This window comes from Cyanistes caeruleus, unplaced genomic scaffold, assembly GCF_971803275.1.
Source record: "Cyanistes caeruleus unplaced genomic scaffold, bCyaCae1.hap1.1 HAP1_SCAFFOLD_69, whole genome shotgun sequence".
NCBI classification, from domain to species: domain Eukaryota; kingdom Metazoa; phylum Chordata; class Aves; order Passeriformes; family Paridae; genus Cyanistes; species Cyanistes caeruleus.
The window spans coordinates 655,144-797,144 of record NW_028255886.1 but is presented as its reverse complement, the minus strand read 5'-3'; the positions used below and the strand labels follow the sequence as shown (position 1 = coordinate 797,144).

General features: G+C 50.3%; 5 long non-coding RNA genes across 5 annotated transcripts; all 5 read left to right on the top strand.

Annotated features, from left to right (window-relative positions):
• Nucleotides 1-31,092: 31,092 nt before the first annotated feature.
• Nucleotides 31,093-36,144, top strand: LOC147646977 (uncharacterized). Its single transcript, XR_015281673.1, has 5 exons — nucleotides 31,093-32,131; nucleotides 32,226-32,459; nucleotides 32,751-35,267; nucleotides 35,362-35,595; nucleotides 35,887-36,144. It is a non-coding gene; the product is annotated as an uncharacterized LOC147646977 (long non-coding RNA).
• A 2,086-nt stretch (nucleotides 36,145-38,230) lies between these two features.
• LOC147646976 (uncharacterized) lies at nucleotides 38,231-43,897 on the top strand. Its single transcript, XR_015281675.1, has 4 exons — nucleotides 38,231-38,403; nucleotides 38,498-41,539; nucleotides 41,634-41,867; nucleotides 42,159-43,897. It is a non-coding gene; the product is annotated as an uncharacterized LOC147646976 (long non-coding RNA).
• A 3,738-nt stretch (nucleotides 43,898-47,635) lies between these two features.
• LOC147646975 (uncharacterized) lies at nucleotides 47,636-53,305 on the top strand. The gene is made up of 5 exons (XR_015281671.1): nucleotides 47,636-47,811; nucleotides 47,906-48,139; nucleotides 48,431-50,947; nucleotides 51,042-51,275; nucleotides 51,567-53,305. It is a non-coding gene; the product is annotated as an uncharacterized LOC147646975 (long non-coding RNA).
• Nucleotides 53,306-57,046: 3,741 nt separating this feature from the next.
• On the top strand, nucleotides 57,047-61,232 carry LOC147646974 (uncharacterized). The gene is made up of 2 exons (XR_015281678.1): nucleotides 57,047-57,219; nucleotides 57,314-61,232. It is a non-coding gene; the product is annotated as an uncharacterized LOC147646974 (long non-coding RNA).
• Nucleotides 61,233-88,369: 27,137 nt separating this feature from the next.
• LOC147646973 (uncharacterized) lies at nucleotides 88,370-92,001 on the top strand. Its single transcript, XR_015281676.1, has 3 exons — nucleotides 88,370-88,544; nucleotides 88,639-88,872; nucleotides 89,164-92,001. It is a non-coding gene; the product is annotated as an uncharacterized LOC147646973 (long non-coding RNA).
• Nucleotides 92,002-142,001: the final 50,000 nt, after the last annotated feature.

Below are 142,001 nucleotides of genomic sequence, written 5' to 3'. Positions count from 1 at the left end.
AACAAAACTTGGGTTAGCACGACAGAAAAGAAGAAAAGAAAATCTTCGCCAGTTAGAACAGAGCCAGAGTCCCACCATTTCCCCCTCCACTTTGCTTTCTTTTCTACATTTAGAGGTAAAGCTTCCATCTCCAAAAGCTTCCATCTCTCACTTCCTGATGTAGCCATTTGCTACCCTTTAGCCTTGACTGCCACGCATCGGACTGCTGTCCGTGTGGGGCTGGGGATGCTCAGCCTGGAAAGAGAAGGGGGCTGGCGAGGCCTCCCTGCAGCTCTAGGAAAGATGGGCACAGAGAGGAGAAGCCTTTCAACTGCAGGAGTGAGCTTGAAGTTGGATCTAATGAAGCTGCTCTTTTCCACTCCGGCTGCTGGGCCACTGGCCCGGGCTGTGCACAGAGGCTGGGGATGCTCCATCCTTGGCAACATCCAAGGCCAGCTGGGAGCGGGGCTCTGAGCAACCTATTCTGGGCGAAGATTGCTCCGCTTGGAACAAGATGGTCTTTAGGGTCCCTTCCAAGCCCAAACACCCAGGGATTCCATCATTCATTCTACGGTCTCCGTTGTCCACTTCAGCCTGGGCCTGAACTCCTGGCGGTGATGTCACAGTGCACGCTCCAGCTAGAACTTCCAGCATCCAGCAACGGCCACAACACAACCCTTGGCTCCTTGTGCCAGCACGCTCTTCATTCACCCTGCTCCAAGCCTACCCCTGTCACCTTGTTGCCACCTGCTCCCTGATTCCCCCAGCAGTCCCCAAAGCTCCCCATCGCTTGGATTTTGCTCTCCATCCCTGCAGGATGTCTGCATTTGTTCCAAAAGAGGTATGCTACTATTCCACGGAGGCGGACACCCCGCAGCTGCCTGGCTGGGCTGGAGCTCTGTGGGACAGGCTGGGAAATTTTGCTACCTCTGCAGGCTGGCACAGACGGAGAGGAGGAGACGGACGTCGATACACAGACTGATAGAGAAGAAGCCATGGAAGTGGACGGAGAGGATACTGGAGAGCAAGAGATGGATGTGGATATGTACGAGACAGAGGAAGAGATGGAGGTGGAAACGAAAGATTCTATTGAAGAGATGGATATTGATCTAAAAGACAAGGAGGAAGACATGGTCTTGGGATGAAGACCGATGCCAGCAGCAGAACAGGCAGGTGCTCCCCACAGGCAGAGTGGGTCCCCTGCTGCCAGCCTGGGGCCGGGCTGGGCACTTCCTGCTCAGGGACACGCTAGCCCATGCACTGGATTCTGCTGGCCATCCCTGGCCTGGCCTGGGCTTGCTGTGGGCCACACAAGCCCTGTTCCAGTGCCTGGGCCACAGCCCACAGCCAGGCTCCCTTCTGGCAGCAGAGTCCCACTGGGCCAGTGTCCCAGCCCGGCAGCACATGGAACACCCTTCCGTGCCTGACTGCACTGACCGTGCTACTTGTTTTTCTTCCAGGACTTAGGGACATCACAGACACAGATGCCACCCTGCTGTACATACGTTTTACAGTTGTTGTGTTCAGGATAGAAGTTTTAGAGTTTGTTTAAGTTGTCTGTAAATACGTTTCACAGAGTTTTGTTAGATCTGTTCTCAGGTAAATAGGTTCTATAGTTTGTTGTTGTTGTTGTTACCAATATTCTTACAGTGTAAATATGTGGTGTAGTTCATTCTTGTTCCTTTTCTTCTACAGATAAACAGTCTTTGATTTTCACACCCCAGTTCTCTTTGCATTTTCTTCGGGCACGTTTGCAAAGCTGTGGGTTGTTTTGGGAACAATGTTTGCAGGACTCTAAAAAGAGTATCAAAACTGCTCTGCCACACTCTCCGCTGCTGCTGCTGCCCCAAAAAGCACTGGCTGGCTTTGCTCACACAATCACAGTTGTGGTGGCATTTCTACCACACCACAGGACAGCGATGTTTTCCCTCTTCTCCTGGAAATACCTACAGCACTTGTGGGTAGCAAGGCAAACATGAGCCTCTTTTAGTGGCCCTTGAAATTGGACATGTGAAATGAGGTACACAAAGCCACAGGCCAGCTGAACCTGGCATCTCTGAATGGGTCTTTACATTCTTCCCAGGAAGATGAATGGCAATCACTATTTTGGCAGGGAGGAAAGTGCATCAGCTAGCAATTTGCTGTAGAAAATGTGCTTTCTGCTCCTCTCACAGCCAAAACTCCTACCCATTTCTTGGAAGTCCTTCTTAGATAAGGACCGTGTTCAACTGAGTGACAGTGAAGCCAAATGGCAATGCCGCAATCAATTGTCCTGTACACAATCTCCTTCATCCACGTGGAAGGTTACTCACGGGCACACAAGAGGACGGAAGAAACCCAAATGCATCGTTGGACATAATAAAGTCAGACGTGTTGAGGGCTGAAGAAATCTTGCAGAGACATGGAAAGCTGCCCTGAAAACCCAGTTCGGGGAGAGCCTGAGCTCTTTTGTGCTTCTAGGCCTGAAGATGCTCAGCACCTTTCCCAGATGCTCAGCAGGCAGTAGGATTGTGCCTGAATCTGGCTCTGGAAATGCCAGTGCCTCAACTGAGAGCTGTGGCAATGATTTCCATTGCATGGAGAGGGGCCACAGTCCTGCAAGAGTCTTTCAGCAGAGCAAACAGCAGCCTGGAGGGTGGGCAATCTGGACCACTGCATGCTCATCCTTCACCACAATGCAGAGCTGCCATGGATCACTTTTTCCATTTCTCCTGTTGGATATGTTTTGGAGAAGTTGTTCTAGGTGGCTTTGGATGGTGATCCAAGTAGGAAGCAGCCATTCGCCTGCTGTGATATCCTTACAACTAGTCCTAACTTCTCATTGCCTTTGGTTTGATTGGGGGTGTTTTATCTGTTTGTTTGATTGGTTTCTTTGGGTTGGTTTCTTTGTGTTTTTCTCTCTTTTGCTTGGAGTTTCTTTTCCTTTTTTAGAAATGACTGGTGAAGTTGGCACAACCAAACTCCAGAAAACGTAAAGCAGGCTTGACTTTCCAGAAATTGCTTTTGGCTGGCTTTAGCTGCATTCCCCAGGATCACGATCAGCAGTAGATATTTGCAGGTTTTGCTCTGCATCCTCAGCCTGCCCAGGTGTTGTTCAGTGTTTCAGCAGTGGAGAAGACGATGGATATTTTGCTAAACCTCCTTTCAAACAACAAAACTTGGGTTAGCACGACAGAAAAGAAGAAAAGAAAATCTTCGCCAGTTAGAACAGAGCCAGAGTCCCACCATTTCCCCCTCCACTTTGCTTTCTTTTCTACATTTAGAGGTAAAGCTTCCATCTCCAAAAGCTTCCATCTCTCACTTCCTGATGTAGCCATTTGCTACCCTTTAGCCTTGACTGCCACGCATCGGACTGCTGTCCGTGTGGGGCTGGGGATGCTCAGCCTGGAAAGAGAAGGGGGCTGGCGAGGCCTCCCTGCAGCTCTAGGAAAGATGGGCACAGAGAGGAGAAGCCTTTCAACTGCAGGAGTGAGCTTGAAGTTGGATCTAATGAAGCTGCTCTTTTCCACTCCGGCTGCTGGGCCACTGGCCCGGGCTGTGCACAGAGGCTGGGGATGCTCCATCCTTGGCAACATCCAAGGCCAGCTGGGAGCGGGGCTCTGAGCAACCTATTCTGGGCGAAGATTGCTCCGCTTGGAACAAGATGGTCTTTAGGGTCCCTTCCAAGCCCAAACACCCAGGGATTCCATCATTCATTCTACGGTCTCCGTTGTCCACTTCAGCCTGGGCCTGAACTCCTGGCGGTGATGTCACAGTGCACGCTCCAGCTAGAACTTCCAGCATCCAGCAACGGCCACAACACAACCCTTGGCTCCTTGTGCCAGCACGCTCTTCATTCACCCTGCTCCAAGCCTACCCCTGTCACCTTGTTGCCACCTGCTCCCTGATTCCCCCAGCAGTCCCCAAAGCTCCCCATCGCTTGGATTTTGCTCTCCATCCCTGCAGGATGTCTGCATTTGTTCCAAAAGAGGTATGCTACTATTCCACGGAGGCGGACACCCCGCAGCTGCCTGGCTGGGCTGGAGCTCTGTGGGACAGGCTGGGAAATTTTGCTACCTCTGCAGGCTGGCACAGACGGAGAGGAGGAGACGGACGTCGATACACAGACTGATAGAGAAGAAGCCATGGAAGTGGACGGAGAGGATACTGGAGAGGAAGAGATGGATGTGGATATGTACGAGACAGAGGAAGAGATGGAGGTGGAAACGAAAGATTCTATTGAAGAGATGGATATTGATCTAAAAGACAAGGAGGAAGACATGGTCTTGGGATGAAGACCGATGCCAGCAGCAGAACAGGCAGGTGCTCCCCACAGGCAGAGTGGGTCCCCTGCTGCCAGCCTGGGGCCGGGCTGGGCACTTCCTGCTCAGGGACACGCTAGCCCATGCACTGGATTCTGCTGGCCATCCCTGGCCTGGCCTGGGCTTGCTGTGGGCCACACAAGCCCTGTTCCAGTGCCTGGGCCACAGCCCACAGCCAGGCTCCCTTCTGGCAGCAGAGTCCCACTGGGCCAGTGTCCCAGCCCGGCAGCACATGGAACACCCTTCCGTGCCTGACTGCACTGACCGTGCTACTTGTTTTTCTTCCAGGACTTAGGGACATCACAGACACAGATGCCACCCTGCTGTACATACGTTTTACAGTTGTTGTGTTCAGGATAGAAGTTTTAGAGTTTGTTTAAGTTGTCTGTAAATACGTTTCACAGAGTTTTGTTAGATCTGTTCTCAGGTAAATAGGTTCTATAGTTTGTTGTTGTTGTTGTTACCAATATTCTTACAGTGTAAATATGTGGTGTAGTTCATTCTTGTTCCTTTTCTTCTACAGATAAACAGTCTTTGATTTTCACACCCCAGTTCTCTTTGCATTTTCTTCGGGCACGTTTGCAAAGCTGTGGGTTGTTTCGGGAACAATGTTTGCAGGACTCTAAAAAGAGTATCAAAACCGCTCTGCCACACTCTCCGCTGCTGCTGCTGCCCCAAAAAGCACTGGCTGGCTTTGCTCACACAATCACAGTTGTGGTGGCATTTCTACCACACCACAGGACAGCGATGTTTTCCCTCTTCTCCTGGAAATACCTACAGCACTTGTGGGTAGCAAGGCAAACATGAGCCTCTTTTAGTGGCCCTTGAAATTGGACATGTGAAATGAGGTACACAAAGCCACAGGCCAGCTGAACCTGGCATCTCTGAATGGGTCTTTACATTCTTCCCAGGAAGATGAATGGCAATCACTATTTTGGCAGGGAGGAAAGTGCATCAGCTAGCAATTTGCTGTAGAAAATGTGCTTTCTGCTCCTCTCACAGCCAAAACTCCTACCCATTTCTTGGAAGTCCTTCTTAGATAAGGACCGTGTTCAACTGAGTGACAGTGAAGCCAAATGGCAATGCCGCAATCAATTGTCCTGTACACAATCTCCTTCATCCACGTGGAAGGTTACTCACGGGCACACAAGAGGACGGAAGAAACCCAAATGCATCGTTGGACATAATAAAGTCAGACGTGTTGAGGGCTGAAGAAATCTTGCAGAGACATGGAAAGCTGCCCTGAAAACCCAGTTCGGGGAGAGCCTGAGCTCTTTTGTGCTTCTAGGCCTGAAGATGCTCAGCACCTTTCCCAGATGCTCAGCAGGCAGTAGGATTGTGCCTGAATCTGGCTCTGGAAATGCCAGTGCCTCAACTGAGAGCTGTGGCAATGATTTCCATTGCATGGAGAGGGGCCACAGTCCTGCAAGAGTCTTTCAGCAGAGCAAACAGCAGCCTGGAGGGTGGGCAATCTGGACCACTGCATGCTCATCCTTCACCACAATGCAGAGCTGCCATGGATCACTTTTTCCATTTCTCCTGTTGGATATGTTTTGGAGAAGTTGTTCTAGGTGGCTTTGGATGGTGATCCAAGTAGGAAGCAGCCATTCGCCTGCTGTGATATCCTTACAACTAGTCCTAACTTCTCATTGCCTTTGGTTTGATTGGGGGTGTTTTATCTGTTTGTTTGATTGGTTTCTTTGGGTTGGTTTCTTTGTGTTTTTCTCTCTTTTGCTTGGAGTTTCTTTTCCTTTTTTAGAAATGACTGGTGAAGTTGGCACAACCAAACTCCAGAAAACGTAAAGCAGGCTTGACTTTCCAGAAATTGCTTTTGGCTGGCTTTAGCTGCATTCCCCAGGATCACGATCAGCAGTAGATATTTGCAGGTTTTGCTCTGCATCCTCAGCCTGCCCAGATGTTGTTCAGTGTTTCAGCAGTGGAGAAGACGATGGATATTTTGCTAAACCTCCTTTCAAACAACAAAACTTGGGTTAGCACGACAGAAAAGAAGAAAAGAAAATCTTCGCCAGTTAGAACAGAGCCAGAGTCCCACCATTTCCCCCTCCACTTTGCTTTCTTTTCTACATTTAGAGGTAAAGCTTCCATCTCCAAAAGCTTCCATCTCTCACTTCCTGATGTAGCCATTTGCTAGCCTTTAGCCTTGACTGCCACGCATCGGACTGCTGTCCGTGTGGGGCTGGGGATGCTCAGCCTGGAAAGAGAAGGGGGCTGGCGAGGCCTCCCTGCAGCTCTAGGAAAGATGGGCACAGAGAGGAGAAGCCTTTCAACTGCAGGAGTGAGCTTGAAGTTGGATCTAATGAAGCTGCTCTTTTCCACTCCGGCTGCTGGGCCACTGGCCCGGGCTGTGCACAGAGGCTGGGGATGCTCCATCCTTGGCAACATCCAAGGCCAGCTGGGAGCGGGGCTCTGAGCAACCTATTCTGGGCGAAGATTGCTCCGCTTGGAACAAGATGGTCTTTAGGGTCCCTTCCAAGCCCAAACACCCAGGGATTCCATCATTCATTCTACGGTCTCCGTTGTCCACTTCCGCCTGGGCCTGAACTCCTGGCGGTGATGTCACAGTGCACGCTCCAGCTAGAACTTCCAGCATCCAGCAACGGCCACAACACAACCCTTGGCTCCTTGTGCCAGCACGCTCTTCATTCACCCTGCTCCAAGCCTACCCCTGTCACCTTGTTGCCACCTGCTCCCTGATTCCCCCAGCAGTCCCCAAAGCTCCCCATCGCTTGGATTTTGCTCTCCATCCCTGCAGGATGTCTGCATTTGTTCCAAAAGAGCTATGCTACTATTCCACGGAGGCGGACACCCCGCAGCTGCCTGGCTGGGCTGGAGCTCTGTGGGACAGGCTGGGAAATTTTGCTACCTCTGCAGGCTGGCACAGACGGAGAGGAGGAGACGGACGTCGATACACAGACTGATAGAGAAGAAGCCATGGAAGTGGACGGAGAGGATACTGGAGAGCAAGAGATGGATGTGGATATGTACGAGACAGAGGAAGAGATGGAGGTGGAAACGAAAGATTCTATTGAAGAGATGGATATTGATCTAAAAGACAAGGAGGAAGACATGGTCTTGGGATGAAGACCGATGCCAGCAGCAGAACAGGCAGGTGCTCCCCACAGGCAGAGTGGGTCCCCTGCTGCCAGCCTGGGGCCGGGCTGGGCACTTCCTGCTCAGGGACACGCTAGCCCATGCACTGCATTCTGCTGGCCATCCCTGGCCTGGCCTGGGCTTGCTGTGGGCCACACAAGCCCTGTTCCAGTGCCTGGGCCACAGCCCACAGCCAGGCTCCCTTCTGGCAGCAGAGTCCCACTGGGCCAGTGTCCCAGCCCGGCAGCACATGGAACACCCTTCCGTGCCTGACTGCACTGACCGTGCTACTTGTTTTTCTTCCAGGACTTAGGGACATCACAGACACAGATGCCACCCTGCTGTACATACGTTTTACAGTTGTTGTGTTCAGGATAGAAGTTTTAGAGTTTGTTTAAGTTGTCTGTAAATACGTTTCACAGAGTTTTGTTAGATCTGTTCTCAGGTAAATAGGTTCTATAGTTTGTTGTTGTTGTTGTTACCAATATTCTTACAGTGTAAATATGTGGTGTAGTTCATTCTTGTTCCTTTTCTTCTACAGATAAACAGTCTTTGATTTTCACACCCCAGTTCTCTTTGCATTTTCTTCGGGCACGTTTGCAAAGCTGTGGGTTGTTTTGGGAACAATGTTTGCAGGACTCTAAAAAGAGTATCAAAACCGCTCTGCCACACTCTCCGCTGCTGCTGCTGCCCCAAAAAGCACTGGCTGGCTTTGCTCACACAATCACAGTTGTGGTGGCATTTCTACCACACCACAGGACAGCGATGTTTTCCCTCTTCTCCTGGAAATACCTACAGCACTTGTGGGTAGCAAGGCAAACATGAGCCTCTTTTAGTGGCCCTTGAAATTGGACATGTGAAATGAGGTACACAAAGCCACAGGCCAGCTGAACCTGGCATCTCTGAATGGGTCTTTACATTCTTCCCAGGAAGATGAATGGCAATCACTATTTTGGCAGGGAGGAAAGTGCATCAGCTAGCAATTTGCTGTAGAAAATGTGCTTTCTGCTCCTCTCACAGCCAAAACTCCTACCCATTTCTTGGAAGTCCTTCTTAGATAAGGACCGTGTTCAACTGAGTGACAGTGAAGCCAAATGGCAATGCCGCAATCAATTGTCCTGTACACAATCTCCTTCATCCACGTGGAAGGTTACTCACGGGCACACAAGAGGACGGAAGAAACCCAAATGCATCGTTGGACATAATAAAGTCAGACGTGTTGAGGGCTGAAGAAATCTTGCAGAGATATGGAAAGCTGCCCTGAAAACCCAGTTCGGGGAGAGCCTGAGCTCTTTTGTGCTTCTAGGCCTGAAGATGCTCAGCACCTTTCCCAGATGCTCAGCAGGCAGTAGGATTGTGCCTGAATCTGGCTCTGGAAATGCCAGTGCCTCAACTGAGAGCTGTGGCAATGATTTCCATTGCATGGAGAGGGGCCACAGTCCTGCAAGAGTCTTTCAGCAGAGCAAACAGCAGCCTGGAGGGTGGGCAATCTGGACCACTGCATGCTCATCCTTCACCACAATGCAGAGCTGCCATGGATCACTTTTTCCATTTCTCCTGTTGGATATGTTTTGGAGAAGTTGTTCTAGGTGGCTTTGGATGGTGATCCAAGTAGGAAGCAGCCATTCGCCTGCTGTGATATCCTTACAACTAGTCCTAACTTCTCATTGCCTTTGGTTTGATTGGGGGTGTTTTATCTGTTTGTTTGATTGGTTTCTTTGGGTTGGTTTCTTTGTGTTTTTCTCTCTTTTGCTTGGAGTTTCTTTTCCTTTTTTAGAAATGACTGGTGAAGTTGGCACAACCAAACTCCAGAAAACGTAAAGCAGGCTTGACTTTCCAGAAATTGCTTTTGGCTGGCTTTAGCTGCATTCCCCAGGATCACGATCAGCAGTAGATATTTGCAGGTTTTGCTCTGCATCCTCAGCCTGCCCAGATGTTGTTCAGTGTTTCAGCAGTGGAGAAGACGATGGATATTTTGCTAAACCTCCTTTCAAACAACAAAACTTGGGTTAGCACGACAGAAAAGAAGAAAAGAAAATCTTCGCCAGTTAGAACAGAGCCAGAGTCCCACCATTTCCCCCTCCACTTTGCTTTCTTTTCTACATTTAGAGGTAAAGCTTCCATCTCCAAAAGCTTCCATCTCTCACTTCCTGATGTAGCCATTTGCTAGCCTTTAGCCTTGACTGCCACGCATCGGACTGCTGTCCGTGTGGGGCTGGGGATGCTCAGCCTGGAAAGAGAAGGGGGCTGGCGAGGCCTCCCTGCAGCTCTAGGAAAGATGGGCACAGAGAGGAGAAGCCTTTCAACTGCAGGAGTGAGCTTGAAGTTGGATCTAATGAAGCTGCTCTTTTCCACTCCGGCTGCTGGGGCACTGGCCCGGGCTGTGCACAGAGGCTGGGGATGCTCCATCCTTGGCAACATCCAAGGCCAGCTGGGAGCGGGGCTCTGAGCAACCTATTCTGGGCGAAGATTGCTCCGCTTGGAACAAGATGGTCTTTAGGGTCCCTTCCAAGCCCAAGCACCCAGGGATTCCATCATTCATTCTACGGTCTCCGTTGTCCACTTCCGCCTGGGCCTCAACTCCTGGCGGTGATGTCACAGTGCACGCTCCAGCTAGAACTTCCAGCATCCAGCAACGGCCACAACACAACCCTTGGCTCCTTGTGCCAGCACGCTCTTCATTCACCCTGCTCCAAGCCTACCCCTGTCACCTTGTTGCCACCTGCTCCCTGATTCCCCCAGCAGTCCCCAAAGCTCCCCATCGCTTGGATTTTGCTCTCCATCCCTGCAGGATGTCTGCATTTGTTCCAAAAGAGGTATGCTACTATTCCACGGAGGCGGACACCCCGCAGCTGCCTGGCTGGGCTGGAGCTCTGTGGGACAGGCTGGGAAATTTTGCTACCTCTGCAGGCTGGCACAGACGGAGAGGAGGAGACGGACGTCGATACACAGACTGATAGAGAAGAAGCCATGGAAGTGGACGGAGAGGATACTGGAGAGCAAGAGATGGATGTGGATATGTACGAGACAGAGGAAGAGATGGAGGTGGAAACGAAAGATTCTATTGAAGAGATGGATATTGATCTAAAAGACAAGGAGGAAGACATGGTCTTGGGATGAAGACCGATGCCAGCAGCAGAACAGGCAGGTGCTCCCCACAGGCAGAGTGGGTCCCCTGCTGCCAGCCTGGGGCCGGGCTGGGCACTTCCTGCTCAGGGACACGCTAGCCCATGCACTGCATTCTGCTGGCCATCCCTGGCCTGGCCTGGGCTTGCTGTGGGCCACACAAGCCCTGTTCCAGTGCCTGGGCCACAGCCCACAGCCAGGCTCCCTTCTGGCAGCAGAGTCCCACTGGGCCAGTGTCCCAGCCCGGCAGCACATGGAACACCCTTCCGTGCCTGACTGCACTGACCGTGCTACTTGTTTTTCTTCCAGGACTTAGGGACATCACAGACACAGATGCCACCCTGCTGTACATACGTTTTACAGTTGTTGTGTTCAGGATAGAAGTTTTAGAGTTTGTTTAAGTTGTCTGTAAATACGTTTCACAGAGTTTTGTTAGATCTGTTCTCAGGTAAATAGGTTCTATAGTTTGTTGTTGTTGTTGTTACCAATATTCTTACAGTGTAAATATGTGGTGTAGTTCATTCTTGTTCCTTTTCTTCTACAGATAAACAGTCTTTGATTTTCACACCCCAGTTCTCTTTGCATTTTCTTCGGGCACGTTTGCAAAGCTGTGGGTTGTTTCGGGAACAATGTTTGCAGGACTCTAAAAAGAGTATCAAAACCGCTCTGCCACACTCTCCGCTGCTGCTGCTGCCCCAAAAAGCACTGGCTGGCTTTGCTCACACAATCACAGTTGTGGTGGCATTTCTACCACACCACAGGACAGCGATGTTTTCCCTCTTCTCCTGGAAATACCTACAGCACTTGTGGGTAGCAAGGCAAACATGAGCCTCTTTTAGTGGCCCTTGAAATTGGACATGTGAAATGAGGCACACAAAGCCACAGGCCAGCTGAACCTGGCATCTCTGAATGGGTCTTTACATTCTTCCCAGGAAGATGAATGGCAATCACTATTTTGGCAGGGAGGAAAGTGCATCAGCTAGCAATTTGCTGTAGAAAATGTGCTTTCTGCTCCTCTCACAGCCAAAACTCCTACCCATTTCTTGGAAGTCCTTCTTAGATAAGGACCGTGTTCAACTGAGTGACAGTGAAGCCAAATGGCAATGCCGCAATCAATTGTCCTGTACACAATCTCCTTCATCCACGTGGAAGGTTACTCACGGGCACACAAGAGGACGGAAGAAACCCAAATGCATCGTTGGACATAATAAAGTCAGACGTGTTGAGGGATGAAGAAATCTTGCAGAGATATGGAAAGCTGCCCTGAAAACCCAGTTCGGGGAGAGCCTGAGCTCTTTTGTGCTTCTAGGCCTGAAGATGCTCAGCACCTTTCCCAGATGCTCAGCAGGCAGTAGGATTGTGCCTGAATCTGGCTCTGGAAATGCCAGTGCCTCAACTGAGAGCTGTGGCAATGATTTCCATTGCATGGAGAGGGGCCACAGTCCTGCAAGAGTCTTTCAGCAGAGCAAACAGCAGCCTGGAGGGTGGGCAATGCTGCATCTGGACCACTGCATGCTCATCCTTCACCACAATGCAGAGCTGCCATGGATCACTTTTTCCATTTCTCCTGTTGGATATGTTTTGGAGAAGTTGTTCTAGGTGGCTTTGGATGGTGATCCAAGTAGGAAGCAGCCATTTGCCTGCTGTGATATCCTTACAACTAGTCCTAACTTCTCATTGCCTTTGGTTTGATTGGGGGTGTTTTATCTGTTTGTTTGATTGGTTTCTTTGGGTTGGTTTCTTTGTGTTTTTCTCTCTTTTGCTTGGAGTTTCTTTTCCTTTTTTAGAAATGACTGGTGAAGTTGGCACAACCAAACTCCAGAAAACGTAAAGCAGGCTTGACTTTCCAGAAATTGCTTTTGGCTGGCTTTAGCTGCATTCCCCAGGATCACGATCAGCAGTAGATATTTGCAGGTTTTGCTCTGCATCCTCAGCCTGCCCAGGTGTTGTTCAGTGTTTCAGCAGTGGAGAAGACGATGGATATTTTGCTAAACCTCCTTTCAAACAACAAAACTTGGGTTAGCACGACAGAAAAGAAGAAAAGAAAATCTTCGCCAGTTAGAACAGAGCCAGAGTCCCACCATTTCCCCCTCCACTTTGCTTTCTTTTCTACATTTAGAGGTAAAGCTTCCATCTCCAAAAGCTTCCATCTCTCACTTCCTGATGTAGCCATTTGCTACCCTTTAGCCTTGACTGCCACGCATCGGACTGCTGTCCGTGTGGGGCTGGGGATGCTCAGCCTGGAAAGAGAAGGGGGCTGGCGAGGCCTCCCTGCAGCTCTAGGAAAGATGGGCACAGAGAGGAGAAGCCTTTCAACTGCAGGAGTGAGCTTGAAGTTGGATCTAATGAAGCTGCTCTTTTCCACTCCGGCTGCTGGGCCACTGGCCCGGGCTGTGCACAGAGGCTGGGGATGCTCCATCCTTGGCAACATCCAAGGCCAGCTGGGAGCGGGGCTCTGAGCAACCTATTCTGGGCGAAGATTGCTCCGCTTGGAACAAGATGGTCTTTAGGGTCCCTTCCAAGCCCAAACACCCAGGGATTCCATCATTCATTCTACGGTCTCCGTTGTCCACTTCCGCCTGGGCCTGAACTCCTGGCGGTGATGTCACAGTGCACGCTCCAGCTAGAACTTCCAGCATCCAGCAACGGCCACAACACAACCCTTGGCTCCTTGTGCCAGCACGCTCTTCATTCACCCTGCTCCAAGCCTACCCCTGTCACCTTGTTGCCACCTGCTCCCTGATTCCCCCAGCAGTCCCCAAAGCTCCCCATCGCTTGGATTTTGCTCTCCATCCCTGCAGGATGTCTGCATTTGTTCCAAAAGAGGTATGCTACTATTCCACGGAGGCGGACACCCCGCAGCTGCCTGGCTGGGCTGGAGCTCTGTGGGACAGGCTGGGAAATTTTGCTACCTCTGCAGGCTGGCACAGACGGAGAGGAGGAGACGGACGTCGATACACAGACTGATAGAGAAGAAGCCATGGAAGTGGACGGAGAGGATACTGGAGAGCAAGAGATGGATGTGGATATGTACGAGACAGAGGAAGAGATGGAGGTGGAAACGAAAGATTCTATTGAAGAGATGGATATTGATCTAAAAGACAAGGAGGAAGACATGGTCTTGGGATGAAGACCGATGCCAGCAGCAGAACAGGCAGGTGCTCCCCACAGGCAGAGTGGGTCCCCTGCTGCCAGCCTGGGGCCGGGCTGGGCACTTCCTGCTCAGGGACACGCTAGCCCATGCACTGCATTCTGCTGGCCATCCCTGGCCTGGCCTGGGCTTGCTGTGGGCCACACAAGCCCTGTTCCAGTGCCTGGGCCACAGCCCACAGCCAGGCTCCCTTCTGGCAGCAGAGTCCCACTGGGCCAGTGTCCCAGCCCGGCAGCACATGGAACACCCTTCCGTGCCTGACTGCACTGACCGTGCTACTTGTTTTTCTTCCAGGACTTAGGGACATCACAGACACAGATGCCACCCTGCTGTACATACGTTTTACAGTTGTTGTGTTCAGGATAGAAGTTTTAGAGTTTGTTTAAGTTGTCTGTAAATACGTTTCACAGAGTTTTGTTAGATCTGTTCTCAGGTAAATAGGTTCTATAGTTTGTTGTTGTTGTTGTTACCAATATTCTTACAGTGTAAATATGTGGTGTAGTTCATTCTTGTTCCTTTTCTTCTACAGATAAACAGTCTTTGATTTTCACACCCCAGTTCTCTTTGCATTTTCTTCGGGCACGTTTGCAAAGCTGTGGGTTGTTTCGGGAACAATGTTTGCAGGACTCTAAAAAGAGTATCAAAACCGCTCTGCCACACTCTCCGCTGCTGCTGCTGCCCCAAAAAGCACTGGCTGGCTTTGCTCACACAATCACAGTTGTGGTGGCATTTCTACCACACCACAGGACAGCGATGTTTTCCCTCTTCTCCTGGAAATACCTACAGCACTTGTGCGTAGCAAGGCAAACATGAGCCTCTTTTAGTGGCCCTTGAAATTGGACATGTGAAATGAGGCACACAAAGCCACAGGCCAGCTGAACCTGGCATCTCTGAATGGGTCTTTACATTCTTCCCAGGAAGATGAATGGCAATCACTATTTTGGCAGGGAGGAAAGTGCATCAGCTAGCAATTTGCTGTAGAAAATGTGCTTTCTGCTCCTCTCACAGCCAAAACTCCTACCCATTTCTTGGAAGTCCTTCTTAGATAAGGACCGTGTTCAACTGAGTGACAGTGAAGCCAAATGGCAATGCCGCAATCAATTGTCCTGTACACAATCTCCTTCATCCACGTGGAAGGTTACTCACGGGCACACAAGAGGACGGAAGAAACCCAAATGCATCGTTGGACATAATAAAGTCAGACGTGTTGAGGGCTGAAGAAATCTTGCAGAGATATGGAAAGCTGCCCTGAAAACCCAGTTCGGGGAGAGCCTGAGCTCTTTTGTGCTTCTAGGCCTGAAGATGCTCAGCACCTTTCCCAGATGCTCAGCAGGCAGTAGGATTGTGCCTGAATCTGGCTCTGGAAATGCCAGTGCCTCAACTGAGAGCTGTGGCAATGATTTCCATTGCATGGAGAGGGGCCACAGTCCTGCAAGAGTCTTTCAGCAGAGCAAACAGCAGCCTGGAGGGTGGGCAATCTGGACCACTGCATGCTCATCCTTCACCACAATGCAGAGCTGCCATGGATCACTTTTTCCATTTCTCCTGTTGGATATGTTTTGGAGAAGTTGTTCTAGGTGGCTTTGGATGGTGATCCAAGTAGGAAGCAGCCATTCGCCTGCTGTGATATCCTTACAACTAGTCCTAACTTCTCATTGCCTTTGGTTTGATTGGGGGTGTTTTATCTGTTTGTTTGATTGGTTTCTTTGGGTTGGTTTCTTTGTGTTTTTCTCTCTTTTGCTTGGAGTTTCTTTTCCTTTTTTAGAAATGACTGGTGAAGTTGGCACAACCAAACTCCAGAAAACGTAAAGCAGGCTTGACTTTCCAGAAATTGCTTTTGGCTGGCTTTAGCTGCATTCCCCAGGATCACGATCAGCAGTAGATATTTGCAGGTTTTGCTCTGCATCCTCAGCCTGCCCAGATGTTGTTCAGTGTTTCAGCAGTGGAGAAGACGATGGATATTTTGCTAAACCTCCTTTCAAACAACAAAACTTGGGTTAGCACGACAGAAAAGAAGAAAAGAAAATCTTCGCCAGTTAGAACAGAGCCAGAGTCCCACCATTTCCCCCTCCACTTTGCTTTCTTTTCTACATTTAGAGGTAAAGCTTCCATCTCCAAAAGCTTCCATCTCTCACTTCCTGATGTAGCCATTTGCTAGCCTTTAGCCTTGACTGCCACGCATCGGACTGCTGTCCGTGTGGGGCTGGGGATGCTCAGCCTGGAAAGAGAAGGGGGCTGGCGAGGCCTCCCTGCAGCTCTAGGAAAGATGGGCACAGAGAGGAGAAGCCTTTCAACTGCAGGAGTGAGCTTGAAGTTGGATCTAATGAAGCTGCTCTTTTCCACTCCGGCTGCTGGGCCACTGGCCCGGGCTGTGCACAGAGGCTGGGGATGCTCCATCCTTGGCAACATCCAAGGCCAGCTGGGAGCGGGGCTCTGAGCAACCTATTCTGGGCGAAGATTGCTCCGCTTGGAACAAGATGGTCTTTAGGGTCCCTTCCAAGCCCAAACACCCAGGGATTCCATCATTCATTCTACGGTCTCCGTTGTCCACTTCCGCCTGGGCCTGAACTCCTGGCGGTGATGTCACAGTGCACGCTCCAGCTAGAACTTCCAGCATCCAGCAACGGCCACAACACAACCCTTGGCTCCTTGTGCCAGCACGCTCTTCATTCACCCTGCTCCAAGCCTACCCCTGTCACCTTGTTGCCACCTGCTCCCTGATTCCCCCAGCAGTCCCCAAAGCTCCCCATCGCTTGGATTTTGCTCTCCATCCCTGCAGGATGTCTGCATTTGTTCCAAAAGAGGTATGCTACTATTCCACGGAGGTGGACACCCCGCAGCTGCCTGGCTGGGCTGGAGCTCTGTGGGACAGGCTGGGAAATTTTGCTACCTCTGCAGGCTGGCACAGACGGAGAGGAGGAGACGGACGTCGATACACAGACTGATAGAGAAGAAGCCATGGAAGTGGACGGAGAGGATACTGGAGAGCAAGAGATGGATGTGGATATGTACGAGACAGAGGAAGAGATGGAGGTGGAAACGAAAGATTCTATTGAAGAGATGGATATTGATCTAAAAGACAAGGAGGAAGACATGGTCTTGGGATGAAGACCGATGCCAGCAGCAGAACAGGCAGGTGCTCCCCACAGGCAGAGTGGGTCCCCTGCTGCCAGCCTGGGGCCGGGCTGGGCACTTCCTGCTCAGGGACACGCTAGCCCATGCACTGCATTCTGCTGGCCATCCCTGGCCTGGCCTGGGCTTGCTGTGGGCCACACAAGCCCTGTTCCAGTGCCTGGGCCACAGCCCACAGCCAGGCTCCCTTCTGGCAGCAGAGTCCCACTGGGCCAGTGTCCCAGCCCGGCAGCACATGGAACACCCTTCCGTGCCTGACTGCACTGACCGTGCTACTTGTTTTTCTTCCAGGACTTAGGGACATCACAGACACAGATGCCACCCTGCTGTACATACGTTTTACAGTTGTTGTGTTCAGGATAGAAGTTTTAGAGTTTGTTTAAGTTGTCTGTAAATACGTTTCACAGAGTTTTGTTAGATCTGTTCTCAGGTAAATAGGTTCTATAGTTTGTTGTTGTTGTTGTTACCAATATTCTTACAGTGTAAATATGTGGTGTAGTTCATTCTTGTTCCTTTTCTTCTACAGATAAACAGTCTTTGATTTTCACACCCCAGTTCTCTTTGCATTTTCTTCGGGCACGTTTGCAAAGCTGTGGGTTGTTTCGGGAACAATGTTTGCAGGACTCTAAAAAGAGTATCAAAACCGCTCTGCCACACTCTCCGCTGCTGCTGCTGCCCCAAAAAGCACTGGCTGGCTTTGCTCACACAATCACAGTTGTGGTGGCATTTCTACCACACCACAGGACAGCGATGTTTTCCCTCTTCTCCTGGAAATACCTACAGCACTTGTGGGTAGCAAGGCAAACATGAGCCTCTTTTAGTGGCCCTTGAAATTGGACATGTGAAATGAGGCACACAAAGCCACAGGCCAGCTGAACCTGGCATCTCTGAATGGGTCTTTACATTCTTCCCAGGAAGATGAATGGCAATCACTATTTTGGCAGGGAGGAAAGTGCATCAGCTAGCAATTTGCTGTAGAAAATGTGCTTTCTGCTCCTCTCACAGCCAAAACTCCTACCCATTTCTTGGAAGTCCTTCTTAGATAAGGACCGTGTTCAACTGAGTGACAGTGAAGCCAAATGGCAATGCCGCAATCAATTGTCCTGTACACAATCTCCTTCATCCACGTGGAAGGTTACTCACGGGCACACAAGAGGACGGAAGAAACCCAAATGCATCGTTGGACATAATAAAGTCAGACGTGTTGAGGGCTGAAGAAATCTTGCAGAGATATGGAAAGCTGCCCTGAAAACCCAGTTCGGGGAGAGCCTGAGCTCTTTTGTGCTTCTAGGCCTGAAGATGCTCAGCACCTTTCCCAGATGCTCAGCAGGCAGTAGGATTGTGCCTGAATCTGGCTCTGGAAATGCCAGTGCCTCAACTGAGAGCTGTGGCAATGATTTCCATTGCATGGAGAGGGGCCACAGTCCTGCAAGAGTCTTTCAGCAGAGCAAACAGCAGCCTGGAGGGTGGGCAATCTGGACCACTGCATGCTCATCCTTCACCACAATGCAGAGCTGCCATGGATCACTTTTTCCATTTCTCCTGTTGGATATGTTTTGGAGAAGTTGTTCTAGGTGGCTTTGGATGGTGATCCAAGTAGGAAGCAGCCATTCGCCTGCTGTGATATCCTTACAACTAGTCCTAACTTCTCATTGCCTTTGGTTTGATTGGGGGTGTTTTATCTGTTTGTTTGATTGGTTTCTTTGGGTTGGTTTCTTTGTGTTTTTCTCTCTTTTGCTTGGAGTTTCTTTTCCTTTTTTAGAAATGACTGGTGAAGTTGGCACAACCAAACTCCAGAAAACGTAAAGCAGGCTTGACTTTCCAGAAATTGCTTTTGGCTGGCTTTAGCTGCATTCCCCAGGATCACGATCAGCAGTAGATATTTGCAGGTTTTGCTCTGCATCCTCAGCCTGCCCAGATGTTGTTCAGTGTTTCAGCAGTGGAGAAGACGATGGATATTTTGCTAAACCTCCTTTCAAACAACAAAACTTGGGTTAGCACGACAGAAAAGAAGAAAAGAAAATCTTCGCCAGTTAGAACAGAGCCAGAGTCCCACCATTTCCCCCTCCACTTTGCTTTCTTTTCTACATTTAGAGGTAAAGCTTCCATCTCCAAAAGCTTCCATCTCTCACTTCCTGATGTAGCCATTTGCTAGCCTTTAGCCTTGACTGCCACGCATCGGACTGCTGTCCGTGTGGGGCTGGGGATGCTCAGCCTGGAAAGAGAAGGGGGCTGGCGAGGCCTCCCTGCAGCTCTAGGAAAGATGGGCACAGAGAGGAGAAGCCTTTCAACTGCAGGAGTGAGCTTGAAGTTGGATCTAATGAAGCTGCTCTTTTCCACTCCGGCTGCTGGGGCACTGGCCCGGGCTGTGCACAGAGGCTGGGGATGCTCCATCCTTGGCAACATCCAAGGCCAGCTGGGAGCGGGGCTCTGAGCAACCTATTCTGGGCGAAGATTGCTCCGCTTGGAACAAGATGGTCTTTAGGGTCCCTTCCAAGCCCAAGCACCCAGGGATTCCATCATTCATTCTACGGTCTCCGTTGTCCACTTCCGCCTGGGCCTGAACTCCTGGCGGTGATGTCACAGTGCACGCTCCAGCTAGAACTTCCAGCATCCAGCAACGGCCACAACACAACCCTTGGCTCCTTGTGCCAGCACGCTCTTCATTCACCCTGCTCCAAGCCTACCCCTGTCACCTTGTTGCCACCTGCTCCCTGATTCCCCCAGCAGTCCCCAAAGCTCCCCATCGCTTGGATTTTGCTCTCCATCCCTGCAGGATGTCTGCATTTGTTCCAAAAGAGGTATGCTACTATTCCACGGAGGCGGACACCCCGCAGCTGCCTGGCTGGGCTGGAGCTCTGTGGGACAGGCTGGGAAATTTTGCTACCTCTGCAGGCTGGCACAGACGGAGAGGAGGAGACGGACGTCGATACACAGACTGATAGAGAAGAAGCCATGGAAGTGGACGGAGAGGATACTGGAGAGCAAGAGATGGATGTGGATATGTACGAGACAGAGGAAGAGATGGAGGTGGAAACGAAAGATTCTATTGAAGAGATGGATATTGATCTAAAAGACAAGGAGGAAGACATGGTCTTGGGATGAAGACCGATGCCAGCAGCAGAACAGGCAGGTGCTCCCCACAGGCAGAGTGGGTCCCCTGCTGCCAGCCTGGGGCCGGGCTGGGCACTTCCTGCTCAGGGACACGCTAGCCCATGCACTGCATTCTGCTGGCCATCCCTGGCCTGGCCTGGGCTTGCTGTGGGCCACACAAGCCCTGTTCCAGTGCCTGGGCCACAGCCCACAGCCAGGCTCCCTTCTGGCAGCAGAGTCCCACTGGGCCAGTGTCCCAGCCCGGCAGCACATGGAACACCCTTCCGTGCCTGACTGCACTGACCGTGCTACTTGTTTTTCTTCCAGGACTTAGGGACATCACAGACACAGATGCCACCCTGCTGTACATACGTTTTACAGTTGTTGTGTTCAGGATAGAAGTTTTAGAGTTTGTTTAAGTTGTCTGTAAATACGTTTCACAGAGTTTTGTTAGATCTGTTCTCAGGTAAATAGGTTCTATAGTTTGTTGTTGTTGTTGTTACCAATATTCTTACAGTGTAAATATGTGGTGTAGTTCATTCTTGTTCCTTTTCTTCTACAGATAAACAGTCTTTGATTTTCACACCCCAGTTCTCTTTGCATTTTCTTCGGGCACGTTTGCAAAGCTGTGGGTTGTTTCGGGAACAATGTTTGCAGGACTCTAAAAAGAGTATCAAAACCGCTCTGCCACACTCTCCGCTGCTGCTGCTGCCCCAAAAAGCACTGGCTGGCTTTGCTCACACAATCACAGTTGTGGTGGCATTTCTACCACACCACAGGACAGCGATGTTTTCCCTCTTCTCCTGGAAATACCTACAGCACTTGTGGGTAGCAAGGCAAACATGAGCCTCTTTTAGTGGCCCTTGAAATTGGACATGTGAAATGAGGCACACAAAGCCACAGGCCAGCTGAACCTGGCATCTCTGAATGGGTCTTTACATTCTTCCCAGGAAGATGAATGGCAATCACTATTTTGGCAGGGAGGAAAGTGCATCAGCTAGCAATTTGCTGTAGAAAATGTGCTTTCTGCTCCTCTCACAGCCAAAACTCCTACCCATTTCTTGGAAGTCCTTCTTAGATAAGGACCGTGTTCAACTGAGTGACAGTGAAGCCAAATGGCAATGCCGCAATCAATTGTCCTGTACACAATCTCCTTCATCCACGTGGAAGGTTACTCACGGGCACACAAGAGGACGGAAGAAACCCAAATGCATCGTTGGACATCATAAAGTCAGACGTGTTGAGGGATGAAGAAATCTTGCAGAGATATGGAAAGCTGCCCTGAAAACCCAGTTCGGGGAGAGCCTGAGCTCTTTTGTGCTTCTAGGCCTGAAGATGCTCAGCACCTTTCCCAGATGCTCAGCAGGCAGTAGGATTGTGCCTGAATCTGGCTCTGGAAATGCCAGTGCCTCAACTGAGAGCTGTGGCAATGATTTCCATTGCATGGAGAGGGGCCACAGTCCTGCAAGAGTCTTTCAGCAGAGCAAACAGCAGCCTGGAGGGTGGGCAATCTGGACCACTGCATGCTCATCCTTCACCACAATGCAGAGCTGCCATGGATCACTTTTTCCATTTCTCCTGTTGGATATGTTTTGGAGAAGTTGTTCTAGGTGGCTTTGGATGGTGATCCAAGTAGGAAGCAGCCATTCGCCTGCTGTGATATCCTTACAACTAGTCCTAACTTCTCATTGCCTTTGGTTTGATTGGGGGTGTTTTATCTGTTTGTTTGATTGGTTTCTTTGGGTTGGTTTCTTTGTGTTTTTCTCTCTTTTGCTTGGAGTTTCTTTTCCTTTTTTAGAAATGACTGGTGAAGTTGGCACAACCAAACTCCAGAAAACGTAAAGCAGGCTTGACTTTCCAGAAATTGCTTTTGGCTGGCTTTAGCTGCATTCCCCAGGATCACGATCAGCAGTAGATATTTGCAGGTTTTGCTCTGCATCCTCAGCCTGCCCAGGTGTTGTTCAGTGTTTCAGCAGTGGAGAAGACGATGGATATTTTGCTAAACCTCCTTTCAAACAACAAAACTTGGGTTAGCACGACAGAAAAGAAGAAAAGAAAATCTTCGCCAGTTAGAACAGAGCCAGAGTCCCACCATTTCCCCCTCCACTTTTCTTTCTTTTCTACATTTAGAGGTAAAGCTTCCATCTCCAAAAGCTTCCATCTCTCACTTCCTGATGTAGCCATTTGCTAGCCTTTAGCCTTGACTGCCACGCATCGGACTGCTGTCCGTGTGGGGCTGGGGATGCTCAGCCTGGAAAGAGAAGGGGGCTGGCGAGGCCTCCCTGCAGCTCTAGGAAAGATGGGCACAGAGAGGAGAAGCCTTTCAACTGCAGGAGTGAGCTTGAAGTTGGATCTAATGAAGCTGCTCTTTTCCACTCCGGCTGCTGGGCCACTGGCCCGGGCTGTGCACAGAGGCTGGGGATGCTCCATCCTTGGCAACATCCAAGGCCAGCTGGGAGCGGGGCTCTGAGCAACCTATTCTGGGCGAAGATTGCTCCGCTTGGAACAAGATGGTCTTTAGGGTCCCTTCCAAGCCCAAGCACCCAGGGATTCCATCATTCATTCTACGGTCTCCGTTGTCCACTTCAGCCTGGGCCTCAACTCCTGGCGGTGATGTCACAGTGCACGCTCCAGCTAGAACTTCCAGCATCCAGCAACGGCCACAACACAACCCTTGGCTCCTTGTGCCAGCACGCTCTTCATTCACCCTGCTCCAAGCCTACCCCTGTCACCTTGTTGCCACCTGCTCCCTGATTCCCCCAGCAGTCCCCAAAGCTCCCCATCGCTTGGATTTTGCTCTCCATCCCTGCAGGATGTCTGCATTTGTTCCAAAAGAGGTATGCTACTATTCCACGGAGGCGGACACCCCGCAGCTGCCTGGCTGGGCTGGAGCTCTGTGGGACAGGCTGGGAAATTTTGCTACCTCTGCAGGCTGGCACAGACCGAGAGGAGGAGACGGACGTCGATACACAGACTGATAGAGAAGAAGCCATGGAAGTGGACGGAGAGGATACTGGAGAGCAAGAGATGGATGTGGATATGTACGAGACAGAGGAAGAGATGGAGGTGGAAACGAAAGATTCTATTGAAGAGATGGATATTGATCTAAAAGACAAGGAGGAAGACATGGTCTTGGGATGAAGACCGATGCCAGCAGCAGAACAGGCAGGTGCTCCCCACAGGCAGAGTGGGTCCCCTGCTGCCAGCCTGGGGCCGGGCTGGGCACTTCCTGCTCAGGGACACGCTAGCCCATGCACTGCATTCTGCTGGCCATCCCTGGCCTGGCCTGGGCTTGCTGTGGGCCACACAAGCCCTGTTCCAGTGCCTGGGCCACAGCCCACAGCCAGGCTCCCTTCTGGCAGCAGAGTCCCACTGGGCCAGTGTCCCAGCCCGGCAGCACATGGAACACCCTTCCGTGCCTGACTGCACTGACCGTGCTACTTGTTTTTCTTCCAGGACTTAGGGACATCACAGACACAGATGCCACCCTGCTGTACATACGTTTTACAGTTGTTGTGTTCAGGATAGAAGTTTTAGAGTTTGTTTAAGTTGTCTGTAAATATGTTTCACAGAGTTTTGTTAGATCTGTTCTCAGGTAAATAGGTTCTATAGTTTGTTGTTGTTGTTGTTACCAATATTCTTACAGTGTAAATATGTGGTGTAGTTCATTCTTGTTCCTTTTCTTCTACAGATAAACAGTCTTTGATTTTCACACCCCAGTTCTCTTTGCATTTTCTTCGGGCACGTTTGCAAAGCTGTGGGTTGTTTCGGGAACAATGTTTGCAGGACTCTAAAAAGAGTATCAAAACCGCTCTGCCACACTCTCCGCTGCTGCTGCTGCCCCAAAAAGCACTGGCTGGCTTTGCTCACACAATCACAGTTGTGGTGGCATTTCTACCACACCACAGGACAGCGATGTTTTCCCTCTTCTCCTGGAAATACCTACAGCACTTGTGGGTAGCAAGGCAAACATGAGCCTCTTTTAGTGGCCCTTGAAATTGGACATGTGAAATGAGGCACACAAAGCCACAGGCCAGCTGAACCTGGCATCTCTGAATGGGTCTTTACATTCTTCCCAGGAAGATGAATGGCAATCACTATTTTGGCAGGGAGGAAAGTGCATCAGCTAGCAATTTGCTGTAGAAAATGTGCTTTCTGCTCCTCTCACAGCCAAAACTCCTACCCATTTCTTGGAAGTCCTTCTTAGATAAGGACCGTGTTCAACTGAGTGACAGTGAAGCCAAATGGCAATGCCGCAATCAATTGTCCTGTACACAATCTCCTTCATCCACGTGGAAGGTTACTCACGGGCACACAAGAGGACGGAAGAAACCCAAATGCATCGTTGGACATAATAAAGTCAGACGTGTTGAGGGCTGAAGAAATCTTGCAGAGATATGGAAAGCTGCCCTGAAAACCCAGTTCGGGGAGAGCCTGAGCTCTTTTGTGCTTCTAGGCCTGAAGATGCTCAGCACCTTTCCCAGATGCTCAGCAGGCAGTAGGATTGTGCCTGAATCTGGCTCTGGAAATGCCAGTGCCTCAACTGAGAGCTGTGGCAATGATTTCCATTGCATGGAGAGGGGCCACAGTCCTGCAAGAGTCTTTCAGCAGAGCAAACAGCAGCCTGGAGGGTGGGCAATCTGGACCACTGCATGCTCATCCTTCACCACAATGCAGAGCTGCCATGGATCACTTTTTCCATTTCTCCTGTTGGATATGTTTTGGAGAAGTTGTTCTAGGTGGCTTTGGATGGTGATCCAAGTAGGAAGCAGCCATTCGCCTGCTGTGATATCCTTACAACTAGTCCTAACTTCTCATTGCCTTTGGTTTGATTGGGGGTGTTTTATCTGTTTGTTTGATTGGTTTCTTTGGGTTGGTTTCTTTGTGTTTTTCTCTCTTTTGCTTGGAGTTTCTTTTCCTTTTTTAGAAATGACTGGTGAAGTTGGCACAACCAAACTCCAGAAAACGTAAAGCAGGCTTGACTTTCCAGAAATTGCTTTTGGCTGGCTTTAGCTGCATTCCCCAGGATCACGATCAGCAGTAGATATTTGCAGGTTTTGCTCTGCATCCTCAGCCTGCCCAGATGTTGTTCAGTGTTTCAGCAGTGGAGAAGACGATGGATATTTTGCTAAACCTCCTTTCAAACAACAAAACTTGGGTTAGCACGACAGAAAAGAAGAAAAGAAAATCTTCGCCAGTTAGAACAGAGCCAGAGTCCCACCATTTCCCCCTCCACTTTGCTTTCTTTTCTACATTTAGAGGTAAAGCTTCCATCTCCAAAAGCTTCCATCTCTCACTTCCTGATGTAGCCATTTGCTAGCCTTTAGCCTTGACTGCCACGCATCGGACTGCTGTCCGTGTGGGGCTGGGGATGCTCAGCCTGGAAAGAGAAGGGGGCTGGCGAGGCCTCCCTGCAGCTCTAGGAAAGATGGGCACAGAGAGGAGAAGCCTTTCAACTGCAGGAGTGAGCTTGAAGTTGGATCTAATGAAGCTGCTCTTTTCCACTCCGGCTGCTGGGCCACTGGCCCGGGCTGTGCACAGAGGCTGGGGATGCTCCATCCTTGGCAACATCCAAGGCCAGCTGGGAGCGGGGCTCTGAGCAACCTATTCTGGGCGAAGATTGCTCCGCTTGGAACAAGATGGTCTTTAGGGTCCCTTCCAAGCCCAAGCACCCAGGGATTCCATCATTCATTCTACGGTCTCCGTTGTCCACTTCCGCCTGGGCCTGAACTCCTGGCGGTGATGTCACAGTGCACGCTCCAGCTAGAACTTCCAGCATCCAGCAACGGCCACAACACAACCCTTGGCTCCTTGTGCCAGCACGCTCTTCATTCACCCTGCTCCAAGCCTACCCCTGTCACCTTGTTGCCACCTGCTCCCTGATTCCCCCAGCAGTCCCCAAAGCTCCCCATCGCTTGGATTTTGCTCTCCATCCCTGCAGGATGTCTGCATTTGTTCCAAAAGAGGTATGCTACTATTCCACGGAGGCGGACACCCCGCAGCTGCCTGGCTGGGCTGGAGCTCTGTGGGACAGGCTGGGAAATTTTGCTACCTCTGCAGGCTGGCACAGACGGAGAGGAGGAGACGGACGTCGATACACAGACTGATAGAGAAGAAGCCATGGAAGTGGACGGAGAGGATACTGGAGAGCAAGAGATGGATGTGGATATGTACGAGACAGAGGAAGAGATGGAGGTGGAAACGAAAGATTCTATTGAAGAGATGGATATTGATCTAAAAGACAAGGAGGAAGACATGGTCTTGGGATGAAGACCGATGCCAGCAGCAGAACAGGCAGGTGCTCCCCACAGGCAGAGTGGGTCCCCTGCTGCCAGCCTGGGGCCGGGCTGGGCACTTCCTGCTCAGGGACACGCTAGCCCATGCACTGCATTCTGCTGGCCATCCCTGGCCTGGCCTGGGCTTGCTGTGGGCCACACAAGCCCTGTTCCAGTGCCTGGGCCACAGCCCACAGCCAGGCTCCCTTCTGGCAGCAGAGTCCCACTGGGCCAGTGTCCCAGCCCGGCAGCACATGGAACACCCTTCCGTGCCTGACTGCACTGACCGTGCTACTTGTTTTTCTTCCAGGACTTAGGGACATCACAGACACAGATGCCACCCTGCTGTACATACGTTTTACAGTTGTTGTGTTCAGGATAGAAGTTTTAGAGTTTGTTTAAGTTGTCTGTAAATACGTTTCACAGAGTTTTGTTAGATCTGTTCTCAGGTAAATAGGTTCTATAGTTTGTTGTTGTTGTTGTTACCAATATTCTTACAGTGTAAATATGTGGTGTAGTTCATTCTTGTTCCTTTTCTTCTACAGATAAACAGTCTTTGATTTTCACACCCCAGTTCTCTTTGCATTTTCTTCGGGCACGTTTGCAAAGCTGTGGGTTGTTTCGGGAACAATGTTTGCAGGACTCTAAAAAGAGTATCAAAACCGCTCTGCCACACTCTCCGCTGCTGCTGCTGCCCCAAAAAGCACTGGCTGGCTTTGCTCACACAATCACAGTTGTGGTGGCATTTCTACCACACCACAGGACAGCGATGTTTTCCCTCTTCTCCTGGAAATACCTACAGCACTTGTGGGTAGCAAGGCAAACATGAGCCTCTTTTAGTGGCCCTTGAAATTGGACATGTGAAATGAGGCACACAAAGCCACAGGCCAGCTGAACCTGGCATCTCTGAATGGGTCTTTACATTCTTCCCAGGAAGATGAATGGCAATCACTATTTTGGCAGGGAGGAAAGTGCATCAGCTAGCAATTTGCTGTAGAAAATGTGCTTTCTGCTCCTCTCACAGCCAAAACTCCTACCCATTTCTTGGAAGTCCTTCTTAGATAAGGACCGTGTTCAACTGAGTGACAGTGAAGCCAAATGGCAATGCCGCAATCAATTGTCCTGTACACAATCTCCTTCATCCACGTGGAAGGTTACTCACGGGCACACAAGAGGACGGAAGAAACCCAAATGCATCGTTGGACATCATAAAGTCAGACGTGTTGAGGGCTGAAGAAATCTTGCAGAGATATGGAAAGCTGCCCTGAAAACCCAGTTCGGGGAGAGCCTGAGCTCTTTTGTGCTTCTAGGCCTGAAGATGCTCAGCACCTTTCCCAGATGCTCAGCAGGCAGTAGGATTGTGCCTGAATCTGGCTCTGGAAATGCCAGTGCCTCAACTGAGAGCTGTGGCAATGATTTCCATTGCATGGAGAGGGGCCACAGTCCTGCAAGAGTCTTTCAGCAGAGCAAACAGCAGCCTGGAGGGTGGGCAATGCTGCATCTGGACCACTGCATGCTCATCCTTCACCACAATGCAGAGCTGCCATGGATCACTTTTTCCATTTCTCCTGTTGGATATGTTTTGGAGAAGTTGTTCTAGGTGGCTTTGGATGGTGATCCAAGTAGGAAGCAGCCATTCGCCTGCTGTGATATCCTTACAACTAGTCCTAACTTCTCATTGCCTTTGGTTTGATTGGGGGTGTTTTATCTGTTTGTTTGATTGGTTTCTTTGGGTTGGTTTCTTTGTGTTTTTCTCTCTTTTGCTTGGAGTTTCTTTTCCTTTTTTAGAAATGACTGGTGAAGTTGGCACAACCAAACTCCAGAAAACGTAAAGCAGGCTTGACTTTCCAGAAATTGCTTTTGGCTGGCTTTAGCTGCATTCCCCAGGATCACGATCAGCAGTAGATATTTGCAGGTTTTGCTCTGCATCCTCAGCCTGCCCAGATGTTGTTCAGTGTTTCAGCAGTGGAGAAGACGATGGATATTTTGCTAAACCTCCTTTCAAACAACAAAACTTGGGTTAGCACGACAGAAAAGAAGAAAAGAAAATCTTCGCCAGTTAGAACAGAGCCAGAGTCCCACCATTTCCCCCTCCACTTTGCTTTCTTTTCTACATTTAGAGGTAAAGCTTCCATCTCCAAAAGCTTCCATCTCTCACTTCCTGATGTAGCCATTTGCTACCCTTTAGCCTTGACTGCCACGCATCGGACTGCTGTCCGTGTGGGGCTGGGGATGCTCAGCCTGGAAAGAGAAGGGGGCTGGCGAGGCCTCCCTGCAGCTCTAGGAAAGATGGGCACAGAGAGGAGAAGCCTTTCAACTGCAGGAGTGAGCTTGAAGTTGGATCTAATGAAGCTGCTCTTTTCCACTCCGGCTGCTGGGGCACTGGCCCGGGCTGTGCACAGAGGCTGGGGATGCTCCATCCTTGGCAACATCCAAGGCCAGCTGGGAGCGGGGCTCTGAGCAACCTATTCTGGGCGAAGATTGCTCCGCTTGGAACAAGATGGTCTTTAGGGTCCCTTCCAAGCCCAAGCACCCAGGGATTCCATCATTCATTCTACGGTCTCCGTTGTCCACTTCAGCCTGGGCCTCAACTCCTGGCGATGATGTCACAGTGCACGCTCCAGCTAGAACTTCCAGCATCCAGCAACGGCCACAACACAACCCTTGGCTCCTTGTGCCAGCACGCTCTTCATTCACCCTGCTCCAAGCCTACCCCTGTCACCTTGTTGCCACCTGCTCCCTGATTCCCCCAGCAGTCCCCAAAGCTCCCCATCGCTTGGATTTTGCTCTCCATCCCTGCAGGATGTCTGCATTTGTTCCAAAAGAGGTATGCTACTATTCCACGGAGGCGGACACCCCGCAGCTGCCTGGCTGGGCTGGAGCTCTGTGGGACAGGCTGGGAAATTTTGCTACCTCTGCAGGCTGGCACAGACGGAGAGGAGGAGACGGACGTCGATACACAGACTGATAGAGAAGAAGCCATGGAAGTGGACGGAGAGGATACTGGAGAGCAAGAGATGGATGTGGATATGTACGAGACAGAGGAAGAGATGGAGGTGGAAACGAAAGATTCTATTGAAGAGATGGATATTGATCTAAAAGACAAGGAGGAAGACATGGTCTTGGGATGAAGACCGATGCCAGCAGCAGAACAGGCAGGTGCTCCCCACAGGCAGAGTGGGTCCCCTGCTGCCAGCCTGGGGCCGGGCTGGGCACTTCCTGCTCAGGGACACGCTAGCCCATGCACTGCATTCTGCTGGCCATCCCTGGCCTGGCCTGGGCTTGCTGTGGGCCACACAAGCCCTGTTCCAGTGCCTGGGCCACAGCCCACAGCCAGGCTCCCTTCTGGCAGCAGAGTCCCACTGGGCCAGTGTCCCAGCCCGGCAGCACATGGAACACCCTTCCGTGCCTGACTGCACTGACCGTGCTACTTGTTTTTCTTCCAGGACTTAGGGACATCACAGACACAGATGCCACCCTGCTGTACATACGTTTTACAGTTGTTGTGTTCAGGATAGAAGTTTTAGAGTTTGTTTAAGTTGTCTGTAAATACGTTTCACAGAGTTTTGTTAGATCTGTTCTCAGGTAAATAGGTTCTATAGTTTGTTGTTGTTGTTGTTACCAATATTCTTACAGTGTAAATATGTGGTGTAGTTCATTCTTGTTCCTTTTCTTCTACAGATAAACAGTCTTTGATTTTCACACCCCAGTTCTCTTTGCATTTTCTTCGGGCACGTTTGCAAAGCTGTGGGTTGTTTCGGGAACAATGTTTGCAGGACTCTAAAAAGAGTATCAAAACCGCTCTGCCACACTCTCCGCTGCTGCTGCTGCCCCAAAAAGCACTGGCTGGCTTTGCTCACACAATCACAGTTGTGGTGGCATTTCTACCACACCACAGGACAGCGATGTTTTCCCTCTTCTCCTGGAAATACCTACAGCACTTGTGGGTAGCAAGGCAAACATGAGCCTCTTTTAGTGGCCCTTGAAATTGGACATGTGAAATGAGGCACACAAAGCCACAGGCCAGCTGAACCTGGCATCTCTGAATGGGTCTTTACATTCTTCCCAGGAAGATGAATGGCAATCACTATTTTGGCAGGGAGGAAAGTGCATCAGCTAGCAATTTGCTGTAGAAAATGTGCTTTCTGCTCCTCTCACAGCCAAAACTCCTACCCATTTCTTGGAAGTCCTTCTTAGATAAGGACCGTGTTCAACTGAGTGACAGTGAAGCCAAATGGCAATGCCGCAATCAATTGTCCTGTACACAATCTCCTTCATCCACGTGGAAGGTTACTCACGGGCACACAAGAGGACGGAAGAAACCCAAATGCATCGTTGGACATAATAAAGTCAGACGTGTTGAGGGCTGAAGAAATCTTGCAGAGATATGGAAAGCTGCCCTGAAAACCCAGTTCGGGGAGAGCCTGAGCTCTTTTGTGCTTCTAGGCCTGAAGATGCTCAGCACCTTTCCCAGATGCTCAGCAGGCAGTAGGATTGTGCCTGAATCTGGCTCTGGAAATGCCAGTGCCTCAACTGAGAGCTGTGGCAATGATTTCCATTGCATGGAGAGGGGCCACAGTCCTGCAAGAGTCTTTCAGCAGAGCAAACAGCAGCCTGGAGGGTGGGCAATGCTGCATCTGGACCACTGCATGCTCATCCTTCACCACAATGCAGAGCTGCCATGGATCACTTTTTCCATTTCTCCTGTTGGATATGTTTTGGAGAAGTTGTTCTAGGTGGCTTTGGATGGTGATCCAAGTAGGAAGCAGCCATTCGCCTGCTGTGATATCCTTACAACTAGTCCTAACTTCTCATTGCCTTTGGTTTGATTGGGGGTGTTTTATCTGTTTGTTTGATTGGTTTCTTTGGGTTGGTTTCTTTGTGTTTTTCTCTCTTTTGCTTGGAGTTTCTTTTCCTTTTTTAGAAATGACTGGTGAAGTTGGCACAACCAAACTCCAGAAAACGTAAAGCAGGCTTGACTTTCCAGAAATTGCTTTTGGCTGGCTTTAGCTGCATTCCCCAGGATCACGATCAGCAGTAGATATTTGCAGGTTTTGCTCTGCATCCTCAGCCTGCCCAGGTGTTGTTCAGTGTTTCAGCAGTGGAGAAGACGATGGATATTTTGCTAAACCTCCTTTCAAACAACAAAACTTGGGTTAGCACGACAGAAAAGAAGAAAAGAAAATCTTCGCCAGTTAGAACAGAGCCAGAGTCCCACCATTTCCCCCTCCACTTTGCTTTCTTTTCTACATTTAGAGGTAAAGCTTCCATCTCCAAAAGCTTCCATCTCTCACTTCCTGATGTAGCCATTTGCTACCCTTTAGCCTTGACTGCCACGCATCGGACTGCTGTCAGTGTGGGGCTGGGGATGCTCAGCCTGGAAAGAGAAGGGGGCTGGCGAGGCCTCCCTGCAGCTCTAGGAAAGATGGGCACAGAGAGGAGAAGCCTTTCAAATGCAGGAGTGAGCTTGAAGTTGGATCTAATGAAGCTGCTCTTTTCCACTCCGGCTGCTGGGCCACTGGCCCGGGCTGTGCACAGAGGCTGGGGATGCTCCATCCTTGGCAACATCCAAGGCCAGCTGGGAGCGGGGCTCTGAGCAACCTATTCTGGGCGAAGATTGCTCCGCTTGGAACAAGATGGTCTTTAGGGTCCCTTCCAAGCCCAAGCACCCAGGGATTCCATCATTCATTCTACGGTCTCCGTTGTCCACTTCAGCCTGGGCCTCAACTCCTGGCGGTGATGTCACAGTGCACGCTCCAGCTAGAACTTCCAGCATCCAGCAACGGCCACAACACAACCCTTGGCTCCTTGTGCCAGCACGCTCTTCATTCACCCTGCTCCAAGCCTACCCCTGTCACCTTGTTGCCACCTGCTCCCTGATTCCCCCAGCAGTCCCCAAAGCTCCCCATCGCTTGGATTTTGCTCTCCATCCCTGCAGGATGTCTGCATTTGTTCCAAAAGAGGTATGCTACTATTCCACGGAGGCGGACACCCCGCAGCTGCCTGGCTGGGCTGGAGCTCTGTGGGACAGGCTGGGAAATTTTGCTACCTCTGCAGGCTGGCACAGACGGAGAGGAGGAGACGGACGTCGATACACAGACTGATAGAGAAGAAGCCATGGAAGTGGACGGAGAGGATACTGGAGAGCAAGAGATGGATGTGGATATGTACGAGACAGAGGAAGAGATGGAGGTGGAAACGAAAGATTCTATTGAAGAGATGGATATTGATCTAAAAGACAAGGAGGAAGACATGGTCTTGGGATGAAGACCGATGCCAGCAGCAGAACAGGCAGGTGCTCCCCACAGGCAGAGTGGGTCCCCTGCTGCCAGCCTGGGGCCGGGCTGGGCACTTCCTGCTCAGGGACACGCTAGCCCATGCACTGGATTCTGCTGGCCATCCCTGGCCTGGCCTGGGCTTGCTGTGGGCCACACAAGCCCTGTTCCAGTGCCTGGGCCACAGCCCACAGCCAGGCTCCCTTCTGGCAGCAGAGTCCCACTGGGCCAGTGTCCCAGCCCGGCAGCACATGGAACACCCTTCCGTGCCTGACTGCACTGACCGTGCTACTTGTTTTTCTTCCAGGACTTAGGGACATCACAGACACAGATGCCACCCTGCTGTACATACGTTTTACAGTTGTTGTGTTCAGGATAGAAGTTTTAGAGTTTGTTTAAGTTGTCTGTAAATACGTTTCACAGAGTTTTGTTAGATCTGTTCTCAGGTAAATAGGTTCTATAGTTTGTTGTTGTTGTTGTTACCAATATTCTTACAGTGTAAATATGTGGTGTAGTTCATTCTTGTTCCTTTTCTTCTACAGATAAACAGTCTTTGATTTTCACACCCCAGTTCTCTTTGCATTTTCTTCGGGCACGTTTGCAAAGCTGTGGGTTGTTTCGGGAACAATGTTTGCAGGACTCTAAAAAGAGTATCAAAACCGCTCTGCCACACTCTCCGCTGCTGCTGCTGCCCCAAAAAGCACTGGCTGGCTTTGCTCACACAATCACAGTTGTGGTGGCATTTCTACCACACCACAGGACAGCGATGTTTTCCCTCTTCTCCTGGAAATACCTACAGCACTTGTGGGTAGCAAGGCAAACATGAGCCTCTTTTAGTGGCCCTTGAAATTGGACATGTGAAATGAGGCACACAAAGCCACAGGCCAGCTGAACCTGGCATCTCTGAATGGGTCTTTACATTCTTCCCAGGAAGATGAATGGCAATCACTATTTTGGCAGGGAGGAAAGTGCATCAGCTAGCAATTTGCTGTAGAAAATGTGCTTTCTGCTCCTCTCACAGCCAAAACTCCTACCCATTTCTTGGAAGTCCTTCTTAGATAAGGACCGTGTTCAACTGAGTGACAGTGAAGCCAAATGGCAATGCCGCAATCAATTGTCCTGTACACAATCTCCTTCATCCACGTGGAAGGTTACTCACGGGCACACAAGAGGACGGAAGAAACCCAAATGCATCGTTGGACATAATAAAGTCAGACGTGTTGAGGGCTGAAGAAATCTTGCAGAGATATGGAAAGCTGCCCTGAAAACCCAGTTCGGGGAGAGCCTGAGCTCTTTTGTGCTTCTAGGCCTGAAGATGCTCAGCACCTTTCCCAGATGCTCAGCAGGCAGTAGGATTGTGCCTGAATCTGGCTCTGGAAATGCCAGTGCCTCAACTGAGAGCTGTGGCAATGATTTCCATTGCATGGAGAGGGGCCACAGTCCTGCAAGAGTCTTTCAGCAGAGCAAACAGCAGCCTGGAGGGTGGGCAATGCTGCATCTGGACCACTGCATGCTCATCCTTCACCACAATGCAGAGCTGCCATGGATCACTTTTTCCATTTCTCCTGTTGGATATGTTTTGGAGAAGTTGTTCTAGGTGGCTTTGGATGGTGATCCAAGTAGGAAGCAGCCATTCGCCTGCTGTGATATCCTTACAACTAGTCCTAACTTCTCATTGCCTTTGGTTTGATTGGGGGTGTTTTATCTGTTTGTTTGATTGGTTTCTTTGGGTTGGTTTCTTTGTGTTTTTCTCTCTTTTGCTTGGAGTTTCTTTTCCTTTTTTAGAAATGACTGGTGAAGTTGGCACAACCAAACTCCAGAAAACGTAAAGCAGGCTTGACTTTCCAGAAATTGCTTTTGGCTGGCTTTAGCTGCATTCCCCAGGATCACGATCAGCAGTAGATATTTGCAGGTTTTGCTCTGCATCCTCAGCCTGCCCAGATGTTGTTCAGTGTTTCAGCAGTGGAGAAGACGATGGATATTTTGCTAAACCTCCTTTCAAACAACAAAACTTGGGTTAGCACGACAGAAAAGAAGAAAAGAAAATCTTCGCCAGTTAGAACAGAGCCAGAGTCCCACCATTTCCCCCTCCACTTTTCTTTCTTTTCTACATTTAGAGGTAAAGCTTCCATCTCCAAAAGCTTCCATCTCTCACTTCCTGATGTAGCCATTTGCTAGCCTTTAGCCTTGACTGCCACGCATCGGACTGCTGTCCGTGTGGGGCTGGGGATGCTCAGCCTGGAAAGAGAAGGGGGCTGGCGAGGCCTCCCTGCAGCTCTAGGAAAGATGGGCACAGAGAGGAGAAGCCTTTCAACTGCAGGAGTGAGCTTGAAGTTGGATCTAATGAAGCTGCTCTTTTCCACTCCGGCCGCTGGGCCACTGGCCCGGGCTGTGCACAGAGGCTGGGGATGCTCCATCCTTGGCAACATCCAAGGCCAGCTGGGAGCGGGGCTCTGAGCAACCTATTCTGGGCGAAGATTGCTCCGCTTGGAACAAGATGGTCTTTAGGGTCCCTTCCAAGCCCAAACACCCAGGGATTCCATCATTCATTCTACGGTCTCCGTTGTCCACTTCAGCCTGGGCCTCAACTCCTGGCGGTGATGTCACAGTGCACGCTCCAGCTAGAACTTCCAGCATCCAGCAACGGCCACAACACAACCCTTGGCTCCTTGTGCCAGCACGCTCTTCATTCACCCTGCTCCAAGCCTACCCCTGTCACCTTGTTGCCACCTGCTCCCTGATTCCCCCAGCAGTCCCCAAAGCTCCCCATCGCTTGGATTTTGCTCTCCATCCCTGCAGGATGTCTGCATTTGTTCCAAAAGAGGTATGCTACTATTCCACGGAGGCGGACACCCCGCAGCTGCCTGGCTGGGCTGGAGCTCTGTGGGACAGGCTGGGAAATTTTGCTACCTCTGCAGGCTGGCACAGACGGAGAGGAGGAGACGGACGTCGATACACAGACTGATAGAGAAGAAGCCATGGAAGTGGACGGAGAGGATACTGGAGAGCAAGAGATGGATGTGGATATGTACGAGACAGAGGAAGAGATGGAGGTGGAAACGAAAGATTCTATTGAAGAGATGGATATTGATCTAAAAGACAAGGAGGAAGACATGGTCTTGGGATGAAGACCGATGCCAGCAGCAGAACAGGCAGGTGCTCCCCACAGGCAGAGTGGGTCCCCTGCTGCCAGCCTGGGGCCGGGCTGGGCACTTCCTGCTCAGGGACACGCTAGCCCATGCACTGCATTCTGCTGGCCATCCCTGGCCTGGCCTGGGCTTGCTGTGGGCCACACAAGCCCTGTTCCAGTGCCTGGGCCACAGCCCACAGCCAGGCTCCCTTCTGGCAGCAGAGTCCCACTGGGCCAGTGTCCCAGCCCGGCAGCACATGGAACACCCTTCCGTGCCTGACTGCACTGACCGTGCTACTTGTTTTTCTTCCAGGACTTAGGGACATCACAGACACAGATGCCACCCTGCTGTACATACGTTTTACAGTTGTTGTGTTCAGGATAGAAGTTTTAGAGTTTGTTTAAGTTGTCTGTAAATACGTTTCACAGAGTTTTGTTAGATCTGTTCTCAGGTAAATAGGTTCTATAGTTTGTTGTTGTTGTTGTTACCAATATTCTTACAGTGTAAATATGTGGTGTAGTTCATTCTTGTTCCTTTTCTTCTACAGATAAACAGTCTTTGATTTTCACACCCCAGTTCTCTTTGCATTTTCTTCGGGCACGTTTGCAAAGCTGTGGGTTGTTTCGGGAACAATGTTTGCAGGACTCTAAAAAGAGTATCAAAACCGCTCTGCCACACTCTCCGCTGCTGCTGCTGCCCCAAAAAGCACTGGCTGGCTTTGCTCACACAATCACAGTTGTGGTGGCATTTCTACCACACCACAGGACAGCGATGTTTTCCCTCTTCTCCTGGAAATACCTACAGCACTTGTGGGTAGCAAGGCAAACATGAGCCTCTTTTAGTGGCCCTTGAAATTGGACATGTGAAATGAGGCACACAAAGCCACAGGCCAGCTGAACCTGGCATCTCTGAATGGGTCTTTACATTCTTCCCAGGAAGATGAATGGCAATCACTATTTTGGCAGGGAGGAAAGTGCATCAGCTAGCAATTTGCTGTAGAAAATGTGCTTTCTGCTCCTCTCACAGCCAAAACTCCTACCCATTTCTTGGAAGTCCTTCTTAGATAAGGACCGTGTTCAACTGAGTGACAGTGAAGCCAAATGGCAATGCCGCAATCAATTGTCCTGTACACAATCTCCTTCATCCACGTGGAAGGTTACTCACGGGCACACAAGAGGACGGAAGAAACCCAAATGCATCGTTGGACATAATAAAGTCAGACGTGTTGAGGGATGAAGAAATCTTGCAGAGATATGGAAAGCTGCCCTGAAAACCCAGTTCGGGGAGAGCCTGAGCTCTTTTGTGCTTCTAGGCCTGAAGATGCTCAGCACCTTTCCCAGATGCTCAGCAGGCAGTAGGATTGTGCCTGAATCTGGCTCTGGAAATGCCAGTGCCTCAACTGAGAGCTGTGGCAATGATTTCCATTGCATGGAGAGGGGCCACAGTCCTGCAAGAGTCTTTCAGCAGAGCAAACAGCAGCCTGGAGGGTGGGCAATGCTGCATCTGGACCACTGCATGCTCATCCTTCACCACAATGCAGAGCTGCCATGGATCACTTTTTCCATTTCTCCTGTTGGATATGTTTTGGAGAAGTTGTTCTAGGTGGCTTTGGATGGTGATCCAAGTAGGAAGCAGCCATTCGCCTGCTGTGATATCCTTACAACTAGTCCTAACTTCTCATTGCCTTTGGTTTGATTGGGGGTGTTTTATCTGTTTGTTTGATTGGTTTCTTTGGGTTGGTTTCTTTGTGTTTTTCTCTCTTTTGCTTGGAGTTTCTTTTCCTTTTTTAGAAATGACTGGTGAAGTTGGCACAACCAAACTCCAGAAAACGTAAAGCAGGCTTGACTTTCCAGAAATTGCTTTTGGCTGGCTTTAGCTGCATTCCCCAGGATCACGATCAGCAGTAGATATTTGCAGGTTTTGCTCTGCATCCTCAGCCTGCCCAGATGTTGTTCAGTGTTTCAGCAGTGGAGAAGACGATGGATATTTTGCTAAACCTCCTTTCAAACAACAAAACTTGGGTTAGCATGACAGAAAAGAAGAAAAGAAAATCTTCGCCAGTTAGAACAGAGCCAGAGTCCCACCATTTCCCCCTCCACTTTTCTTTCTTTTCTACATTTAGAGGTAAAGCTTCCATCTCCAAAAGCTTCCATCTCTCACTTCCTGATGTAGCCATTTGCTAGCCTTTAGCCTTGACTGCCACGCATCGGACTGCTGTCCGTGTGGGGCTGGGGATGCTCAGCCTGGAAAGAGAAGGGGGCTGGCGAGGCCTCCCTGCAGCTCTAGGAAAGATGGGCACAGAGAGGAGAAGCCTTTCAACTGCAGGAGTGAGCTTGAAGTTGGATCTAATGAAGCTGCTCTTTTCCACTCCGGCTGCTGGGGCACTGGCCCGGGCTGTGCACAGAGGCTGGGGATGCTCCATCCTTGGCAACATCCAAGGCCAGCTGGGAGCGGGGCTCTGAGCAACCTATTCTGGGCGAAGATTGCTCCGCTTGGAACAAGATGGTCTTTAGGGTCCCTTCCAAGCCCAAACACCCAGGGATTCCATCATTCATTCTACGGTCTCCGTTGTCCACTTCAGCCTGGGCCTCAACTCCTGGCGGTGATGTCACAGTGCACGCTCCAGCTAGAACTTCCAGCATCCAGCAACGGCCACAACACAACCCTTGGCTCCTTGTGCCAGCACGCTCTTCATTCACCCTGCTCCAAGCCTACCCCTGTCACCTTGTTGCCACCTGCTCCCTGATTCCCCCAGCAGTCCCCAAAGCTCCCCATCGCTTGGATTTTGCTCTCCATCCCTGCAGGATGTCTGCATTTGTTCCAAAAGAGGTATGCTACTATTCCACGGAGGCGGACACCCCGCAGCTGCCTGGCTGGGCTGGAGCTCTGTGGGACAGGCTGGGAAATTTTGCTACCTCTGCAGGCTGGCACAGACCGAGAGGAGGAGACGGACGTCGATACACAGACTGATAGAGAAGAAGCCATGGAAGTGGACGGAGAGGATACTGGAGAGCAAGAGATGGATGTGGATATGTACGAGACAGAGGAAGAGATGGAGGTGGAAACGAAAGATTCTATTGAAGAGATGGATATTGATCTAAAAGACAAGGAGGAAGACATGGTCTTGGGATGAAGACCGATGCCAGCAGCAGAACAGGCAGGTGCTCCCCACAGGCAGAGTGGGTCCCCTGCTGCCAGCCTGGGGCCGGGCTGGGCACTTCCTGCTCAGGGACACGCTAGCCCATGCACTGCATTCTGCTGGCCATCCCTGGCCTGGCCTGGGCTTGCTGTGGGCCACACAAGCCCTGTTCCAGTGCCTGGGCCACAGCCCACAGCCAGGCTCCCTTCTGGCAGCAGAGTCCCACTGGGCCAGTGTCCCAGCCCGGCAGCACATGGAACACCCTTCCGTGCCTGACTGCACTGACCGTGCTACTTGTTTTTCTTCCAGGACTTAGGGACATCACAGACACAGATGCCACCCTGCTGTACATACGTTTTACAGTTGTTGTGTTCAGGATAGAAGTTTTAGAGTTTGTTTAAGTTGTCTGTAAATACGTTTCACAGAGTTTTGTTAGATCTGTTCTCAGGTAAATAGGTTCTATAGTTTGTTGTTGTTGTTGTTACCAATATTCTTACAGTGTAAATATGTGGTGTAGTTCATTCTTGTTCCTTTTCTTCTACAGATAAACAGTCTTTGATTTTCACACCCCAGTTCTCTTTGCATTTTCTTCGGGCACGTTTGCAAAGCTGTGGGTTGTTTCGGGAACAATGTTTGCAGGACTCTAAAAAGAGTATCAAAACCGCTCTGCCACACTCTCCGCTGCTGCTGCTGCCCCAAAAAGCACTGGCTGGCTTTGCTCACACAATCACAGTTGTGGTGGCATTTCTACCACACCACAGGACAGCGATGTTTTCCCTCTTCTCCTGGAAATACCTACAGCACTTGTGGGTAGCAAGGCAAACATGAGCCTCTTTTAGTGGCCCTTGAAATTGGACATGTGAAATGAGGCACACAAAGCCACAGGCCAGCTGAACCTGGCATCTCTGAATGGGTCTTTACATTCTTCCCAGGAAGATGAATGGCAATCACTATTTTGGCAGGGAGGAAAGTGCATCAGCTAGCAATTTGCTGTAGAAAATGTGCTTTCTGCTCCTCTCACAGCCAAAACTCCTACCCATTTCTTGGAAGTCCTTCTTAGATAAGGACCGTGTTCAACTGAGTGACAGTGAAGCCAAATGGCAATGCCGCAATCAATTGTCCTGTACACAATCTCCTTCATCCACGTGGAAGGTTACTCACGGGCACACAAGAGGACGGAAGAAACCCAAATGCATCGTTGGACATAATAAAGTCAGACGTGTTGAGGGATGAAGAAATCTTGCAGAGATATGGAAAGCTGCCCTGAAAACCCAGTTCGGGGAGAGCCTGAGCTCTTTTGTGCTTCTAGGCCTGAAGATGCTCAGCACCTTTCCCAGATGCTCAGCAGGCAGTAGGATTGTGCCTGAATCTGGCTCTGGAAATGCCAGTGCCTCAACTGAGAGCTGTGGCAATGATTTCCATTGCATGGAGAGGGGCCACAGTCCTGCAAGAGTCTTTCAGCAGAGCAAACAGCAGCCTGGAGGGTGGGCAATGCTGCATCTGGACCACTGCATGCTCATCCTTCACCACAATGCAGAGCTGCCATGGATCACTTTTTCCATTTCTCCTGTTGGATATGTTTTGGAGAAGTTGTTCTAGGTGGCTTTGGATGGTGATCCAAGTAGGAAGCAGCCATTCGCCTGCTGTGATATCCTTACAACTAGTCCTAACTTCTCATTGCCTTTGGTTTGATTGGGGGTGTTTTATCTGTTTGTTTGATTGGTTTCTTTGGGTTGGTTTCTTTGTGTTTTTCTCTCTTTTGCTTGGAGTTTCTTTTCCTTTTTTAGAAATGACTGGTGAAGTTGGCACAACCAAACTCCAGAAAACGTAAAGCAGGCTTGACTTTCCAGAAATTGCTTTTGGCTGGCTTTAGCTGCATTCCCCAGGATCACGATCAGCAGTAGATATTTGCAGGTTTTGCTCTGCATCCTCAGCCTGCCCAGATGTTGTTCAGTGTTTCAGCAGTGGAGAAGACGATGGATATTTTGCTAAACCTCCTTTCAAACAACAAAACTTGGGTTAGCACGACAGAAAAGAAGAAAAGAAAATCTTCGCCAGTTAGAACAGAGCCAGAGTCCCACCATTTCCCCCTCCACTTTGCTTTCTTTTCTACATTTAGAGGTAAAGCTTCCATCTCCAAAAGCTTCCATCTCTCACTTCCTGATGTAGCCATTTGCTAGCCTTTAGCCTTGACTGCCACGCATCGGACTGCTGTCCGTGTGGGGCTGGGGATGCTCAGCCTGGAAAGAGAAGGGGGCTGGCGAGGCCTCCCTGCAGCTCTAGGAAAGATGGGCACAGAGAGGAGAAGCCTTTCAACTGCAGGAGTGAGCTTGAAGTTGGATCTAATGAAGCTGCTCTTTTCCACTCCGGCTGCTGGGGCACTGGCCCGGGCTGTGCACAGAGGCTGGGGATGCTCCATCCTTGGCAACATCCAAGGCCAGCTGGGAGCGGGGCTCTGAGCAACCTATTCTGGGCGAAGATTGCTCCGCTTGGAACAAGATGGTCTTTAGGGTCCCTTCCAAGCCCAAACACCCAGGGATTCCATCATTCATTCTACGGTCTCCGTTGTCCACTTCAGCCTGGGCCTCAACTCCTGGCGGTGATGTCACAGTGCACGCTCCAGCTAGAACTTCCAGCATCCAGCAACGGCCACAACACAACCCTTGGCTCCTTGTGCCAGCACGCTCTTCATTCACCCTGCTCCAAGCCTACCCCTGTCACCTTGTTGCCACCTGCTCCCTGATTCCCCCAGCAGTCCCCAAAGCTCCCCATCGCTTGGATTTTGCTCTCCATCCCTGCAGGATGTCTGCATTTGTTCCAAAAGAGGTATGCTACTATTCCACGGAGGCGGACACCCCGCAGCTGCCTGGCTGGGCTGGAGCTCTGTGGGACAGGCTGGGAAATTTTGCTACCTCTGCAGGCTGGCACAGACGGAGAGGAGGAGACGGACGTCGATACACAGACTGATAGAGAAGAAGCCATGGAAGTGGACGGAGAGGATACTGGAGAGCAAGAGATGGATGTGGATATGTACGAGACAGAGGAAGAGATGGAGGTGGAAACGAAAGATTCTATTGAAGAGATGGATATTGATCTAAAAGACAAGGAGGAAGACATGGTCTTGGGATGAAGACCGATGCCAGCAGCAGAACAGGCAGGTGCTCCCCACAGGCAGAGTGGGTCCCCTGCTGCCAGCCTGGGGCCGGGCTGGGCACTTCCTGCTCAGGGACACGCTAGCCCATGCACTGCATTCTGCTGGCCATCCCTGGCCTGGCCTGGGCTTGCTGTGGGCCACACAAGCCCTGTTCCAGTGCCTGGGCCACAGCCCACAGCCAGGCTCCCTTCTGGCAGCAGAGTCCCACTGGGCCAGTGTCCCAGCCCGGCAGCACATGGAACACCCTTCCGTGCCTGACTGCACTGACCGTGCTACTTGTTTTTCTTCCAGGACTTAGGGACATCACAGACACAGATGCCACCCTGCTGTACATACGTTTTACAGTTGTTGTGTTCAGGATAGAAGTTTTAGAGTTTGTTTAAGTTGTCTGTAAATACGTTTCACAGAGTTTTGTTAGATCTGTTCTCAGGTAAATAGGTTCTATAGTTTGTTGTTGTTGTTGTTACCAATATTCTTACAGTGTAAATATGTGGTGTAGTTCATTCTTGTTCCTTTTCTTCTACAGATAAACAGTCTTTGATTTTCACACCCCAGTTCTCTTTGCATTTTCTTCGGGCACGTTTGCAAAGCTGTGGGTTGTTTCGGGAACAATGTTTGCAGGACTCTAAAAAGAGTATCAAAACCGCTCTGCCACACTCTCCGCTGCTGCTGCTGCCCCAAAAAGCACTGGCTGGCTTTGCTCACACAATCACAGTTGTGGTGGCATTTCTACCACACCACAGGACAGCGATGTTTTCCCTCTTCTCCTGGAAATACCTACAGCACTTGTGGGTAGCAAGGCAAACATGAGCCTCTTTTAGTGGCCCTTGAAATTGGACATGTGAAATGAGGCACACAAAGCCACAGGCCAGCTGAACCTGGCATCTCTGAATGGGTCTTTACATTCTTCCCAGGAAGATGAATGGCAATCACTATTTTGGCAGGGAGGAAAGTGCATCAGCTAGCAATTTGCTGTAGAAAATGTGCTTTCTGCTCCTCTCACAGCCAAAACTCCTACCCATTTCTTGGAAGTCCTTCTTAGATAAGGACCGTGTTCAACTGAGTGACAGTGAAGCCAAATGGCAATGCCGCAATCAATTGTCCTGTACACAATCTCCTTCATCCACGTGGAAGGTTACTCACGGGCACACAAGAGGACGGAAGAAACCCAAATGCATCGTTGGACATAATAAAGTCAGACGTGTTGAGGGATGAAGAAATCTTGCAGAGATATGGAAAGCTGCCCTGAAAACCCAGTTCGGGGAGAGCCTGAGCTCTTTTGTGCTTCTAGGCCTGAAGATGCTCAGCACCTTTCCCAGATGCTCAGCAGGCAGTAGGATTGTGCCTGAATCTGGCTCTGGAAATGCCAGTGCCTCAACTGAGAGCTGTGGCAATGATTTCCATTGCATGGAGAGGGGCCACAGTCCTGCAAGAGTCTTTCAGCAGAGCAAACAGCAGCCTGGAGGGTGGGCAATGCTGCATCTGGACCACTGCATGCTCATCCTTCACCACAATGCAGAGCTGCCATGGATCACTTTTTCCATTTCTCCTGTTGGATATGTTTTGGAGAAGTTGTTCTAGGTGGCTTTGGATGGTGATCCAAGTAGGAAGCAGCCATTCGCCTGCTGTGATATCCTTACAACTAGTCCTAACTTCTCATTGCCTTTGGTTTGATTGGGGGTGTTTTATCTGTTTGTTTGATTGGTTTCTTTGGGTTGGTTTCTTTGTGTTTTTCTCTCTTTTGCTTGGAGTTTCTTTTCCTTTTTTAGAAATGACTGGTGAAGTTGGCACAACCAAACTCCAGAAAACGTAAAGCAGGCTTGACTTTCCAGAAATTGCTTTTGGCTGGCTTTAGCTGCATTCCCCAGGATCACGATCAGCAGTAGATATTTGCAGGTTTTGCTCTGCATCCTCAGCCTGCCCAGATGTTGTTCAGTGTTTCAGCAGTGGAGAAGACGATGGATATTTTGCTAAACCTCCTTTCAAACAACAAAACTTGGGTTAGCACGACAGAAAAGAAGAAAAGAAAATCTTCGCCAGTTAGAACAGAGCCAGAGTCCCACCATTTCCCCCTCCACTTTGCTTTCTTTTCTACATTTAGAGGTAAAGCTTCCATCTCCAAAAGCTTCCATCTCTCACTTCCTGATGTAGCCATTTGCTAGCCTTTAGCCTTGACTGCCACGCATCGGACTGCTGTCCGTGTGGGGCTGGGGATGCTCAGCCTGGAAAGAGAAGGGGGCTGGCGAGGCCTCCCTGCAGCTCTAGGAAAGATGGGCACAGAGAGGAGAAGCCTTTCAACTGCAGGAGTGAGCTTGAAGTTGGATCTAATGAAGCTGCTCTTTTCCACTCCGGCTGCTGGGGCACTGGCCCGGGCTGTGCACAGAGGCTGGGGATGCTCCATCCTTGGCAACATCCAAGGCCAGCTGGGAGCGGGGCTCTGAGCAACCTATTCTGGGCGAAGATTGCTCCGCTTGGAACAAGATGGTCTTTAGGGTCCCTTCCAAGCCCAAGCACCCAGGGATTCCATCATTCATTCTACGGTCTCCGTTGTCCACTTCAGCCTGGGCCTCAACTCCTGGCGATGATGTCACAGTGCACGCTCCAGCTAGAACTTCCAGCATCCAGCAACGGCCACAACACAACCCTTGGCTCCTTGTGCCAGCACGCTCTTCATTCACCCTGCTCCAAGCCTACCCCTGTCACCTTGTTGCCACCTGCTCCCTGATTCCCCCAGCAGTCCCCAAAGCTCCCCATCGCTTGGATTTTGCTCTCCATCCCTGCAGGATGTCTGCATTTGTTCCAAAAGAGGTATGCTACTATTCCACGGAGGCGGACACCCCGCAGCTGCCTGGCTGGGCTGGAGCTCTGTGGGACAGGCTGGGAAATTTTGCTACCTCTGCAGGCTGGCACAGACGGAGAGGAGGAGACGGACGTCGATACACAGACTGATAGAGAAGAAGCCATGGAAGTGGACGGAGAGGATACTGGAGAGCAAGAGATGGATGTGGATATGTACGAGACAGAGGAAGAGATGGAGGTGGAAACGAAAGATTCTATTGAAGAGATGGATATTGATCTAAAAGACAAGGAGGAAGACATGGTCTTGGGATGAAGACCGATGCCAGCAGCAGAACAGGCAGGTGCTCCCCACAGGCAGAGTGGGTCCCCTGCTGCCAGCCTGGGGCCGGGCTGGGCACTTCCTGCTCAGGGACACGCTAGCCCATGCACTGCATTCTGCTGGCCATCCCTGGCCTGGCCTGGGCTTGCTGTGGGCCACACAAGCCCTGTTCCAGTGCCTGGGCCACAGCCCACAGCCAGGCTCCCTTCTGGCAGCAGAGTCCCACTGGGCCAGTGTCCCAGCCCGGCAGCACATGGAACACCCTTCCGTGCCTGACTGCACTGACCGTGCTACTTGTTTTTCTTCCAGGACTTAGGGACATCACAGACACAGATGCCACCCTGCTGTACATACGTTTTACAGTTGTTGTGTTCAGGATAGAAGTTTTAGAGTTTGTTTAAGTTGTCTGTAAATACGTTTCACAGAGTTTTGTTAGATCTGTTCTCAGGTAAATAGGTTCTATAGTTTGTTGTTGTTGTTGTTACCAATATTCTTACAGTGTAAATATGTGGTGTAGTTCATTCTTGTTCCTTTTCTTCTACAGATAAACAGTCTTTGATTTTCACACCCCAGTTCTCTTTGCATTTTCTTCGGGCACGTTTGCAAAGCTGTGGGTTGTTTCGGGAACAATGTTTGCAGGACTCTAAAAAGAGTATCAAAACCGCTCTGCCACACTCTCCGCTGCTGCTGCTGCCCCAAAAAGCACTGGCTGGCTTTGCTCACACAATCACAGTTGTGGTGGCATTTCTACCACACCACAGGACAGCGATGTTTTCCCTCTTCTCCTGGAAATACCTACAGCACTTGTGGGTAGCAAGGCAAACATGAGCCTCTTTTAGTGGCCCTTGAAATTGGACATGTGAAATGAGGCACACAAAGCCACAGGCCAGCTGAACCTGGCATCTCTGAATGGGTCTTTACATTCTTCCCAGGAAGATGAATGGCAATCACTATTTTGGCAGGGAGGAAAGTGCATCAGCTAGCAATTTGCTGTAGAAAATGTGCTTTCTGCTCCTCTCACAGCCAAAACTCCTACCCATTTCTTGGAAGTCCTTCTTAGATAAGGACCGTGTTCAACTGAGTGACAGTGAAGCCAAATGGCAATGCCGCAATCAATTGTCCTGTACACAATCTCCTTCATCCACGTGGAAGGTTACTCACGGGCACACAAGAGGACGGAAGAAACCCAAATGCATCGTTGGACATAATAAAGTCAGACGTGTTGAGGGCTGAAGAAATCTTGCAGAGATATGGAAAGCTGCCCTGAAAACCCAGTTCGGGGAGAGCCTGAGCTCTTTTGTGCTTCTAGGCCTGAAGATGCTCAGCACCTTTCCCAGATGCTCAGCAGGCAGTAGGATTGTGCCTGAATCTGGCTCTGGAAATGCCAGTGCCTCAACTGAGAGCTGTGGCAATGATTTCCATTGCATGGAGAGGGGCCACAGTCCTGCAAGAGTCTTTCAGCAGAGCAAACAGCAGCCTGGAGGGTGGGCAATGCTGCATCTGGACCACTGCATGCTCATCCTTCACCACAATGCAGAGCTGCCATGGATCACTTTTTCCATTTCTCCTGTTGGATATGTTTTGGAGAAGTTGTTCTAGGTGGCTTTGGATGGTGATCCAAGTAGGAAGCAGCCATTCGCCTGCTGTGATATCCTTACAACTAGTCCTAACTTCTCATTGCCTTTGGTTTGATTGGGGGTGTTTTATCTGTTTGTTTGATTGGTTTCTTTGGGTTGGTTTCTTTGTGTTTTTCTCTCTTTTGCTTGGAGTTTCTTTTCCTTTTTTAGAAATGACTGGTGAAGTTGGCACAACCAAACTCCAGAAAACGTAAAGCAGGCTTGACTTTCCAGAAATTGCTTTTGGCTGGCTTTAGCTGCATTCCCCAGGATCACGATCAGCAGTAGATATTTGCAGGTTTTGCTCTGCATCCTCAGCCTGCCCAGGTGTTGTTCAGTGTTTCAGCAGTGGAGAAGACGATGGATATTTTGCTAAACCTCCTTTCAAACAACAAAACTTGGGTTAGCACGACAGAAAAGAAGAAAAGAAAATCTTCGCCAGTTAGAACAGAGCCAGAGTCCCACCATTTCCCCCTCCACTTTGCTTTCTTTTCTACATTTAGAGGTAAAGCTTCCATCTCCAAAAGCTTCCATCTCTCACTTCCTGATGTAGCCATTTGCTACCCTTTAGCCTTGACTGCCACGCATCGGACTGCTGTCAGTGTGGGGCTGGGGATGCTCAGCCTGGAAAGAGAAGGGGGCTGGCGAGGCCTCCCTGCAGCTCTAGGAAAGATGGGCACAGAGAGGAGAAGCCTTTCAAATGCAGGAGTGAGCTTGAAGTTGGATCTAATGAAGCTGCTCTTTTCCACTCCGGCTGCTGGGCCACTGGCCCGGGCTGTGCACAGAGGCTGGGGATGCTCCATCCTTGGCAACATCCAAGGCCAGCTGGGAGCGGGGCTCTGAGCAACCTATTCTGGGCGAAGATTGCTCCGCTTGGAACAAGATGGTCTTTAGGGTCCCTTCCAAGCCCAAGCACCCAGGGATTCCATCATTCATTCTACGGTCTCCGTTGTCCACTTCAGCCTGGGCCTCAACTCCTGGCGGTGATGTCACAGTGCACGCTCCAGCTAGAACTTCCAGCATCCAGCAACGGCCACAACACAACCCTTGGCTCCTTGTGCCAGCACGCTCTTCATTCACCCTGCTCCAAGCCTACCCCTGTCACCTTGTTGCCACCTGCTCCCTGATTCCCCCAGCAGTCCCCAAAGCTCCCCATCGCTTGGATTTTGCTCTCCATCCCTGCAGGATGTCTGCATTTGTTCCAAAAGAGGTATGCTACTATTCCACGGAGGCGGACACCCCGCAGCTGCCTGGCTGGGCTGGAGCTCTGTGGGACAGGCTGGGAAATTTTGCTACCTCTGCAGGCTGGCACAGACGGAGAGGAGGAGACGGACGTCGATACACAGACTGATAGAGAAGAAGCCATGGAAGTGGACGGAGAGGATACTGGAGAGCAAGAGATGGATGTGGATATGTACGAGACAGAGGAAGAGATGGAGGTGGAAACGAAAGATTCTATTGAAGAGATGGATATTGATCTAAAAGACAAGGAGGAAGACATGGTCTTGGGATGAAGACCGATGCCAGCAGCAGAACAGGCAGGTGCTCCCCACAGGCAGAGTGGGTCCCCTGCTGCCAGCCTGGGGCCGGGCTGGGCACTTCCTGCTCAGGGACACGCTAGCCCATGCACTGCATTCTGCTGGCCATCCCTGGCCTGGCCTGGGCTTGCTGTGGGCCACACAAGCCCTGTTCCAGTGCCTGGGCCACAGCCCACAGCCAGGCTCCCTTCTGGCAGCAGAGTCCCACTGGGCCAGTGTCCCAGCCCGGCAGCACATGGAACACCCTTCCGTGCCTGACTGCACTGACCGTGCTACTTGTTTTTCTTCCAGGACTTAGGGACATCACAGACACAGATGCCACCCTGCTGTACATACGTTTTACAGTTGTTGTGTTCAGGATAGAAGTTTTAGAGTTTGTTTAAGTTGTCTGTAAATACGTTTCACAGAGTTTTGTTAGATCTGTTCTCAGGTAAATAGGTTCTATAGTTTGTTGTTGTTGTTGTTACCAATATTCTTACAGTGTAAATATGTGGTGTAGTTCATTCTTGTTCCTTTTCTTCTACAGATAAACAGTCTTTGATTTTCACACCCCAGTTCTCTTTGCATTTTCTTCGGGCACGTTTGCAAAGCTGTGGGTTGTTTCGGGAACAATGTTTGCAGGACTCTAAAAAGAGTATCAAAACCGCTCTGCCACACTCTCCGCTGCTGCTGCTGCCCCAAAAAGCACTGGCTGGCTTTGCTCACACAATCACAGTTGTGGTGGCATTTCTACCACACCACAGGACAGCGATGTTTTCCCTCTTCTCCTGGAAATACCTACAGCACTTGTGGGTAGCAAGGCAAACATGAGCCTCTTTTAGTGGCCCTTGAAATTGGACATGTGAAATGAGGCACACAAAGCCACAGGCCAGCTGAACCTGGCATCTCTGAATGGGTCTTTACATTCTTCCCAGGAAGATGAATGGCAATCACTATTTTGGCAGGGAGGAAAGTGCATCAGCTAGCAATTTGCTGTAGAAAATGTGCTTTCTGCTCCTCTCACAGCCAAAACTCCTACCCATTTCTTGGAAGTCCTTCTTAGATAAGGACCGTGTTCAACTGAGTGACAGTGAAGCCAAATGGCAATGCCGCAATCAATTGTCCTGTACACAATCTCCTTCATCCACGTGGAAGGTTACTCACGGGCACACAAGAGGACGGAAGAAACCCAAATGCATCGTTGGACATAATAAAGTCAGACGTGTTGAGGGCTGAAGAAATCTTGCAGAGATATGGAAAGCTGCCCTGAAAACCCAGTTCGGGGAGAGCCTGAGCTCTTTTGTGCTTCTAGGCCTGAAGATGCTCAGCACCTTTCCCAGATGCTCAGCAGGCAGTAGGATTGTGCCTGAATCTGGCTCTGGAAATGCCAGTGCCTCAACTGAGAGCTGTGGCAATGATTTCCATTGCATGGAGAGGGGCCACAGTCCTGCAAGAGTCTTTCAGCAGAGCAAACAGCAGCCTGGAGGGTGGGCAATGCTGCATCTGGACCACTGCATGCTCATCCTTCACCACAATGCAGAGCTGCCATGGATCACTTTTTCCATTTCTCCTGTTGGATATGTTTTGGAGAAGTTGTTCTAGGTGGCTTTGGATGGTGATCCAAGTAGGAAGCAGCCATTCGCCTGCTGTGATATCCTTACAACTAGTCCTAACTTCTCATTGCCTTTGGTTTGATTGGGGGTGTTTTATCTGTTTGTTTGATTGGTTTCTTTGGGTTGGTTTCTTTGTGTTTTTCTCTCTTTTGCTTGGAGTTTCTTTTCCTTTTTTAGAAATGACTGGTGAAGTTGGCACAACCAAACTCCAGAAAACGTAAAGCAGGCTTGACTTTCCAGAAATTGCTTTTGGCTGGCTTTAGCTGCATTCCCCAGGATCACGATCAGCAGTAGATATTTGCAGGTTTTGCTCTGCATCCTCAGCCTGCCCAGATGTTGTTCAGTGTTTCAGCAGTGGAGAAGACGATGGATATTTTGCTAAACCTCCTTTCAAACAACAAAACTTGGGTTAGCACGACAGAAAAGAAGAAAAGAAAATCTTCGCCAGTTAGAACAGAGCCAGAGTCCCACCATTTCCCCCTCCACTTTTCTTTCTTTTCTACATTTAGAGGTAAAGCTTCCATCTCCAAAAGCTTCCATCTCTCACTTCCTGATGTAGCCATTTGCTAGCCTTTAGCCTTGACTGCCACGCATCGGACTGCTGTCCGTGTGGGGCTGGGGATGCTCAGCCTGGAAAGAGAAGGGGGCTGGCGAGGCCTCCCTGCAGCTCTAGGAAAGATGGGCACAGAGAGGAGAAGCCTTTCAACTGCAGGAGTGAGCTTGAAGTTGGATCTAATGAAGCTGCTCTTTTCCACTCCGGCCGCTGGGCCACTGGCCCGGGCTGTGCACAGAGGCTGGGGATGCTCCATCCTTGGCAACATCCAAGGCCAGCTGGGAGCGGGGCTCTGAGCAACCTATTCTGGGCGAAGATTGCTCCGCTTGGAACAAGATGGTCTTTAGGGTCCCTTCCAAGCCCAAACACCCAGGGATTCCATCATTCATTCTACGGTCTCCGTTGTCCACTTCAGCCTGGGCCTCAACTCCTGGCGGTGATGTCACAGTGCACGCTCCAGCTAGAACTTCCAGCATCCAGCAACGGCCACAACACAACCCTTGGCTCCTTGTGCCAGCACGCTCTTCATTCACCCTGCTCCAAGCCTACCCCTGTCACCTTGTTGCCACCTGCTCCCTGATTCCCCCAGCAGTCCCCAAAGCTCCCCATCGCTTGGATTTTGCTCTCCATCCCTGCAGGATGTCTGCATTTGTTCCAAAAGAGGTATGCTACTATTCCACGGAGGCGGACACCCCGCAGCTGCCTGGCTGGGCTGGAGCTCTGTGGGACAGGCTGGGAAATTTTGCTACCTCTGCAGGCTGGCACAGACGGAGAGGAGGAGACGGACGTCGATACACAGACTGATAGAGAAGAAGCCATGGAAGTGGACGGAGAGGATACTGGAGAGCAAGAGATGGATGTGGATATGTACGAGACAGAGGAAGAGATGGAGGTGGAAACGAAAGATTCTATTGAAGAGATGGATATTGATCTAAAAGACAAGGAGGAAGACATGGTCTTGGGATGAAGACCGATGCCAGCAGCAGAACAGGCAGGTGCTCCCCACAGGCAGAGTGGGTCCCCTGCTGCCAGCCTGGGGCCGGGCTGGGCACTTCCTGCTCAGGGACACGCTAGCCCATGCACTGCATTCTGCTGGCCATCCCTGGCCTGGCCTGGGCTTGCTGTGGGCCACACAAGCCCTGTTCCAGTGCCTGGGCCACAGCCCACAGCCAGGCTCCCTTCTGGCAGCAGAGTCCCACTGGGCCAGTGTCCCAGCCCGGCAGCACATGGAACACCCTTCCGTGCCTGACTGCACTGACCGTGCTACTTGTTTTTCTTCCAGGACTTAGGGACATCACAGACACAGATGCCACCCTGCTGTACATACGTTTTACAGTTGTTGTGTTCAGGATAGAAGTTTTAGAGTTTGTTTAAGTTGTCTGTAAATACGTTTCACAGAGTTTTGTTAGATCTGTTCTCAGGTAAATAGGTTCTATAGTTTGTTGTTGTTGTTGTTACCAATATTCTTACAGTGTAAATATGTGGTGTAGTTCATTCTTGTTCCTTTTCTTCTACAGATAAACAGTCTTTGATTTTCACACCCCAGTTCTCTTTGCATTTTCTTCGGGCACGTTTGCAAAGCTGTGGGTTGTTTCGGGAACAATGTTTGCAGGACTCTAAAAAGAGTATCAAAACCGCTCTGCCACACTCTCCGCTGCTGCTGCTGCCCCAAAAAGCACTGGCTGGCTTTGCTCACACAATCACAGTTGTGGTGGCATTTCTACCACACCACAGGACAGCGATGTTTTCCCTCTTCTCCTGGAAATACCTACAGCACTTGTGGGTAGCAAGGCAAACATGAGCCTCTTTTAGTGGCCCTTGAAATTGGACATGTGAAATGAGGCACACAAAGCCACAGGCCAGCTGAACCTGGCATCTCTGAATGGGTCTTTACATTCTTCCCAGGAAGATGAATGGCAATCACTATTTTGGCAGGGAGGAAAGTGCATCAGCTAGCAATTTGCTGTAGAAAATGTGCTTTCTGCTCCTCTCACAGCCAAAACTCCTACCCATTTCTTGGAAGTCCTTCTTAGATAAGGACCGTGTTCAACTGAGTGACAGTGAAGCCAAATGGCAATGCCGCAATCAATTGTCCTGTACACAATCTCCTTCATCCACGTGGAAGGTTACTCACGGGCACACAAGAGGACGGAAGAAACCCAAATGCATCGTTGGACATAATAAAGTCAGACGTGTTGAGGGATGAAGAAATCTTGCAGAGATATGGAAAGCTGCCCTGAAAACCCAGTTCGGGGAGAGCCTGAGCTCTTTTGTGCTTCTAGGCCTGAAGATGCTCAGCACCTTTCCCAGATGCTCAGCAGGCAGTAGGATTGTGCCTGAATCTGGCTCTGGAAATGCCAGTGCCTCAACTGAGAGCTGTGGCAATGATTTCCATTGCATGGAGAGGGGCCACAGTCCTGCAAGAGTCTTTCAGCAGAGCAAACAGCAGCCTGGAGGGTGGGCAATGCTGCATCTGGACCACTGCATGCTCATCCTTCACCACAATGCAGAGCTGCCATGGATCACTTTTTCCATTTCTCCTGTTGGATATGTTTTGGAGAAGTTGTTCTAGGTGGCTTTGGATGGTGATCCAAGTAGGAAGCAGCCATTCGCCTGCTGTGATATCCTTACAACTAGTCCTAACTTCTCATTGCCTTTGGTTTGATTGGGGGTGTTTTATCTGTTTGTTTGATTGGTTTCTTTGGGTTGGTTTCTTTGTGTTTTTCTCTCTTTTGCTTGGAGTTTCTTTTCCTTTTTTAGAAATGACTGGTGAAGTTGGCACAACCAAACTCCAGAAAACGTAAAGCAGGCTTGACTTTCCAGAAATTGCTTTTGGCTGGCTTTAGCTGCATTCCCCAGGATCACGATCAGCAGTAGATATTTGCAGGTTTTGCTCTGCATCCTCAGCCTGCCCAGATGTTGTTCAGTGTTTCAGCAGTGGAGAAGACGATGGATATTTTGCTAAACCTCCTTTCAAACAACAAAACTTGGGTTAGCATGACAGAAAAGAAGAAAAGAAAATCTTCGCCAGTTAGAACAGAGCCAGAGTCCCACCATTTCCCCCTCCACTTTTCTTTCTTTTCTACATTTAGAGGTAAAGCTTCCATCTCCAAAAGCTTCCATCTCTCACTTCCTGATGTAGCCATTTGCTAGCCTTTAGCCTTGACTGCCACGCATCGGACTGCTGTCCGTGTGGGGCTGGGGATGCTCAGCCTGGAAAGAGAAGGGGGCTGGCGAGGCCTCCCTGCAGCTCTAGGAAAGATGGGCACAGAGAGGAGAAGCCTTTCAACTGCAGGAGTGAGCTTGAAGTTGGATCTAATGAAGCTGCTCTTTTCCACTCCGGCTGCTGGGGCACTGGCCCGGGCTGTGCACAGAGGCTGGGGATGCTCCATCCTTGGCAACATCCAAGGCCAGCTGGGAGCGGGGCTCTGAGCAACCTATTCTGGGCGAAGATTGCTCCGCTTGGAACAAGATGGTCTTTAGGGTCCCTTCCAAGCCCAAACACCCAGGGATTCCATCATTCATTCTACGGTCTCCGTTGTCCACTTCAGCCTGGGCCTCAACTCCTGGCGGTGATGTCACAGTGCACGCTCCAGCTAGAACTTCCAGCATCCAGCAACGGCCACAACACAACCCTTGGCTCCTTGTGCCAGCACGCTCTTCATTCACCCTGCTCCAAGCCTACCCCTGTCACCTTGTTGCCACCTGCTCCCTGATTCCCCCAGCAGTCCCCAAAGCTCCCCATCGCTTGGATTTTGCTCTCCATCCCTGCAGGATGTCTGCATTTGTTCCAAAAGAGGTATGCTACTATTCCACGGAGGCGGACACCCCGCAGCTGCCTGGCTGGGCTGGAGCTCTGTGGGACAGGCTGGGAAATTTTGCTACCTCTGCAGGCTGGCACAGACCGAGAGGAGGAGACGGACGTCGATACACAGACTGATAGAGAAGAAGCCATGGAAGTGGACGGAGAGGATACTGGAGAGCAAGAGATGGATGTGGATATGTACGAGACAGAGGAAGAGATGGAGGTGGAAACGAAAGATTCTATTGAAGAGATGGATATTGATCTAAAAGACAAGGAGGAAGACATGGTCTTGGGATGAAGACCGATGCCAGCAGCAGAACAGGCAGGTGCTCCCCACAGGCAGAGTGGGTCCCCTGCTGCCAGCCTGGGGCCGGGCTGGGCACTTCCTGCTCAGGGACACGCTAGCCCATGCACTGCATTCTGCTGGCCATCCCTGGCCTGGCCTGGGCTTGCTGTGGGCCACACAAGCCCTGTTCCAGTGCCTGGGCCACAGCCCACAGCCAGGCTCCCTTCTGGCAGCAGAGTCCCACTGGGCCAGTGTCCCAGCCCGGCAGCACATGGAACACCCTTCCGTGCCTGACTGCACTGACCGTGCTACTTGTTTTTCTTCCAGGACTTAGGGACATCACAGACACAGATGCCACCCTGCTGTACATACGTTTTACAGTTGTTGTGTTCAGGATAGAAGTTTTAGAGTTTGTTTAAGTTGTCTGTAAATACGTTTCACAGAGTTTTGTTAGATCTGTTCTCAGGTAAATAGGTTCTATAGTTTGTTGTTGTTGTTGTTACCAATATTCTTACAGTGTAAATATGTGGTGTAGTTCATTCTTGTTCCTTTTCTTCTACAGATAAACAGTCTTTGATTTTCACACCCCAGTTCTCTTTGCATTTTCTTCGGGCACGTTTGCAAAGCTGTGGGTTGTTTCGGGAACAATGTTTGCAGGACTCTAAAAAGAGTATCAAAACCGCTCTGCCACACTCTCCGCTGCTGCTGCTGCCCCAAAAAGCACTGGCTGGCTTTGCTCACACAATCACAGTTGTGGTGGCATTTCTACCACACCACAGGACAGCGATGTTTTCCCTCTTCTCCTGGAAATACCTACAGCACTTGTGGGTAGCAAGGCAAACATGAGCCTCTTTTAGTGGCCCTTGAAATTGGACATGTGAAATGAGGCACACAAAGCCACAGGCCAGCTGAACCTGGCATCTCTGAATGGGTCTTTACATTCTTCCCAGGAAGATGAATGGCAATCACTATTTTGGCAGGGAGGAAAGTGCATCAGCTAGCAATTTGCTGTAGAAAATGTGCTTTCTGCTCCTCTCACAGCCAAAACTCCTACCCATTTCTTGGAAGTCCTTCTTAGATAAGGACCGTGTTCAACTGAGTGACAGTGAAGCCAAATGGCAATGCCGCAATCAATTGTCCTGTACACAATCTCCTTCATCCACGTGGAAGGTTACTCACGGGCACACAAGAGGACGGAAGAAACCCAAATGCATCGTTGGACATAATAAAGTCAGACGTGTTGAGGGATGAAGAAATCTTGCAGAGATATGGAAAGCTGCCCTGAAAACCCAGTTCGGGGAGAGCCTGAGCTCTTTTGTGCTTCTAGGCCTGAAGATGCTCAGCACCTTTCCCAGATGCTCAGCAGGCAGTAGGATTGTGCCTGAATCTGGCTCTGGAAATGCCAGTGCCTCAACTGAGAGCTGTGGCAATGATTTCCATTGCATGGAGAGGGGCCACAGTCCTGCAAGAGTCTTTCAGCAGAGCAAACAGCAGCCTGGAGGGTGGGCAATGCTGCATCTGGACCACTGCATGCTCATCCTTCACCACAATGCAGAGCTGCCATGGATCACTTTTTCCATTTCTCCTGTTGGATATGTTTTGGAGAAGTTGTTCTAGGTGGCTTTGGATGGTGATCCAAGTAGGAAGCAGCCATTCGCCTGCTGTGATATCCTTACAACTAGTCCTAACTTCTCATTGCCTTTGGTTTGATTGGGGGTGTTTTATCTGTTTGTTTGATTGGTTTCTTTGGGTTGGTTTCTTTGTGTTTTTCTCTCTTTTGCTTGGAGTTTCTTTTCCTTTTTTAGAAATGACTGGTGAAGTTGGCACAACCAAACTCCAGAAAACGTAAAGCAGGCTTGACTTTCCAGAAATTGCTTTTGGCTGGCTTTAGCTGCATTCCCCAGGATCACGATCAGCAGTAGATATTTGCAGGTTTTGCTCTGCATCCTCAGCCTGCCCAGATGTTGTTCAGTGTTTCAGCAGTGGAGAAGACGATGGATATTTTGCTAAACCTCCTTTCAAACAACAAAACTTGGGTTAGCACGACAGAAAAGAAGAAAAGAAAATCTTCGCCAGTTAGAACAGAGCCAGAGTCCCACCATTTCCCCCTCCACTTTGCTTTCTTTTCTACATTTAGAGGTAAAGCTTCCATCTCCAAAAGCTTCCATCTCTCACTTCCTGATGTAGCCATTTGCTAGCCTTTAGCCTTGACTGCCACGCATCGGACTGCTGTCCGTGTGGGGCTGGGGATGCTCAGCCTGGAAAGAGAAGGGGGCTGGCGAGGCCTCCCTGCAGCTCTAGGAAAGATGGGCACAGAGAGGAGAAGCCTTTCAACTGCAGGAGTGAGCTTGAAGTTGGATCTAATGAAGCTGCTCTTTTCCACTCCGGCTGCTGGGGCACTGGCCCGGGCTGTGCACAGAGGCTGGGGATGCTCCATCCTTGGCAACATCCAAGGCCAGCTGGGAGCGGGGCTCTGAGCAACCTATTCTGGGCGAAGATTGCTCCGCTTGGAACAAGATGGTCTTTAGGGTCCCTTCCAAGCCCAAACACCCAGGGATTCCATCATTCATTCTACGGTCTCCGTTGTCCACTTCAGCCTGGGCCTCAACTCCTGGCGGTGATGTCACAGTGCACGCTCCAGCTAGAACTTCCAGCATCCAGCAACGGCCACAACACAACCCTTGGCTCCTTGTGCCAGCACGCTCTTCATTCACCCTGCTCCAAGCCTACCCCTGTCACCTTGTTGCCACCTGCTCCCTGATTCCCCCAGCAGTCCCCAAAGCTCCCCATCGCTTGGATTTTGCTCTCCATCCCTGCAGGATGTCTGCATTTGTTCCAAAAGAGGTATGCTACTATTCCACGGAGGCGGACACCCCGCAGCTGCCTGGCTGGGCTGGAGCTCTGTGGGACAGGCTGGGAAATTTTGCTACCTCTGCAGGCTGGCACAGACGGAGAGGAGGAGACGGACGTCGATACACAGACTGATAGAGAAGAAGCCATGGAAGTGGACGGAGAGGATACTGGAGAGCAAGAGATGGATGTGGATATGTACGAGACAGAGGAAGAGATGGAGGTGGAAACGAAAGATTCTATTGAAGAGATGGATATTGATCTAAAAGACAAGGAGGAAGACATGGTCTTGGGATGAAGACCGATGCCAGCAGCAGAACAGGCAGGTGCTCCCCACAGGCAGAGTGGGTCCCCTGCTGCCAGCCTGGGGCCGGGCTGGGCACTTCCTGCTCAGGGACACGCTAGCCCATGCACTGCATTCTGCTGGCCATCCCTGGCCTGGCCTGGGCTTGCTGTGGGCCACACAAGCCCTGTTCCAGTGCCTGGGCCACAGCCCACAGCCAGGCTCCCTTCTGGCAGCAGAGTCCCACTGGGCCAGTGTCCCAGCCCGGCAGCACATGGAACACCCTTCCGTGCCTGACTGCACTGACCGTGCTACTTGTTTTTCTTCCAGGACTTAGGGACATCACAGACACAGATGCCACCCTGCTGTACATACGTTTTACAGTTGTTGTGTTCAGGATAGAAGTTTTAGAGTTTGTTTAAGTTGTCTGTAAATACGTTTCACAGAGTTTTGTTAGATCTGTTCTCAGGTAAATAGGTTCTATAGTTTGTTGTTGTTGTTGTTACCAATATTCTTACAGTGTAAATATGTGGTGTAGTTCATTCTTGTTCCTTTTCTTCTACAGATAAACAGTCTTTGATTTTCACACCCCAGTTCTCTTTGCATTTTCTTCGGGCACGTTTGCAAAGCTGTGGGTTGTTTCGGGAACAATGTTTGCAGGACTCTAAAAAGAGTATCAAAACCGCTCTGCCACACTCTCCGCTGCTGCTGCTGCCCCAAAAAGCACTGGCTGGCTTTGCTCACACAATCACAGTTGTGGTGGCATTTCTACCACACCACAGGACAGCGATGTTTTCCCTCTTCTCCTGGAAATACCTACAGCACTTGTGGGTAGCAAGGCAAACATGAGCCTCTTTTAGTGGCCCTTGAAATTGGACATGTGAAATGAGGCACACAAAGCCACAGGCCAGCTGAACCTGGCATCTCTGAATGGGTCTTTACATTCTTCCCAGGAAGATGAATGGCAATCACTATTTTGGCAGGGAGGAAAGTGCATCAGCTAGCAATTTGCTGTAGAAAATGTGCTTTCTGCTCCTCTCACAGCCAAAACTCCTACCCATTTCTTGGAAGTCCTTCTTAGATAAGGACCGTGTTCAACTGAGTGACAGTGAAGCCAAATGGCAATGCCGCAATCAATTGTCCTGTACACAATCTCCTTCATCCACGTGGAAGGTTACTCACGGGCACACAAGAGGACGGAAGAAACCCAAATGCATCGTTGGACATAATAAAGTCAGACGTGTTGAGGGATGAAGAAATCTTGCAGAGATATGGAAAGCTGCCCTGAAAACCCAGTTCGGGGAGAGCCTGAGCTCTTTTGTGCTTCTAGGCCTGAAGATGCTCAGCACCTTTCCCAGATGCTCAGCAGGCAGTAGGATTGTGCCTGAATCTGGCTCTGGAAATGCCAGTGCCTCAACTGAGAGCTGTGGCAATGATTTCCATTGCATGGAGAGGGGCCACAGTCCTGCAAGAGTCTTTCAGCAGAGCAAACAGCAGCCTGGAGGGTGGGCAATGCTGCATCTGGACCACTGCATGCTCATCCTTCACCACAATGCAGAGCTGCCATGGATCACTTTTTCCATTTCTCCTGTTGGATATGTTTTGGAGAAGTTGTTCTAGGTGGCTTTGGATGGTGATCCAAGTAGGAAGCAGCCATTCGCCTGCTGTGATATCCTTACAACTAGTCCTAACTTCTCATTGCCTTTGGTTTGATTGGGGGTGTTTTATCTGTTTGTTTGATTGGTTTCTTTGGGTTGGTTTCTTTGTGTTTTTCTCTCTTTTGCTTGGAGTTTCTTTTCCTTTTTTAGAAATGACTGGTGAAGTTGGCACAACCAAACTCCAGAAAACGTAAAGCAGGCTTGACTTTCCAGAAATTGCTTTTGGCTGGCTTTAGCTGCATTCCCCAGGATCACGATCAGCAGTAGATATTTGCAGGTTTTGCTCTGCATCCTCAGCCTGCCCAGATGTTGTTCAGTGTTTCAGCAGTGGAGAAGACGATGGATATTTTGCTAAACCTCCTTTCAAACAACAAAACTTGGGTTAGCACGACAGAAAAGAAGAAAAGAAAATCTTCGCCAGTTAGAACAGAGCCAGAGTCCCACCATTTCCCCCTCCACTTTTCTTTCTTTTCTACATTTAGAGGTAAAGCTTCCATCTCCAAAAGCTTCCATCTCTCACTTCCTGATGTAGCCATTTGCTAGCCTTTAGCCTTGACTGCCACGCATCGGACTGCTGTCCGTGTGGGGCTGGGGATGCTCAGCCTGGAAAGAGAAGGGGGCTGGCGAGGCCTCCCTGCAGCTCTAGGAAAGATGGGCACAGAGAGGAGAAGCCTTTCAACTGCAGGAGTGAGCTTGAAGTTGGATCTAATGAAGCTGCTCTTTTCCACTCCGGCTGCTGGGGCACTGGCCCGGGCTGTGCACAGAGGCTGGGGATGCTCCATCCTTGGCAACATCCAAGGCCAGCTGGGAGCGGGGCTCTGAGCAACCTATTCTGGGCGAAGATTGCTCCGCTTGGAACAAGATGGTCTTTAGGGTCCCTTCCAAGCCCAAACACCCAGGGATTCCATCATTCATTCTACGGTCTCCGTTGTCCACTTCAGCCTGGGCCTGAACTCCTGGCGGTGATGTCACAGTGCACGCTCCAGCTAGAACTTCCAGCATCCAGCAACGGCCACAACACAACCCTTGGCTCCTTGTGCCAGCACGCTCTTCATTCACCCTGCTCCAAGCCTACCCCTGTCACCTTGTTGCCACCTGCTCCCTGATTCCCCCAGCAGTCCCCAAAGCTCCCCATTGCTTGGATTTTGCTCTCCATCCCTGCAGGATGTCTGCATTTGTTCCAAAAGAGGTATGCTACTATTCCACGGAGGCGGACACCCCGCAGCTGCCTGGCTGGGCTGGAGCTCTGTGGGACAGGCTGGGAAATTTTGCTACCTCTGCAGGCTGGCACAGACGGAGAGGAGGAGACGGACGTCGATACACAGACTGATAGAGAAGAAGCCATGGAAGTGGACGGAGAGGATACTGGAGAGCAAGAGATGGATGTGGATATGTACGAGACAGAGGAAGAGATGGAGGTGGAAACGAAAGATTCTATTGAAGAGATGGATATTGATCTAAAAGACAAGGAGGAAGACATGGTCTTGGGATGAAGACCGATGCCAGCAGCAGAACAGGCAGGTGCTCCCCACAGGCAGAGTGGGTCCCCTGCTGCCAGCCTGGGGCCGGGCTGGGCACTTCCTGCTCAGGGACACGCTAGCCCATGCACTGCATTCTGCTGGCCATCCCTGGCCTGGCCTGGGCTTGCTGTGGGCCACACAAGCCCTGTTCCAGTGCCTGGGCCACAGCCCACAGCCAGGCTCCCTTCTGGCAGCAGAGTCCCACTGGGCCAGTGTCCCAGCCCGGCAGCACATGGAACACCCTTCCGTGCCTGACTGCACTGACCGTGCTACTTGTTTTTCTTCCAGGACTTAGGGACATCACAGACACAGATGCCACCCTGCTGTACATACGTTTTACAGTTGTTGTGTTCAGGATAGAAGTTTTAGAGTTTGTTTAAGTTGTCTGTAAATACGTTTCACAGAGTTTTGTTAGATCTGTTCTCAGGTAAATAGGTTCTATAGTTTGTTGTTGTTGTTGTTACCAATATTCTTACAGTGTAAATATGTGGTGTAGTTCATTCTTGTTCCTTTTCTTCTACAGATAAACAGTCTTTGATTTTCACACCCCAGTTCTCTTTGCATTTTCTTCGGGCACGTTTGCAAAGCTGTGGGTTGTTTCGGGAACAATGTTTGCAGGACTCTAAAAAGAGTATCAAAACCGCTCTGCCACACTCTCCGCTGCTGCTGCTGCCCCAAAAAGCACTGGCTGGCTTTGCTCACACAATCACAGTTGTGGTGGCATTTCTACCACACCACAGGACAGCGATGTTTTCCCTCTTCTCCTGGAAATACCTACAGCACTTGTGGGTAGCAAGGCAAACATGAGCCTCTTTTAGTGGCCCTTGAAATTGGACATGTGAAATGAGGCACACAAAGCCACAGGCCAGCTGAACCTGGCATCTCTGAATGGGTCTTTACATTCTTCCCAGGAAGATGAATGGCAATCACTATTTTGGCAGGGAGGAAAGTGCATCAGCTAGCAATTTGCTGTAGAAAATGTGCTTTCTGCTCCTCTCACAGCCAAAACTCCTACCCATTTCTTGGAAGTCCTTCTTAGATAAGGACCGTGTTCAACTGAGTGACAGTGAAGCCAAATGGCAATGCCGCAATCAATTGTCCTGTACACAATCTCCTTCATCCACGTGGAAGGTTACTCACGGGCACACAAGAGGACGGAAGAAACCCAAATGCATCGTTGGACATAATAAAGTCAGACGTGTTGAGGGATGAAGAAATCTTGCAGAGATATGGAAAGCTGCCCTGAAAACCCAGTTCGGGGAGAGCCTGAGCTCTTTTGTGCTTCTAGGCCTGAAGATGCTCAGCACCTTTCCCAGATGCTCAGCAGGCAGTAGGATTGTGCCTGAATCTGGCTCTGGAAATGCCAGTGCCTCAACTGAGAGCTGTGGCAATGATTTCCATTGCATGGAGAGGGGCCACAGTCCTGCAAGAGTCTTTCAGCAAAGCAAACAGCAGCCTGGAGGGTGGGCAATCTGGACCACTGCATGCTCATCCTTCACCACAATGCAGAGCTGCCATGGATCACTTTTTCCATTTCTCCTGTTGGATATGTTTTGGAGAAGTTGTTCTAGGTGGCTTTGGATGGTGATCCAAGTAGGAAGCAGCCATTCGCCTGCTGTGATATCCTTACAACTAGTCCTAACTTCTCATTGCCTTTGGTTTGATTGGGGGTGTTTTATCTGTTTGTTTGATTGGTTTCTTTGGGTTGGTTTCTTTGTGTTTTTCTCTCTTTTGCTTGGAGTTTCTTTTCCTTTTTTAGAAATGACTGGTGAAGTTGGCACAACCAAACTCCAGAAAACGTAAAGCAGGCTTGACTTTCCAGAAATTGCTTTTGGCTGGCTTTAGCTGCATTCCCCAGGATCACGATCAGCAGTAGATATTTGCAGGTTTTGCTCTGCATCCTCAGCCTGCCCAGATGTTGTTCAGTGTTTCAGCAGTGGAGAAGACGATGGATATTTTGCTAAACCTCCTTTCAAACAACAAAACTTGGGTTAGCACGACAGAAAAGAAGAAAAGAAAATCTTCGCCAGTTAGAACAGAGCCAGAGTCCCACCATTTCCCCCTCCACTTTTCTTTCTTTTCTACATTTAGAGGTAAAGCTTCCATCTCCAAAAGCTTCCATCTCTCACTTCCTGATGTAGCCATTTGCTAGCCTTTAGCCTTGACTGCCACGCATCGGACTGCTGTCCGTGTGGGGCTGGGGATGCTCAGCCTGGAAAGAGAAGGGGGCTGGCGAGGCCTCCCTGCAGCTCTAGGAAAGATGGGCACAGAGAGGAGAAGCCTTTCAACTGCAGGAGTGAGCTTGAAGTTGGATCTAATGAAGCTGCTCTTTTCCACTCCGGCTGCTGGGGCACTGGCCCGGGCTGTGCACAGAGGCTGGGGATGCTCCATCCTTGGCAACATCCAAGGCCAGCTGGGAGCGGGGCTCTGAGCAACCTATTCTGGGCGAAGATTGCTCCGCTTGGAACAAGATGGTCTTTAGGGTCCCTTCCAAGCCCAAGCACCCAGGGATTCCATCATTCATTCTACGGTCTCCGTTGTCCACTTCAGCCTGGGCCTCAACTCCTGGCGGTGATGTCACAGTGCACGCTCCAGCTAGAACTTCCAGCATCCAGCAACGGCCACAACACAACCCTTGGCTCCTTGTGCCAGCACGCTCTTCATTCACCCTGCTCCAAGCCTACCCCTGTCACCTTGTTGCCACCTGCTCCCTGATTCCCCCAGCAGTCCCCAAAGCTCCCCATCGCTTGGATTTTGCTCTCCATCCCTGCAGGATGTCTGCATTTGTTCCAAAAGAGGTATGCTACTATTCCACGGAGGCGGACACCCCGCAGCTGCCTGGCTGGGCTGGAGCTCTGTGGGACAGGCTGGGAAATTTTGCTACCTCTGCAGGCTGGCACAGACGGAGAGGAGGAGACGGACGTCGATACACAGACTGATAGAGAAGAAGCCATGGAAGTGGACGGAGAGGATACTGGAGAGCAAGAGATGGATGTGGATATGTACGAGACAGAGGAAGAGATGGAGGTGGAAACGAAAGATTCTATTGAAGAGATGGATATTGATCTAAAAGACAAGGAGGAAGACATGGTCTTGGGATGAAGACCGATGCCAGCAGCAGAACAGGCAGGTGCTCCCCACAGGCAGAGTGGGTCCCCTGCTGCCAGCCTGGGGCCGGGCTGGGCACTTCCTGCTCAGGGACACGCTAGCCCATGCACTGCATTCTGCTGGCCATCCCTGGCCTGGCCTGGGCTTGCTGTGGGCCACACAAGCCCTGTTCCAGTGCCTGGGCCACAGCCCACAGCCAGGCTCCCTTCTGGCAGCAGAGTCCCACTGGGCCAGTGTCCCAGCCCGGCAGCACATGGAACACCCTTCCGTGCCTGACTGCACTGACCGTGCTACTTGTTTTTCTTCCAGGACTTAGGGACATCACAGACACAGATGCCACCCTGCTGTACATACGTTTTACAGTTGTTGTGTTCAGGATAGAAGTTTTAGAGTTTGTTTAAGTTGTCTGTAAATACGTTTCACAGAGTTTTGTTAGATCTGTTCTCAGGTAAATAGGTTCTATAGTTTGTTGTTGTTGTTGTTACCAATATTCTTACAGTGTAAATATGTGGTGTAGTTCATTCTTGTTCCTTTTCTTCTACAGATAAACAGTCTTTGATTTTCACACCCCAGTTCTCTTTGCATTTTCTTCGGGCACGTTTGCAAAGCTGTGGGTTGTTTCGGGAACAATGTTTGCAGGACTCTAAAAAGAGTATCAAAACCGCTCTGCCACACTCTCCGCTGCTGCTGCTGCCCCAAAAAGCACTGGCTGGCTTTGCTCACACAATCACAGTTGTGGTGGCATTTCTACCACACCACAGGACAGCGATGTTTTCCCTCTTCTCCTGGAAATACCTACAGCACTTGTGGGTAGCAAGGCAAACATGAGCCTCTTTTAGTGGCCCTTGAAATTGGACATGTGAAATGAGGCACACAAAGCCACAGGCCAGCTGAACCTGGCATCTCTGAATGGGTCTTTACATTCTTCCCAGGAAGATGAATGGCAATCACTATTTTGGCAGGGAGGAAAGTGCATCAGCTAGCAATTTGCTGTAGAAAATGTGCTTTCTGCTCCTCTCACAGCCAAAACTCCTACCCATTTCTTGGAAGTCCTTCTTAGATAAGGACCGTGTTCAACTGAGTGACAGTGAAGCCAAATGGCAATGCCGCAATCAATTGTCCTGTACACAATCTCCTTCATCCACGTGGAAGGTTACTCACGGGCACACAAGAGGACGGAAGAAACCCAAATGCATCGTTGGACATAATAAAGTCAGACGTGTTGAGGGCTGAAGAAATCTTGCAGAGATATGGAAAGCTGCCCTGAAAACCCAGTTCGGGGAGAGCCTGAGCTCTTTTGTGCTTCTAGGCCTGAAGATGCTCAGCACCTTTCCCAGATGCTCAGCAGGCAGTAGGATTGTGCCTGAATCTGGCTCTGGAAATGCCAGTGCCTCAACTGAGAGCTGTGGCAATGATTTCCATTGCATGGAGAGGGGCCACAGTCCTGCAAGAGTCTTTCAGCAGAGCAAACAGCAGCCTGGAGGGTGGGCAATGCTGCATCTGGACCACTGCATGCTCATCCTTCACCACAATGCAGAGCTGCCATGGATCACTTTTTCCATTTCTCCTGTTGGATATGTTTTGGAGAAGTTGTTCTAGGTGGCTTTGGATGGTGATCCAAGTAGGAAGCAGCCATTCGCCTGCTGTGATATCCTTACAACTAGTCCTAACTTCTCATTGCCTTTGGTTTGATTGGGGGTGTTTTATCTGTTTGTTTGATTGGTTTCTTTGGGTTGGTTTCTTTGTGTTTTTCTCTCTTTTGCTTGGAGTTTCTTTTCCTTTTTTAGAAATGACTGGTGAAGTTGGCACAACCAAACTCCAGAAAACGTAAAGCAGGCTTGACTTTCCAGAAATTGCTTTTGGCTGGCTTTAGCTGCATTCCCCAGGATCACGATCAGCAGTAGATATTTGCAGGTTTTGCTCTGCATCCTCAGCCTGCCCAGATGTTGTTCAGTGTTTCAGCAGTGGAGAAGACGATGGATATTTTGCTAAACCTCCTTTCAAACAACAAAACTTGGGTTAGCACGACAGAAAAGAAGAAAAGAAAATCTTCGCCAGTTAGAACAGAGCCAGAGTCCCACCATTTCCCCCTCCACTTTTCTTTCTTTTCTACATTTAGAGGTAAAGCTTCCATCTCCAAAAGCTTCCATCTCTCACTTCCTGATGTAGCCATTTGCTAGCCTTTAGCCTTGACTGCCACGCATCGGACTGCTGTCCGTGTGGGGCTGGGGATGCTCAGCCTGGAAAGAGAAGGGGGCTGGCGAGGCCTCCCTGCAGCTCTAGGAAAGATGGGCACAGAGAGGAGAAGCCTTTCAACTGCAGGAGTGAGCTTGAAGTTGGATCTAATGAAGCTGCTCTTTTCCACTCCGGCTGCTGGGCCACTGGCCCGGGCTGTGCACAGAGGCTGGGGATGCTCCATCCTTGGCAACATCCAAGGCCAGCTGGGAGCGGGGCTCTGAGCAACCTATTCTGGGCGAAGATTGCTCCGCTTGGAACAAGATGGTCTTTAGGGTCCCTTCCAAGCCCAAACACCCAGGGATTCCATCATTCATTCTACGGTCTCCGTTGTCCACTTCAGCCTGGGCCTCAACTCCTGGCGGTGATGTCACAGTGCACGCTCCAGCTAGAACTTCCAGCATCCAGCAACGGCCACAACACAACCCTTGGCTCCTTGTGCCAGCACGCTCTTCATTCACCCTGCTCCAAGCCTACCCCCGTCACCTTGTTGCCACCTGCTCCCTGATTCCCCCAGCAGTCCCCAAAGCTCCCCATCGCTTGGATTTTGCTCTCCATCCCTGCAGGATGTCTGCATTTGTTCCAAAAGAGGTATGCTACTATTCCACGGAGGCGGACACCCCGCAGCTGCCTGGCTGGGCTGGAGCTCTGTGGGACAGGCTGGGAAATTTTGCTACCTCTGCAGGCTGGCACAGACCGAGAGGAGGAGACGGACGTCGATACACAGACTGATAGAGAAGAAGCCATGGAAGTGGACGGAGAGGATACTGGAGAGCAAGAGATGGATGTGGATATGTACGAGACAGAGGAAGAGATGGAGGTGGAAACGAAAGATTCTATTGAAGAGATGGATATTGATCTAAAAGACAAGGAGGAAGACATGGTCTTGGGATGAAGACCGATGCCAGCAGCAGAACAGGCAGGTGCTCCCCACAGGCAGAGTGGGTCCCCTGCTGCCAGCCTGGGGCCGGGCTGGGCACTTCCTGCTCAGGGACACGCTAGCCCATGCACTGCATTCTGCTGGCCATCCCTGGCCTGGCCTGGGCTTGCTGTGGGCCACACAAGCCCTGTTCCAGTGCCTGGGCCACAGCCCACAGCCAGGCTCCCTTCTGGCAGCAGAGTCCCACTGGGCCAGTGTCCCAGCCCGGCAGCACATGGAACACCCTTCCGTGCCTGACTGCACTGACCGTGCTACTTGTTTTTCTTCCAGGACTTAGGGACATCACAGACACAGATGCCACCCTGCTGTACATACGTTTTACAGTTGTTGTGTTCAGGATAGAAGTTTTAGAGTTTGTTTAAGTTGTCTGTAAATACGTTTCACAGAGTTTTGTTAGATCTGTTCTCAGGTAAATAGGTTCTATAGTTTGTTGTTGTTGTTGTTACCAATATTCTTACAGTGTAAATATGTGGTGTAGTTCATTCTTGTTCCTTTTCTTCTACAGATAAACAGTCTTTGATTTTCACACCCCAGTTCTCTTTGCATTTTCTTCGGGCACGTTTGCAAAGCTGTGGGTTGTTTCGGGAACAATGTTTGCAGGACTCTAAAAAGAGTATCAAAACCGCTCTGCCACACTCTCCGCTGCTGCTGCTGCCCCAAAAAGCACTGGCTGGCTTTGCTCACACAATCACAGTTGTGGTGGCATTTCTACCACACCACAGGACAGCGATGTTTTCCCTCTTCTCCTGGAAATACCTACAGCACTTGTGGGTAGCAAGGCAAACATGAGCCTCTTTTAGTGGCCCTTGAAATTGGACATGTGAAATGAGGCACACAAAGCCACAGGCCAGCTGAACCTGGCATCTCTGAATGGGTCTTTACATTCTTCCCAGGAAGATGAATGGCAATCACTATTTTGGCAGGGAGGAAAGTGCATCAGCTAGCAATTTGCTGTAGAAAATGTGCTTTCTGCTCCTCTCACAGCCAAAACTCCTACCCATTTCTTGGAAGTCCTTCTTAGATAAGGACCGTGTTCAACTGAGTGACAGTGAAGCCAAATGGCAATGCCGCAATCAATTGTCCTGTACACAATCTCCTTCATCCACGTGGAAGGTTACTCACGGGCACACAAGAGGACGGAAGAAACCCAAATGCATCGTTGGACATAATAAAGTCAGACGTGTTGAGGGCTGAAGAAATCTTGCAGAGATATGGAAAGCTGCCCTGAAAACCCAGTTCGGGGAGAGCCTGAGCTCTTTTGTGCTTCTAGGCCTGAAGATGCTCAGCACCTTTCCCAGATGCTCAGCAGGCAGTAGGATTGTGCCTGAATCTGGCTCTGGAAATGCCAGTGCCTCAACTGAGAGCTGTGGCAATGATTTCCATTGCATGGAGAGGGGCCACAGTCCTGCAAGAGTCTTTCAGCAGAGCAAACAGCAGCCTGGAGGGTGGGCAATGCTGCATCTGGACCACTGCATGCTCATCCTTCACCACAATGCAGAGCTGCCATGGATCACTTTTTCCATTTCTCCTGTTGGATATGTTTTGGAGAAGTTGTTCTAGGTGGCTTTGGATGGTGATCCAAGTAGGAAGCAGCCATTCGCCTGCTGTGATATCCTTACAACTAGTCCTAACTTCTCATTGCCTTTGGTTTGATTGGGGGTGTTTTATCTGTTTGTTTGATTGGTTTCTTTGGGTTGGTTTCTTTGTGTTTTTCTCTCTTTTGCTTGGAGTTTCTTTTCCTTTTTTAGAAATGACTGGTGAAGTTGGCACAACCAAACTCCAGAAAACGTAAAGCAGGCTTGACTTTCCAGAAATTGCTTTTGGCTGGCTTTAGCTGCATTCCCCAGGATCACGATCAGCAGTAGATATTTGCAGGTTTTGCTCTGCATCCTCAGCCTGCCCAGATGTTGTTCAGTGTTTCAGCAGTGGAGAAGACGATGGATATTTTGCTAAACCTCCTTTCAAACAACAAAACTTGGGTTAGCACGACAGAAAAGAAGAAAAGAAAATCTTCGCCAGTTAGAACAGAGCCAGAGTCCCACCATTTCCCCCTCCACTTTTCTTTCTTTTCTACATTTAGAGGTAAAGCTTCCATCTCCAAAAGCTTCCATCTCTCACTTCCTGATGTAGCCATTTGCTAGCCTTTAGCCTTGACTGCCACGCATCGGACTGCTGTCCGTGTGGGGCTGGGGATGCTCAGCCTGGAAAGAGAAGGGGGCTGGCGAGGCCTCCCTGCAGCTCTAGGAAAGATGGGCACAGAGAGGAGAAGCCTTTCAACTGCAGGAGTGAGCTTGAAGTTGGATCTAATGAAGCTGCTCTTTTCCACTCCGGCTGCTGGGGCACTGGCCCGGGCTGTGCACAGAGGCTGGGGATGCTCCATCCTTGGCAACATCCAAGGCCAGCTGGGAGCGGGGCTCTGAGCAACCTATTCTGGGCGAAGATTGCTCCGCTTGGAACAAGATGGTCTTTAGGGTCCCTTCCAAGCCCAAACACCCAGGGATTCCATCATTCATTCTACGGTCTCCGTTGTCCACTTCAGCCTGGGCCTCAACTCCTGGCGGTGATGTCACAGTGCACGCTCCAGCTAGAACTTCCAGCATCCAGCAACGGCCACAACACAACCCTTGGCTCCTTGTGCCAGCACGCTCTTCATTCACCCTGCTCCAAGCCTACCCCTGTCACCTTGTTGCCACCTGCTCCCTGATTCCCCCAGCAGTCCCCAAAGCTCCCCATCGCTTGGATTTTGCTCTCCATCCCTGCAGGATGTCTGCATTTGTTCCAAAAGAGGTATGCTACTATTCCACGGAGGCGGACACCCCGCAGCTGCCTGGCTGGGCTGGAGCTCTGTGGGACAGGCTGGGAAATTTTGCTACCTCTGCAGGCTGGCACAGACGGAGAGGAGGAGACGGACGTCGATACACAGACTGATAGAGAAGAAGCCATGGAAGTGGACGGAGAGGATACTGGAGAGCAAGAGATGGATGTGGATATGTACGAGACAGAGGAAGAGATGGAGGTGGAAACGAAAGATTCTATTGAAGAGATGGATATTGATCTAAAAGACAAGGAGGAAGACATGGTCTTGGGATGAAGACCGATGCCAGCAGCAGAACAGGCAGGTGCTCCCCACAGGCAGAGTGGGTCCCCTGCTGCCAGCCTGGGGCCGGGCTGGGCACTTCCTGCTCAGGGACACGCTAGCCCATGCACTGCATTCTGCTGGCCATCCCTGGCCTGGCCTGGGCTTGCTGTGGGCCACACAAGCCCTGTTCCAGTGCCTGGGCCACAGCCCACAGCCAGGCTCCCTTCTGGCAGCAGAGTCCCACTGGGCCAGTGTCCCAGCCCGGCAGCACATGGAACACCCTTCCGTGCCTGACTGCACTGACCGTGCTACTTGTTTTTCTTCCAGGACTTAGGGACATCACAGACACAGATGCCACCCTGCTGTACATACGTTTTACAGTTGTTGTGTTCAGGATAGAAGTTTTAGAGTTTGTTTAAGTTGTCTGTAAATACGTTTCACAGAGTTTTGTTAGATCTGTTCTCAGGTAAATAGGTTCTATAGTTTGTTGTTGTTGTTGTTACCAATATTCTTACAGTGTAAATATGTGGTGTAGTTCATTCTTGTTCCTTTTCTTCTACAGATAAACAGTCTTTGATTTTCACACCCCAGTTCTCTTTGCATTTTCTTCGGGCACGTTTGCAAAGCTGTGGGTTGTTTCGGGAACAATGTTTGCAGGACTCTAAAAAGAGTATCAAAACCGCTCTGCCACACTCTCCGCTGCTGCTGCTGCCCCAAAAAGCACTGGCTGGCTTTGCTCACACAATCACAGTTGTGGTGGCATTTCTACCACACCACAGGACAGCGATGTTTTCCCTCTTCTCCTGGAAATACCTACAGCACTTGTGGGTAGCAAGGCAAACATGAGCCTCTTTTAGTGGCCCTTGAAATTGGACATGTGAAATGAGGCACACAAAGCCACAGGCCAGCTGAACCTGGCATCTCTGAATGGGTCTTTACATTCTTCCCAGGAAGATGAATGGCAATCACTATTTTGGCAGGGAGGAAAGTGCATCAGCTAGCAATTTGCTGTAGAAAATGTGCTTTCTGCTCCTCTCACAGCCAAAACTCCTACCCATTTCTTGGAAGTCCTTCTTAGATAAGGACCGTGTTCAACTGAGTGACAGTGAAGCCAAATGGCAATGCCGCAATCAATTGTCCTGTACACAATCTCCTTCATCCACGTGGAAGGTTACTCACGGGCACACAAGAGGACGGAAGAAACCCAAATGCATCGTTGGACATAATAAAGTCAGACGTGTTGAGGGCTGAAGAAATCTTGCAGAGATATGGAAAGCTGCCCTGAAAACCCAGTTCGGGGAGAGCCTGAGCTCTTTTGTGCTTCTAGGCCTGAAGATGCTCAGCACCTTTCCCAGATGCTCAGCAGGCAGTAGGATTGTGCCTGAATCTGGCTCTGGAAATGCCAGTGCCTCAACTGAGAGCTGTGGCAATGATTTCCATTGCATGGAGAGGGGCCACAGTCCTGCAAGAGTCTTTCAGCAGAGCAAACAGCAGCCTGGAGGGTGGGCAATGCTGCATCTGGACCACTGCATGCTCATCCTTCACCACAATGCAGAGCTGCCATGGATCACTTTTTCCATTTCTCCTGTTGGATATGTTTTGGAGAAGTTGTTCTAGGTGGCTTTGGATGGTGATCCAAGTAGGAAGCAGCCATTCGCCTGCTGTGATATCCTTACAACTAGTCCTAACTTCTCATTGCCTTTGGTTTGATTGGGGGTGTTTTATCTGTTTGTTTGATTGGTTTCTTTGGGTTGGTTTCTTTGTGTTTTTCTCTCTTTTGCTTGGAGTTTCTTTTCCTTTTTTAGAAATGACTGGTGAAGTTGGCACAACCAAACTCCAGAAAACGTAAAGCAGGCTTGACTTTCCAGAAATTGCTTTTGGCTGGCTTTAGCTGCATTCCCCAGGATCACGATCAGCAGTAGATATTTGCAGGTTTTGCTCTGCATCCTCAGCCTGCCCAGATGTTGTTCAGTGTTTCAGCAGTGGAGAAGACGATGGATATTTTGCTAAACCTCCTTTCAAACAACAAAACTTGGGTTAGCACGACAGAAAAGAAGAAAAGAAAATCTTCGCCAGTTAGAACAGAGCCAGAGTCCCACCATTTCCCCCTCCACTTTTCTTTCTTTTCTACATTTAGAGGTAAAGCTTCCATCTCCAAAAGCTTCCATCTCTCACTTCCTGATGTAGCCATTTGCTAGCCTTTAGCCTTGACTGCCACGCATCGGACTGCTGTCCGTGTGGGGCTGGGGATGCTCAGCCTGGAAAGAGAAGGGGGCTGGCGAGGCCTCCCTGCAGCTCTAGGAAAGATGGGCACAGAGAGGAGAAGCCTTTCAACTGCAGGAGTGAGCTTGAAGTTGGATCTAATGAAGCTGCTCTTTTCCACTCCGGCTGCTGGGGCACTGGCCCGGGCTGTGCACAGAGGCTGGGGATGCTCCATCCTTGGCAACATCCAAGGCCAGCTGGGAGCGGGGCTCTGAGCAACCTATTCTGGGCGAAGATTGCTCCGCTTGGAACAAGATGGTCTTTAGGGTCCCTTCCAAGCCCAAACACCCAGGGATTCCATCATTCATTCTACGGTCTCCGTTGTCAACTTCAGCCTGGGCCTCAACTCCTGGCGGTGATGTCACAGTGCACGCTCCAGCTAGAACTTCCAGCATCCAGCAACGGCCACAACACAACCCTTGGCTCCTTGTGCCAGCACGCTCTTCATTCACCCTGCTCCAAGCCTACCCCTGTCACCTTGTTGCCACCTGCTCCCTGATTCCCCCAGCAGTCCCCAAAGCTCCCCATCGCTTGGATTTTGCTCTCCATCCCTGCAGGATGTCTGCATTTGTTCCAAAAGAGGTATGCTACTATTCCACGGAGGCGGACACCCCGCAGCTGCCTGGCTGGGCTGGAGCTCTGTGGGACAGGCTGGGAAATTTTGCTACCTCTGCAGGCTGGCACAGACGGAGAGGAGGAGACGGACGTCGATACACAGACTGATAGAGAAGAAGCCATGGAAGTGGACGGAGAGGATACTGGAGAGCAAGAGATGGATGTGGATATGTACGAGACAGAGGAAGAGATGGAGGTGGAAACGAAAGATTCTATTGAAGAGATGGATATTGATCTAAAAGACAAGGAGGAAGACATGGTCTTGGGATGAAGACCGATGCCAGCAGCAGAACAGGCAGGTGCTCCCCACAGGCAGAGTGGGTCCCCTGCTGCCAGCCTGGGGCCGGGCTGGGCACTTCCTGCTCAGGGACACGCTAGCCCATGCACTGCATTCTGCTGGCCATCCCTGGCCTGGCCTGGGCTTGCTGTGGGCCACACAAGCCCTGTTCCAGTGCCTGGGCCACAGCCCACAGCCAGGCTCCCTTCTGGCAGCAGAGTCCCACTGGGCCAGTGTCCCAGCCCGGCAGCACATGGAACACCCTTCCGTGCCTGACTGCACTGACCGTGCTACTTGTTTTTCTTCCAGGACTTAGGGACATCACAGACACAGATGCCACCCTGCTGTACATACGTTTTACAGTTGTTGTGTTCAGGATAGAAGTTTTAGAGTTTGTTTAAGTTGTCTGTAAATATGTTTCACAGAGTTTTGTTAGATCTGTTCTCAGGTAAATAGGTTCTATAGTTTGTTGTTGTTGTTGTTACCAATATTCTTACAGTGTAAATATGTGGTGTAGTTCATTCTTGTTCCTTTTCTTCTACAGATAAACAGTCTTTGATTTTCACACCCCAGTTCTCTTTGCATTTTCTTCGGGCACGTTTGCAAAGCTGTGGGTTGTTTCGGGAACAATGTTTGCAGGACTCTAAAAAGAGTATCAAAACCGCTCTGCCACACTCTCAGCTGCTGCTGCTGCCCCAAAAAGCACTGGCTGGCTTTGCTCACACAATCACAGTTGTGGTGGCATTTCTACCACACCACAGGACAGCAATGTTTTCCCTCTTCTCCTGGAAATACCTACAGCACTTGTGGGTAGCAAGGCAAACATGAGCCTCTTTTAGTGGCCCTTGAAATTGGACATGTGAAATGAGGTACACAAAGCCACAGGCCAGCTGAACCTGGCATCTCTGAATGGGTCTTTACATTCTTCCCAGGAAGATGAATGGCAATCACTATTTTGGCAGGGAGGAAAGTGCATCAGCTAGCAATTTGCTGTAGAAAATGTGCTTTCTGCTCCTCTCACAGCCAAAACTCCTACCCATTTCTTGGAAGTCCTTCTTAGATAAGGACCGTGTTCAACTGAGTGACAGTGAAGCCAAATGGCAATGCCGCAATCAATTGTCCTGTACACAATCTCCTTCATCCACGTGGAAGGTTACTCACGGGCACACAAGAGGACGGAAGAAACCCAAATGCATCGTTGGACATAATAAAGTCAGACGTGTTGAGGGATGAAGAAATCTTGCAGAGATATGGAAAGCTGCCCTGAAAACCCAGTTCGGGGAGAGCCTGAGCTCTTTTGTGCTTCTAGGCCTGAAGATGCTCAGCACCTTTCCCAGATGCTCAGCAGGCAGTAGGATTGTGCCTGAATCTGGCTCTGGAAATGCCAGTGCCTCAACTGAGAGCTGTGGCAATGATTTCCATTGCATGGAGAGGGGCCACAGTCCTGCAAGAGTCTTTCAGCAGAGCAAACAGCAGCCTGGAGGGTGGGCAATCTGGACCACTGCATGCTCATCCTTCACCACAATGCAGAGCTGCCATGGATCACTTTTTCCATTTCTCCTGTTGGATATGTTTTGGAGAAGTTGTTCTAGGTGGCTTTGGATGGTGATCCAAGTAGGAAGCAGCCATTCGCCTGCTGTGATATCCTTACAACTAGTCCTAACTTCTCATTGCCTTTGGTTTGATTGGGGGTGTTTTATCTGTTTGTTTGATTGGTTTCTTTGGGTTGGTTTCTTTGTGTTTTTCTCTCTTTTGCTTGGAGTTTCTTTTCCTTTTTTAGAAATGACTGGTGAAGTTGGCACAACCAAACTCCAGAAAACGTAAAGCAGGCTTGACTTTCCAGAAATTGCTTTTGGCTGGCTTTAGCTGCATTCCCCAGGATCACGATCAGCAGTAGATATTTGCAGGTTTTGCTCTGCATCCTCAGCCTGCCCAGGTGTTGTTCAGTGTTTCAGCAGTGGAGAAGACGATGGATATTTTGCTAAACCTCCTTTCAAACAACAAAACTTGGGTTAGCACGACAGAAAAGAAGAAAAGAAAATCTTCGCCAGTTAGAACAGAGCCAGAGTCCCACCATTTCCCCCTCCACTTTTCTTTCTTTTCTACATTTAGAGGTAAAGCTTCCATCTCCAAAAGCTTCCATCTCTCACTTCCTGATGTAGCCATTTGCTAGCCTTTAGCCTTGACTGACACGCATCGGACTGCTGTCCGTGTGGGGCTGGGGATGCTCAGCCTGGAAAGAGAAGGGGGCTGGCGAGGCCTCCCTGCAGCTCTAGGAAAGATGGGCACAGAGAGGAGAAGCCTTTCAACTGCAGGAGTGAGCTTGAAGTTGGATCTAATGAAGCTGCTCTTTTCCACTCCGGCTGCTGGGGCACTGGCCCGGGCTGTGCACAGAGGCTGGGGATGCTCCATCCTTGGCAACATCCAAGGCCAGCTGGGAGCGGGGCTCTGAGCAACCTATTCTGGGCGAAGATTGCTCCGCTTGGAACAAGATGGTCTTTAGGGTCCCTTCCAAGCCCAAACACCCAGGGATTCCATCATTCATTCTACGGTCTCCGTTGTCCACTTCAGCCTGGGCCTCAACTCCTGGCGGTGATGTCACAGTGCACGCTCCAGCTAGAACTTCCAGCATCCAGCAACGGCCACAACACAACCCTTGGCTCCTTGTGCCAGCACGCTCTTCATTCACCCTGCTCCAAGCCTACCCCTGTCACCTTGTTGCCACCTGCTCCCTGATTCCCCCAGCAGTCCCCAAAGCTCCCCATCGCTTGGATTTTGCTCTCCATCCCTGCAGGATGTCTGCATTTGTTCCAAAAGAGGTATGCTACTATTCCACGGAGGCGGACACCCCGCAGCTGCCTGGCTGGGCTGGAGCTCTGTGGGACAGGCTGGGAAATTTTGCTACCTCTGCAGGCTGGCACAGACGGAGAGGAGGAGACGGACGTCGATACACAGACTGATAGAGAAGAAGCCATGGAAGTGGACGGAGAGGATACTGGAGAGCAAGAGATGGATGTGGATATGTACGAGACAGAGGAAGAGATGGAGGTGGAAACGAAAGATTCTATTGAAGAGATGGATATTGATCTAAAAGACAAGGAGGAAGACATGGTCTTGGGATGAAGACCGATGCCAGCAGCAGAACAGGCAGGTGCTCCCCACAGGCAGAGTGGGTCCCCTGCTGCCAGCCTGGGGCCGGGCTGGGCACTTCCTGCTCAGGGACACGCTAGCCCATGCACTGGATTCTGCTGGCCATCCCTGGCCTGGCCTGGGCTTGCTGTGGGCCACACAAGCCCTGTTCCAGTGCCTGGGCCACAGCCCACAGCCAGGCTCCCTTCTGGCAGCAGAGTCCCACTGGGCCAGTGTCCCAGCCCGGCAGCACATGGAACACCCTTCCGTGCCTGACTGCACTGACCGTGCTACTTGTTTTTCTTCCAGGACTTAGGGACATCACAGACACAGATGCCACCCTGCTGTACATACGTTTTACAGTTGTTGTGTTCAGGATAGAAGTTTTAGAGTTTGTTTAAGTTGTCTGTAAATACGTTTCACAGAGTTTTGTTAGATCTGTTCTCAGGTAAATAGGTTCTATAGTTTGTTGTTGTTGTTGTTACCAATATTCTTACAGTGTAAATATGTGGTGTAGTTCATTCTTGTTCCTTTTCTTCTACAGATAAACAGTCTTTGATTTTCACACCCCAGTTCTCTTTGCATTTTCTTCGGGCACGTTTGCAAAGCTGTGGGTTGTTTCGGGAACAATGTTTGCAGGACTCTAAAAAGAGTATCAAAACCGCTCTGCCACACTCTCAGCTGCTGCTGCTGCCCCAAAAAGCACTGGCTGGCTTTGCTCACACAATCACAGTTGTGGTGGCATTTCTACCACACCACAGGACAGCAATGTTTTCCCTCTTCTCCTGGAAATACCTACAGCACTTGTGGGTAGCAAGGCAAACATGAGCCTCTTTTAGTGGCCCTTGAAATTGGACATGTGAAATGAGGTACACAAAGCCACAGGCCAGCTGAACCTGGCATCTCTGAATGGGTCTTTACATTCTTCCCAGGAAGATGAATGGCAATCACTATTTTGGCAGGGAGGAAAGTGCATCAGCTAGCAATTTGCTGTAGAAAATGTGCTTTCTGCTCCTCTCACAGCCAAAACTCCTACCCATTTCTTGGAAGTCCTTCTTAGATAAGGACCGTGTTCAACTGAGTGACAGTGAAGCCAAATGGCAATGCCGCAATCAATTGTCCTGTACACAATCTCCTTCATCCACGTGGAAGGTTACTCACGGGCACACAAGAGGACGGAAGAAACCCAAATGCATCGTTGGACATAATAAAGTCAGACGTGTTGAGGGATGAAGAAATCTTGCAGAGATATGGAAAGCTGCCCTGAAAACCCAGTTCGGGGAGAGCCTGAGCTCTTTTGTGCTTCTAGGCCTGAAGATGCTCAGCACCTTTCCCAGATGCTCAGCAGGCAGTAGGATTGTGCCTGAATCTGGCTCTGGAAATGCCAGTGCCTCAACTGAGAGCTGTGGCAATGATTTCCATTGCATGGAGAGGGGCCACAGTCCTGCAAGAGTCTTTCAGCAGAGCAAACAGCAGCCTGGAGGGTGGGCAATCTGGACCACTGCATGCTCATCCTTCACCACAACGCAGAGCTGCCATGGATCACTTTTTCCATTTCTCCTGTTGGATATGTTTTGGAGAAGTTGTTCTAGGTGGCTTTGGATGGTGATCCAAGTAGGAAGCAGCCATTCGCCTGCTGTGATATCCTTACAACTAGTCCTAACTTCTCATTGCCTTTGGTTTGATTGGGGGTGTTTTATCTGTTTGTTTGATTGGTTTCTTTGGGTTGGTTTCTTTGTGTTTTTCTCTCTTTTGCTTGGAGTTTCTTTTCCTTTTTTAGAAATGACTGGTGAAGTTGGCACAACCAAACTCCAGAAAACGTAAAGCAGGCTTGACTTTCCAGAAATTGCTTTTGGCTGGCTTTAGCTGCATTCCCCAGGATCACGATCAGCAGTAGATATTTGCAGGTTTTGCTCTGCATCCTCAGCCTGCCCAGATGTTGTTCAGTGTTTCAGCAGTGGAGAAGACGATGGATATTTTGCTAAACCTCCTTTCAAACAACAAAACTTGGGTTAGCACGACAGAAAAGAAGAAAAGAAAATCTTCGCCAGTTAGAACAGAGCCAGAGTCCCACCATTTCCCCCTCCACTTTGCTTTCTTTTCTACATTTAGAGGTAAAGCTTCCATCTCCAAAAGCTTCCATCTCTCACTTCCTGATGTAGCCATTTGCTAGCCTTTAGCCTTGACTGCCACGCATCGGACTGCTGTCCGTGTGGGGCTGGGGATGCTCAGCCTGGAAAGAGAAGGGGGCTGGCGAGGCCTCCCTGCAGCTCTAGGAAAGATGGGCACAGAGAGGAGAAGCCTTTCAACTGCAGGAGTGAGCTTGAAGTTGGATCTAATGAAGCTGCTCTTTTCCACTCCGGCTGCTGGGGCACTGGCCCGGGCTGTGCACAGAGGCTGGGGATGCTCCATCCTTGGCAACATCCAAGGCCAGCTGGGAGCGGGGCTCTGAGCAACCTATTCTGGGCGAAGATTGCTCCGCTTGGAACAAGATGGTCTTTAGGGTCCCTTCCAAGCCCAAACACCCAGGGATTCCATCATTCATTCTACGGTCTCCGTTGTCCACTTCAGCCTGGGCCTCAACTCCTGGCGGTGATGTCACAGTGCACGCTCCAGCTAGAACTTCCAGCATCCAGCAACGGCCACAACACAACCCTTGGCTCCTTGTGCCAGCACGCTCTTCATTCACCCTGCTCCAAGCCTACCCCTGTCACCTTGTTGCCACCTGCTCCCTGATTCCCCCAGCAGTCCCCAAAGCTCCCCATCGCTTGGATTTTGCTCTCCATCCCTGCAGGATGTCTGCATTTGTTCCAAAAGAGCTATGCTACTATTCCACGGAGGCGGACACCCCGCAGCTGCCTGGCTGGGCTGGAGCTCTGTGGGACAGGGTGGGAAATTTTGCTACCTCTGCAGGCTGGCACAGACGGAGAGGAGGAGACGGACGTCGATACACAGACTGATAGAGAAGAAGCCATGGAAGTGGACGGAGAAAATAGTGGAGAGGAAGACATGGATGTGGATATGTACGAGACAGAGGAAGAGATGGAGGTGGAAACGAAAGATTCTATTGAAGAGATGGATATTGATCTAAAAGACAAGGAGGAAGACATGGTCTTGGGATGAAGACCGATGCCAGCAGCAGAACAGGCAGGTGCTCCCCACAGGCAGAGTGGGTCCCCTGCTGCCAGCCTGGGGCCGGGCTGGGCACTTCCTGCTCAGGGACACGCTAGCCCATGCACTGCATTCTGCTGGCCATCCCTGGCCTGGCCTGGGCTTGCTGTGGGCCACACAAGCCCTGTTCCAGTGCCTGGGCCACAGCCCACAGCCAGGCTCCCTTCTGGCAGCAGAGTCCCACTGGGCCAGTGTCCCAGCCCGGCAGCACATGGAACACCCTTCCGTGCCTGACTGCACTGACCGTGCTACTTGTTTTTCTTCCAGGACTTAGGGACATCACAGACACAGATGCCACCCTGCTGTACATACGTTTTACAGTTGTTGTGTTCAGGATAGAAGTTTTAGAGTTTGTTTAAGTTGTCTGTAAATACGTTTCACAGAGTTTTGTTAGATCTGTTCTCAGGTAAATAGGTTCTATAGTTTGTTGTTGTTGTTGTTACCAATATTCTTACAGTGTAAATATGTGGTGTAGTTCATTCTTGTTCCTTTTCTTCTACAGATAAACAGTCTTTGATTTTCACACCCCAGTTCTCTTTGCATTTTCTTCGGGCACGTTTGCAAAGCTGTGGGTTGTTTCGGGAACAATGTTTGCAGGACTCTAAAAAGAGTATCAAAACCGCTCTGCCACACTCTCCGCTGCTGCTGCTGCCCCAAAAAGCACTGGCTGGCTTTGCTCACACAATCACAGTTGTGGTGGCATTTCTACCACACCACAGGACAGCGATGTTTTCCCTCTTCTCCTGGAAATACCTACAGCACTTGTGGGTAGCAAGGCAAACATGAGCCTCTTTTAGTGGCCCTTGAAATTGGACATGTGAAATGAGGCACACAAAGCCACAGGCCAGCTGAACCTGGCATCTCTGAATGGGTCTTTACATTCTTCCCAGGAAGATGAATGGCAATCACTATTTTGGCAGGGAGGAAAGTGCATCAGCTAGCAATTTGCTGTAGAAAATGTGCTTTCTGCTCCTCTCACAGCCAAAACTCCTACCCATTTCTTGGAAGTCCTTCTTAGATAAGGACCGTGTTCAACTGAGTGACAGTGAAGCCAAATGGCAATGCCGCAATCAATTGTCCTGTACACAATCTCCTTCATCCACGTGGAAGGTTACTCACGGGCACACAAGAGGACGGAAGAAACCCAAATGCATCGTTGGACATAATAAAGTCAGACGTGTTGAGGGCTGAAGAAATCTTGCAGAGATATGGAAAGCTGCCCTGAAAACCCAGTTCGGGGAGAGCCTGAGCTCTTTTGTGCTTCTAGGCCTGAAGATGCTCAGCACCTTTCCCAGATGCTCAGCAGGCAGTAGGATTGTGCCTGAATCTGGCTCTGGAAATGCCAGTGCCTCAACTGAGAGCTGTGGCAATGATTTCCATTGCATGGAGAGGGGCCACAGTCCTGCAAGAGTCTTTCAGCAGAGCAAACAGCAGCCTGGAGGGTGGGCAATCTGGACCACTGCATGCTCATCCTTCACCACAATGCAGAGCTGCCATGGATCACTTTTTCCATTTCTCCTGTTGGATATGTTTTGGAGAAGTTGTTCTAGGTGGCTTTGGATGGTGATCCAAGTAGGAAGCAGCCATTCGCCTGCTGTGATATCCTTACAACTAGTCCTAACTTCTCATTGCCTTTGGTTTGATTGGGGGTGTTTTATCTGTTTGTTTGATTGGTTTCTTTGGGTTGGTTTCTTTGTGTTTTTCTCTCTTTTGCTTGGAGTTTCTTTTCCTTTTTTAGAAATGACTGGTGAAGTTGGCACAACCAAACTCCAGAAAACGTAAAGCAGGCTTGACTTTCCAGAAATTGCTTTTGGCTGGCTTTAGCTGCATTCCCCAGGATCACGATCAGCAGTAGATATTTGCAGGTTTTGCTCTGCATCCTCAGCCTGCCCAGATGTTGTTCAGTGTTTCAGCAGTGGAGAAGACGATGGATATTTTGCTAAACCTCCTTTCAAACAACAAAACTTGGGTTAGCACGACAGAAAAGAAGAAAAGAAAATCTTCGCCAGTTAGAACAGAGCCAGAGTCCCACCATTTCCCCCTCCACTTTTCTTTCTTTTCTACATTTAGAGGTAAAGCTTCCATCTCCAAAAGCTTCCATCTCTCACTTCCTGATGTAGCCATTTGCTAGCCTTTAGCCTTGACTGCCACGCATCGGACTGCTGTCCGTGTGGGGCTGGGGATGCTCAGCCTGGAAAGAGAAGGGGGCTGGCGAGGCCTCCCTGCAGCTCTAGGAAAGATGGGCACAGAGAGGAGAAGCCTTTCAACTGCAGGAGTGAGCTTGAAGTTGGATCTAATGAAGCTGCTCTTTTCCACTCCGGCTGCTGGGGCACTGGCCCGGGCTGTGCACAGAGGCTGGGGATGCTCCATCCTTGGCAACATCCAAGGCCAGCTGGGAGCGGGGCTCTGAGCAACCTATTCTGGGCGAAGATTGCTCCGCTTGGAACAAGATGGTCTTTAGGGTCCCTTCCAAGCCCAAACACCCAGGGATTCCATCATTCATTCTACGGTCTCCGTTGTCCACTTCAGCCTGGGCCTCAACTCCTGGCGGTGATGTCACAGTGCACGCTCCAGCTAGAACTTCCAGCATCCAGCAACGGCCACAACACAACCCTTGGCTCCTTGTGCCAGCACGCTCTTCATTCACCCTGCTCCAAGCCTACCCCTGTCACCTTGTTGCCACCTGCTCCCTGATTCCCCCAGCAGTCCCCAAAGCTCCCCATCGCTTGGATTTTGCTCTCCATCCCTGCAGGATGTCTGCATTTGTTCCAAAAGAGGTATGCTACTATTCCACGGAGGCGGACACCCCGCAGCTGCCTGGCTGGGCTGGAGCTCTGTGGGACAGGCTGGGAAATTTTGCTACCTCTGCAGGCTGGCACAGACGGAGAGGAGGAGACGGACGTCGATACACAGACTGATAGAGAAGAAGCCATGGAAGTGGACGGAGAGGATACTGGAGAGCAAGAGATGGATGTGGATATGTACGAGACAGAGGAAGAGATGGAGGTGGAAACGAAAGATTCTATTGAAGAGATGGATATTGATCTAAAAGACAAGGAGGAAGACATGGTCTTGGGATGAAGACCGATGCCAGCAGCAGAACAGGCAGGTGCTCCCCACAGGCAGAGTGGGTCCCCTGCTGCCAGCCTGGGGCCGGGCTGGGCACTTCCTGCTCAGGGACACGCTAGCCCATGCACTGCATTCTGCTGGCCATCCCTGGCCTGGCCTGGGCTTGCTGTGGGCCACACAAGCCCTGTTCCAGTGCCTGGGCCACAGCCCACAGCCAGGCTCCCTTCTGGCAGCAGAGTCCCACTGGGCCAGTGTCCCAGCCCGGCAGCACATGGAACACCCTTCCGTGCCTGACTGCACTGACCGTGCTACTTGTTTTTCTTCCAGGACTTAGGGACATCACAGACACAGATGCCACCCTGCTGTACATACGTTTTACAGTTGTTGTGTTCAGGATAGAAGTTTTAGAGTTTGTTTAAGTTGTCTGTAAATACGTTTCACAGAGTTTTGTTAGATCTGTTCTCAGGTAAATAGGTTCTATAGTTTGTTGTTGTTGTTGTTACCAATATTCTTACAGTGTAAATATGTGGTGTAGTTCATTCTTGTTCCTTTTCTTCTACAGATAAACAGTCTTTGATTTTCACACCCCAGTTCTCTTTGCATTTTCTTCGGGCACGTTTGCAAAGCTGTGGGTTGTTTCGGGAACAATGTTTGCAGGACTCTAAAAAGAGTATCAAAACCGCTCTGCCACACTCTCCGCTGCTGCTGCTGCCCCAAAAAGCACTGGCTGGCTTTGCTCACACAATCACAGTTGTGGTGGCATTTCTACCACACCACAGGACAGCGATGTTTTCCCTCTTCTCCTGGAAATACCTACAGCACTTGTGGGTAGCAAGGCAAACATGAGCCTCTTTTAGTGGCCCTTGAAATTGGACATGTGAAATGAGGCACACAAAGCCACAGGCCAGCTGAACCTGGCATCTCTGAATGGGTCTTTACATTCTTCCCAGGAAGATGAATGGCAATCACTATTTTGGCAGGGAGGAAAGTGCATCAGCTAGCAATTTGCTGTAGAAAATGTGCTTTCTGCTCCTCTCACAGCCAAAACTCCTACCCATTTCTTGGAAGTCCTTCTTAGATAAGGACCGTGTTCAACTGAGTGACAGTGAAGCCAAATGGCAATGCCGCAATCAATTGTCCTGTACACAATCTCCTTCATCCACGTGGAAGGTTACTCACGGGCACACAAGAGGACGGAAGAAACCCAAATGCATCGTTGGACATCATAAAGTCAGACGTGTTGAGGGATGAAGAAATCTTGCAGAGATATGGAAAGCTGCCCTGAAAACCCAGTTCGGGGAGAGCCTGAGCTCTTTTGTGCTTCTAGGCCTGAAGATGCTCAGCACCTTTCCCAGATGCTCAGCAGGCAGTAGGATTGTGCCTGAATCTGGCTCTGGAAATGCCAGTGCCTCAACTGAGAGCTGTGGCAAGGATTTCCATTGCATGGAGAGGGGCCACAGTCCTGCAAGAGTCTTTCAGCAGAGCAAACAGCAGCCTGGAGGGTGGGCAATGCTGCATCTGGACCACTGCATGCTCATCCTTCACCACAATGCAGAGCTGCCATGGATCACTTTTTCCATTTCTCCTGTTGGATATGTTTTGGAGAAGTTGTTCTAGGTGGCTTTGGATGGTGATCCAAGTAGGAAGCAGCCATTCGCCTGCTGTGATATCCTTACAACTAGTCCTAACTTCTCATTGCCTTTGGTTTGATTGGGGGTGTTTTATCTGTTTGTTTGATTGGTTTCTTTGGGTTGGTTTCTTTGTGTTTTTCTCTCTTTTGCTTGGAGTTTCTTTTCCTTTTTTAGAAATGACTGGTGAAGTTGGCACAACCAAACTCCAGAAAACGTAAAGCAGGCTTGACTTTCCAGAAATTGCTTTTGGCTGGCTTTAGCTGCATTCCCCAGGATCACGATCAGCAGTAGATATTTGCAGGTTTTGCTCTGCATCCTCAGCCTGCCCAGGTGTTGTTCAGTGTTTCAGCAGTGGAGAAGACGATGGATATTTTGCTAAACCTCCTTTCAAACAACAAAACTTGGGTTAGCACGACAGAAAAGAAGAAAAGAAAATCTTCACCAGTTAGAACAGAGCCAGAGTCCCACCATTTCCCCCTCCACTTTTCTTTCTTTTCTACATTTAGAGGTAAAGCTTCCATCTCCAAAAGCTTCCATCTCTCACTTCCTGATGTAGCCATTTGCTAGCCTTTAGCCTTGACTGCCACGCATCGGACTGCTGTCCGTGTGGGGCTGGGGATGCTCAGCCTGGAAAGAGAAGGGGGCTGGCGAGGCCTCCCTGCAGCTCTAGGAAAGATGGGCACAGAGAGGAGAAGCCTTTCAACTGCAGGAGTGAGCTTGAAGTTGGATCTAATGAAGCTGCTCTTTTCCACTCCGGCTGCTGGGGCACTGGCCCGGGCTGTGCACAGAGGCTGGGGATGCTCCATCCTTGGCAACATCCAAGGCCAGCTGGGAGCGGGGCTCTGAGCAACCTATTCTGGGCGAAGATTGCTCCGCTTGGAACAAGATGGTCTTTAGGGTCCCTTCCAAGCCCAAACACCCAGGGATTCCATCATTCATTCTACGGTCTCCGTTGTCCACTTCAGCCTGGGCCTCAACTCCTGGCGGTGATGTCACAGTGCACGCTCCAGCTAGAACTTCCAGCATCCAGCAACGGCCACAACACAACCCTTGGCTCCTTGTGCCAGCACGCTCTTCATTCACCCTGCTCCAAGCCTACCCCTGTCACCTTGTTGCCACCTGCTCCCTGATTCCCCCAGCAGTCCCCAAAGCTCCCCATCGCTTGGATTTTGCTCTCCATCCCTGCAGGATGTCTGCATTTGTTCCAAAAGAGGTATGCTACTATTCCACGGAGGCGGACACCCCGCAGCTGCCTGGCTGGGCTGGAGCTCTGTGGGACAGGCTGGGAAATTTTGCTACCTCTGCAGGCTGGCACAGACGGAGAGGAGGAGACGGACGTCGATACACAGACTGATAGAGAAGAAGCCATGGAAGTGGACGGAGAGGATACTGGAGAGCAAGAGATGGATGTGGATATGTACGAGACAGAGGAAGAGATGGAGGTGGAAACGAAAGATTCTATTGAAGAGATGGATATTGATCTAAAAGACAAGGAGGAAGACATGGTCTTGGGATGAAGACCGATGCCAGCAGCAGAACAGGCAGGTGCTCCCCACAGGCAGAGTGGGTCCCCTGCTGCCAGCCTGGGGCCGGGCTGGGCACTTCCTGCTCAGGGACACGCTAGCCCATGCACTGCATTCTGCTGGCCATCCCTGGCCTGGCCTGGGCTTGCTGTGGGCCACACAAGCCCTGTTCCAGTGCCTGGGCCACAGCCCACAGCCAGGCTCCCTTCTGGCAGCAGAGTCCCACTGGGCCAGTGTCCCAGCCCGGCAGCACATGGAACACCCTTCCGTGCCTGACTGCACTGACCGTGCTACTTGTTTTTCTTCCAGGACTTAGGGACATCACAGACACAGATGCCACCCTGCTGTACATACGTTTTACAGTTGTTGTGTTCAGGATAGAAGTTTTAGAGTTTGTTTAAGTTGTCTGTAAATACGTTTCACAGAGTTTTGTTAGATCTGTTCTCAGGTAAATAGGTTCTATAGTTTGTTGTTGTTGTTGTTACCAATATTCTTACAGTGTAAATATGTGGTGTAGTTCATTCTTGTTCCTTTTCTTCTACAGATAAACAGTCTTTGATTTTCACACCCCAGTTCTCTTTGCATTTTCTTCGGGCACGTTTGCAAAGCTGTGGGTTGTTTTGGGAACAATGTTTGCAGGACTCTAAAAAGAGTATCAAAACCGCTCTGCCACACTCTCCGCTGCTGCTGCTGCCCCAAAAAGCACTGGCTGGCTTTGCTCACACAATCACAGTTGTGGTGGCATTTCTACCACACCACAGGACAGCGATGTTTTCCCTCTTCTCCTGGAAATACCTACAGCACTTGTGGGTAGCAAGGCAAACATGAGCCTCTTTTAGTGGCCCTTGAAATTGGACATGTGAAATGAGGCACACAAAGCCACAGGCCAGCTGAACCTGGCATCTCTGAATGGGTCTTTACATTCTTCCCAGGAAGATGAATGGCAATCACTATTTTGGCAGGGAGGAAAGTGCATCAGCTAGCAATTTGCTGTAGAAAATGTGCTTTCTGCTCCTCTCACAGCCAAAACTCCTACCCATTTCTTGGAAGTCCTTCTTAGATAAGGACCGTGTTCAACTGAGTGACAGTGAAGCCAAATGGCAATGCCGCAATCAATTGTCCTGTACACAATCTCCTTCATCCACGTGGAAGGTTACTCACGGGCACACAAGAGGACGGAAGAAACCCAAATGCATCGTTGGACATAATAAAGTCAGACGGGTTGAGGGATGAAGAAATCTTGCAGAGATATGGAAAGCTGCCCTGAAAACCCAGTTCGGGGAGAGCCTGAGCTCTTTTGTGCTTCTAGGCCTGAAGATGCTCAGCACCTTTCCCAGATGCTCAGCAGGCAGTAGGATTGTGCCTGAATCTGGCTCTGGAAATGCCAGTGCCTCAACTGAGAGCTGTGGCAATGATTTCCATTGCATGGAGAGGGGCCACAGTCCTGCAAGAGTCTTTCAGCAGAGCAAACAGCAGCCTGGAGGGTGGGCAATCTGGACCACTGCATGCTCATCCTTCACCACAATGCAGAGCTGCCATGGATCACTTTTTCCATTTGTCCTGTTGGATATGTTTTGGAGAAGTTGTTCTAGGTGGCTTTGGATGGTGATCCAAGTAGGAAGCAGCCATTCGCCTGCTGTGATATCCTTACAACTAGTCCTAACTTCTCATTGCCTTTGGTTTGATTGGGGGTGTTTTATCTGTTTGTTTGATTGGTTTCTTTGGGTTGGTTTCTTTGTGTTTTTCTCTCTTTTGCTTGGAGTTTCTTTTCCTTTTTTAGAAATGACTGGTGAAGTTGGCACAACCAAACTCCAGAAAACGTAAAGCAGGCTTGACTTTCCAGAAATTGCTTTTGGCTGGCTTTAGCTGCATTCCCCAGGATCACGATCAGCAGTAGATATTTGCAGGTTTTGCTCTGCATCCTCAGCCTGCCCAGATGTTGTTCAGTGTTTCAGCAGTGGAGAAGACGATGGATATTTTGCTAAACCTCCTTTCAAACAACAAAACTTGGGTTAGCACGACAGAAAAGAAGAAAAGAAAATCTTCGCCAGTTAGAACAGAGCCAGAGTCCCACCATTTCCCCCTCCACTTTTCTTTCTTTTCTACATTTAGAGGTAAAGCTTCCATCTCCAAAAGCTTCCATCTCTCACTTCCTGATGTAGCCATTTGCTAGCCTTTAGCCTTGACTGCCACGCATCGGACTGCTGTCCGTGTGGGGCTGGGGATGCTCAGCCTGGAAAGAGAAGGGGGCTGGCGAGGCCTCCCTGCAGCTCTAGGAAAGATGGGCACAGAGAGGAGAAGCCTTTCAACTGCAGGAGTGAGCTTGAAGTTGGATCTAATGAAGCTGCTCTTTTCCACTCCGGCTGCTGGGGCACTGGCCCGGGCTGTGCACAGAGGCTGGGGATGCTCCATCCTTGGCAACATCCAAGGCCAGCTGGGAGCGGGGCTCTGAGCAACCTATTCTGGGCGAAGATTGCTCCGCTTGGAACAAGATGGTCTTTAGGGTCCCTTCCAAGCCCAAACACCCAGGGATTCCATCATTCATTCTACGGTCTCCGTTGTCCACTTCAGCCTGGGCCTCAACTCCTGGCGGTGATGTCACAGTGCACGCTCCAGCTAGAACTTCCAGCATCCAGCAACGGCCACAACACAACCCTTGGCTCCTTGTGCCAGCACGCTCTTCATTCACCCTGCTCCAAGCCTACCCCTGTCACCTTGTTGCCACCTGCTCCCTGATTCCCCCAGCAGTCCCCAAAGCTCCCCATCGCTTGGATTTTGCTCTCCATCCCTGCAGGATGTCTGCATTTGTTCCAAAAGAGGTATGCTACTATTCCACGGAGGCGGACACCCCGCAGCTGCCTGGCTGGGCTGGAGCTCTGTGGGACAGGCTGGGAAATTTTGCTACCTCTGCAGGCTGGCACAGACGGAGAGGAGGAGACGGACGTCGATACACAGACTGATAGAGAAGAAGCCATGGAAGTGGACGGAGAGGATACTGGAGAGCAAGAGATGGATGTGGATATGTACGAGACAGAGGAAGAGATGGAGGTGGAAACGAAAGATTCTATTGAAGAGATGGATATTGATCTAAAAGACAAGGAGGAAGACATGGTCTTGGGATGAAGACCGATGCCAGCAGCAGAACAGGCAGGTGCTCCCCACAGGCAGAGTGGGTCCCCTGCTGCCAGCCTGGGGCCGGGCTGGGCACTTCCTGCTCAGGGACACGCTAGCCCATGCACTGCATTCTGCTGGCCATCCCTGGCCTGGCCTGGGCTTGCTGTGGGCCACACAAGCCCTGTTCCAGTGCCTGGGCCACAGCCCACAGCCAGGCTCCCTTCTGGCAGCAGAGTCCCACTGGGCCAGTGTCCCAGCCCGGCAGCACATGGAACACCCTTCCGTGCCTGACTGCACTGACCGTGCTACTTGTTTTTCTTCCAGGACTTAGGGACATCACAGACACAGATGCCACCCTGCTGTACATACGTTTTACAGTTGTTGTGTTCAGGATAGAAGTTTTAGAGTTTGTTTAAGTTGTCTGTAAATACGTTTCACAGAGTTTTGTTAGATCTGTTCTCAGGTAAATAGGTTCTATAGTTTGTTGTTGTTGTTGTTACCAATATTCTTACAGTGTAAATATGTGGTGTAGTTCATTCTTGTTCCTTTTCTTCTACAGATAAACAGTCTTTGATTTTCACACCCCAGTTCTCTTTGCATTTTCTTCGGGCACGTTTGCAAAGCTGTGGGTTGTTTCGGGAACAATGTTTGCAGGACTCTAAAAAGAGTATCAAAACCGCTCTGCCACACTCTCCGCTGCTGCTGCTGCCCCAAAAAGCACTGGCTGGCTTTGCTCACACAATCACAGTTGTGGTGGCATTTCTACCACACCACAGGACAGCGATGTTTTCCCTCTTCTCCTGGAAATACCTACAGCACTTGTGGGTAGCAAGGCAAACATGAGCCTCTTTTAGTGGCCCTTGAAATTGGACATGTGAAATGAGGCACACAAAGCCACAGGCCAGCTGAACCTGGCATCTCTGAATGGGTCTTTACATTCTTCCCAGGAAGATGAATGGCAATCACTATTTTGGCAGGGAGGAAAGTGCATCAGCTAGCAATTTGCTGTAGAAAATGTGCTTTCTGCTCCTCTCACAGCCAAAACTCCTACCCATTTCTTGGAAGTCCTTCTTAGATAAGGACCGTGTTCAACTGAGTGACAGTGAAGCCAAATGGCAATGCCGCAATCAATTGTCCTGTACACAATCTCCTTCATCCACGTGGAAGGTTACTCACGGGCACACAAGAGGACGGAAGAAACCCAAATGCATCGTTGGACATCATAAAGTCAGACGTGTTGAGGGCTGAAGAAATCTTGCAGAGATATGGAAAGCTGCCCTGAAAACCCAGTTCGGGGAGAGCCTGAGCTCTTTTGTGCTTCTAGGCCTGAAGATGCTCAGCACCTTTCCCAGATGCTCAGCAGGCAGTAGGATTGTGCCTGAATCTGGCTCTGGAAATGCCAGTGCCTCAACTGAGAGCTGTGGCAATGATTTCCATTGCATGGAGAGGGGCCACAGTCCTGCAAGAGTCTTTCAGCAGAGCAAACAGCAGCCTGGAGGGTGGGCAATCTGGACCACTGCATGCTCATCCTTCACCACAATGCAGAGCTGCCATGGATCACTTTTTCCATTTCTCCTGTTGGATATGTTTTGGAGAAGTTGTTCTAGGTGGCTTTGGATGGTGATCCAAGTAGGAAGCAGCCATTCGCCTGCTGTGATATCCTTACAACTAGTCCTAACTTCTCATTGCCTTTGGTTTGATTGGGGGTGTTTTATCTGTTTGTTTGATTGGTTTCTTTGGGTTGGTTTCTTTGTGTTTTTCTCTCTTTTGCTTGGAGTTTCTTTTCCTTTTTTAGAAATGACTGGTGAAGTTGGCACAACCAAACTCCAGAAAACGTAAAGCAGGCTTGACTTTCCAGAAATTGCTTTTGGCTGGCTTTAGCTGCATTCCCCAGGATCACGATCAGCAGTAGATATTTGCAGGTTTTGCTCTGCATCCTCAGCCTGCCCAGGTGTTGTTCAGTGTTTCAGCAGTGGAGAAGACGATGGATATTTTGCTAAACCTCCTTTCAAACAACAAAACTTGGGTTAGCACGACAGAAAAGAAGAAAAGAAAATCTTCGCCAGTTAGAACAGAGCCAGAGTCCCACCATTTCCCCCTCCACTTTTCTTTCTTTTCTACATTTAGAGGTAAAGCTTCCATCTCCAAAAGCTTCCATCTCTCACTTCCTGATGTAGCCATTTGCTAGCCTTTAGCCTTGACTGCCACGCATCGGACTGCTGTCCGTGTGGGGCTGGGGATGCTCAGCCTGGAAAGAGAAGGGGGCTGGCGAGGCCTCCCTGCAGCTCTAGGAAAGATGGGCACAGAGAGGAGAAGCCTTTCAACTGCAGGAGTGAGCTTGAAGTTGGATCTAATGAAGCTGCTCTTTTCCACTCCGGCTGCTGGGGCACTGGCCCGGGCTGTGCACAGAGGCTGGGGATGCTCCATCCTTGGCAACATCCAAGGCCAGCTGGGAGCGGGGCTCTGAGCAACCTATTCTGGGCGAAGATTGCTCCGCTTGGAACAAGATGGTCTTTAGGGTCCCTTCCAAGCCCAAACACCCAGGGATTCCATCATTCATTCTACGGTCTCCGTTGTCCACTTCAGCCTGGGCCTCAACTCCTGGCGGTGATGTCACAGTGCACGCTCCAGCTAGAACTTCCAGCATCCAGCAACGGCCACAACACAACCCTTGGCTCCTTGTGCCAGCACGCTCTTCATTCACCCTGCTCCAAGCCTACCCCTGTCACCTTGTTGCCACCTGCTCCCTGATTCCCCCAGCAGTCCCCAAAGCTCCCCATCGCTTGGATTTTGCTCTCCATCCCTGCAGGATGTCTGCATTTGTTCCAAAAGAGGTATGCTACTATTCCACGGAGGCGGACACCCCGCAGCTGCCTGGCTGGGCTGGAGCTCTGTGGGACAGGCTGGGAAATTTTGCTACCTCTGCAGGCTGGCACAGACGGAGAGGAGGAGACGGACGTCGATACACAGACTGATAGAGAAGAAGCCATGGAAGTGGATGGAGAGGATACTGGAGAGCAAGAGATGGATGTGGATATGTACGAGACAGAGGAAGAGATGGAGGTGGAAACGAAAGATTCTATTGAAGAGATGGATATTGATCTAAAAGACAAGGAGGAAGACATGGTCTTGGGATGAAGACCGATGCCAGCAGCAGAACAGGCAGGTGCTCCCCACAGGCAGAGTGGGTCCCCTGCTGCCAGCCTGGGGCCGGGCTGGGCACTTCCTGCTCAGGGACACGCTAGCCCATGCACTGCATTCTGCTGGCCATCCCTGGCCTGGCCTGGGCTTGCTGTGGGCCACACAAGCCCTGTTCCAGTGCCTGGGCCACAGCCCACAGCCAGGCTCCCTTCTGGCAGCAGAGTCCCACTGGGCCAGTGTCCCAGCCCGGCAGCACATGGAACACCCTTCCGTGCCTGACTGCACTGACCGTGCTACTTGTTTTTCTTCCAGGACTTAGGGACATCACAGACACAGATGCCACCCTGCTGTACATACGTTTTACAGTTGTTGTGTTCAGGATAGAAGTTTTAGAGTTTGTTTAAGTTGTCTGTAAATACGTTTCACAGAGTTTTGTTAGATCTGTTCTCAGGTAAATAGGTTCTATAGTTTGTTGTTGTTGTTGTTACCAATATTCTTACAGTGTAAATATGTGGTGTAGTTCATTCTTGTTCCTTTTCTTCTACAGATAAACAGTCTTTGATTTTCACACCCCAGTTCTCTTTGCATTTTCTTCGGGCACGTTTGCAAAGCTGTGGGTTGTTTCGGGAACAATGTTTGCAGGACTCTAAAAAGAGTATCAAAACCGCTCTGCCACACTCTCCGCTGCTGCTGCTGCCCCAAAAAGCACTGGCTGGCTTTGCTCACACAATCACAGTTGTGGTGGCATTTCTACCACACCACAGGACAGCGATGTTTTCCCTCTTCTCCTGGAAATACCTACAGCACTTGTGGGTAGCAAGGCAAACATGAGCCTCTTTTAGTGGCCCTTGAAATTGGACATGTGAAATGAGGCACACAAAGCCACAGGCCAGCTGAACCTGGCATCTCTGAATGGGTCTTTACATTCTTCCCAGGAAGATGAATGGCAATCACTATTTTGGCAGGGAGGAAAGTGCATCAGCTAGCAATTTGCTGTAGAAAATGTGCTTTCTGCTCCTCTCACAGCCAAAACTCCTACCCATTTCTTGGAAGTCCTTCTTAGATAAGGACCGTGTTCAACTGAGTGACAGTGAAGCCAAATGGCAATGCCGCAAGCAATTGTCCTGTACACAATCTCCTTCATCCACGTGGAAGGTTACTCACGGGCACACAAGAGGACGGAAGAAACCCAAATGCATCGTTGGACATAATAAAGTCAGACGTGTTGAGGGCTGAAGAAATCTTGCAGAGATATGGAAAGCTGCCCTGAAAACCCAGTTCGGGGAGAGCCTGAGCTCTTTTGTGCTTCTAGGCCTGAAGATGCTCAGCACCTTTCCCAGATGCTCAGCAGGCAGTAGGATTGTGCCTGAATCTGGCTCTGGAAATGCCAGTGCCTCAACTGAGAGCTGTGGCAATGATTTCCATTGCATGGAGAGGGGCCACAGTCCTGCAAGTCTTTCAGCAGAGCAAACAGCAGCCTGGAGGGTGGGCAATGCTGCATCTGGACCACTGCATGCTCATCCTTCACCACAATGCAGAGCTGCCATGGATCACTTTTTCCATTTCTCCTGTTGGATATGTTTTGGAGAAGTTGTTCTAGGTGGCTTTGGATGGTGATCCAAGTAGGAAGCAGCCATTCGCCTGCTGTGATATCCTTACAACTAGTCCTAACTTCTCATTGCCTTTGGTTTGATTGGGGGTGTTTTATCTGTTTGTTTGATAGGTTTCTTTGGGTTGGTTTCTTTGTGTTTTTCTCTCTTTTGCTTGGAGTTTCTTTTCCTTTTTTAGAAATGACTGGTGAAGTTGGCACAACCAAACTCCAGAAAACGTAAAGCAGGCTTGACTTTCCAGAAATTGCTTTTGGCTGGCTTTAGCTGCATTCCCCAGGATCACGATCAGCAGTAGATATTTGCAGGTTTTGCTCTGCATCCTCAGCCTGCCCAGATGTTGTTCAGTGTTTCAGCAGTGGAGAAGACGATGGATATTTTGCTAAACCTCCTTTCAAACAACAAAACTTGGGTTAGCACGACAGAAAAGAAGAAAAGAAAATCTTCGCCAGTTAGAACAGAGCCAGAGTCCCACCATTTCCCCCTCCACTTTTCTTTCTTTTCTACATTTAGAGGTAAAGCTTCCATCTCCAAAAGCTTCCATCTCTCACTTCCTGATGTAGCCATTTGCTAGCCTTTAGCCTTGACTGCCACGCATCGGACTGCTGTCCGTGTGGGGCTGGGGATGCTCAGCCTGGAAAGAGAAGGGGGCTGGCGAGGCCTCCCTGCAGCTCTAGGAAAGATGGGCACAGAGAGGAGAAGCCTTTCAACTGCAGGAGTGAGCTTGAAGTTGGATCTAATGAAGCTGCTCTTTTCCACTCCGGCTGCTGGGCCACTGGCCCGGGCTGTGCACAGAGGCTGGGGATGCTCCATCCTTGGCAACATCCAAGGCCAGCTGGGAGCGGGGCTCTGAGCAACCTATTCTGGGCGAAGATTGCTCCGCTTGGAACAAGATGGTCTTTAGGGTCCCTTCCAAGCCCAAGCACCCAGGGATTCCATCATTCATTCTACGGTCTCCGTTGTCCACTTCAGCCTGGGCCTCAACTCCTGGCGGTGATGTCACAGTGCACGCTCCAGCTAGAACTTCCAGCATCCAGCAACGGCCACAACACAACCCTTGGCTCCTTGTGCCAGCACGCTCTTCATTCACCCTGCTCCAAGCCTACCCCTGTCACCTTGTTGCCACCTGCTCCCTGATTCCCCCAGCAGTCCCCAAAGCTCCCCATCGCTTGGATTTTGCTCTCCATCCCTGCAGGATGTCTGCATTTGTTCCAAAAGAGGTATGCTACTATTCCACGGAGGCGGACACCCCGCAGCTGCCTGGCTGGGCTGGAGCTCTGTGGGACAGGCTGGGAAATTTTGCTACCTCTGCAGGCTGGCACAGACCGAGAGGAGGAGACGGACGTCGATACACAGACTGATAGAGAAGAAGCCATGGAAGTGGACGGAGAGGATACTGGAGAGGAAGAGATGGATGTGGATATGTACGAGACAGAGGAAGAGATGGAGGTGGAAACGAAAGATTCTATTGAAGAGATGGATATTGATCTAAAAGACAAGGAGGAAGACATGGTCTTGGGATGAAGACCGATGCCAGCAGCAGAACAGGCAGGTGCTCCCCACAGGCAGAGTGGGTCCCCTGCTGCCAGCCTGGGGCCGGGCTGGGCACTTCCTGCTCAGGGACACGCTAGCCCATGCACTGGATTCTGCTGGCCATCCCTGGCCTGGCCTGGGCTTGCTGTGGGCCACACAAGCCCTGTTCCAGTGCCTGGGCCACAGCCCCCAGCCAGGCTCCCTTCTGGCAGCAGAGTCCCACTGGGCCAGTGTCCCAGCCCGGCAGCACATGGAACACCCTTCCGTGCCTGACTGCACTGACCGTGCTACTTGTTTTTCTTCCAGGACTTAGGGACATCACAGACACAGATGCCACCCTGCTGTACATACGTTTTACAGTTGTTGTGTTCAGGATAGAAGTTTTAGAGTTTGTTTAAGTTGTCTGTAAATACGTTTCACAGAGTTTTGTTAGATCTGTTCTCAGGTAAATAGGTTCTATAGTTTGTTGTTGTTGTTGTTACCAATATTCTTACAGTGTAAATATGTGGTGTAGTTCATTCTTGTTCCTTTTCTTCTACAGATAAACAGTCTTTGATTTTCACACCCCAGTTCTCTTTGCATTTTCTTCGGGCACGTTTGCAAAGCTGTGGGTTGTTTCGGGAACAATGTTTGCAGGACTCTAAAAAGAGTATCAAAACCGCTCTGCCACACTCTCCGCTGCTGCTGCTGCCCCAAAAAGCACTGGCTGGCTTTGCTCACACAATCACAGTTGTGGTGGCATTTCTACCACACCACAGGACAGCGATGTTTTCCCTCTTCTCCTGGAAATACCTACAGCACTTGTGGGTAGCAAGGCAAACATGAGCCTCTTTTAGTGGCCCTTGAAATTGGACATGTGAAATGAGGCACACAAAGCCACAGGCCAGCTGAACCTGGCATCTCTGAATGGGTCTTTACATTCTTCCCAGGAAGATGAATGGCAATCACTATTTTGGCAGGGAGGAAAGTGCATCAGCTAGCAATTTGCTGTAGAAAATGTGCTTTCTGCTCCTCTCACAGCCAAAACTCCTACCCATTTCTTGGAAGTCCTTCTTAGATAAGGACCGTGTTCAACTGAGTGACAGTGAAGCCAAATGGCAATGCCGCAAGCAATTGTCCTGTACACAATCTCCTTCATCCACGTGGAAGGTTACTCACGGGCACACAAGAGGACGGAAGAAACCCAAATGCATCGTTGGACATAATAAAGTCAGACGTGTTGAGGGCTGAAGAAATCTTGCAGAGATATGGAAAGCTGCCCTGAAAACCCAGTTCGGGGAGAGCCTGAGCTCTTTTGTGCTTCTAGGCCTGAAGATGCTCAGCACCTTTCCCAGATGCTCAGCAGGCAGTAGGATTGTGCCTGAATCTGGCTCTGGAAATGCCAGTGCCTCAACTGAGAGCTGTGGCAATGATTTCCATTGCATGGAGAGGGGCCACAGTCCTGCAAGTCTTTCAGCAGAGCAAACAGCAGCCTGGAGGGTGGGCAATGCTGCATCTGGACCACTGCATGCTCATCCTTCACCACAATGCAGAGCTGCCATGGATCACTTTTTCCATTTCTCCTGTTGGATATGTTTTGGAGAAGTTGTTCTAGGTGGCTTTGGATGGTGATCCAAGTAGGAAGCAGCCATTCGCCTGCTGTGATATCCTTACAACTAGTCCTAACTTCTCATTGCCTTTGGTTTGATTGGGGGTGTTTTATCTGTTTGTTTGATTGGTTTCTTTGGGTTGGTTTCTTTGTGTTTTTCTCTCTTTTGCTTGGAGTTTCTTTTCCTTTTTTAGAAATGACTGGTGAAGTTGGCACAACCAAACTCCAGAAAACGTAAAGCAGGCTTGACTTTCCAGAAATTGCTTTTGGCTGGCTTTAGCTGCATTCCCCAGGATCACGATCAGCAGTAGATATTTGCAGGTTTTGCTCTGCATCCTCAGCCTGCCCAGATGTTGTTCAGTGTTTCAGCAGTGGAGAAGACGATGGATATTTTGCTAAACCTCCTTTCAAACAACAAAACTTGGGTTAGCACGACAGAAAAGAAGAAAAGAAAATCTTCGCCAGTTAGAACAGAGCCAGAGTCCCACCATTTCCCCCTCCACTTTTCTTTCTTTTCTACATTTAGAGGTAAAGCTTCCATCTCCAAAAGCTTCCATCTCTCACTTCCTGATGTAGCCATTTGCTAGCCTTTAGCCTTGACTGCCACGCATCGGACTGCTGTCCGTGTGGGGCTGGGGATGCTCAGCCTGGAAAGAGAAGGGGGCTGGCGAGGCCTCCCTGCAGCTCTAGGAAAGATGGGCACAGAGAGGAGAAGCCTTTCAACTGCAGGAGTGAGCTTGAAGTTGGATCTAATGAAGCTGCTCTTTTCCACTCCGGCTGCTGGGGCACTGGCCCGGGCTGTGCACAGAGGCTGGGGATGCTCCATCCTTGGCAACATCCAAGGCCAGCTGGGAGCGGGGCTCTGAGCAACCTATTCTGGGCGAAGATTGCTCCGCTTGGAACAAGATGGTCTTTAGGGTCCCTTCCAAGCCCAAGCACCCAGGGATTCCATCATTCATTCTACGGTCTCCGTTGTCCACTTCAGCCTGGGCCTCAACTCCTGGCGGTGATGTCACAGTGCACGCTCCAGCTAGAACTTCCAGCATCCAGCAACGGCCACAACACAACCCTTGGCTCCTTGTGCCAGCACGCTCTTCATTCACCCTGCTCCAAGCCTACCCCTGTCACCTTGTTGCCACCTGCTCCCTGATTCCCCCAGCAGTCCCCAAAGCTCCCCATCGCTTGGATTTTGCTCTCCATCCCTGCAGGATGTCTGCATTTGTTCCAAAAGAGGTATGCTACTATTCCACGGAGGCGGACACCCCGCAGCTGCCTGGCTGGGCTGGAGCTCTGTGGGACAGGCTGGGAAATTTTGCTACCTCTGCAGGCTGGCACAGACCGAGAGGAGGAGACGGACGTCGATACACAGACTGATAGAGAAGAAGCCATGGAAGTGGACGGAGAGGATACTGGAGAGGAAGAGATGGATGTGGATATGTACGAGACAGAGGAAGAGATGGAGGTGGAAACGAAAGATTCTATTGAAGAGATGGATATTGATCTAAAAGACAAGGAGGAAGACATGGTCTTGGGATGAAGACCGATGCCAGCAGCAGAACAGGCAGGTGCTCCCCACAGGCAGAGTGGGTCCCCTGCTGCCAGCCTGGGGCCGGGCTGGGCACTTCCTGCTCAGGGACACGCTAGCCCATGCACTGGATTCTGCTGGCCATCCCTGGCCTGGCCTGGGCTTGCTGTGGGCCACACAAGCCCTGTTCCAGTGCCTGGGCCACAGCCCCCAGCCAGGCTCCCTTCTGGCAGCAGAGTCCCACTGGGCCAGTGTCCCAGCCCGGCAGCACATGGAACACCCTTCCGTGCCTGACTGCACTGACCGTGCTACTTGTTTTTCTTCCAGGACTTAGGGACATCACAGACACAGATGCCACCCTGCTGTACATACGTTTTACAGTTGTTGTGTTCAGGATAGAAGTTTTAGAGTTTGTTTAAGTTGTCTGTAAATACGTTTCACAGAGTTTTGTTAGATCTGTTCTCAGGTAAATAGGTTCTATAGTTTGTTGTTGTTGTTGTTACCAATATTCTTACAGTGTAAATATGTGGTGTAGTTCATTCTTGTTCCTTTTCTTCTACAGATAAACAGTCTTTGATTTTCACACCCCAGTTCTCTTTGCATTTTCTTCGGGCACGTTTGCAAAGCTGTGGGTTGTTTTGGGAACAATGTTTGCAGGACTCTAAAAAGAGTATCAAAACCGCTCTGCCACACTCTCCGCTGCTGCTGCTGCCCCAAAAAGCACTGGCTGGCTTTGCTCACACAATCACAGTTGTGGTGGCATTTCTACCACACCACAGGACAGCGATGTTTTCCCTCTTCTCCTGGAAATACCTACAGCACTTGTGGGTAGCAAGGCAAACATGAGCCTCTTTTAGTGGCCCTTGAAATTGGACATGTGAAATGAGGCACACAAAGCCACAGGCCAGCTGAACCTGGCATCTCTGAATGGGTCTTTACATTCTTCCCAGGAAGATGAATGGCAATCACTATTTTGGCAGGGAGGAAAGTGCATCAGCTAGCAATTTGCTGTAGAAAATGTGCTTTCTGCTCCTCTCACAGCCAAAACTCCTACCCATTTCTTGGAAGTCCTTCTTAGATAAGGACCGTGTTCAACTGAGTGACAGTGAAGCCAAATGGCAATGCCGCAATCAATTGTCCTGTACACAATCTCCTTCATCCACGTGGAAGGTTACTCACGGGCACACAAGAGGACGGAAGAAACCCAAATGCATCGTTGGACATCATAAAGTCAGACGTGTTGAGGGCTGAAGAAATCTTGCAGAGATATGGAAAGCTGCCCTGAAAACCCAGTTCGGGGAGAGCCTGAGCTCTTTTGTGCTTCTAGGCCTGAAGATGCTCAGCACCTTTCCCAGATGCTCAGCAGGCAGTAGGATTGTGCCTGAATCTGGCTCTGGAAATGCCAGTGCCTCAACTGAGAGCTGTGGCAATGATTTCCATTGCATGGAGAGGGGCCACAGTCCTGCAAGAGTCTTTCAGCAGAGCAAACAGCAGCCTGGAGGGTGGGCAATCTGGACCACTGCATGCTCATCCTTCACCACAATGCAGAGCTGCCATGGATCACTTTTTCCATTTCTCCTGTTGGATATGTTTTGGAGAAGTTGTTCTAGGTGGCTTTGGATGGTGATCCAAGTAGGAAGCAGCCATTCGCCTGCTGTGATATCCTTACAACTAGTCCTAACTTCTCATTGCCTTTGGTTTGATTGGGGGTGTTTTATCTGTTTGTTTGATTGGTTTCTTTGGGTTGGTTTCTTTGTGTTTTTCTCTCTTTTGCTTGGAGTTTCTTTTCCTTTTTTAGAAATGACTGGTGAAGTTGGCACAACCAAACTCCAGAAAACGTAAAGCAGGCTTGACTTTCCAGAAATTGCTTTTGGCTGGCTTTAGCTGCATTCCCCAGGATCACGATCAGCAGTAGATATTTGCAGGTTTTGCTCTGCATCCTCAGCCTGCCCAGATGTTGTTCAGTGTTTCAGCAGTGGAGAAGACGATGGATATTTTGCTAAACCTCCTTTCAAACAACAAAACTTGGGTTAGCACGACAGAAAAGAAGAAAAGAAAATCTTCGCCAGTTAGAACAGAGCCAGAGTCCCACCATTTCCCCCTCCACTTTTCTTTCTTTTCTACATTTAGAGGTAAAGCTTCCATCTCCAAAAGCTTCCATCTCTCACTTCCTGATGTAGCCATTTGCTAGCCTTTAGCCTTGACTGCCACGCATCGGACTGCTGTCCGTGTGGGGCTGGGGATGCTCAGCCTGGAAAGAGAAGGGGGCTGGCGAGGCCTCCCTGCAGCTCTAGGAAAGATGGGCACAGAGAGGAGAAGCCTTTCAACTGCAGGAGTGAGCTTGAAGTTGGATCTAATGAAGCTGCTCTTTTCCACTCCGGCTGCTGGGGCACTGGCCCGGGCTGTGCACAGAGGCTGGGGATGCTCCATCCTTGGCAACATCCAAGGCCAGCTGGGAGCGGGGCTCTGAGCAACCTATTCTGGGCGAAGATTGCTCCGCTTGGAACAAGATGGTCTTTAGGGTCCCTTCCAAGCCCAAGCACCCAGGGATTCCATCATTCATTCTACGGTCTCCGTTGTCCACTTCAGCCTGGGCCTCAACTCCTGGCGGTGATGTCACAGTGCACGCTCCAGCTAGAACTTCCAGCATCCAGCAACGGCCACAACACAACCCTTGGCTCCTTGTGCCAGCACGCTCTTCATTCACCCTGCTCCAAGCCTACCCCTGTCACCTTGTTGCCACCTGCTCCCTGATTCCCCCAGCAGTCCCCAAAGCTCCCCATCGCTTGGATTTTGCTCTCCATCCCTGCAGGATGTCTGCATTTGTTCCAAAAGAGGTATGCTACTATTCCACGGAGGCGGACACCCCGCAGCTGCCTGGCTGGGCTGGAGCTCTGTGGGACAGGCTGGGAAATTTTGCTACCTCTGCAGGCTGGCACAGACCGAGAGGAGGAGACGGACGTCGATACACAGACTGATAGAGAAGAAGCCATGGAAGTGGACGGAGAGGATACTGGAGAGGAAGAGATGGATGTGGATATGTACGAGACAGAGGAAGAGATGGAGGTGGAAACGAAAGATTCTATTGAAGAGATGGATATTGATCTAAAAGACAAGGAGGAAGACATGGTCTTGGGATGAAGACCGATGCCAGCAGCAGAACAGGCAGGTGCTCCCCACAGGCAGAGTGGGTCCCCTGCTGCCAGCCTGGGGCCGGGCTGGGCACTTCCTGCTCAGGGACACGCTAGCCCATGCACTGCATTCTGCTGGCCATCCCTGGCCTGGCCTGGGCTTGCTGTGGGCCACACAAGCCCTGTTCCAGTGCCTGGGCCACAGCCCCCAGCCAGGCTCCCTTCTGGCAGCAGAGTCCCACTGGGCCAGTGTCCCAGCCCGGCAGCACATGGAACACCCTTCCGTGCCTGACTGCACTGACCGTGCTACTTGTTTTTCTTCCAGGACTTAGGGACATCACAGACACAGATGCCACCCTGCTGTACATACGTTTTACAGTTGTTGTGTTCAGGATAGAAGTTTTAGAGTTTGTTTAAGTTGTCTGTAAATACGTTTCACAGAGTTTTGTTAGATCTGTTCTCAGGTAAATAGGTTCTATAGTTTGTTGTTGTTGTTGTTACCAATATTCTTACAGTGTAAATATGTGGTGTAGTTCATTCTTGTTCCTTTTCTTCTACAGATAAACAGTCTTTGATTTTCACACCCCAGTTCTCTTTGCATTTTCTTCGGGCACGTTTGCAAAGCTGTGGGTTGTTTTGGGAACAATGTTTGCAGGACTCTAAAAAGAGTATCAAAACCGCTCTGCCACACTCTCCGCTGCTGCTGCTGCCCCAAAAAGCACTGGCTGGCTTTGCTCACACAATCACAGTTGTGGTGGCATTTCTACCACACCACAGGACAGCGATGTTTTCCCTCTTCTCCTGGAAATACCTACAGCACTTGTGGGTAGCAAGGCAAACATGAGCCTCTTTTAGTGGCCCTTGAAATTGGACATGTGAAATGAGGCACACAAAGCCACAGGCCAGCTGAACCTGGCATCTCTGAATGGGTCTTTACATTCTTCCCAGGAAGATGAATGGCAATCACTATTTTGGCAGGGAGGAAAGTGCATCAGCTAGCAATTTGCTGTAGAAAATGTGCTTTCTGCTCCTCTCACAGCCAAAACTCCTACCCATTTCTTGGAAGTCCTTCTTAGATAAGGACCGTGTTCAACTGAGTGACAGTGAAGCCAAATGGCAATGCCGCAATCAATTGTCCTGTACACAATCTCCTTCATCCACGTGGAAGGTTACTCACGGGCACACAAGAGGACGGAAGAAACCCAAATGCATCGTTGGACATCATAAAGTCAGACGTGTTGAGGGCTGAAGAAATCTTGCAGAGATATGGAAAGCTGCCCTGAAAACCCAGTTCGGGGAGAGCCTGAGCTCTTTTGTGCTTCTAGGCCTGAAGATGCTCAGCACCTTTCCCAGATGCTCAGCAGGCAGTAGGATTGTGCCTGAATCTGGCTCTGGAAATGCCAGTGCCTCAACTGAGAGCTGTGGCAATGATTTCCATTGCATGGAGAGGGGCCACAGTCCTGCAAGAGTCTTTCAGCAGAGCAAACAGCAGCCTGGAGGGTGGGCAATCTGGACCACTGCATGCTCATCCTTCACCACAATGCAGAGCTGCCATGGATCACTTTTTCCATTTCTCCTGTTGGATATGTTTTGGAGAAGTTGTTCTAGGTGGCTTTGGATGGTGATCCAAGTAGGAAGCAGCCATTTGCCTGCTGTGATATCCTTACAACTAGTCCTAACTTCTCATTGCCTTTGGTTTGATTGGGGGTGTTTTATCTGTTTGTTTGATTGGTTTCTTTGGGTTGGTTTCTTTGTGTTTTTCTCTCTTTTGCTTGGAGTTTCTTTTCCTTTTTTAGAAATGACTGGTGAAGTTGGCACAAGCAAACTCCAGAAAACGTAAAGCAGGCTTGACTTTCCAGAAATTGCTTTTGGCTGGCTTTAGCTGCATTCCCCAGGATCACGATCAGCAGTAGATATTTGCAGGTTTTGCTCTGCATCCTCAGCCTGCCCAGGTGTTGTTCAGTGTTTCAGCAGTGGAGAAGACGATGGATATTTTGCTAAACCTCCTTTCAAACAACAAAACTTGGGTTAGCACGACAGAAAAGAAGAAAAGAAAATCTTCGCCAGTTAGAACAGAGCCAGAGTCCCACCATTTCCCCCTCCACTTTTCTTTCTTTTCTACATTTAGAGGTAAAGCTTCCATCTCCAAAAGCTTCCATCTCTCACTTCCTGATGTAGCCATTTGCTAGCCTTTAGCCTTGACTGCCACGCATCGGACTGCTGTCCGTGTGGGGCTGGGGATGCTCAGCCTGGAAAGAGAAGGGGGCTGGCGAGGCCTCCCTGCAGCTCTAGGAAAGATGGGCACAGAGAGGAGAAGCCTTTCAACTGCAGGAGTGAGCTTGAAGTTGGATCTAATGAAGCTGCTCTTTTCCACTCCGGCTGCTGGGCCACTGGCCCAGGCTGTGCACAGAGGCTGGGGATGCTCCATCTTTGGCAACATCCAAGGCCAGCTGGGAGCGGGGCTCTGAGCAACCTATTCTGGGCGAAGATTGCTCCGCTTGGAACAAGATGGTCTTTAGGGTCCCTTCCAAGCCCAAGCACCCAGGGATTCCATCATTCATTCTAGGGTCTCCGTTGTCCTCTTCAGCCTGGGCCTGAACTCCTGGCGGTGATGTCACAGTGCACGCTCCAGCTAGAACTTCCAGCATCCAGCAACGGCCACAACACAACCCTTGGCTCCTTGTGCCAGCACGCTCTTCATTCACCCTGCTCCAAGCCTACCCCTGTCACCTTGTTGCCACCTGCTCCCTGATTCCCCCAGCAGTCCCCAAAGCTCCCCATCGCTTGGATTTTGCTCTCCATCCCTGCAGGATGTCTGCATTTGTTCCAAAAGAGGTATGCTACTATTCCACGGAGGCGGACACCCCGCAGCTGCCTGGCTGGGCTGGAGCTCTGTGGGACAGGGTGGGAAATTTTGCTACCTCTGCAGGCTGGCACAGACCGAGAGGAGGAGACAGACGTCGATACACAGACTGATAGAGAAGAAGCCATGGAAGTGGACGGAGAGGATACTGGAGAGGAAGAGATGGATGTGGATATGTACGAGACAGAGGAAGAGATGGAGGTGGAAACGAAAGATTCTATTGAAGAGATGGATATTGATCTAAAAGACAAGGAGGAAGACATGGTCTTGGGATGAAGACCGATGCCAGCAGCAGAACAGGCAGGTGCTCCCCACAGGCAGAGTGGGTCCCCTGCTGCCAGCCTGGGGCCGGGCTGGGCACTTCCTGCTCAGGGACACGCTAGCCCATGCACTGCATTCTGCTGGCCATCCCTGGCCTGGCCTGGGCTTGCTGTGGGCCACACAAGCCCTGTTCCAGTGCCTGGGCCACAGCCCACAGCCAGGCTCCCTTCTGGCAGCAGAGTCCCACTGGGCCAGTGTCCCAGCCCGGCAGCACATGGAACACCCTTCCGTGCCTGACTGCACTGACCGTGCTACTTGTTTTTCTTCCAGGACTTAGGGACATCACAGACACAGAAGCCACCCTGCTGTACATACGTTTTACAGTTGTTGTGTTCAGGATAGAGGTTTTAGAGTTTGTTTAAGTTGTCTGTAAATACGTTTCATAGAGTTTTTTTAGATCTGTTCTCAGGTAAATAGGTTCTATAGTTTGTTGTTGTTGTTGTTGTTGTTGTTACCAATATTCTTACAGTGTAAATATGTGGTGTAGTTCATTCTTGTTCCTTTTCTTCTACAGATAAACAGTCTTTGATTTTCACACCCCAGTTCTCTTTGCATTTTCTTCGGGCACGTTTGCAAAGCTGTGGGTTGTTTTGGGAACAATGTTTGCAGGACTCTAAAAAGAGTATCAAAACCGCTCTGCCACACTCTCCGCTGCTGCTGCTGCCCCAAAAAGCACTGGCTGGCTTTGCTCACACAATCACAGTTGTGGTGGCATTTCTACCACACCACAGGACAGCGATGTTTTCCCTCTTCTCCTGGAAATACCTACAGCACTTGTGGGTAGCAAGGCAAACATGAGCCTCTTTTAGTGGCCCTTGAAATTGGACATGTGAAATGAGGCACACAAAGCCACAGGCCAGCTGAACCTGGCATCTCTGAATGGGTCTTTACATTCTTCCCAGGAAGATGAATGGCAATCACTATTTTGGCAGGGAGGAAAGTGCATCAGCTAGCAATTTGCTGTAGAAAATGTGCTTTCTGCTCCTCTCACAGCCAAAACTCCTACCCATTTCTTGGAAGTCCTTCTTAGATAAGGACCGTGTTCAACTGAGTGACAGTGAAGCCAAATGGCAATGCCGCAATCAATTGTCCTGTACACAATCTCCTTCATCCACGTGGAAGGTTACTCACGGGCACACAAGAGGACGGAAGAAACCCAAATGCATCGTTGGACATAATAAAATCAGACGTGTTGAGGGCTGAAGAAATCTTGCAGAGATATGGAAAGCTGCCCTGAAAACCCAGTTCGGGGAGAGCCTGAGCTCTTTTGTGCTTCTAGGCCTGAAGATGCTCAGCACCTTTCCCAGATGCTCAGCAGGCAGTAGGATTGTGCCTGAATCTGGCTCTGGAAATGCCAGTGCCTCAACTGAGAGCTGTGGCAATGATTTCCATTGCATGGAGAGGGGCCACAGTCCTGCAAGAGTCTTTCAGCAGAGCAAACAGCAGCCTGGAGGGTGGGCAATGCTGCATCTGGACCACTGCATGCTCATCCTTCACCACAATGCAGAGCTGCCGTGGATCACTTTTTCCATTTGTCCTGTTGGATATGTTTTGGAGAAGTTGTTCTAGGTGGCTTTGGATGGTGATCCAAGTAGGAAGCAGCCATTCGCCTGCTGTGATATCCTTACAACTAGTCCTAACTTCTCATTGCCTTTGGTTTGATTGAGGGTGTTTTATCTGTTTGTTTGATTGGTTTCTTTGGGTTGGTTTCTTTGTGTTTTTCTCTCTTTTGCTTGGAGTTTCTTTTCCTTTTTTAGAAATGACTGGTGAAGTTGGCACAAGCAAACTCCAGAAAACGTAAAGCAGGCTTGACTTTCCAGAAATTGCTTTTGGCTGGCTTTAGCTGCATTCCCCAGGATCACGATCAGCAGTAGATATTTGCAGGTTTTGCTCTGCATCCTCAGCCTGCCCAGGTGTTGTTCAGTGTTTCAGCAGTGGAGAAGACGATGGATATTTTGCTAAACCTCCTTTCAAACAACAAAACTTGGGTTAGCACGACAGAAAAGAAGAAAAGAAAATCTTCGCCAGTTAGAACAGAGCCAGAGTCCCACCATTTCCCCCTCCACTTTTCTTTCTTTTCTACATTTAGAGGTAAAGCTTCCATCTCCAAAAGCTTCCATCTCTCACTTCCTGATGTAGCCATTTGCTAGCCTTTAGCCTTGACTGCCACGCATCGGACTGCTGTCCGTGTGGGGCTGGGGATGCTCAGCCTGGAAAGAGAAGGGGGCTGGCGAGGCCTCCCTGCAGCTCTAGGAAAGATGGGCACAGAGAGGAGAAGCCTTTCAACTGCAGGAGTGAGCTTGAAGTTGGATCTAATGAAGCTGCTCTTTTCCACTCCGGCTGCTGGGCCACTGGCCCAGGCTGTGCACAGAGGCTGGGGATGCTCCATCTTTGGCAACATCCAAGGCCAGCTGGGAGCGGGGCTCTGAGCAACCTATTCTGGGCGAAGATTGCTCCGCTTGGAACAAGATGGTCTTTAGGGTCCCTTCCAAGCCCAAGCACCCAGGGATTCCATCATTCATTCTAGGGTCTCCGTTGTCCTCTTCAGCCTGGGCCTGAACTCCTGGCGGTGATGTCACAGTGCACGCTCCAGCTAGAACTTCCAGCATCCAGCAACGGCCACAACACAACCCTTGGCTCCTTGTGCCAGCACGCTCTTCACCCTGCTCCAAGCCTACCCCTGTCACCTTGTTGCCACCTGCTCCCTGATTCCCCCAGCAGTCCCCAAAGCTCCCCATCGCTTGGATTTTGCTCTCCATCCCTGCAGGATGTCTGCATTTGTTCCAAAAGAGGTATGCTACTATTCCACGGAGGCGGACACCCCGCAGCTGCCTGGCTGGGCTGGAGCTCTGTGGGACAGGCTGGGAAATTTTGCTACCTCTGCAGGCTGGCACAGACCGAGAGGAGGAGACAGACGTCGATACACAGACTGATAGAGAAGAAGCCATGGAAGTGGACGGAGAGGATACTGGAGAGGAAGAGATGGATGTGGATATGTACGAGACAGAGGAAGAGATGGAGGTGGAAACGAAAGATTCTATTGAAGAGATGGATATTGATCTAAAAGACAAGGAGGAAGACATGGTCTTGGGATGAAGACCGATGCCAGCAGCAGAACAGGCAGGTGCTCCCCACAGGCAGAGTGGGTCCCCTGCTGCCAGCCTGGGGCCGGGCTGGGCACTTCCTGCTCAGGGACACGCTAGCCCATGCACTGCATTCTGCTGGCCATCCCTGGCCTGGCCTGGGCTTGCTGTGGGCCACACAAGCCCTGTTCCAGTGCCTGGGCCACAGCCCACAGCCAGGCTCCCTTCTGGCAGCAGAGTCCCACTGGGCCAGTGTCCCAGCCCGGCAGCACATGCAACACCCTTCCGTGCCTGACTGCACTGACCGTGCTACTTGTTTTTCTTCCAGGACTTAGGGACATCACAGACACAGAAGCCACCCTGCTGTACATACGTTTTACAGTTGTTGTGTTCAGGATAGAGGTTTTAGAGTTTGTTTAAGTTGTCTGTAATTACGTTTCATAGAGTTTTTTTAGATCTGTTCTCAGGTAAATAGGTTCTATAGTTTGTTGTTGTTGTTGTTGTTGTTGTTACCAATATTCTTACAGTGTAAATATGTGGTGTAGTTCATTCTTGTTCCTTTTCTTCTACAGATAAACAGTCTTTGATTTTCACACCCCAGTTCTCTTTGCATTTTCTTCGGGCACATTTGCAAAGCTGTGGGTTGTTTCGGGAACAATGTTTGCAGGACTCTAAAAAGAGTATCAAAACCGCTCTGCCACACTCTCAGCTGCTGCTGCTGCCCCAAAAAGCACTGGCTGGCTTTGCTCACACAATCACAGTTGTGGTGGCATTTCTACCACACCACAGGACAGCGATGTTTTCCCTCTTCTCCTGGAAATACCTACAGCACTTGTGGGTAGCAAGGCAAACATGAGCCTCTTTTAGTGGCCCTTGAAATTGGACATGTGAAATGAGGCACACAAAGCCACAGGCCAGCTGAACCTGGCATCTCTGAATGGGTCTTTACATTCTTCCCAGGAAGATGAATGGCAATCACTATTTTGGCAGGGAGGAAAGTGCATCAGCTAGCAATTTGCTGTAGAAAATGTGCTTTCTGCTCCTCTCACAGCCAAAACTCCTACCCATTTCTTGGAAGTCCTTCTTAGATAAGGACCGTGTTCAACTGAGTGACAGTGAAGCCAAATGGCAATGCCGCAATCAATTGTCCTGTACACAATCTCCTTCATCCACGTGGAAGGTTACTCACGGGCACACAAGAGGACGGAAGAAACCCAAATGCATCGTTGGACATAATAAAATCAGACGTGTTGAGGGATGAAGAAATCTTGCAGAGATATGGAAAGCTGCCCTGAAAACCCAGTTCGGGGAGAGCCTGAGCTCTTTTGTGCTTCTAGGCCTGAAGATGCTCAGCACCTTTCCCAGATGCTCAGCAGGCAGTAGGATTGTGCCTGAATCTGGCTCTGGAAATGCCAGTGCCTCAACTGAGAGCTGTGGCAATGATTTCCATTGCATGGAGAGGGGCCACAGTCCTGCAAGAGTCTTTCAGCAGAGCAAACAGCAGCCTGGAGGGTGGGCAATGCTGCATCTGGACCACTGCATGCTCATCCTTCACCACAATGCAGAGCTGCCGTGGATCACTTTTTCCATTTGTCCTGTTGGATATGTTTTGGAGAAGTTGTTCTAGGTGGCTTTGGATGGTGATCCAAGTAGGAAGCAGCCATTCGCCTGCTGTGATATCCTTACAACTAGTCCTAACTTCTCATTGCCTTTGGTTTGATTGAGGGTGTTTTATCTGTTTGTTTGATTGGTTTCTTTGGGTTGGTTTCTTTGTGTTTTTCTCTCTTTTGCTTGGAGTTTCTTTTCCTTTTTTAGAAATGACTGGTGAAGTTGGCACAAGCAAACTCCAGAAAACGTAAAGCAGGCTTGACTTTCCAGAAATTGCTTTTGGCTGGCTTTAGCTGCATTCCCCAGGATCACGATCAGCAGTAGATATTTGCAGGTTTTGCTCTGCATCCTCAGCCTGCCCAGGTGTTGTTCAGTGTTTCAGCAGTGGAGAAGACGATGGATATTTTGCTAAACCTCCTTTCAAACAACAAAACTTGGGTTAGCACGACAGAAAAGAAGAAAAGAAAATCTTCGCCAGTTAGAACAGAGCCAGAGTCCCACCATTTCCCCCTCCACTTTTCTTTCTTTTCTACATTTAGAGGTAAAGCTTCCATCTCCAAAAGCTTCCATCTCTCACTTCCTGATGTAGCCATTTGCTAGCCTTTAGCCTTGACTGCCACGCATCGGACTGCTGTCCGTGTGGGGCTGGGGATGCTCAGCCTGGAAAGAGAAGGGGGCTGGCGAGGCCTCCCTGCAGCTCTAGGAAAGATGGGCACAGAGAGGAGAAGCCTTTCAACTGCAGGAGTGAGCTTGAAGTTGGATCTAATGAAGCTGCTCTTTTCCACTCCGGCTGCTGGGCCACTGGCCCAGGCTGTGCACAGAGGCTGGGGATGCTCCATCTTTGGCAACATCCAAGGCCAGCTGGGAGCGGGGCTCTGAGCAACCTATTCTGGGCGAAGATTGCTCCGCTTGGAACAAGATGGTCTTTAGGGTCCCTTCCAAGCCCAAGCACCCAGGGATTCCATCATTCATTCTAGGGTCTCCGTTGTCCTCTTCAGCCTGGGCCTGAACTCCTGGCGGTGATGTCACAGTGCACGCTCCAGCTAGAACTTCCAGCATCCAGCAACGGCCACAACACAACCCTTGGCTCCTTGTGCCAGCACGCTCTTCACCCTGCTCCAAGCCTACCCCTGTCACCTTGTTGCCACCTGCTCCCTGATTCCCCCAGCAGTCCCCAAAGCTCCCCATCGCTTGGATTTTGCTCTCCATCCCTGCAGGATGTCTGCATTTGTTCCAAAAGAGGTATGCTACTATTCCACGGAGGCGGACACCCCGCAGCTGCCTGGCTGGGCTGGAGCTCTGTGGGACAGGCTGGGAAATTTTGCTACCTCTGCAGGCTGGCACAGACGGAGAGGAGGAGACGGACGTCGATACACAGACTGATAGAGAAGAAGCCATGGAAGTGGACGGAGAGGATACTGGAGAGGAAGAGATGGATGTGGATATGTACGAGACAGAGGAAGAGATGGAGGTGGAAACGAAAGATTCTATTGAAGAGATGGATATTGATCTAAAAGACAAGGAGGAAGACATGGTCTTGGGATGAAGACCGATGCCAGCAGCAGAACAGGCAGGTGCTCCCCACAGGCAGAGTGGGTCCCCTGCTGCCAGCCTGGGGCCGGGCTGGGCACTTCCTGCTCAGGGACACGCTAGCCCATGCACTGCATTCTGCTGGCCATCCCTGGCCTGGCCTGGGCTTGCTGTGGGCCACACAAGCCCTGTTCCAGTGCCTGGGCCACAGCCCACAGCCAGGCTCCCTTCTGGCAGCAGAGTCCCACTGGGCCAGTGTCCCAGCCCGGCAGCACATGCAACACCCTTCCGTGCCTGACTGCACTGACCGTGCTACTTGTTTTTCTTCCAGGACTTAGGGACATCACAGACACAGATGCCACCCTGCTGTACATACGTTTTACAGTTGTTGTGTTCAGGATAGAGGTTTTAGAGTTTGTTTAAGTTGTCTGTAAATACGTTTCATAGAGTTTTTTTAGATCTGTTCTCAGGTAAATAGGTTCTATAGTTTGTTGTTGTTGTTGTTGTTGTTGTTACCAATATTCTTACAGTGTAAATATGTGGTGTAGTTCATTCTTGTTCCTTTTCTTCTACAGATAAACAGTCTTTGATTTTCACACCCCAGTTCTCTTTGCATTTTCTTCGGGCACATTTGCAAAGCTGTGGCTTGTTTCGGGAACAATGTTTGCAGGACTCTAAAAAGAGTATCAAAACCGCTCTGCCACACTCTCAGCTGCTGCTGCTGCCCCAAAAAGCACTGGCTGGCTTTGCTCACACAATCACAGTTGTGGTGGCATTTCTACCACACCACAGGACAGCGATATTTTCCCTCTTCTCCTGGAAATACCTACAGCACTTGTGGGTAGCAAGGCAAACATGAGCCTCTTTTAGTGGCCCTTGAAATTGGACATGTGAAATGAGGCACACAAAGCCACAGGCCAGCTGAACCTGGCATCTCTGAATGGGTCTTTACATTCTTCCCAGGAAGATGAATGGCAATCACTATTTTGGCAGGGAGGAAAGTGCATCAGCTAGCAATTTGCTGTAGAAAATGTGCTTTCTGCTCCTCTCACAGCCAAAACTCCTACCCATTTCTTGGAAGTCCTTCTTAGATAAGGACCGTGTTCAACTGAGTGACAGTGAAGCCAAATGGCAATGCCGCAATCAATTGTCCTGTACACAATCTCCTTCATCCACGTGGAAGGTTACTCACGGGCACACAAGAGGACGGAAGAAACCCAAATGCATCGTTGGACATAATAAAGTCAGACGGGTTGAGGGATGAAGAAATCTTGCAGAGATATGGAAAGCTGCCCTGAAAACCCAGTTCGGGGAGAGCCTGAGCTCTTTTGTGCTTCTAGGCCTGAAGATGCTCAGCACCTTTCCCAGATGCTCAGCAGGCAGTAGGATTGTGCCTGAATCTGGCTCTGGAAATGCCAGTGCCTCAACTGAGAGCTGTGGCAATGATTTCCATTGCATGGAGAGGGGCCACAGTCCTGCAAGAGTCTTTCAGCAGAGCAAACAGCAGCCTGGAGGGTGGGCAATGCTGCATCTGGACCACTGCATGCTCATCCTTCACCACAATGCAGAGCTGCCGTGGATCACTTTTTCCATTTCTCCTGTTGGATATGTTTTGGAGAAGTTGTTCTAGGTGGCTTTGGATGGTGATCCAAGTAGGAAGCAGCCATTCGCCTGCTGTGATATCCTTACAACTAGTCCTAACTTCTCATTGCCTTTGGTTTGATTGAGGGTGTTTTATCTGTTTGTTTGATTGGTTTCTTTGGGTTGGTTTCTTTGTGTTTTTCTCTCTTTTGCTTGGAGTTTCTTTTCCTTTTTTAGAAATGACTGGTGAAGTTGGCACAAGCAAACTCCAGAAAACGTAAAGCAGGCTTGACTTTCCAGAAATTGCTTTTGGCTGGCTTTAGCTGCATTCCCCAGGATCACGATCAGCAGTAGATATTTGCAGGTTTTGCTCTGCATCCTCAGCCTGCCCAGGTGTTGTTCAGTGTTTCAGCAGTGGAGAAGACGATGGATATTTTGCTAAACCTCCTTTCAAACAACAAAACTTGGGTTAGCACGACAGAAAAGAAGAAAAGAAAATCTTCGCCAGTTAGAACAGAGCCAGAGTCCCACCATTTCCCCCTCCACTTTTCTTTCTTTTCTACATTTAGAGGTAAAGCTTCCATCTCCAAAAGCTTCCATCTCTCACTTCCTGATGTAGCCATTTGCTAGCCTTTAGCCTTGACTGCCACGCATCGGACTGCTGTCCGTGTGGGGCTGGGGATGCTCAGCCTGGAAAGAGAAGGGGGCTGGCGAGGCCTCCCTGCAGCTCTAGGAAAGATGGGCACAGAGAGGAGAAGCCTTTCAACTGCAGGAGTGAGCTTGAAGTTGGATCTAATGAAGCTGCTCTTTTCCACTCCGGCTGCTGGGCCACTGGCCCAGGCTGTGCACAGAGGCTGGGGATGCTCCATCTTTGGCAACATCCAAGGCCAGCTGGGAGCGGGGCTCTGAGCAACCTATTCTGGGCGAAGATTGCTCCGCTTGGAACAAGATGGTCTTTAGGGTCCCTTCCAAGCCCAAGCACCCAGGGATTCCATCATTCATTCTAGGGTCTCCGTTGTCCTCTTCAGCCTGGGCCTGAACTCCTGGCGGTGATGTCACAGTGCACGCTCCAGCTAGAACTTCCAGCATCCAGCAACGGCCACAACACAACCCTTGGCTCCTTGTGCCAGCACGCTCTTCACCCTGCTCCAAGCCTACCCCTGTCACCTTGTTGCCACCTGCTCCCTGATTCCCCCAGCAGTCCCCAAAGCTCCCCATCGCTTGGATTTTGCTCTCCATCCCTGCAGGATGTCTGCATTTGTTCCAAAAGAGGTATGCTACTATTCCACGGAGGCGGACACCCCGCAGCTGCCTGGCTGGGCTGGAGCTCTGTGGGACAGGCTGGGAAATTTTGCTACCTCTGCAGGCTGGCACAGACCGAGAGGAGGAGACGGACGTCGATACACAGACTGATAGAGAAGAAGCCATGGAAGTGGACGGAGAGGATACTGGAGAGGAAGAGATGGATGTGGATATGTACGAGACAGAGGAAGAGATGGAGGTGGAAACGAAAGATTCTATTGAAGAGATGGATATTGATCTAAAAGACAAGGAGGAAGACATGGTCTTGGGATGAAGACCGATGCCAGCAGCAGAACAGGCAGGTGCTCCCCACAGGCAGAGTGGGTCCCCTGCTGCCAGCCTGGGGCCGGGCTGGGCACTTCCTGCTCAGGGACACGCTAGCCCATGCACTGCATTCTGCTGGCCATCCCTGGCCTGGCCTGGGCTTGCTGTGGGCCACACAAGCCCTGTTCCAGTGCCTGGGCCACAGCCCACAGCCAGGCTCCCTTCTGGCAGCAGAGTCCCACTGGGCCAGTGTCCCAGCCCGGCAGCACATGGAACACCCTTCCGTGCCTGACTGCACTGACCGTGCTACTTGTTTTTCTTCCAGGACTTAGGGACATCACAGACACAGATGCCACCCTGCTGTACATACGTTTTACAGTTGTTGTGTTCAGGATAGAGGTTTTAGAGTTTGTTTAAGTTGTCTGTAAATACGTTTCATAGAGTTTTTTTAGATCTGTTCTCAGGTAAATAGGTTCTATAGTTTGTTGTTGTTGTTGTTGTTGTTGTTACCAATATTCTTACAGTGTAAATATGTGGTGTAGTTCATTCTTGTTCCTTTTCTTCTACAGATAAACAGTCTTTGATTTTCACACCCCAGTTCTCTTTGCATTTTCTTCGGGCACATTTGCAAAGCTGTGGGTTGTTTCGGGAACAATGTTTGCAGGACTCTAAAAAGAGTATCAAAACCGCTCTGCCACACTCTCAGCTGCTGCTGCTGCCCCAAAAAGCACTGGCTGGCTTTGCTCACACAATCACAGTTGTGGTGGCATTTCTACCACACCACAGGACAGCGATGTTTTCCCTCTTCTCCTGGAAATACCTACAGCACTTGTGGGTAGCAAGGCAAACATGAGCCTCTTTTAGTGGCCCTTGAAATTGGACATGTGAAATGAGGCACACAAAGCCACAGGCCAGCTGAACCTGGCATCTCTGAATGGGTCTTTACATTCTTCCCAGGAAGATGAATGGCAATCACTATTTTGGCAGGGAGGAAAGTGCATCAGCTAGCAATTTGCTGTAGAAAATGTGCTTTCTGCTCCTCTCACAGCCAAAACTCCTACCCATTTCTTGGAAGTCCTTCTTAGATAAGGACCGTGTTCAACTGAGTGACAGTGAAGCCAAATGGCAATGCCGCAATCAATTGTCCTGTACACAATCTCCTTCATCCACGTGGAAGGTTACTCACGGGCACACAAGAGGACGGAAGAAACCCAAATGCATCGTTGGACATAATAAAGTCAGACGGGTTGAGGGATGAAGAAATCTTGCAGAGATATGGAAAGCTGCCCTGAAAACCCAGTTCGGGGAGAGCCTGAGCTCTTTTGTGCTTCTAGGCCTGAAGATGCTCAGCACCTTTCCCAGATGCTCAGCAGGCAGTAGGATTGTGCCTGAATCTGGCTCTGGAAATGCCAGTGCCTCAACTGAGAGCTGTGGCAATGATTTCCATTGCATGGAGAGGGGCCACAGTCCTGCAAGAGTCTTTCAGCAGAGCAAACAGCAGCCTGGAGGGTGGGCAATGCTGCATCTGGACCACTGCATGCTCATCCTTCACCACAATGCAGAGCTGCCATGGATCACTTTTTCCATTTGTCCTGTTGGATATGTTTTGGAGAAGTTGTTCTAGGTGGCTTTGGATGGTGATCCAAGTAGGAAGCAGCCATTCGCCTGCTGTGATATCCTTACAACTAGTCCTAACTTCTCATTGCCTTTGGTTTGATTGAGGGTGTTTTATCTGTTTGTTTGATTGGTTTCTTTGGGTTGGTTTCTTTGTGTTTTTCTCTCTTTTGCTTGGAGTTTCTTTTCCTTTTTTAGAAATGACTGGTGAAGTTGGCACAAGCAAACTCCAGAAAACGTAAAGCAGGCTTGACTTTCCAGAAATTGCTTTTGGCTGGCTTTAGCTGCATTCCCCAGGATCACGATCAGCAGTAGATATTTGCAGGTTTTGCTCTGCATCCTCAGCCTGCCCAGGTGTTGTTCAGTGTTTCAGCAGTGGAGAAGACGATGGATATTTTGCTAAACCTCCTTTCAAACAACAAAACTTGGGTTAGCACGACAGAAAAGAAGAAAAGAAAATCTTCGCCAGTTAGAACAGAGCCAGAGTCCCACCATTTCCCCCTCCACTTTTCTTTCTTTTCTACATTTAGAGGTAAAGCTTCCATCTCCAAAAGCTTCCATCTCTCACTTCCTGATGTAGCCATTTGCTAGCCTTTAGCCTTGACTGCCACGCATCGGACTGCTGTCCGTGTGGGGCTGGGGATGCTCAGCCTGGAAAGAGAAGGGGGCTGGCGAGGCCTCCCTGCAGCTCTAGGAAAGATGGGCACAGAGAGGAGAAGCCTTTCAACTGCAGGAGTGAGCTTGAAGTTGGATCTAATGAAGCTGCTCTTTTCCACTCCGGCTGCTGGGCCACTGGCCCAGGCTGTGCACAGAGGCTGGGGATGCTCCATCTTTGGCAACATCCAAGGCCAGCTGGGAGCGGGGCTCTGAGCAACCTATTCTGGGCGAAGATTGCTCCGCTTGGAACAAGATGGTCTTTAGGGTCCCTTCCAAGCCCAAGCACCCAGGGATTCCATCATTCATTCTAGGGTCTCCGTTGTCCTCTTCAGCCTGGGCCTGAACTCCTGGCGGTGATGTCACAGTGCACGCTCCAGCTAGAACTTCCAGCATCCAGCAACGGCCACAACACAACCCTTGGCTCCTTGTGCCAGCACGCTCTTCACCCTGCTCCAAGCCTACCCCTGTCACCTTGTTGCCACCTGCTCCCTGATTCCCCCAGCAGTCCCCAAAGCTCCCCATCGCTTGGATTTTGCTCTCCATCCCTGCAGGATGTCTGCATTTGTTCCAAAAGAGGTATGCTACTATTCCACGGAGGCGGACACCCCGCAGCTGCCTGGCTGGGCTGGAGCTCTGTGGGACAGGCTGGGAAATTTTGCTACCTCTGCAGGCTGGCACAGACCGAGAGGAGGAGACGGACGTCGATACACAGACTGATAGAGAAGAAGCCATGGAAGTGGACGGAGAGGATACTGGAGAGGAAGAGATGGATGTGGATATGTACGAGACAGAGGAAGAGATGGAGGTGGAAACGAAAGATTCTATTGAAGAGATGGATATTGATCTAAAAGACAAGGAGGAAGACATGGTCTTGGGATGAAGACCGATGCCAGCAGCAGAACAGGCAGGTGCTCCCCACAGGCAGAGTGGGTCCCCTGCTGCCAGCCTGGGGCCGGGCTGGGCACTTCCTGCTCAGGGACACGCTAGCCCATGCACTGCATTCTGCTGGCCATCCCTGGCCTGGCCTGGGCTTGCTGTGGGCCACACAAGCCCTGTTCCAGTGCCTGGGCCACAGCCCACAGCCAGGCTCCCTTCTGGCAGCAGAGTCCCACTGGGCCAGTGTCCCAGCCCGGCAGCACATGGAACACCCTTCCGTGCCTGACTGCACTGACCGTGCTACTTGTTTTTCTTCCAGGACTTAGGGACATCACAGACACAGAAGCCACCCTGCTGTACATACGTTTTACAGTTGTTGTGTTCAGGATAGAGGTTTTAGAGTTTGTTTAAGTTGTCTGTAAATACGTTTCATAGAGTTTTTTTAGATCTGTTCTCAGGTAAATAGGTTCTATAGTTTGTTGTTGTTGTTGTTGTTGTTGTTACCAATATTCTTACAGTGTAAATATGTGGTGTAGTTCATTCTTGTTCCTTTTCTTCTACAGATAAACAGTCTTTGATTTTCACACCCCAGTTCTCTTTGCATTTTCTTCGGGCACATTTGCAAAGCTGTGGCTTGTTTCGGGAACAATGTTTGCAGGACTCTAAAAAGAGTATCAAAACCGCTCTGCCACACTCTCAGCTGCTGCTGCTGCCCCAAAAAGCACTGGCTGGCTTTGCTCACACAATCACAGTTGTGGTGGCATTTCTACCACACCACAGGACAGCGATGTTTTCCCTCTTCTCCTGGAAATACCTACAGCACTTGTGGGTAGCAAGGCAAACATGAGCCTCTTTTAGTGGCCCTTGAAATTGGACATGTGAAATGAGGCACACAAAGCCACAGGCCAGCTGAACCTGGCATCTCTGAATGGGTCTTTACATTCTTCCCAGGAAGATGAATGGCAATCACTATTTTGGCAGGGAGGAAAGTGCATCAGCTAGCAATTTGCTGTAGAAAATGTGCTTTCTGCTCCTCTCACAGCCAAAACTCCTACCCATTTCTTGGAAGTCCTTCTTAGATAAGGACCGTGTTCAACTGAGTGACAGTGAAGCCAAATGGCAATGCCGCAATCAATTGTCCTGTACACAATCTCCTTCATCCACGTGGAAGGTTACTCACGGGCACACAAGAGGACGGAAGAAACCCAAATGCATCGTTGGACATAATAAAATCAGACGTGTTGAGGGCTGAAGAAATCTTGCAGAGATATGGAAAGCTGCCCTGAAAACCCAGTTCGGGGAGAGCCTGAGCTCTTTTGTGCTTCTAGGCCTGAAGATGCTCAGCACCTTTCCCAGATGCTCAGCAGGCAGTAGGATTGTGCCTGAATCTGGCTCTGGAAATGCCAGTGCCTCAACTGAGAGCTGTGGCAATGATTTCCATTGCATGGAGAGGGGCCACAGTCCTGCAAGAGTCTTTCAGCAGAGCAAACAGCAGCCTGGAGGGTGGGCAATGCTGCATCTGGACCACTGCATGCTCATCCTTCACCACAATGCAGAGCTGCCGTGGATCACTTTTTCCATTTGTCCTGTTGGATATGTTTTGGAGAAGTTGTTCTAGGTGGCTTTGGATGGTGATCCAAGTAGGAAGCAGCCATTCGCCTGCTGTGATATCCTTACAACTAGTCCTAACTTCTCATTGCCTTTGGTTTGATTGAGGGTGTTTTATCTGTTTGTTTGATTGGTTTCTTTGGGTTGGTTTCTTTGTGTTTTTCTCTCTTTTGCTTGGAGTTTCTTTTCCTTTTTTAGAAATGACTGGTGAAGTTGGCACAAGCAAACTCCAGAAAACGTAAAGCAGGCTTGACTTTCCAGAAATTGCTTTTGGCTGGCTTTAGCTGCATTCCCCAGGATCACGATCAGCAGTAGATATTTGCAGGTTTTGCTCTGCATCCTCAGCCTGCCCAGGTGTTGTTCAGTGTTTCAGCAGTGGAGAAGACGATGGATATTTTGCTAAACCTCCTTTCAAACAACAAAACTTGGGTTAGCACGACAGAAAAGTAGAAAAGAAAATCTTCGCCAGTTAGAACAGAGCCAGAGTCCCACCATTTCCCCCTCCACTTTTCTTTCTTTTCTACATTTAGAGGTAAAGCTTCCATCTCCAAAAGCTTCCATCTCTCACTTCCTGATGTAGCCATTTGCTAGCCTTTAGCCTTGACTGCCACGCATCGGACTGCTGTCCGTGTGGGGCTGGGGATGCTCAGCCTGGAAAGAGAAGGGGGCTGGCGAGGCCTCCCTGCAGCTCTAGGAAAGATGGGCACAGAGAGGAGAAGCCTTTCAACTGCAGGAGTGAGCTTGAAGTTGGATCTAATGAAGCTGCTCTTTTCCACTCCGGCTGCTGGGCCACTGGCCCAGGCTGTGCACAGAGGCTGGGGATGCTCCATCTTTGGCAACATCCAAGGCCAGCTGGGAGCGGGGCTCTGAGCAACCTATTCTGGGCGAAGATTGCTCCGCTTGGAACAAGATGGTCTTTAGGGTCCCTTCCAAGCCCAAGCACCCAGGGATTCCATCATTCATTCTAGGGTCTCCGTTGTCCTCTTCAGCCTGGGCCTGAACTCCTGGCGGTGATGTCACAGTGCACGCTCCAGCTAGAACTTCCAGCATCCAGCAACGGCCACAACACAACCCTTGGCTCCTTGTGCCAGCACGCTCTTCACCCTGCTCCAAGCCTACCCCTGTCACCTTGTTGCCACCTGCTCCCTGATTCCCCCAGCAGTCCCCAAAGCTCCCCATCGCTTGGATTTTGCTCTCCATCCCTGCAGGATGTCTGCATTTGTTCCAAAAGAGGTATGCTACTATTCCACGGAGGCGGACACCCCGCAGCTGCCTGGCTGGGCTGGAGCTCTGTGGGACAGGCTGGGAAATTTTGCTACCTCTGCAGGCTGGCACAGACCGAGAGGAGGAGACGGACGTCGATACACAGACTGATAGGGAAGAAGCCATGGAAGTGGACGGAGAGGATACTGGAGAGGAAGAGATGGATGTGGATATGTACGAGACAGAGGAAGAGATGGAGGTGGAAACGAAAGATTCTATTGAAGAGATGGATATTGATCTAAAAGACAAGGAGGAAGACATGGTCTTGGGATGAAGACCGATGCCAGCAGCAGAACAGGCAGGTGCTCCCCACAGGCAGAGTGGGTCCCCTGCTGCCAGCCTGGGGCCGGGCTGGGCACTTCCTGCTCAGGGACACGCTAGCCCATGCACTGCATTCTGCTGGCCATCCCTGGCCTGGCCTGGGCTTGCTGTGGGCCACACAAGCCCTGTTCCAGTGCCTGGGCCACAGCCCACAGCCAGGCTCCCTTCTGGCAGCAGAGTCCCACTGGGCCAGTGTCCCAGCCCGGCAGCACATGGAACACCCTTCCGTGCCTGACTGCACTGACCGTGCTACTTGTTTTTCTTCCAGGACTTAGGGACATCACAGACACAGAAGCCACCCTGCTGTACATACGTTTTACAGTTGTTGTGTTCAGGATAGAGGTTTTAGAGTTTGTTTAAGTTGTCTGTAAATACGTTTCATAGAGTTTTTTTAGATCTGTTCTCAGGTAAATAGGTTCTATAGTTTGTTGTTGTTGTTGTTGTTGTTGTTACCAATATTCTTACAGTGTAAATATGTGGTGTAGTTCATTCTTGTTCCTTTTCTTCTACAGATAAACAGTCTTTGATTTTCACACCCCAGTTCTCTTTGCATTTTCTTCGGGCACATTTGCAAAGCTGTGGGTTGTTTCGGGAACAATGTTTGCAGGACTCTAAAAAGAGTATCAAAACCGCTCTGCCACACTCTCAGCTGCTGCTGCTGCCCCAAAAAGCACTGGCTGGCTTTGCTCACACAATCACAGTTGTGGTGGCATTTCTACCACACCACAGGACAGCGATGTTTTCCCTCTTCTCCTGGAAATACCTACAGCACTTGTGCGTAGCAAGGCAAACATGAGCCTCTTTTAGTGGCCCTTGAAATTGGACATGTGAAATGAGGCACACAAAGCCACAGGCCAGCTGAACCTGGCATCTCTGAATGGGTCTTTACATTCTTCCCAGGAAGATGAATGGCAATCACTATTTTGGCAGGGAGGAAAGTGCATCAGCTAGCAATTTGCTGTAGAAAATGTGCTTTCTGCTCCTCTCACAGCCAAAACTCCTACCCATTTCTTGGAAGTCCTTCTTAGATAAGGACCGTGTTCAACTGAGTGACAGTGAAGCCAAATGGCAATGCCGCAATCAATTGTCCTGTACACAATCTCCTTCATCCACGTGGAAGGTTACTCACGGGCACACAAGAGGACGGAAGAAACCCAAATGCATCGTTGGACATAATAAAATCAGACGTGTTGAGGGCTGAAGAAATCTTGCAGAGATATGGAAAGCTGCCCTGAAAACCCAGTTCGGGGAGAGCCTGAGCTCTTTTGTGCTTCTAGGCCTGAAGATGCTCAGCACCTTTCCCAGATGCTCAGCAGGCAGTAGGATTGTGCCTGAATCTGGCTCTGGAAATGCCAGTGCCTCAACTGAGAGCTGTGGCAATGATTTCCATTGCATGGAGAGGGGCCACAGTCCTGCAAGAGTCTTTCAGCAGAGCAAACAGCAGCCTGGAGGGTGGGCAATGCTGCATCTGGACCACTGCATGCTCATCCTTCACCACAATGCAGAGCTGCCGTGGATCACTTTTTCCATTTCTCCTGTTGGATATGTTTTGGAGAAGTTGTTCTAGGTGGCTTTGGATGGTGATCCAAGTAGGAAGCAGCCATTCGCCTGCTGTGATATCCTTACAACTAGTCCTAACTTCTCATTGCCTTTGGTTTGATTGAGGGTGTTTTATCTGTTTGTTTGATTGGTTTCTTTGGGTTGGTTTCTTTGTGTTTTTCTCTCTTTTGCTTGGAGTTTCTTTTCCTTTTTTAGAAATGACTGGTGAAGTTGGCACAACCAAACTCCAGAAAACGTAAAGCAGGCTTGACTTTCCAGAAATTGCTTTTGGCTGGCTTTAGCTGCATTCCCCAGGATCACGATCAGCAGTAGATATTTGCAGGTTTTGCTCTGCATCCTCAGCCTGCCCAGGTGTTGTTCAGTGTTTCAGCAGTGGAGAAGACGATGGATATTTTGCTAAACCTCCTTTCAAACAACAAAACTTGGGTTAGCACGACAGAAAAGAAGAAAAGAAAATCTTCGCCAGTTAGAACAGAGCCAGAGTCCCACCATTTCCCCCTCCACTTTTCTTTCTTTTCTACATTTAGAGGTAAAGCTTCCATCTCCAAAAGCTTCCATCTCTCACTTCCTGATGTAGCCATTTGCTAGCCTTTAGCCTTGACTGCCACGCATCGGACTGCTGTCCGTGTGGGGCTGGGGATGCTCAGCCTGGAAAGAGAAGGGGGCTGGCGAGGCCTCCCTGCAGCTCTAGGAAAGATGGGCACAGAGAGGAGAAGCCTTTCAACTGCAGGAGTGAGCTTGAAGTTGGATCTAATGAAGCTGCTCTTTTCCACTCCGGCTGCTGGGCCACTGGCCCAGGCTGTGCACAGAGGCTGGGGATGCTCCATCTTTGGCAACATCCAAGGCCAGCTGGGAGCGGGGCTCTGAGCAACCTATTCTGGGCGAAGATTGCTCCGCTTGGAACAAGATGGTCTTTAGGGTCCCTTCCAAGCCCAAGCACCCAGGGATTCCATCATTCATTCTAGGGTCTCCGTTGTCCTCTTCAGCCTGGGCCTGAACTCCTGGCGGTGATGTCACAGTGCACGCTCCAGCTAGAACTTCCAGCATCCAGCAACGGCCACAACACAACCCTTGGCTCCTTGTGCCAGCACGCTCTTCACCCTGCTCCAAGCCTACCCCTGTCACCTTGTTGCCACCTGCTCCCTGATTCCCCCAGCAGTCCCCAAAGCTCCCCATCGCTTGGATTTTGCTCTCCATCCCTGCAGGATGTCTGCATTTGTTCCAAAAGAGGTATGCTACTATTCCACGGAGGCGGACACCCCGCAGCTGCCTGGCTGGGCTGGAGCTCTGTGGGACAGGCTGGGAAATTTTGCTACCTCTGCAGGCTGGCACAGACGGAGAGGAGGAGACGGACGTCGATACACAGACTGATAGAGAAGAAGCCATGGAAGTGGACGGAGAGGATACTGGAGAGGAAGAGATGGATGTGGATATGTACGAGACAGAGGAAGAGATGGAGGTGGAAACGAAAGATTCTATTGAAGAGATGGATATTGATCTAAAAGACAAGGAGGAAGACATGGTCTTGGGATGAAGACCGATGCCAGCAGCAGAACAGGCAGGTGCTCCCCACAGGCAGAGTGGGTCCCCTGCTGCCAGCCTGGGGCCGGGCTGGGCACTTCCTGCTCAGGGACACGCTAGCCCATGCACTGCATTCTGCTGGCCATCCCTGGCCTGGCCTGGGCTTGCTGTGGGCCACACAAGCCCTGTTCCAGTGCCTGGGCCACAGCCCACAGCCAGGCTCCCTTCTGGCAGCAGAGTCCCACTGGGCCAGTGTCCCAGCCCGGCAGCACATGGAACACCCTTCCGTGCCTGACTGCACTGACCGTGCTACTTGTTTTTCTTCCAGGACTTAGGGACATCACAGACACAGATGCCACCCTGCTGTACATACGTTTTACAGTTGTTGTGTTCAGGATAGAGGTTTTAGAGTTTGTTTAAGTTGTCTGTAAATACGTTTCATAGAGTTTTTTTAGATCTGTTCTCAGGTAAATAGGTTCTATAGTTTGTTGTTGTTGTTGTTGTTGTTGTTACCAATATTCTTACAGTGTAAATATGTGGTGTAGTTCATTCTTGTTCCTTTTCTTCTACAGATAAACAGTCTTTGATTTTCACACCCCAGTTCTCTTTGCATTTTCTTCGGGCACATTTGCAAAGCTGTGGCTTGTTTCGGGAACAATGTTTGCAGGACTCTAAAAAGAGTATCAAAACCGCTCTGCCACACTCTCAGCTGCTGCTGCTGCCCCAAAAAGCACTGGCTGGCTTTGCTCACACAATCACAGTTGTGGTGGCATTTCTACCACACCACAGGACAGCGATGTTTTCCCTCTTCTCCTGGAAATACCTACAGCACTTGTGGGTAGCAAGGCAAACATGAGCCTCTTTTAGTGGCCCTTGAAATTGGACATGTGAAATGAGGCACACAAAGCCACAGGCCAGCTGAACCTGGCATCTCTGAATGGGTCTTTACATTCTTCCCAGGAAGATGAATGGCAATCACTATTTTGGCAGGGAGGAAAGTGCATCAGCTAGCAATTTGCTGTAGAAAATGTGCTTTCTGCTCCTCTCACAGCCAAAACTCCTACCCATTTCTTGGAAGTCCTTCTTAGATAAGGACCGTGTTCAACTGAGTGACAGTGAAGCCAAATGGCAATGCCGCAATCAATTGTCCTGTACACAATCTCCTTCATCCACGTGGAAGGTTACTCACGGGCACACAAGAGGACGGAAGAAACCCAAATGCATCGTTGGACATAATAAAGTCAGACGGGTTGAGGGATGAAGAAATCTTGCAGAGATATGGAAAGCTGCCCTGAAAACCCAGTTCGGGGAGAGCCTGAGCTCTTTTGTGCTTCTAGGCCTGAAGATGCTCAGCACCTTTCCCAGATGCTCAGCAGGCAGTAGGATTGTGCCTGAATCTGGCTCTGGAAATGCCAGTGCCTCAACTGAGAGCTGTGGCAATGATTTCCATTGCATGGAGAGGGGCCACAGTCCTGCAAGAGTCTTTCAGCAGAGCAAACAGCAGCCTGGAGGGTGGGCAATGCTGCATCTGGACCACTGCATGCTCATCCTTCACCACAATGCAGAGCTGCCGTGGATCACTTTTTCCATTTGTCCTGTTGGATATGTTTTGGAGAAGTTGTTCTAGGTGGCTTTGGATGGTGATCCAAGTAGGAAGCAGCCATTCGCCTGCTGTGATATCCTTACAACTAGTCCTAACTTCTCATTGCCTTTGGTTTGATTGAGGGTGTTTTATCTGTTTGTTTGATTGGTTTCTTTGGGTTGGTTTCTTTGTGTTTTTCTCTCTTTTGCTTGGAGTTTCTTTTCCTTTTTTAGAAATGACTGGTGAAGTTGGCACAAGCAAACTCCAGAAAACGTAAAGCAGGCTTGACTTTCCAGAAATTGCTTTTGGCTGGCTTTAGCTGCATTCCCCAGGATCACGATCAGCAGTAGATATTTGCAGGTTTTGCTCTGCATCCTCAGCCTGCCCAGGTGTTGTTCAGTGTTTCAGCAGTGGAGAAGACGATGGATATTTTGCTAAACCTCCTTTCAAACAACAAAACTTGGGTTAGCACGACAGAAAAGAAGAAAAGAAAATCTTCGCCAGTTAGAACAGAGCCAGAGTCCCACCATTTCCCCCTCCACTTTTCTTTCTTTTCTACATTTAGAGGTAAAGCTTCCATCTCCAAAAGCTTCCATCTCTCACTTCCTGATGTAGCCATTTGCTAGCCTTTAGCCTTGACTGCCACGCATCGGACTGCTGTCCGTGTGGGGCTGGGGATGCTCAGCCTGGAAAGAGAAGGGGGCTGGCGAGGCCTCCCTGCAGCTCTAGGAAAGATGGGCACAGAGAGGAGAAGCCTTTCAACTGCAGGAGTGAGCTTGAAGTTGGATCTAATGAAGCTGCTCTTTTCCACTCCGGCTGCTGGGCCACTGGCCCAGGCTGTGCACAGAGGCTGGGGATGCTCCATCTTTGGCAACATCCAAGGCCAGCTGGGAGCGGGGCTCTGAGCAACCTATTCTGGGCGAAGATTGCTCCGCTTGGAACAAGATGGTCTTTAGGGTCCCTTCCAAGCCCAAGCACCCAGGGATTCCATCATTCATTCTAGGGTCTCCGTTGTCCTCTTCAGCCTGGGCCTGAACTCCTGGCGGTGATGTCACAGTGCACGCTCCAGCTAGAACTTCCAGCATCCAGCAACGGCCACAACACAACCCTTGGCTCCTTGTGCCAGCACGCTCTTCACCCTGCTCCAAGCCTACCCCTGTCACCTTGTTGCCACCTGCTCCCTGATTCCCCCAGCAGTCCCCAAAGCTCCCCATCGCTTGGATTTTGCTCTCCATCCCTGCAGGATGTCTGCATTTGTTCCAAAAGAGGTATGCTACTATTCCACGGAGGCGGACACCCCGCAGCTGCCTGGCTGGGCTGGAGCTCTGTGGGACAGGCTGGGAAATTTTGCTACCTCTGCAGGCTGGCACAGACCGAGAGGAGGAGACGGACGTCGATACACAGACTGATAGAGAAGAAGCCATGGAAGTGGACGGAGAGGATACTGGAGAGGAAGAGATGGATGTGGATATGTACGAGACAGAGGAAGAGATGGAGGTGGAAACGAAAGATTCTATTGAAGAGATGGATATTGATCTAAAAGACAAGGAGGAAGACATGGTCTTGGGATGAAGACCGATGCCAGCAGCAGAACAGGCAGGTGCTCCCCACAGGCAGAGTGGGTCCCCTGCTGCCAGCCTGGGGCCGGGCTGGGCACTTCCTGCTCAGGGACACGCTAGCCCATGCACTGCATTCTGCTGGCCATCCCTGGCCTGGCCTGGGCTTGCTGTGGGCCACACAAGCCCTGTTCCAGTGCCTGGGCCACAGCCCACAGCCAGGCTCCCTTCTGGCAGCAGAGTCCCACTGGGCCAGTGTCCCAGCCCGGCAGCACATGGAACACCCTTCCGTGCCTGACTGCACTGACCGTGCTACTTGTTTTTCTTCCAGGACTTAGGGACATCACAGACACAGAAGCCACCCTGCTGTACATACGTTTTACAGTTGTTGTGTTCAGGATAGAGGTTTTAGAGTTTGTTTAAGTTGTCTGTAAATACGTTTCATAGAGTTTTTTTAGATCTGTTCTCAGGTAAATAGGTTCTATAGTTTGTTGTTGTTGTTGTTGTTGTTGTTACCAATATTCTTACAGTGTAAATATGTGGTGTAGTTCATTCTTGTTCCTTTTCTTCTACAGATAAACAGTCTTTGATTTTCACACCCCAGTTCTCTTTGCATTTTCTTCGGGCACATTTGCAAAGCTGTGGGTTGTTTCGGGAACAATGTTTGCAGGACTCTAAAAAGAGTATCAAAACCGCTCTGCCACACTCTCAGCTGCTGCTGCTGCCCCAAAAAGCACTGGCTGGCTTTGCTCACACAATCACAGTTGTGGTGGCATTTCTACCACACCACAGGACAGCGATGTTTTCCCTCTTCTCCTGGAAATACCTACAGCACTTGTGCGTAGCAAGGCAAACATGAGCCTCTTTTAGTGGCCCTTGAAATTGGACATGTGAAATGAGGCACACAAAGCCACAGGCCAGCTGAACCTGGCATCTCTGAATGGGTCTTTACATTCTTCCCAGGAAGATGAATGGCAATCACTATTTTGGCAGGGAGGAAAGTGCATCAGCTAGCAATTTGCTGTAGAAAATGTGCTTTCTGCTCCTCTCACAGCCAAAACTCCTACCCATTTCTTGGAAGTCCTTCTTAGATAAGGACCGTGTTCAACTGAGTGACAGTGAAGCCAAATGGCAATGCCGCAATCAATTGTCCTGTACACAATCTCCTTCATCCACGTGGAAGGTTACTCACGGGCACACAAGAGGACGGAAGAAACCCAAATGCATCGTTGGACATAATAAAATCAGACGTGTTGAGGGCTGAAGAAATCTTGCAGAGATATGGAAAGCTGCCCTGAAAACCCAGTTCGGGGAGAGCCTGAGCTCTTTTGTGCTTCTAGGCCTGAAGATGCTCAGCACCTTTCCCAGATGCTCAGCAGGCAGTAGGATTGTGCCTGAATCTGGCTCTGGAAATGCCAGTGCCTCAACTGAGAGCTGTGGCAATGATTTCCATTGCATGGAGAGGGGCCACAGTCCTGCAAGAGTCTTTCAGCAGAGCAAACAGCAGCCTGGAGGGTGGGCAATGCTGCATCTGGACCACTGCATGCTCATCCTTCACCACAATGCAGAGCTGCCGTGGATCACTTTTTCCATTTCTCCTGTTGGATATGTTTTGGAGAAGTTGTTCTAGGTGGCTTTGGATGGTGATCCAAGTAGGAAGCAGCCATTCGCCTGCTGTGATATCCTTACAACTAGTCCTAACTTCTCATTGCCTTTGGTTTGATTGAGGGTGTTTTATCTGTTTGTTTGATTGGTTTCTTTGGGTTGGTTTCTTTGTGTTTTTCTCTCTTTTGCTTGGAGTTTCTTTTCCTTTTTTAGAAATGACTGGTGAAGTTGGCACAAGCAAACTCCAGAAAACGTAAAGCAGGCTTGACTTTCCAGAAATTGCTTTTGGCTGGCTTTAGCTGCATTCCCCAGGATCACGATCAGCAGTAGATATTTGCAGGTTTTGCTCTGCATCCTCAGCCTGCCCAGGTGTTGTTCAGTGTTTCAGCAGTGGAGAAGACGATGGATATTTTGCTAAACCTCCTTTCAAACAACAAAACTTGGGTTAGCACGACAGAAAAGAAGAAAAGAAAATCTTCGCCAGTTAGAACAGAGCCAGAGTCCCACCATTTCCCCCTCCACTTTTCTTTCTTTTCTACATTTAGAGGTAAAGCTTCCATCTCCAAAAGCTTCCATCTCTCACTTCCTGATGTAGCCATTTGCTAGCCTTTAGCCTTGACTGCCACGCATCGGACTGCTGTCCGTGTGGGGCTGGGGATGCTCAGCCTGGAAAGAGAAGGGGGCTGGCGAGGCCTCCCTGCAGCTCTAGGAAAGATGGGCACAGAGAGGAGAAGCCTTTCAACTGCAGGAGTGAGCTTGAAGTTGGATCTAATGAAGCTGCTCTTTTCCACTCCGGCTGCTGGGCCACTGGCCCAGGCTGTGCACAGAGGCTGGGGATGCTCCATCTTTGGCAACATCCAAGGCCAGCTGGGAGCGGGGCTCTGAGCAACCTATTCTGGGCGAAGATTGCTCCGCTTGGAACAAGATGGTCTTTAGGGTCCCTTCCAAGCCCAAGCACCCAGGGATTCCATCATTCATTCTAGGGTCTCCGTTGTCCTCTTCAGCCTGGGCCTGAACTCCTGGCGGTGATGTCACAGTGCACGCTCCAGCTAGAACTTCCAGCATCCAGCAACGGCCACAACACAACCCTTGGCTCCTTGTGCCAGCACGCTCTTCACCCTGCTCCAAGCCTACCCCTGTCACCTTGTTGCCACCTGCTCCCTGATTCCCCCAGCAGTCCCCAAAGCTCCCCATCGCTTGGATTTTGCTCTCCATCCCTGCAGGATGTCTGCATTTGTTCCAAAAGAGGTATGCTACTATTCCACGGAGGCGGACACCCCGCAGCTGCCTGGCTGGGCTGGAGCTCTGTGGGACAGGCTGGGAAATTTTGCTACCTCTGCAGGCTGGCACAGACCGAGAGGAGGAGACGGACGTCGATACACAGACTGATAGAGAAGAAGCCATGGAAGTGGACGGAGAGGATACTGGAGAGGAAGAGATGGATGTGGATATGTACGAGACAGAGGAAGAGATGGAGGTGGAAACGAAAGATTCTATTGAAGAGATGGATATTGATCTAAAAGACAAGGAGGAAGACATGGTCTTGGGATGAAGACCGATGCCAGCAGCAGAACAGGCAGGTGCTCCCCACAGGCAGAGTGGGTCCCCTGCTGCCAGCCTGGGGCCGGGCTGGGCACTTCCTGCTCAGGGACACGCTAGCCCATGCACTGCATTCTGCTGGCCATCCCTGGCCTGGCCTGGGCTTGCTGTGGGCCACACAAGCCCTGTTCCAGTGCCTGGGCCACAGCCCACAGCCAGGCTCCCTTCTGGCAGCAGAGTCCCACTGGGCCAGTGTCCCAGCCCGGCAGCACATGGAACACCCTTCCGTGCCTGACTGCACTGACCGTGCTACTTGTTTTTCTTCCAGGACTTAGGGACATCACAGACACAGAAGCCACCCTGCTGTACATACGTTTTACAGTTGTTGTGTTCAGGATAGAGGTTTTAGAGTTTGTTTAAGTTGTCTGTAAATACGTTTCATAGAGTTTTTTTAGATCTGTTCTCAGGTAAATAGGTTCTATAGTTTGTTGTTGTTGTTGTTGTTGTTGTTACCAATATTCTTACAGTGTAAATATGTGGTGTAGTTCATTCTTGTTCCTTTTCTTCTACAGATAAACAGTCTTTGATTTTCACACCCCAGTTCTCTTTGCATTTTCTTCGGGCACATTTGCAAAGCTGTGGCTTGTTTCGGGAACAATGTTTGCAGGACTCTAAAAAGAGTATCAAAACCGCTCTGCCACACTCTCAGCTGCTGCTGCTGCCCCAAAAAGCACTGGCTGGCTTTGCTCACACAATCACAGTTGTGGTGGCATTTCTACCACACCACAGGACAGCGATGTTTTCCCTCTTCTCCTGGAAATACCTACAGCACTTGTGCGTAGCAAGGCAAACATGAGCCTCTTTTAGTGGCCCTTGAAATTGGACATGTGAAATGAGGCACACAAAGCCACAGGCCAGCTGAACCTGGCATCTCTGAATGGGTCTTTACATTCTTCCCAGGAAGATGAATGGCAATCACTATTTTGGCAGGGAGGAAAGTGCATCAGCTAGCAATTTGCTGTAGAAAATGTGCTTTCTGCTCCTCTCACAGCCAAAACTCCTACCCATTTCTTGGAAGTCCTTCTTAGATAAGGACCGTGTTCAACTGAGTGACAGTGAAGCCAAATGGCAATGCCGCAATCAATTGTCCTGTACACAATCTCCTTCATCCACGTGGAAGGTTACTCACGGGCACACAAGAGGACGGAAGAAACCCAAATGCATCGTTGGACATAATAAAATCAGACGTGTTGAGGGCTGAAGAAATCTTGCAGAGATATGGAAAGCTGCCCTGAAAACCCAGTTCGGGGAGAGCCTGAGCTCTTTTGTGCTTCTAGGCCTGAAGATGCTCAGCACCTTTCCCAGATGCTCAGCAGGCAGTAGGATTGTGCCTGAATCTGGCTCTGGAAATGCCAGTGCCTCAACTGAGAGCTGTGGCAATGATTTCCATTGCATGGAGAGGGGCCACAGTCCTGCAAGAGTCTTTCAGCAGAGCAAACAGCAGCCTGGAGGGTGGGCAATGCTGCATCTGGACCACTGCATGCTCATCCTTCACCACAATGCAGAGCTGCCGTGGATCACTTTTTCCATTTCTCCTGTTGGATATGTTTTGGAGAAGTTGTTCTAGGTGGCTTTGGATGGTGATCCAAGTAGGAAGCAGCCATTCGCCTGCTGTGATATCCTTACAACTAGTCCTAACTTCTCATTGCCTTTGGTTTGATTGAGGGTGTTTTATCTGTTTGTTTGATTGGTTTCTTTGGGTTGGTTTCTTTGTGTTTTTCTCTCTTTTGCTTGGAGTTTCTTTTCCTTTTTTAGAAATGACTGGTGAAGTTGGCACAAGCAAACTCCAGAAAACGTAAAGCAGGCTTGACTTTCCAGAAATTGCTTTTGGCTGGCTTTAGCTGCATTCCCCAGGATCACGATCAGCAGTAGATATTTGCAGGTTTTGCTCTGCATCCTCAGCCTGCCCAGGTGTTGTTCAGTGTTTCAGCAGTGGAGAAGACGATGGATATTTTGCTAAACCTCCTTTCAAACAACAAAACTTGGGTTAGCACGACAGAAAAGAAGAAAAGAAAATCTTCGCCAGTTAGAACAGAGCCAGAGTCCCACCATTTCCCCCTCCACTTTTCTTTCTTTTCTACATTTAGAGGTAAAGCTTCCATCTCCAAAAGCTTCCATCTCTCACTTCCTGATGTAGCCATTTGCTAGCCTTTAGCCTTGACTGCCACGCATCGGACTGCTGTCCGTGTGGGGCTGGGGATGCTCAGCCTGGAAAGAGAAGGGGGCTGGCGAGGCCTCCCTGCAGCTCTAGGAAAGATGGGCACAGAGAGGAGAAGCCTTTCAACTGCAGGAGTGAGCTTGAAGTTGGATCTAATGAAGCTGCTCTTTTCCACTCCGGCTGCTGGGCCACTGGCCCAGGCTGTGCACAGAGGCTGGGGATGCTCCATCTTTGGCAACATCCAAGGCCAGCTGGGAGCGGGGCTCTGAGCAACCTATTCTGGGCGAAGATTGCTCCGCTTGGAACAAGATGGTCTTTAGGGTCCCTTCCAAGCCCAAGCACCCAGGGATTCCATCATTCATTCTAGGGTCTCCGTTGTCCTCTTCAGCCTGGGCCTGAACTCCTGGCGGTGATGTCACAGTGCACGCTCCAGCTAGAACTTCCAGCATCCAGCAACGGCCACAACACAACCCTTGGCTCCTTGTGCCAGCACGCTCTTCACCCTGCTCCAAGCCTACCCCTGTCACCTTGTTGCCACCTGCTCCCTGATTCCCCCAGCAGTCCCCAAAGCTCCCCATCGCTTGGATTTTGCTCTCCATCCCTGCAGGATGTCTGCATTTGTTCCAAAAGAGGTATGCTACTATTCCACGGAGGCGGACACCCCGCAGCTGCCTGGCTGGGCTGGAGCTCTGTGGGACAGGCTGGGAAATTTTGCTACCTCTGCAGGCTGGCACAGACCGAGAGGAGGAGACGGACGTCGATACACAGACTGATAGAGAAGAAGCCATGGAAGTGGACGGAGAGGATACTGGAGAGGAAGAGATGGATGTGGATATGTACGAGACAGAGGAAGAGATGGAGGTGGAAACGAAAGATTCTATTGAAGAGATGGATATTGATCTAAAAGACAAGGAGGAAGACATGGTCTTGGGATGAAGACCGATGCCAGCAGCAGAACAGGCAGGTGCTCCCCACAGGCAGAGTGGGTCCCCTGCTGCCAGCCTGGGGCCGGGCTGGGCACTTCCTGCTCAGGGACACGCTAGCCCATGCACTGCATTCTGCTGGCCATCCCTGGCCTGGCCTGGGCTTGCTGTGGGCCACACAAGCCCTGTTCCAGTGCCTGGGCCACAGCCCCCAGCCAGGCTCCCTTCTGGCAGCAGAGTCCCACTGGGCCAGTGTCCCAGCCCGGCAGCACATGCAACACCCTTCCGTGCCTGACTGCACTGACCGTGCTACTTGTTTTTCTTCCAGGACTTAGGGACATCACAGACACAGAAGCCACCCTGCTGTACATACGTTTTACAGTTGTTGTGTTCAGGATAGAGGTTTTAGAGTTTGTTTAAGTTGTCTGTAAATACGTTTCATAGAGATTTTTTAGATCTGTTCTCAGGTAAATAGGTTCTATAGTTTGTTGTTGTTGTTGTTGTTGTTGTTACCAATATTCTTACAGTGTAAATATGTGGTGTAGTTCATTCTTGTTCCTTTTCTTCTACAGATAAACAGTCTTTGATTTTCACACCCCAGTTCTCTTTGCATTTTCTTCGGGCACATTTGCAAAGCTGTGGCTTGTTTCGGGAACAATGTTTGCAGGACTCTAAAAAGAGTATCAAAACCGCTCTGCCACACTCTCAGCTGCTGCTGCTGCCCCAAAAAGCACTGGCTGGCTTTGCTCACACAATCACAGTTGTGGTGGCATTTCTACCACACCACAGGACAGCGATGTTTTCCCTCTTCTCCTGGAAATACCTACAGCACTTGTGGGTAGCAAGGCAAACATGAGCCTCTTTTAGTGGCCCTTGAAATTGGACATGTGAAATGAGGCACACAAAGCCACAGGCCAGCTGAACCTGGCATCTCTGAATGGGTCTTTACATTCTTCCCAGGAAGATGAATGGCAATCACTATTTTGGCAGGGAGGAAAGTGCATCAGCTAGCAATTTGCTGTAGAAAATGTGCTTTCTGCTCCTCTCACAGCCAAAACTCCTACCCATTTCTTGGAAGTCCTTCTTAGATAAGGACCGTGTTCAACTGAGTGACAGTGAAGCCAAATGGCAATGCCGCAATCAATTGTCCTGTACACAATCTCCTTCATCCACGTGGAAGGTTACTCACGGGCACACAAGAGGACGGAAGAAACCCAAATGCATCGTTGGACATCATAAAGTCAGACGTGTTGAGGGCTGAAGAAATCTTGCAGAGATATGGAAAGCTGCCCTGAAAACCCAGTTCGGGGAGAGCCTGAGCTCTTTTGTGCTTCTAGGCCTGAAGATGCTCAGCACCTTTCCCAGATGCTCAGCAGGCAGTAGGATTGTGCCTGAATCTGGCTCTGGAAATGCCAGTGCCTCAACTGAGAGCTGTGGCAATGATTTCCATTGCATGGAGAGGGGCCACAGTCCTGCAAGAGTCTTTCAGCAGAGCAAACAGCAGCCTGGAGGGTGGGCAATGCTGCATCTGGACCACTGCATGCTCATCCTTCACCACAATGCAGAGCTGCCGTGGATCACTTTTTCCATTTGTCCTGTTGGATATGTTTTGGAGAAGTTGTTCTAGGTGGCTTTGGATGGTGATCCAAGTAGGAAGCAGCCATTCGCCTGCTGTGATATCCTTACAACTAGTCCTAACTTCTCATTGCCTTTGGTTTGATTGAGGGTGTTTTATCTGTTTGTTTGATTGGTTTCTTTGGGTTGGTTTCTTTGTGTTTTTCTCTCTTTTGCTTGGAGTTTCTTTTCCTTTTTTAGAAATGACTGGTGAAGTTGGCACAACCAAACTCCAGAAAACGTAAAGCAGGCTTGACTTTCCAGAAATTGCTTTTGGCTGGCTTTAGCTGCATTCCCCAGGATCACGATCAGCAGTAGATATTTGCAGGTTTTGCTCTGCATCCTCAGCCTGCCCAGGTGTTGTTCAGTGTTTCAGCAGTGGAGAAGACGATGGATATTTTGCTAAACCTCCTTTCAAACAACAAAACTTGGGTTAGCACGACAGAAAAGAAGAAAAGAAAATCTTCGCCAGTTAGAACAGAGCCAGAGTCCCACCATTTCCCCCTCCACTTTTCTTTCTTTTCTACATTTAGAGGTAAAGCTTCCATCTCCAAAAGCTTCCATCTCTCACTTCCTGATGTAGCCATTTGCTAGCCTTTAGCCTTGACTGCCACGCATCGGACTGCTGTCCGTGTGGGGCTGGGGATGCTCAGCCTGGAAAGAGAAGGGGGCTGGCGAGGCCTCCCTGCAGCTCTAGGAAAGATGGGCACAGAGAGGAGAAGCCTTTCAACTGCAGGAGTGAGCTTGAAGTTGGATCTAATGAAGCTGCTCTTTTCCACTCCGGCTGCTGGGCCACTGGCCCAGGCTGTGCACAGAGGCTGGGGATGCTCCATCTTTGGCAACATCCAAGGCCAGCTGGGAGCGGGGCTCTGAGCAACCTATTCTGGGCGAAGATTGCTCCGCTTGGAACAAGATGGTCTTTAGGGTCCCTTCCAAGCCCAAGCACCCAGGGATTCCATCATTCATTCTAGGGTCTCCGTTGTCCTCTTCAGCCTGGGCCTGAACTCCTGGCGGTGATGTCACAGTGCACGCTCCAGCTAGAACTTCCAGCATCCAGCAACGGCCACAACACAACCCTTGGCTCCTTGTGCCAGCACGCTCTTCACCCTGCTCCAAGCCTACCCCTGTCACCTTGTTGCCACCTGCTCCCTGATTCCCCCAGCAGTCCCCAAAGCTCCCCATCGCTTGGATTTTGCTCTCCATCCCTGCAGGATGTCTGCATTTGTTCCAAAAGAGGTATGCTACTATTCCACGGAGGCGGACACCCCGCAGCTGCCTGGCTGGGCTGGAGCTCTGTGGGACAGGCTGGGAAATTTTGCTACCTCTGCAGGCTGGCACAGACCGAGAGGAGGAGACAGACGTCGATACACAGACTGATAGAGAAGAAGCCATGGAAGTGGACGGAGAGGATACTGGAGAGGAAGAGATGGATGTGGATATGTACGAGACAGAGGAAGAGATGGAGGTGGAAACGAAAGATTCTATTGAAGAGATGGATATTGATCTAAAAGACAAGGAGGAAGACATGGTCTTGGGATGAAGACCGATGCCAGCAGCAGAACAGGCAGGTGCTCCCCACAGGCAGAGTGGGTCCCCTGCTGCCAGCCTGGGGCCGGGCTGGGCACTTCCTGCTCAGGGACACGCTAGCCCATGCACTGCGTTCTGCTGGCCATCCCTGGCCTGGCCTGGGCTTGCTGTGGGCCACACAAGCCCTGTTCCAGTGCCTGGGCCACAGCCCACAGCCAGGCTCCCTTCTGGCAGCAGAGTCCCACTGGGCCAGTGTCCCAGCCCGGCAGCACATGGAACACCCTTCCGTGCCTGACTGCACTGACCGTGCTACTTGTTTTTCTTCCAGGACTTAGGGACATCACAGACACAGATGCCACCCTGCTGTACATACGTTTTACAGTTGTTGTGTTCAGGATAGAGGTTTTAGAGTTTGTTTAAGTTGTCTGTAAATACGTTTCATAGAGTTTTTTTAGATCTGTTCTCAGGTAAATAGGTTCTATAGTTTGTTGTTGTTGTTGTTGTTGTTGTTACCAATATTCTTACAGTGTAAATATGTGGTGTAGTTCATTCTTGTTCCTTTTCTTCTACAGATAAACAGTCTTTGATTTTCACACCCCAGTTCTCTTTGCATTTTCTTCGGGCACATTTGCAAAGCTGTGGGTTGTTTCGGGAACAATGTTTGCAGGACTCTAAAAAGAGTATCAAAACCGCTCTGCCACACTCTCAGCTGCTGCTGCTGCCCCAAAAAGCACTGGCTGGCTTTGCTCACACAATCACAGTTGTGGTGGCATTTCTACCACACCACAGGACAGCAATGTTTTCCCTCTTCTCCTGGAAATACCTACAGCACTTGTGGGTAGCAAGGCAAACATGAGCCTCTTTTAGTGGCCCTTGAAATTGGACATGTGAAATGAGGCACACAAAGCCACAGGCCAGCTGAACCTGGCATCTCTGAATGGGTCTTTACATTCTTCCCAGGAAGATGAATGGCAATCACTATTTTGGCAGGGAGGAAAGTGCATCAGCTAGCAATTTGCTGTAGAAAATGTGCTTTCTGCTCCTCTCACAGCCAAAACTCCTACCCATTTCTTGGAAGTCCTTCTTAGATAAGGACCGTGTTCAACTGAGTGACAGTGAAGCCAAATGGCAATGCCGCAATCAATTGTCCTGTACACAATCTCCTTCATCCACGTGGAAGGTTACTCACGGGCACACAAGAGGACGGAAGAAACCCAAATGCATCGTTGGACATAATAAAGTCAGACGTGTTGAGGGCTGAAGAAATCTTGCAGAGATATGGAAAGCTGCCCTGAAAACCCAGTTCGGGGAGAGCCTGAGCTCTTTTGTGCTTCTAGGCCTGAAGATGCTCAGCACCTTTCCCAGATGCTCAGCAGGCAGTAGGATTGTGCCTGAATCTGGCTCTGGAAATGCCAGTGCCTCAACTGAGAGCTGTGGCAATGATTTCCATTGCATGGAGAGGGGCCACAGTCCTGCAAGAGTCTTTCAGCAGAGCAAACAGCAGCCTGGAGGGTGGGCAATGCTGCATCTGGACCACTGCATGCTCATCCTTCACCACAATGCAGAGCTGCCGTGGATCACTTTTTCCATTTGTCCTGTTGGATATGTTTTGGAGAAGTTGTTCTAGGTGGCTTTGGATGGTGATCCAAGTAGGAAGCAGCCATTCGCCTGCTGTGATATCCTTACAACTAGTCCTAACTTCTCATTGCCTTTGGTTTGATTGAGGGTGTTTTATCTGTTTGTTTGATTGGTTTCTTTGGGTTGGTTTCTTTGTGTTTTTCTCTCTTTTGCTTGGAGTTTCTTTTCCTTTTTTAGAAATGACTGGTGAAGTTGGCACAAGCAAACTCCAGAAAACGTAAAGCAGGCTTGACTTTCCAGAAATTGCTTTTGGCTGGCTTTAGCTGCATTCCCCAGGATCACGATCAGCAGTAGATATTTGCAGGTTTTGCTCTGCATCCTCAGCCTGCCCAGGTGTTGTTCAGTGTTTCAGCAGTGGAGAAGACGATGGATATTTTGCTAAACCTCCTTTCAAACAACAAAACTTGGGTTAGCACGACAGAAAAGAAGAAAAGAAAATCTTCGCCAGTTAGAACAGAGCCAGAGTCCCACCATTTCCCCCTCCACTTTTCTTTCTTTTCTACATTTAGAGGTAAAGCTTCCATCTCCAAAAGCTTCCATCTCTCACTTCCTGATGTAGCCATTTGCTAGCCTTTAGCCTTGACTGCCACGCATCGGACTGCTGTCCGTGTGGGGCTGGGGATGCTCAGCCTGGAAAGAGAAGGGGGCTGGCGAGGCCTCCCTGCAGCTCTAGGAAAGATGGGCACAGAGAGGAGAAGCCTTTCAACTGCAGGAGTGAGCTTGAAGTTGGATCTAATGAAGCTGCTCTTTTCCACTCCGGCTGCTGGGCCACTGGCCCAGGCTGTGCACAGAGGCTGGGGATGCTCCATCTTTGGCAACATCCAAGGCCAGCTGGGAGCGGGGCTCTGAGCAACCTATTCTGGGCGAAGATTGCTCCGCTTGGAACAAGATGGTCTTTAGGGTCCCTTCCAAGCCCAAGCACCCAGGGATTCCATCATTCATTCTAGGGTCTCCGTTGTCCTCTTCAGCCTGGGCCTGAACTCCTGGCGGTGATGTCACAGTGCACGCTCCAGCTAGAACTTCCAGCATCCAGCAACGGCCACAACACAACCCTTGGCTCCTTGTGCCAGCACGCTCTTCACCCTGCTCCAAGCCTACCCCTGTCACCTTGTTGCCACCTGCTCCCTGATTCCCCCAGCAGTCCCCAAAGCTCCCCATCGCTTGGATTTTGCTCTCCATCCCTGCAGGATGTCTGCATTTGTTCCAAAAGAGGTATGCTACTATTCCACGGAGGCGGACACCCCGCAGCTGCCTGGCTGGGCTGGAGCTCTGTGGGACAGGCTGGGAAATTTTGCTACCTCTGCAGGCTGGCACAGACCGAGAGGAGGAGACAGACGTCGATACACAGACTGATAGAGAAGAAGCCATGGAAGTGGACGGAGAGGATACTGGAGAGGAAGAGATGGATGTGGATATGTACGAGACAGAGGAAGAGATGGAGGTGGAAACGAAAGATTCTATTGAAGAGATGGATATTGATCTAAAAGACAAGGAGGAAGACATGGTCTTGGGATGAAGACCGATGCCAGCAGCAGAACAGGCAGGTGCTCCCCACAGGCAGAGTGGGTCCCCTGCTGCCAGCCTGGGGCCGGGCTGGGCACTTCCTGCTCAGGGACACGCTAGCCCATGCACTGCGTTCTGCTGGCCATCCCTGGCCTGGCCTGGGCTTGCTGTGGGCCACACAAGCCCTGTTCCAGTGCCTGGGCCACAGCCCACAGCCAGGCTCCCTTCTGGCAGCAGAGTCCCACTGGGCCAGTGTCCCAGCCCGGCAGCACATGGAACACCCTTCCGTGCCTGACTGCACTGACCGTGCTACTTGTTTTTCTTCCAGGACTTAGGGACATCACAGACACAGATGCCACCCTGCTGTACATACGTTTTACAGTTGTTGTGTTCAGGATAGAGGTTTTAGAGTTTGTTTAAGTTGTCTGTAAATACGTTTCATAGAGTTTTTTTAGATCTGTTCTCAGGTAAATAGGTTCTATAGTTTGTTGTTGTTGTTGTTGTTGTTGTTACCAATATTCTTACAGTGTAAATATGTGGTGTAGTTCATTCTTGTTCCTTTTCTTCTACAGATAAACAGTCTTTGATTTTCACACCCCAGTTCTCTTTGCATTTTCTTCGGGCACATTTGCAAAGCTGTGGCTTGTTTCGGGAACAATGTTTGCAGGACTCTAAAAAGAGTATCAAAACCGCTCTGCCACACTCTCAGCTGCTGCTGCTGCCCCAAAAAGCACTGGCTGGCTTTGCTCACACAATCACAGTTGTGGTGGCATTTCTACCACACCACAGGACAGCGATGTTTTCCCTCTTCTCCTGGAAATACCTACAGCACTTGTGCGTAGCAAGGCAAACATGAGCCTCTTTTAGTGGCCCTTGAAATTGGACATGTGAAATGAGGCACACAAAGCCACAGGCCAGCTGAACCTGGCATCTCTGAATGGGTCTTTACATTCTTCCCAGGAAGATGAATGGCAATCACTATTTTGGCAGGGAGGAAAGTGCATCAGCTAGCAATTTGCTGTAGAAAATGTGCTTTCTGCTCCTCTCACAGCCAAAACTCCTACCCATTTCTTGGAAGTCCTTCTTAGATAAGGACCGTGTTCAACTGAGTGACAGTGAAGCCAAATGGCAATGCCGCAATCAATTGTCCTGTACACAATCTCCTTCATCCACGTGGAAGGTTACTCACGGGCACACAAGAGGACGGAAGAAACCCAAATGCATCGTTGGACATAATAAAATCAGACGTGTTGAGGGCTGAAGAAATCTTGCAGAGATATGGAAAGCTGCCCTGAAAACCCAGTTCGGGGAGAGCCTGAGCTCTTTTGTGCTTCTAGGCCTGAAGATGCTCAGCACCTTTCCCAGATGCTCAGCAGGCAGTAGAATTGTGCCTGAATCTGGCTCTGGAAATGCCAGTGCCTCAACTGAGAGCTGTGGCAATGATTTCCATTGCATGGAGAGGGGCCACAGTCCTGCAAGAGTCTTTCAGCAGAGCAAACAGCAGCCTGGAGGGTGGGCAATGCTGCATCTGGACCACTGCATGCTCATCCTTCACCACAATGCAGAGCTGCCGTGGATCACTTTTTCCATTTCTCCTGTTGGATATGTTTTGGAGAAGTTGTTCTAGGTGGCTTTGGATGGTGATCCAAGTAGGAAGCAGCCATTCGCCTGCTGTGATATCCTTACAACTAGTCCTAACTTCTCATTGCCTTTGGTTTGATTGAGGGTGTTTTATCTGTTTGTTTGATTGGTTTCTTTGGGTTGGTTTCTTTGTGTTTTTCTCTCTTTTGCTTGGAGTTTCTTTTCCTTTTTTAGAAATGACTGGTGAAGTTGGCACAAGCAAACTCCAGAAAACGTAAAGCAGGCTTGACTTTCCAGAAATTGCTTTTGGCTGGCTTTAGCTGCATTCCCCAGGATCACGATCAGCAGTAGATATTTGCAGGTTTTGCTCTGCATCCTCAGCCTGCCCAGGTGTTGTTCAGTGTTTCAGCAGTGGAGAAGACGATGGATATTTTGCTAAACCTCCTTTCAAACAACAAAACTTGGGTTAGCACGACAGAAAAGAAGAAAAGAAAATCTTCGCCAGTTAGAACAGAGCCAGAGTCCCACCATTTCCCCCTCCACTTTTCTTTCTTTTCTACATTTAGAGGTAAAGCTTCCATCTCCAAAAGCTTCCATCTCTCACTTCCTGATGTAGCCATTTGCTAGCCTTTAGCCTTGACTGCCACGCATCGGACTGCTGTCCGTGTGGGGCTGGGGATGCTCAGCCTGGAAAGAGAAGGGGGCTGGCGAGGCCTCCCTGCAGCTCTAGGAAAGATGGGCACAGAGAGGAGAAGCCTTTCAACTGCAGGAGTGAGCTTGAAGTTGGATCTAATGAAGCTGCTCTTTTCCACTCCGGCTGCTGGGCCACTGGCCCAGGCTGTGCACAGAGGCTGGGGATGCTCCATCTTTGGCAACATCCAAGGCCAGCTGGGAGCGGGGCTCTGAGCAACCTATTCTGGGCGAAGATTGCTCCGCTTGGAACAAGATGGTCTTTAGGGTCCCTTCCAAGCCCAAGCACCCAGGGATTCCATCATTCATTCTAGGGTCTCCGTTGTCCTCTTCAGCCTGGGCCTGAACTCCTGGCGGTGATGTCACAGTGCACGCTCCAGCTAGAACTTCCAGCATCCAGCAACGGCCACAACACAACCCTTGGCTCCTTGTGCCAGCACGCTCTTCACCCTGCTCCAAGCCTACCCCTGTCACCTTGTTGCCACCTGCTCCCTGATTCCCCCAGCAGTCCCCAAAGCTCCCCATCGCTTGGATTTTGCTCTCCATCCCTGCAGGATGTCTGCATTTGTTCCAAAAGAGGTATGCTACTATTCCACGGAGGCGGACACCCCGCAGCTGCCTGGCTGGGCTGGAGCTCTGTGGGACAGGCTGGGAAATTTTGCTACCTCTGCAGGCTGGCACAGACCGAG